Below are 144,179 nucleotides of genomic sequence, written 5' to 3' on the forward strand. Positions count from 1 at the left end.
CTCTCGGCACTAAGATGCCCCCCCCCCCCCCAACGCCCCCCCCCCCCCCGGCGCCCCCCCCCCCGCCCCCCCGGGGCCCCCCCCCCCCCCGCGGCAACTTCCCCCAGCCCGGGGAGCCGTGCGGCAGCTCCCCGCCCCAGCTCACCTCTGCTCTGCCTCCTCCCTGAGCACGCCGTCACTGCTCCACTTCTCCCACCTCCCAGGCTTGCGGCTCCAATCAGCTGTTTGATGCTGCAAGCCTGGGAGGGAGAGAAGCAGAGCAGGGCGGCGTGCTCAGGGGAGGAGGCGGAGCAGAGGTGAGCTGAGGCGGGGAGTGGTTCCCCTGCATGCCGCCCCCCCCCTTACTTGCTGCAGGCGGCCCTCCCCGCATCCCCCTGGCCCAGCTCCCTCCGCATAAATGACGACGACGACCAGGGCAGCTGAAGATCCAACCGCCACTGAAGGTCCCGAAATGCCGCCCCCCAAATGCTAGCGCCCTAGGCGACTGCCTAGGTCACCTAATGGGTTGCACCGGCCCTACACCCAGCCTGTTCTTCTTGTAATATTTTATCCACTGCTTTCTTCATTCTATTTAGCAAAATGGTAGCCAATACTTTGCCCATTGATGGTAGCAATACAATACCTCTCCAGTTCATGCATGGAGTAAGATCATATTTTTTGGCAATGCCACGATAACATCTTTTCCAGTTTTGTGACACTCGTTCTTTCAACCATATTTCATTACAGAGTTTTATTAAAACATAATAAGGAGTTTATAATAAGGAGGTTTGTTAGAAACATTTTAAGGAGTTTATACGATGGGAATAGATGCACAGTAAGATTGGATACAGGCCTGGGTCAGTGGTTTGATATTATGACTGGAGTTAGACAAGGATGTGTATTATCACCAAACTTTTTTGTATTAACAATAGACTGGGTGATGAAGTGGGCAACAAAAGGCATCATGGATGGTATAAAATGGGTTAGTGGAGATGAGTTATATGATCTTGACTTTACTGATGACTTTGCTTTACTAAGTATGATGTAGAATGGAATGGTTCCCTTTATATCAGAGGTAGAAAAGGAAGCAGCAGGACTGAAAGTAAATACAGGGAAAACCAAGATTATGAAGGTAGGAAACTGGACAACAGGTGCAAAAGTGCATCTAGACAGAAAATCAAACAGGTAGAAGAATTCTGCTATTTGGGAAGTGTGAGAACTTTTGAAGCTGTCTGTGATAGAGATATTCATAAAAGGAATAGCAAACACCACTTTTGGAAGGATAAACCCCATCTAGTCAAACAGAGGTCTCCAAACCAAACCAAAGGTCCAGGCAATTGTTCTGAGGACACTACTGTACAATGCAGACACTTGGCTGATGACAGTGGCTAACAAAAAGAGATCGGAGGCTGCCCATTACAAGTGGCTGAGGAAGAAATTACACATTTCATGGAAAGACAAAACAACAAATGCCAGGGTAAGGGAACTGTCAGAGCAGGACATGTTGGAAAATATCAAAGAAAGAAGGCTTAGGTGGTTGGGACATGTACAGTCTATGGAAGATGGGAAACATGCTAAGCAAGCATTGAATTGGGTACCTGCAGTAGAAAAGAGAAAGCCAGGAAGGCCAAGGAAGAACTTGCAGTGATATAGGATTTTGAATGCACTGGCATCACCTCAGAAGAAGTATGACAACCAGTGAGCAACCATAATCAGTGAGGAACTGGATTACCTGCTGTGTCAGTGGCACAGGAGGAACTAAGATCTAAGAAAGGACATAGACTGGGAATGGGCACATCATCAGCTTTTTATCCTTTAAAAGGGTTTTTTAAAAAAGTCAATAAATAAATTACAGCTAACTCCAATTGTCCCCAGAACACAATAAAGTAATGATTAGCATATTTATCACAAAATATAGTAAATGCGACCACTTATGCAATGTTTGTTAGGGCACAAAGAAATACCTGGTATTTAAAATTTGTTTCTAATTCCTTATTCTGTGGATGTGCCCGCCACCAATATGTGTCTATTCTGGAAGGTAGGCTGGGTAGTCTAATGATTAGAGCAAGGGACTGATAGTCACAACTCCTGGGGCGTGTCATCAGTTCTGCGACTCACCTTCTTTGTTTTCTCTTTGGCATGCCGCTTCACTTTGTTGCCGCAGTTTGTCTAATAACTAGAATAAGTATCTTACCACCAAATAATGGCATTTTGAGGCTTAATTAATGTTTGGAAATAAACTGATCTTCCTTAACTGAAAATATAATAAAAGTGCAAAAAGTTACATGTGTTTCTGTCTCTAAGATCATTTTATAGTATTATTATAATGCTATTTTGTTTTTGGGAGAACTATTGCATCACCAGTCCTTCATCCAAGCCATTTTCAAAACCCAAAAGAACATATAATGCAGGCCTCAGAACTACATGTGCACTCAAGAGCTGTGGGTGGAGTATTACAGATACATTGTCATGGTCTTTCATCCAAATAGATCCAAAATTAATTTACAAATTTTATATGTACAGAAATCACTTCATACAGCATCAAAGGGCAGCCATCTCTAAGTTAGAATGAGGCTACTGTTCAATAATATACAACATGATTGTACCTGGAAACTGATGCAGTTCCCATTGAACCAATGAGAATAATAATGATTTAGGAAAGAAAGTAAAGAATCCAATATCCAACTGAAATAGGCACCTTAACGCCTGGTCTACACTATGAGTTTAGTTCGAATTTAGCAGCATTAAATCGAATTAACCCTGCACCCATCCACACAACGAAGCCATTTACTTTGACATAAAGGGCTCTTAAAATCGATTTCTGTACTCCTCCCCGACAAGGGGAGTAGGGCCGAAATCGACATTGCCATTTCGAATTAGGGTTAGTGTGGCCACAATTCGATGCTATTGGCCTCCAGGAGCTATCCCACAGTGCACCATTGTGACCGCTCTGGACAGCAATCTGAACTCAGATGCACTGGCCAGATAGACAGGAAAAGCCCCGCGAACTTTTGAATTTCATTTCCTGTTTGCCCAGCGTGGAGAGCACAGGTGACCATGCAGAGCTCATCAGCACAGGTAACCATGCAGTCCGAGAATCGAAAAAGAGCTCCAGCATGGACCGTACCGGAGGTACTGGATCTGATTGCTATATGGGGAGAGGATTCCGTGCTAGCAGAACTATGTTCCAAAAGACGAAATGCCAAAACATTTGAAAAAATCTCCAAGGGCATGATGGAGAGAGGCCACAATAGGGACTCACTACAGTGCCGCGTGAAAGTTAAGGAGCTCAGACAAGCCTACCAGAAAATGGAAGAAGCAAACGGAAGGTCCGGGTCAGAGCCGCAGACATGCCGCTTCTACGCTGAGCTACATGCAATTCTAGGGGCGGCTGCCACCACTACCCCACCTCTGACCGTGGATTCCGAGGAGGGGGTACTCTCAGCCATGCCTGAGGATTCTGCAGACAGGGAAGATGATGACGAGGAGGATGAGGATGAGCTTGCTGAGAGCACACAGCACTCCCTTCTCTCCAACAGCCAAGATCTTTTTCTCAGCCTGACTGAAATACCCTCCCAACCCTCCCAAGGCAGTATCCCAGACAATTAGGCCATGGAAGGGACCTCTGGTGAGTGTACCTTTGTAAATATAAAACATGGTTTAAAAGCAAGCGTTTTTTAATGATTAATTTGCCCTGAAGACTTGGGATGCATTCACGGCCAGTACAGCTACTGGAAAAGTCTATTAACGTGTCTGGGAATGGAGCGGAAATCTTTCAGGGACATCTCCAGGAAGCTCTCCTGGAGGTACTCCAAAAGCCTTTGCAGAAGGTTTCTGGGCAGTGCAGCCTTATTCCGTCCTCCATGGTAGGACACTTGACCACACCATGCTAGTAGCAAGGAATCTGGTATCATTGCATGACAAAGCCTGGCAGCGTATGGTCCCAGTGTTTGCTGGCATTCAAGCAACATCCGTTCTTTATCTCGCTATGTTATCCCTCAGGAGAGTGATATTGTTCATGGTAACCTGGTTGAAATACGGGAATTTAATTAAGGGGACAGAGGTGGCTGTTTGCCTGTGGCTGAAAAGAAATCCTTCCCTGCAATTAGCCAAGCGGTGGGTGGGGGGGCATTGGTGCTGAGCTTTTCGCATTTGGCTAGCAGGGATCTTCCCTGATATCAGCCACGCGGTGGGGGTGGGAGGGGTAAAGTGATCATCCCAGAGAATTGGATGGGTGGTGGGGGGGTTTAGTTTGGTTTCTGCTGCTGCACGTTAACAGGAAAATCGCAGCACTCAACGGGCTTTGCTTGGTATGGGAAAGGAGGGCACTGCTTTAATGAAGGTTGCAGAAGCCGAAAGACAATGGCTTACAATGGCTGCATGCAAGCTGAATTCTGTTCCCAGCCCTGTGTCTGTGATCTCTAACACCAAAGCCGCAGGCACTCAATATAAGATGCAAAATGCGACCTTGTACCGAAATCACATGTGCTATGTAATGTGAATAGTGTTGTTCACCATGAAAGAGTATAAGCATTGTTCTGTAAAATGTATCTTCTCTCCCTTTTTTCCCTCTCTCCCGCAGCTGCAAATTTTTGAAGCCTCCCTCCTCCGTCCCGAAGGCTATCTCAGATAAGGCGGCGAAAAAAACGCATGCGAGACAAAATGTTCTCGGAAATCATGCAATCGACCCACGATGAAAGAGCTCATCTGAATGAGTGGAAGGACATGGTATCAAAGTACAGGAAAGATGCAAGTGAACGTGAGGACAGGAGGGACCAGCGTGAGGACAGGAGGGACGAATGCGAAGAGAGGAGGGACGCTCGAGATGAGAGGTGGTGGCAGGAAGATCAGAGGTGGTGGCAGGAAGATCAGAGGTGGTGGCAGGAAGCAACGCTGGGGCTACTGCGGGATCAAATGGACATGCTCCGGCGTCTGGTGGAGCTTCAGAAATGGCAGCAGGATCACAGAGTGCCGCTGCAGCCCCTGTATAACTGCCCCCCCACCATGTTCCATAGCCTCCTCACCCAGACGTGTAAGAACGCTGGGGGGGGGGTGTCAGGGGGGAGGATCCGTGCACCTGCCCACTCCATCCCAGTGGACAGCCCAAGCAAAAGGCTGTCATTATTTTGAACTTTTGAAGTGGCCTTTTCCTTCCCTCCTATCCTCCTCCCAAACCCCACCCAGGCTACCTTGTCAGTTCTCTCCCTATGTTTATAATCAATTAATAAAGAATACATGATTTTTAAACAATAGTGACTTTATTTCCTTTGAAAGCAAGCTGTGATCAAAGGGGGGAGGGTGGTTTGCTTACAGGGAATGAGTCAATCAAGGGGGCGGGTTTTCATCAAGGAGAAACAAACAGAACTTTCATACTGTAGCCTGGCCAGTCATGAAACTGGTTGTCAAAGCTTCTCTGATGCGCAGCGCTTCCTGGTGTGCTCTTCTAATCGCCCTGGTGTCTGGCTGTGCGTATTCAGCGGCCAGGCGATTTGCCTCAGCCTCCTACCCTGCCAAGGTCTCCCCCTTACTCTCACAGAGATTGTGGAGCACACAGCAAGCAGCAATAAGAATGGGAATATTGGTTTGGCTGAGGTCTGAGCGAGTCAGTAACGTGCGCCAGCGACCCTTTAAATGTCCAAAGGCACATTCTACCACCATTCTGCACTTGCTCAGCCTGTAGTTGAACAGCTCCTGACTACTGTCCAGGCTGCCTTTGTATGGCTTCATGAGCCATGGCATTAAGGGGTAGGCTGGGTCCCCAAGGATAACTATAGGCATTTCAACATCCCCAACGGTTATTTTCTGGTCTGGGAAGTAAATCCCTTGCTGCAGCCATTTAAACAGATTAGTGTTCCTGAAGATGTGAGTGTCATGAACCCTTCCCAGCCATCCCATGTTGATGTTGGTGAAACGTCCCTTGTGATCCACCAGTGTTTGCAGCACCATTGAAAAGTACCCCTTGCGGTTTATGTACTGGCTGTCCTGGTGCTCCAGTGCCAAGATAGGGATATGGGTTCCATCTATCACCCCACCACAGTTAGGGAATCCCATTGCAACAAAGCCATCCACTATGACCTGCACATTTCCCAGAGTCACTACCTTTGGTAGCAGCAGCTCAGTGATTGCTTTGGCTACTTGCATCACAGCAGCCCCCACAGTAGATTTGCCCACTCCAAATTGATTCCCAACTGACCAGTGGCTGTCTGGCATTGCAAGCTTCCACGGGGCTGTCGCCACTCGCTTCTCAACTGTGAAGGCTGCTCTCATCTTGGTATTCTGGCACTTCAGGGCAGGGGAAAGCAAGTCACAAAGTTCCATGAAAGTGCCCTTATGCTTGCGAAAGTTTCGCAGGCACTGGGAATCGTCCCACACCTGCAACACTATGTGGTCCCACCAGTCTGTGCTTGTTTCCCGGGCCCAGAATCGGCGTTCCATGGCTATAACCTGCCCCATTAACAGCATGATCTCCAAAGCGCTGGGGTCCACGGTTTGAGAGAATTCTGTGTTCATGTCCTCATCACTCTCGTTGCCGCGCTGCCGTAGCCGACTCCTCCTCGCCTGGTTTTTCAGGTCCTGGTTCAGCATAAACTGCACAATAACACGCGAGGTGTTTACAATGTTCATGACTGCTGTCTTGAGCTGAGCGGACTCCATGCTTGCCATGGTATGGCGTCTGCACTGTTCACCCAGGAAAAAAGGCGCGAAACAGTTGTCTGCGGTTGCTTTCCCAGAGGGAGGGGGAGGATGTACCCAGAACCACCAGCAACAATGTTTTTTGCCCCATCAGGCATTGGGATCTCAACCCAGAATTCCAATGGGTGGAGGAGACTGCGGGAACTATGGGATAGCTACCCACACTGCAACGCTCCGGAAGTCGATGCTAGCCTCGGTACATGGACGCACACCGCTGAATTAATGTGCTTAGTGTGGCCACATGCGCTCTACTTTATATAATCAGTTGCCAAAAATCGAATTCTGTAAATTCGGAGTAATCCGTAGTGTAGACATACCCTATGTGAAGTACAGGAGGCAGAATGTTGGTACTAAAACTGGAATTAGTTTGAGACACCTGAGGTAACACTCCTAACTCCTACGTATATATTGGGATCTTAAAGGACCACAAATGGTCAGGATTTTTATTTTACATCATGCCTGAAATACAATTAGAAAAAAGAATCCCAAACCTTCATATTTCTAAGATACATTGTTGAAATCTTTCTCTGGTATTTGTACAATTGTAATAACTTCTGCTTAAAAGTTACACACTGGTCATATTTTATTAATTGGTTTTGTTTTAAACCAATTCAGATTCAGGTATGGTGCTGTCTTGGAGGGACCAGTGATATTTTGTTTATGAATACCATAAGCATATTGCCAAAAACAATTTGAAGTAAGCTACTTCTGATCCTGTGCAGTAAAAGGTTAGATATGATTTGCTTCAAAAGTGAGTAAAGAATCTTTTGCTGGAGACCACATCACCCAAAAAGGAATTTTCTGCTGAGGCAGATTTATGTATTGAAAGACTCAAAACTAACAATCCCCCTTGTACCTATTTTATTCCTTATTGCTGCTGCTGCTGCTGCTGCAAAAGGGGTATTATCAAGGAATTACTTTCATGAATAAAGCAGATCTGCTGGTTGTTATGTATGCAAAGAAACCTTGTAACTTTCAAACTTATAAAAGAGAAAAAGAATAATACTTTTGAAGATAACAGTATTACTTTAATTCAGCAAAAACAACCCCAAGATATCCCATGAATATATAATTGTAAAGACCATCTAAAAATGAACTATCACTTTAAAACTGAAGGGATTTCACCCCCACTGTAACTTGAATGATCATTGTAGATCAAGATGACTTTCTTTACACCTGTTTTGCAAGGTCTGAAAAATTGGTTTAATGTACAAGTGCTTTTTTTTTATTTCATTGAACTTCCGTTCTTTAGCACCATGCAACTTCATTTCAACCTCTAGGAAGTTCAAGGGCTTTACTTTAACCTCCTGATCATTTTATGGTGAGTTGGTGAGTTTCTAGTTCCCTCTTTGTGCTGCAATATTGAGTAGTTCCCAATTAGTGGTGAGAAAGAGAGAAACATCAAAACCAAAGGGATCCCACACAGTTTGTTCCAGGCATTTGCTGCTGGCTCAGGAATAAAAATTATAGGGGAACTTTGCAACTGCTTTTACAAAGTAGATGTTACACAGTTTAAATACCCTGCTGAAAATGGACAAAACCATCCTTTAAAAGGTAAAAAATGGTTTACTATCTTCTCAGTAGCATGTCAGAAGATGGTATGTACCTTAAGAAAACTGTGTAGCACACTTGTCTTTCCTCTCTGTATGAAGCTTGGTTAACATTCAGCTCAAATCACAAGTAAAGTAAAAGTGCTTCCTCTTTAAAAAGTTCTTTGTTATAAGATGAGAGGACTGTGGCCAACTCTCAACTCCATTATAAAGTCATTATTCATAATGCACGTAAGCAAAAATGCACAGCAGGATGTGGGTTATTGGGAGATAGCCACATGCCCAGTGGCTTTGCTTTCATACCCTTGATGTTAATTTAGGGAAGTCAGTGATGAAACTCCCACTTATTTCAGTGGGAGCAGACTCGGGCCCTTAGATCGCAAACACACATGAGCTGCTGCATCTTACTGTGATTACAAAATTACTTTTAAACACAAAAGTCAATAAACAATTATAAGAAAACCCTCAGAACAATATGATGGATATATTGATTTAACTCTTACAGATAAGGAGGGAAAATCTTTTTATAATTGTACTAAAGCTGAGCAAAAAAATCAGAATTTCCATATTGCAGGAAATTCTGATATTTTAACATTTTTTTCATCTTGGATTGGGACAAAGAATTGAAAATGGTAAAATGTTTCATTTTAGTATTTTCAATCAAAGTAAAACATTTTGCTATTCCTGAATTCAAATGTTTTGATTGTTAACCTGCAGCCACATGACTCCCAGGAGGCATCATGTGGCTCCATCATGTGAAATGTAGCCTGGCAGGGAAGCCTGGCCCACAGAAGAGAATGGGGATATGAAATACACCAATGACAACTCGCACGAAGCAATGAATTTAAGGAAGAAGGAAATGAATTTTAATATTTAACTGACCTGAAATGAAGCATGTTGATTGATTATTTTGATTTGGATTCAACGGCTCTGAAATGGAAAACGAAAAAAATTATGCGAAAGCAAAATTTTCCTGTGGAAAATGTTGATTTTGCAGAAACTACATTTTCCATCAAAAATCATTTTGACAGAAAATTCCTGACGCGCTCTAAAAAGTATTCTATTTAATTTTAATGGAGATAGGCCCACGTAGTTGTGAGAGACAGACAATCATGATTGCCTTAACCCAAGGATAAAGGGGACAGATTAAGGGTATGTCTGTACAGCAAAAGCTGTGCATGGTCTAGCCTACCTTCGCTAACTTGAATCCAGCTAGTGCAGGTATCAAAAACAGTGGAGACAGCACAGTCTTCAGAGCAGACTAATGAGTCAAGTACATAACCGGGATCTATGCTGGACATGTAGTACCCATGCTGAAGCCCATGCTGTGCTCTCTTCACTGTTATTGTTAACCACTCTAGCTGGATTCAAGTTAGCCAATGCACAGCTTTTGCTGTATAGACATATCCATAGCCTATGATGATTAATGCTTACAGTATGAAGGCTTGAAGGGTCAAGAGATTGGTAATGTGCTATGAAATCTCTCATATCTATGTTGCTGCTTAAAATCGGGCCCAGTTCAGTAGTGGCCAAAGTTTGTCATGGCTGTTTTTGGACCATATGAAATAAGACAGTGGTCTCAACACATTTCTCAGTGGCAGGCGTTCACAAGACAAAAAAAATACAGTGTAGCCACAGTGGCGTGAGTACAAGCCTGTCTGAGATGCTAGGCATGTACTTGGCACAACTTTTTATGAGGTCTGAAAATGTTTTGTAAACTACTGTAAAGTTATTTCTTGTGCCTCTGCACTTCCTGGTTTCAGGCAGAACAGGAATTGGAAATACCAGCATGCTGTGAGAAAGGCTACATCTGATCTCAGTGAAACAAGGAAGTACTGAAAAATCTCATGACTGTCTGTTTTTATGAGATTTTCAGACCAATTTTCAATTTCCAGACTGAAGAGATTTGGATGAGATCAGATACATTTTGGAAAAGCATCTGAAGTTCTGGAAGAATATCAGAATTGAACCCCCAAATCCTTGCTGTTCACCCATTACCAATGGCCCTCTCTTGTGTTGGTAAATGTATACAAAATAGTTTTACTTTGGGGAGGGGGAGGGGAAGGTTACATTAGTGCACAAATCTGAGATGTGCCTGAAAGCATCATGGAGTTAGGACTATATCATGAATCTGATTCTTCCACTGATTACAGTGGTGTAAATAAAGCATAAGTCCATTGAGTAAACTCTCTTAAATGAGAGAAGAATTCTGCCCTACCTCATTAATGCCAGGAAGTCAAGTCCCAGACACACTGGGCCTAATTAATCCATGGTATAACCTGCATTTGCTTCAATGGCCTTGTATTAGGGATGAATTTGGTCCACTAATCTTTGCTTTACTCCTCTCTTCCTTTAATCACTGGCTTCAGATACTGCAATGGCTCTGTTTATAATGGTAATTCTGTGTTGGGATAGTGTTTATGGTTATGGTGGCTTAGCCTAGCTCAGCCATATCTGTTGTTTATCTGCAAAGCAAAGCTAGACTTCCAAGGCTAATATTGATCCCATGTAATTTAGGACTTTAAAATAAAGTTGAGACCTGTTTTTGCTCATTAAAGAAACAGATGTGTTGAAGGGTGATATAAAGTTTGGATAAGAACCTTTAAGCATTTTATTGAACTTTAAAAACTTTTATAGACTTTGCCACCAACCTGAACCAGGTTTGAAGATGCATGAGAAATATGAATGAGTCAGTTTCCTTTTCAACCCTAAATTTATAGCTTCTTTTAGTGATATGTAAATCAGTATCAAACTACATTTATTTTCTTACATGTAACATCACAAACTTAAAATAAAACCTTTTTTGTGTACAAGTCATGGCATGGTTATGGGAAAACAGTACAATTATGTATTCAGTTTGCTAAATCACAAGGGGATGGGAACTTTCAAGAGACTGGATTGAAGTGACACAAAAGTCAGGAAATGACCCCTGCGATGGGATTTCAGAGGCGGTAGATTAGAAACAATGTGTTCTTACAACTTCTGTAACTTTGGGACATACCATCCAGAATGAAAAATAGGGGTAGTGAAACCTGACATCTGAACTATAATGAGCAGTGATTTAGTTGAGGATTACCACAAAGAAAAGATTTCTGTATGTGCACAGTTCAGAAATGAAAGCAAGCTACAGCTGATTCTCATTGTTCAGGCTGGTACTGAAAAGGAAGTCTTCATCCCACTAGACAAATTCAGAATACTGAATTGGAATCACTGGGAGTTTTGTTCAGCCAGCGAATCCTGTGTCTCTTAGATAGCGTGCTCAAGCCAACCTCTCTGTGGTCAGAGAGTGGTGCGGAAGGGAAGCTGCTCTCCATACTGAATAGTGTCTTTGTTCGTCCTGCCGCAGCAGTTACATTCTGCAGGCCCTGCAGATACAACAGTGGCTGTATGAGAACGGAATGGAAATGAGACTCTGGCTCCCTCCAGAAGTCTTGCTTCTTTTCCATTAGAACTGCAAAGGAATGCTGGCAGCTAGAAAAATAACCCTTCAGCTGGAGCAATGTTTTCATTTCTCTGAAACCTTATTGAGTCAAACGATCTGACAAAACGAAAGTAAATTTAATTGTAGATGAGCACCTATGTACCTTGTTACTTTGCAGAATGGAACAAAAGTTTTGGACAAATTAAAGGCAGAAATTATACAGTGTCATAAAGGCTACCTGCAAACAGGTCGGTTTAACTGTATGTTTCATTTAGCAGAATTCCAATGCCTGCTGAGCTGACCTATGGGTTAAACAATTACTTTGGTACCTGCAACTCAAATTACAAGTTAAACCATTAACCGCTGACCTGTACACCTGTTGCAATCCTTTTGTGGGTAGAAAAAAATGTGTTTGGAAAGAAGGTGTTCATAAAACGACCATCATTTTCCTTTTTCCAAGATAGGATATATTGTCTTCATGGCACATCGGATCATATAATCTTTTAACTGGATGTGGACTGTAGTTGTGCAATATGCCATTCCTGCTTCTACTGCTGAACAGTAGGATCTGGCTTCCTTTTTATAGCTAATTCTGTCTTCTAGAATCCAGTTTAGAAAGACAACATTTTGAGAGCGTTTTCAGATACACTCACCAACAGATACTTTAATATTCAGTGTGAAACTCTGAACAGTCAGAACTGTCTTTAAAAATGGATCATCAGGACAGTCCCTTCAAGATGCCAGAACTGAAGAGCAAATGTGAAACATACAATCTGAGTTATTAAAACTGAAGTATATGATACCAATTTTTAGAGGATTATTGGTGGGTGTATTTGGGTTTTTTCTGCCATGTTTTGTGTAATAGCAAAGGCAACATTTATTGTACCATGATATTTTCAATAGATATTTCAATCTTTTCACAAGTTCCTAGACCTATACTGGTTGGAAGAACCTATATGGTTTCCTTTAAGAACTGAAATATTTCAAAGAACATGGCCATGAAAGGGAACGGAAAATGTTAGGGCTTAATCTTGGAAACAGTTACGTTATTAGTTCTTACTCAAATGAGTAGTCCCAATGATGTAAACAAACACAGGAAGCAGGACAGGCCTCTTACTTCCTAAGAGCTCCATCATGGGCCCAGCTGTGTGCCTGTGCAGGGGAGTGTAAGGAGCCCTCTTACTCTTACTCCTCTGCATGGGCTGTTTTAACAGAGCCTTTGCCAGAGAGACAGTAGCTACCACTGGGCAGCCACGAAGTAGCCACCAAAGTTGAAGGCCCTATCTAACGTGCAGGAGGTGCTCAGCTCCTCACAGTATCAGATCCTAAATGGTGAACTCAAATCTACACAAGTTTCTGCAGGAAATATCACTGGAATTAAATCTCTTTTAATTAGAGGTGGATGAAGCGTTTGAGGGGCATTTGTCCCTGCTCACTAAACATTGCTAGTGTCGATGGTTATGAACAAAGAATTTGAAGCTGGGAGGGAAAAGTTTCCAATGGGGTTTCTATCACACTTAAAAGGCACACACATGGATCCAGATTTTCAAAGGGGGTTAGTACATTAGATTATGAATTCTGAATCTCTCTCATATAGTGACCATGACTGTGCATTGTGCCAGCACTGCACAGAGCCTTATACAGATTATGTTAAAGTGCAAACTAGAATAAACACTGGGCCAAATTAATCCAGCCTGCATATTAAAACTAGAGCTGCATGCACATTTTGGCACCATCTGTATAGAATTTGGCCCATTCTGACCAGCACATCTGAATAACATACACCCTAAGACTCACTCAGCACCAGCTGAAATAATAAAATAAGTAAATGACCAATGTCAATTTTAAAATGTACATTCAGACATTCTTTGATCTCTAGAGTAAAGCAAGAGGACTTTCTGCATTTACTCTTAAAATCAGATGCATAAAGAATGCAATTTGCATTGAAAAAGAATGCAGAATAAAGGAAAAACATTCTTAATATAGACCGGTGAAATCAGCAATATGCCTAAAGATAACTTCAAAAAGTTATCAGCATTGCATACTGTAGCAGAGGTTAACAGCTTTATTTACTTATTAACTCTTGAATTATTTTCTGCACTGCTTATTTACCTAGAGGCTAGGAAAGTAGGACAAAGCCTATCCTTTATTTACTTACCAGCATACCCACCAATGGCACACTAGTTATTTTTAACTAGGTCCAATCATAGCTCTGTTGAGCTGTGGGTGGGGCTTTTATTTGCTTTGTTGTTAGAACAATAATGAGGTGGGGTCTTATTCACCCACTAGGTAGGACCCTACAATTCTGAATGCTTCACTGTTTATCTAGTGACTGTACTAGTATGTGCTGGGTTGGACGATGTTTACCCAAATACTGGTCCACTGACAAATAGGTGTGGCTTTACTGGACTGTTGCTCACACAATTTTGACAGAGAAGCTCAATTTTGTATTAGCTGCAATGCTTAAAGACATTATAGAAGGAAACACACAAGGACAAACTAACATTTTATTTATAGTAACACATACTAATTGGAAATGTTTTGCTTATGGGAATTTTATCTGGATTTAAGGACCAGAGGTCGGAAATTAGGTGTTAGTGACAGAGACAAAAATCTATTTTTGTTAACTATGTGGGCAACAGTTAAATAAAGGGAACATCTGTGTATCATGCAGTGCTATGCTGCATCTAATTACACCATCATCTTGTTCAAGGCTAAATTAGTGACTAGGAGCACAGATCATATCCTCAAACTGACAGGATTTAAGACCTCCCTCTCCAAGCCTAGCACATAGTGAGAGGGAAAAATAAAACTTCCTGTTTCATATTTAAAATAGGTATTGACTCATAATTGTAGTTGTTGTGAGGGTGAAAGAGACGTTGAGTAATCTAGTTCTTGCAGCATTGTGTGTTTAAGGCTTCTGCTTAATAACATTGGAGGAAATTTTGTCAAACGGGCTCACCTGCAGTGAACCTTAGCCAGAGAAAGTTCAGAGGTAGAGGTTGTGACATTTTTACATTGTGATAATAATTAAGAAATTTCAAATACTTTGAAGAATAAGAACATAAGAATGGCCATACTGGGTCAGACCAAAGGTCCATGTAGCCCAGCATCCTGTCTTCCGACAGTGGCCAATGCCAGGTGCCCCAGAGGGAATGAACAGAATAGGTAATCATCAAGTGATCCATCCCGTCGACCATTTCCAGCTTCTGGCTAACAGAGGCTAGGGACACCTTCCCTGCTCATCTTGGCTAATAGCCATTGATGGACCTATCCTCCATGGACCTATCCTCTAGTTCTTTTTTGAACCCTGTTATAGTCTTGGCCTTCACAACATCCTCTGGCAAGGAGTTCCACAGGTTGACTGTGCGTTGTGTGAAAAAATACTTCCTTTTGTTTGTTTTAAACCTGCTGCCTATTAATTTCATTTGGTGGCCCCTAGTTCTTGTGTTATGAGAAGGAGTAAATAAGAAAGTATTATTTACTTTCTTCACACCAGTCATGATTTTATAGACCGCTATCATATCCTCCCTTAGTAGTCTCTTTTCAAAGCTGAGAAGTCCCAGTCTTATTAATCTCTCCTCATACGGAAGCTGTTCCATACCCCTAATCATTTTTGTTGCCCTTTTTTGAACCTTTTCCAATTCCAATATAACTTATTTGAGATGGGGTGATCACATCTGCATGCAGTACTCAGGATGTGGGTGTACCATGGATTTATATAGAGCAGGGGTTCCCAAACTTGGTTTGCGGCTTGTTCAGGGTATGCCCCTGGTACGGCCACTCGCAGCTCCCAGATAAGGAATTTGCTTCCTGCAGCTCCCATTGGCCGGGAGCGGCAAACCGCGGCCACTGGGAGCTGTGAGCAGCTGTACCTGCAGATACTCAGGTAAACAAAGCGTCTCGTGGCCCGCCAGGGGCTTACCCTGAACAAGACACGAACCAAGTTTGGGAACCCCTGATATAGAAGCAATATGATATTTTCTGTCTTATTATTTATCCCTTTCTTAATGATTCCCAACATTCTGTTAGCTTTTTTGACTGCCACTGCACATTGAGTGGATGTTTTTAGGGAACTATCCACAATGACTCCAAGATCTCTTTCTCGAGTGGTAACAGCTAATTTAGACCCCATCATTTTATATGTATAGTTGGGATTATGTTTTCCAATGTGCATTACTATCAATATTGAATTTCATCTGCCATTTTGTTATCCAGTCACCCAGTTTTGAGAGATCCTTTTGTAGCTCTTCCCAGTCTGGGACTTAACTATCTTGAGTAGTTTGGTATCATCTCCAAATTTTGCCACCTTATTGTTTACCCCTTTTTCAAGATCATTTATGAATATGTTAAATAGGATGGGCCCAGTACAGACCCCTGGGGGACACCAGCATTTACCTCTCTCCATTCTGAAAACTGACCATTTATTCCTACCCTTTGTTTCCTATGTTTTAAACAGTTACTGATCCATGAGGGAACCTTCCCTCTTATCCCATGACTGCTTACTTTGCTTAAGAGCCTTTGGTGAGGGACCTTGTCAAAGGCTTTCTCAAAATCTAAGTACACTATATCCACTGGATCCCCCTTGTCCACATGCTTGATGACCCCCTCAAAGAATTCTAGTAGATTGGTGAGGAACAATTTCCCTTTACAAAAACCATGTTGACTATTCCCCAACAAATTATGTTAATCTATGTGTCTGACAATTTTGTTCTGTATTATAGTTTCAACCAGTTTGCCCGGTACTGAAGTCAGGCTTACCGGCCTGTAATTGCCGAGGTCGCCTCTGGAGCCCTTTTAAAAAATTGGCGTCACTTTAGCTATCCTCCAGTCATTTGGTACAGAAGCTGATTTAAATGATAGGTTACAGACTACAGTTAATAGTCCTGCAATTTCACATTTGAGTTCCTTCAGAACTCTTGGGTGAATACCATCTAGTCCCGGTGACTTATTACTGTTTAGTTTATTAATTTCTTCCAAAACCTTCTCTAATGACACCTCAATCTGGGACAGTTCCTCAGATTTGTCACCTAAAAAGAATGGCTCAGGTTTGGGAATCTCCCTCACATCCTCAACCATGAATATCAATGCAAAGAATTCATTTAGCTTCTCCACAATGGCCATATCGTCCTTGAGTGCTCCTTTAGCATCTTGATGGTCCAGTGGCCCCACATAATTTGAAATGTGGGAAGTGCTAATTCTGGTGCTAAGTCATTATATCCCTAGGCCTAGCTAGGAGGATGTTACAGCTCCGGATGCATCATGTCTTTCATCCAAAATTATTTCATAATATGACTGATCTATTCTAAATGAATCATGACCTTTCCAAGAAAAAAGAAAAAAAGATTTTTTTTTAAATAACCCCCATCTAAAAGCAGCAGCTCATGAGAGAGTTCCCTTGTTTAATTCCCAGGAGTATATTATGACTAAAGAAGAAAAATAGTTTGTTATAGACTTTACACTCTGTTCTCTGGCATTCTGCTACCCAATTAAGTATAGCCTTTGAAGAGAATTCATGGTTACACTGTGGCCCCCTTATGCTGGCATTGCTGGTGTAAAAGAGCTGCAAAGCTGTCCTAAGGGCATGTCTTCACTACCCGCCGATCCGGCGGGTAGCAATCGGTCTATCGGGGATCGACTTACCGCGTCTAGTGAAGACGCGGTAAAATCGATCCCTGATCGCTCTGCCGTCGACTCCGGAAATCCACCTCGGCAAGAGGCGGCAGCGGAGTCGGCGGCAGGGGTCGACTTTCCCGCGTCCTCACCGCCAGGTAAGCCGACCTAAAATACGCAACTTCAGCTACGGTATTCATGTAGCTGAAGTTGCGTATCTTAGGTCAGACCCCCGCTGTAGTGTAGACCCAGCCTAAGGAACCCCTCTTGGAAAACTTCCTGTATGTACAGAGTTACACTAAAACAGGTGCCCACAAGTGCAGCATGAGGGCATGTCCAGAGAGGTCCTACATCTCAGCTATTTCTGGCATTGTTGAAGCGATATGGATGAAGCCCCTGAAGCTGCTCTGACCTATGCTGGGGATCAGTTTGCCTCAGCATTGGGGCGCACAAGCCCCAATCCCTCACTCCCTGAGCTAGCCTCAGTGACAATGCAGGGATGACTTTGGGACACAGAGACAAAAATTGCAGTTGCTTTTCAACTAAAACAACATGGTTGGATAGACTGTGAACCAGCCACTCTCTCAACTGAACTGTCTAATGGTGTCTCCTCTGTGCTGATACAATAATGAAGAAGAACATTGCAATGGGATTCACTCACTACTGGGGGCTAGGGATCAGCTCTCATGTGGTCTAGGGCTGTCTTCTGTTGTTTGCTCGCCCCAAGGCTCCTCTTGCTCTCCAGGACTCGGGGTGCTTTCTCTTCATGACTGGGCCCTCGGGCCAGGTCACTATATAGTTTTCGCCTTCTCGGGTAGCCAAGTCTCACCAGACAATCTGCCCATGTGCAGTCTCAGGCAGCCTTCTGTAATTCCTGGTCTGTGCCACTTTCCAAGTGGCTCATAGGAGAACCAGGGCCTACTCACTACTCTGAGTTCCAGCCCAGGGACCCTATCAGCAGCAGCCAAGATCTACACAGTCTCAGTCCTTGCCGCCCTGTCTCTGGGCTTCTTCCTTCTACAGACTTTCTTCCTTGCAACTCCTCTGGACAAACATCTCCTGTCAGAGACAGAAACGCAAGGCTTTTGCTCCCCACTGGGTTTCTTCCTATCCACTTTCCTGTGCTCAGAGAATGACTACCAACTCTCTCCTTATAGTGCCCTTCAACTCGCCACTTTATGGCTTTATACAAGTCCAGCCTGCTCCTGCCCAGCTGACTTCATCGTCAATGGGTGCATATCAGTCAAGCCTGACTCTCCCGCAGGTGCAGCCTGTAAGGTTAATTGGCCTCTTCTGAGCCACCTTAATCCCTTCAGGGTTGGTGTGGGGACCCCATCACATACATATTTCAAAAATAAATAAAGTTAATAGGAGCTGAGAGTGCCTCATAGGTTCGGGCCCTTATAAAATCCAACAAAGTAGTAAAAAGGAAGAGGAGGACTAATCATGGAGATGCTGAGAGTTTTTGGAGAAAACAATTGTGACCCAGGAACCTCTCAGTGCCAACTAGCAAAGGACACAGAGGAGGGGATACAGGGTTTACAGGACTCTCCTGAGTCTGGTATTTAAATTCTAGCTCACCAAAAGAGTGTCATATGAGGTCTCTAATAAAAGCACTCTGGTCATCAATATCATTGTGAAATGTATGTACAGATACTATGTAAGGAATTAGGTATATATACTGAAAATATGTTATTAAAGTCCGTGTCTAGGGACTGGTCACCCACAAAGGTGAAAAACAGGTTTTCTGTCCGATAAGAGATGTTTATCCATCTATCTGTTTAAATATAAATTATATATTGTCTTGTTCGCAATGGGTCACCACTCACCAGTCTAAAGTGACTACAAATTAAATATCGTGAGAACTTCAAAGAAAGAAAATAATAGGAAGAGGAAAAACAGTGGAGGGAAGAGGAGGGGAAAAGAGCCATATCTTAAGATGCACATCAAAGGTTTGTTCTACTATATTTGGGGGCAAAGAAGACACCCTGGCACCCTTTACTCGGGAAGTAAAAAGACAGCAATTTTGCTTCATGAAAAAGAGTCTCAACTGGGCTTGGTTGAAGACCCTGGAGAGAACTTTGGTTGAAATAAGACAGGTAATTAACCTGTTAGTTAAGTTTAGTCTCTACAAAGTGTTACGATTTTGTTTTATATGTAACCATTTGTTTCCAATATTCTTACTCACTTTCACTTGAATCTCTGTTTTGTTTATAATAAACTTACTCTTGTTTTCATTATAAATATATCTCAGGGTTGTGAGGGTAAGCAAAGTAGTGATCCTGAGTTGAATCTTGCAAGCTGTACTGTTCCTTTGGGAACAGCAAGCCTGGTAATTCTGCAAGTGTTCAGGGGATAAGCGGCTGGACACTGCACAGAATGCTCTGAGGACTCAGAGGTTGGTGTGTACGTATCACTACCTCTACAGAGGGAGCGAGGCTGTTGGTGCTTGTAAGGTAGTGCTTGTGCTGCCAGAAGCTGGTGGTTTAAGGGAGATGATCCACAGCAAGCACAGACAAGATTTTCTCACACTAGGGGCAGGTGGTAAGGAGGTGTCTCACAATCCTGGGTACCCTTGGGGAGAATCACGGTGGCAGAATATTACACCCAGTTTGCTAGTCAGCTAAGGTTCACGTTCCAAGCACTTATACATTAGATTCTGAGAGATTCACAAGTGAGAAGGTTGGGATCAAAGAAAAGGTTACAGTTTGTTATTTTCTGTTTGTTTATTTTGGTTAAGGGAAATAGAAGAAAGAAAAGTATAAGATGAGTAAGCAAGATAGATGGCAAAGAGATCAGACTGATCCACCAAACTGGACTGAGCGCCAGGGTGGAACAAGCTTAGAAGACCAACATGACAAATTGACGAAAGTCAAACTGGTTGAGCTGGAGGTTCAGAAGATAGTGAAGCAGACCAAAATCTGGAAAAGGAAGCTGAGAAACAAAAACAGGCAGCAGAAATGGCAGCACTCCAGAAAGCCTTGGAGCTGGAAGACAAAAGGCTGAAGTTTAAATATTAAATATTTAAATAAGTTTAAATATTAGCTTGAACACAGATTACCTTCCCCAGACCTGTGGAAGAGCTCTGTGAAACTCAAAAGCTTGTCCCTTCCACCAACAGAAGTTGGTCTAATAAAAGATATTAGCTCACCCACCTTGTCTCTCTCAGATCCTTGGACCAGCATGGCTACAACAACATTGCAAACAACTGATAGTATAAAGTTATGTATTGGGGTTTATATTAAAGTTTAAATTCTTCTATCAGATCCATATGGTGTGGGGTAAATAGGTATTGCGAGTGAAACACAAAATGGAAATGTAGATTAGTTGGATACTATTGAATTGCAAAATAGAGATATAAGATGCTCAGGATACCAAATTTCTGAGCTGAGGCAAAAGGATCTCTTGGGGGAGGAGGAAGAGAAATTTTTACCTTTAACATATCACAAAATCAAACCTTCAGTGTCCTAATAATGCACATAAGTGAAAATATTATAACATCTTTTAAAGATATATTGCAATAAGTTTTTTTTTTCCTAAATGAACTTTGTTACAGGTTAGCACCAGGACATTTAATTCTCAATTTCTCTCAGGTGAAGTAACTAATGAGAATCATCCTTTTCGGATTATGAAGTCTGTAGGGAGATCTGTGGGATATTCAGTAAATATAGCATATCTACATATATCTACTAATGCAAATGTTCCAATACCAACACTGGACCTGATATGAATTTTGGGCACTAACTAGTGTCGTTTTAGACTATTTCTGTAAATAAAGGTAAAAAGCGACTCCATATATTTCACACTATTTATAAAGGGAAACTGTGTGCCATGGACCAGCACACTCAAATTTCAAAAGATACTGGAAAAGTGGGGTTTTGATGGGGAAGGAAGCTGGAGAAATATACTAGATTGCTAACTCTCCCCCTTCTCCCAGTGCTGCAGAGTAATTGTAAGTATAATGAAAATTCATGTCTGTGAGCAGGGGGAAAGGTTTCAGCACTGGTAGTTGCTTTAACCTATATACATACACTTTATACTAACTGTAACTGAATTGCTATTATAATGTAAACTCCAGCGTTGTTTGGTTGTTGATAACTTCCACTATTTCTTAAAACCAAAAAGCTAACTACAAAAATTTGGCCTTGGTTCAGCAGAGCATTTCACTGCATGCTGAATTTTAGCACTTGAGTAAGTCCATCCCTGTTCAACAAAGCATCTAAGCACATCCATTGGCAATACTTACATGTTTAAGGTGAAGCAGAAGCTTAATCAGGATCTTAGTTATTATTACCCCTTTGGTTTTATACTTAATACAAGTGTTTTTAGACGCTCGGGTGCATCAATTATAGCATATTTACACTGTAATTGTTCTCACTTATTTGGTCATCTATCCAGTTATATACATTAATTATTTGTGCTAAAGTAGACTGAGCTCCATTTTGGGAGGTGCTAGACATATATTACTTATCCCCACTTTCACATGGGGAACTGAGGTGCAGAGGTGCTCAAGCTCACACAGGAAGTCTGTGTCAGAGCCATGATGTAGTGATAGCCAGTTAGGTGGCATTAGATCCTTGAAACATATTATATCAGTTCCTCAACTATGCCACTGTCTTCCTGTTTATATCAGTTCCTCAACTACGCCACTTTCTTCCTGTTCATATGTGGTTGCATCTCATGATGTTAACTTTGTTCTTCTGAGCCATATTGTGGTCTAACAGAGCCAAAGTATACTGATCTTTTTGGTACAATGCAAGCCCCGTCTCTTCTAGAGCATTTACCTCAGGGGATAACGTAAGTTGTTTATAGGAGATGCTCTTTTCTGCCTCTGAAAGAGGTGGAGTTATTTTATTAAATTCCACCTATGAACTTCAGGGATGGATACATTTTATAAATCATATAAACATAAAATGTCAAGAAAATGGCTTCCTGAGATTCGTTATTTACTAAAGGTACTGTATTTTGTGTGGTCCAGTAAAGATATTAAAAGTGCAGGGATACTTACATAACAAAGCCCTACCAGTCAAGGTCACACCCACTGAGCCAGTAATGTTTGTTGGTCCACTATTTGAAAATGGCTCAGATTCTAACGGGCTGCCTGTTCCATGATTTCTAAAATCTTTGTTCTAGTTATTAACATTAAGCAACTTGAAGCCAACAATTAAATCAAGATCTCAGAGCATAAAATAATTTAAGGTCTTTCAGCCCTAACCTGTGGCTTTGCCCCTAGCAAGAGGCAGTGTGTCCTTGGGCTCCACAGGAATGGACTGTAAAACAGCTATTATTACTAATTATTGGTTCCCCTTCTTGATCTGGTGTGTGTGTGTGTAGAAGTAATCTGTGCTAACTCCATGCTGGATTACTTCCTGTGGCACACCAGCTCAGTTGCACAAACGATGGCGCCACACAATTGAATTATTTCATTTCATCCTTCAAGAGCAATGTTACATTTGCATCTTTGTATAAAATTTGAATGGCCGTAGGGAGAGCAGGTGACCCTGATGAATTCCTTTATCTTATGTCACAGGAGTCTGTTGAGCCCTCGGTTATGATTGACATTATCTTAATCACGATAGATATTCTGATGGGTTTTCTTGCATATTTGGTTAACCCTATCTCTAATGGAAAAAGTCCGTGCATCTATGACATACTAGGTTGCAAATTTATGAACTGTCAATAGAGAACATGCACAGCAAGGCTAGCTGAGCAGTCAAAACAAAACAACCAACCCAACCAACCAAAGCAACAACAAAACCCACTTGCTTTATATTGTCTTTCCTCAGCATATTGTACCATTACAGGTCAAGTTTGTGGACTTCAAGGTCCCAAAATCTTCACTCTAGAATCTCTCTCTCCCCTATCAGAGTCTGTTTTTTTGGAGCTCACTACCCCCATGGCATAGGGAAGAGTAAAAGGGTAGCTGGATCACTCCTGCCATACCTAGATTGTGATAGGATGATGTTTTCATTGTAACATCAAATTCACTATGCTGAGTTCAAGATTTGTTGAAATATTTTAGACTAAGTTTTCAGCCTGAATTAGAACCTGAACTTTTTTTGTTCACTCTTCCCCGTCCACAGGTGCTAGTTAGCCTTTCCTGCATTTTCTACAGTTTATAGACTGTAAGATGGCTAACCACATCGCTTTTCTTCTGAAAGACCCATTTAAGTGGAAATAGGGACTCCATTTAGTACTGAGACTTCTAAAGCCAGGAAAATATATATTTATATTTATTACATTATTTCTCTTTTGTTCTGTATCATGATATTAATGTTTGCAGTGTTGTTGTAGCCTTATTGGTTCCAGGATATGAGAGAGACAAACTGGATGATATCTTTTCTTGGACCAGCTTCTCTTAGTGGAAGAGACAGACTCTTTTGAGCTACCAAAGCTCTTCTTTAGGTCTGGGAAAGGTAATCAGAGTGTCATTGTGAAATACAAGGTGTAACAGATTGTTAATCATAGGAGTTAACATACGTTACAAGGGACCATTCAAAATGAAGTGGGCCATTAACATCTTGGCAGTTACAGGACAAGTTGTAAAGAGACATAAAACCATTATCTCTATTGAGTCCAAGATTTTTAGTGTCTAGCAAAATTATGAATTTAAGCTCCCAGGCTTGTCTTTTGAAAGTCTTTTAGTAAGGCATTTGATACGGTCTCGCATGATAGTAAGGCATTTGATACGGTCTCGCATGATATTCTTATCGACAAACTAGGCAAATACAATTTAGATGGGGCTACTATAAGGTGGGTGCATAACTGGCTGGATAACCGTACTCAGAGAGTTGTTATTAATGGTTCCCAATCCTGCTGGAAAGGCATAACGAGTGGGGTTCCGCAGGGGTCTGTTTTGGGACCGGCTCTGTTCAATATCTTCATTAACGACTTAGATATTGGTATAGAAAGTACGATTATTAAGTTTGCGGATGATACCAAACTGGGAGGGATTGCAACTGCTTTGGAGGACAGGGTCATAATTCAAAATGATCTGGACAAATTGGAGAAATGGTCTGAGTTAAACAGGATGAAGTTTAACAAAGACAAATGCAAAGTGCTCCACTTAGGAAGAAAAAATCAGTTTCACACATACAAAATGGGAAGAGACTGTCTAGGAAGGAGTACGGCAGAAAGGGATCTAGGGGTTATAGTGGACCACAAGCTAAATATGAGTCAACAGTGTGATGCTGTTGCAAAAAAAGCAAACGTGATTCTGGGATGTATTAACAGGTGTGTTGTGAGCAAGACACGAGAAGTCATTCTTCCGCTCTACTCTGCTCTGGTTAGGCCTCAGCTGGAGTATTGTGTCCAGTTCTGGGCACCGCATTTCAAGAAAGATGTGGAGAAATTGGAAAGGGTCCAGAGAAGAGCAACAAGAATGATTAAAGGTCTTGAGAACATGACCTATGAAGGAAGGCTGAAAGAGTTGGGTTTGTTTAGTTTGGAAAAGAGAAGACTGAGAGGGGACATGATAGCAGTTTTCAGGTATCTAAAAGGGTGTCATAAGGAGGAGGGAGAAAACTTGTTCACCTTAGCCTCTGAGGATAGAACAAGAAGCAATGGGCTTAAACTGCAGCAAGGGAGGTCTAGGTTGGACATTAGGAAAAAGTTCCTAACTGTCAGGGTGGTTAAACACTGGAATAAATTGCCTAGGGAGGTTGTGGAATCTCCATCTCTGGAGATATTTAAGAGTAGGTTAGATAAATGTCTATCAGGGATGGTCTAGACAATATTTGGTCCTGCCATGCGGGCAGGGGACTGGACTCGATGACCTCTCGAGGTCCCTTCCAGTCCTAGAATCTATAAGTGTTGTACAGGTTTCCTATGAGGACGTGGACTGAGAGGTCAGATATAGAATGATGATTTTGTGAAAATTGTTCATGCCCAAGTGACGGGTGTTTTTGTCTTTTATCATTTTTCTATGTGAGTCCATTTGAGAGCATAGTGATTGTCTTGTTTCACCCACATAGCTGTTGTTGGGGCATTTGATGCACTGAATGAGGTACACCCCATGTTGTGATAGGCATGTGTCAGACCTATGGATCTTGAAAGGTCTGCTGTGGGGGCTACTGATCATCAAAGCAGTGGAGATATGTCTGCAGGTTTTACATCTGTTGTTCTGGCAGGGTCTGGTGCTGCTTTGGGTTCATAGAATCATAGAATATCAGGGTTGGAAGGGACCTCAGGAGGTTATCTAGTCCAACCCCCTGCTCAAAGCAGGACCAATCCCCAACTAAATCATCCCAGCCAGGGCTTTGTCAAGCCTGACCTTAAAAACCTCTAAGGAAGGAGATTCCACCACCTCCCTAGGTAACCCATTCCAGTGCTTCACCACCCTCCTAGTGAAATTTCCCCCCCTAATATCCGACCTAAACCTCCCCCACTGCAACTTGAGACCATTACTCCTTGTTCTGTGATCTGGTGCCACTGAGAACAGTCTAGATCCATCCTCTTTGGAACCCCCTTTCAGGTAGTTGAAAGCAGCTATCAAATGCCCCCTCATTCTTCTCTTCTGCAGACTAAACAATCCCAGTTCCCTCAGCCTCTCCTCATAAGTCATGGGCTCCAGCCCCCTAATAATTTTTGTTGCCCTCCGATGGACTCTCTCCAATTTTTCCACATCCTTCTTGTAGTGTGGGGCCCAAAACTGGACACAGTACTCCAGATGAGGCCTCACCAATGTCGAATAGAGGGGAATGATCACATCCCTCAATCTGCTGGCAATGCTCCTACTTATACAGCCCAAAATGCTGTTAGCCTTCTTGGCAACAAGGGCACACTGTTGACTCATATCCAGCTTCTCGTCCACTGTAACCCCTAGGTCCTTTTCTGCAGAACTGCTGCCTAGCCACTCGGTCCCTAGTCTGTAGCAGTGCATGTGATACTTCCATCCTAAGTGCAGGACTCTGCACTTGTCCTTGTTGAACCTCATCAGATTTCTTTTGGCCCAATCCTCTAATTTCTCTAGGTCCCTCTGTATCCTATCCCTACCCTCCAGCATATCTACCACTCCTCCCAGTTTAGTGTCATCTGCAAACTTGCTGAGGGTGCAGTCCATGCCATCCTCTAGATCATTAATGAAGATATTGAACAAAACCGGCCCCAGGACTGACCCTTGGGACACTTCGCTTGATACCGGCTGCCAACTAGACATGGAGCCATTGATCACTACACGTTGAGCCCGATGATCTAGCCAGCTTTCTATCCACCTTATAGTCCATTCATCCAGCCCATACTTCTTTAACTTGCTGGCAAGAATACTGTGGGAGACTGTATCAAAAGCTTGGCTAAAGTCAAGAAAGAACACGTCCACTGCTTTCCCCTCATCCACAGAGCCAGTTATCTCCTCATAGAAGACACTTAGGTTAGTCAGGCATGACTTGCCCTTGGTGAATCCATGCTGACTGTTCCTGATCACTTTCCTCTCCTCTAAGTGCTTCAGAATTGATTCTTTGAGGACCTGCTCCATGATTTTTCCAGGGACAGAGGTGAGGCTGACTGGCCTGTAGTTCCCGGATCCTCCTTCTTCCCTTTTTTAAAGATGGGCACTGCATTAGCCTTTTTCAAGTCATCCGGGACCTCCCCCGATCGCCATGAGTTTTCAAAGATAATGGCCAATGGCTCTGCAATCACATGCGCTAACTCCTTTAGCACCCTTGGATGCAGCGCATCCGGCCCCATGGACTTGTGCTCATCCAGCTTTTCTAAATAGTCCTGAACCACTTCTTTCTCCACAGAGGGTTGGTCACCTCCTCCCCATGCTGTGCTGCCCAGTGCAGCAGTCTGGGAGCTGACCTTGTTCGTGAAGACAGAGGCAAAAAAAGGATTGAGTACATTAGCTTTTTCCACATCCTCTGTCACTAGGTTGCCTCCATCATTCAATAAGGGGCCCACACTTTCCTTGACTTTCTTCTTGTTGCTAACATACTTGAAGAGACCCTTCTTGTTACTCTTAACATCTCCTGCTAGCTGCAACTCTAAGTGTGATTTGGCCTTCCTGATTTCACTCCTGCATGCCTAAGCAATATTTTTATACTCCTCCCTGGTCGTTTGTCCAGTCTTACACTTCTTGTAAGCTTCTTTTTTGTGTTTAAGATCAGCAAGGATTTCACTGTTAAGCCAAGCTGGTCGCCTGCCATATTAACTATTCTTTCTACACATCAGGATCATTTGTTCCTGCAACCTCATTAAGGATTCTTTAAAATACAGCCAGCTCTCCTGGACTCCTTTCCCCCTCATGTTATTCTCCCAGGGGATCCTGCCCATCCATTCCCTGAGGGAGTCAAAGTCTGCTTTTCTGAAGTCCAGGGTCCATATTCTGCTGCTTTCCTTTCTTCCTTGTGTCAGGATCCTGAACTCGACCATCTCATGGTCACTGCCTCCCAGGTTCCCATCCTCTTTTGCTTCCCCTACTAATTCTTTCCGGTTTGTGAGCAGCAGGTCAAGAAGAGCTCTGCCCCTAGTTGGTTCCTCCAGCACTTGCACCAGGAAATTGTCCCCTACACTTTCTAAAAGCTTCCTGGATTGTCTGGGCACCGCTATATTGCTCTCCCAGCGGATATCAGGGTGATTGAAGTCTCCCATGAGAACCAGGGCCTGTGATCTAGTAACTTCTGTTAGTTGCCAGAAGAAAGCCTTGTCCACCTCATCCCCCTGGTCTGGTGGTCTATAGCAGACTCCCACCACGACATCACCCTTGTTGTTCACACTTCTAAACTTAATCCAGAGACTCTCAGGTTTTTCTGCAGTTTCATACCGGAGCTCTGAGCAGTCATACTGCTCTCTTACATACAATTCAACTCCCTCACCTTTTCTGCCCTGCCTGTCCTTCCTGAACAGTTTATATCCATCCATGACAGTACTCCAGACATGTGAGTTATCCCACCAAGTCTCTGTTATTCCAATCACTTCATAATTCCTTGACTGTGCCAGGACTTCCAGTTCTCCCTGCTTGTTTCCCAGGCTTCTTGCATTTGTGTATAGGCACTTAAGATAACTCGCTGATAGTCCTGCTTTCTCAATATGAGACAGGAGTCCTCCCCTCTTGCACTCTCCTGCTCGTGCTTCCTCCCAGTATCCCACTTCCCCACTTACCTCAGGGCTTTGGTCTCCTTCCCCCAGTGAACCTAGTTTAAAGCCCTCCTCACTAGGTTAGCCAGTCTGCTTGCGAAGATGCTCTTCCCTCTCTTCGTTAGGTGGAGCCCATCTCTGCCTATCACTCCACCTTCTTGGAACACCGTCCCATGGTCAAAGAATCCAAAGCCTTCTCTCCGACACCACCTGCATAGTCATTCATTGACTTCCACGATTCAACGGTCTCTACCTGGGCCTTTTCCTTCCACAGGAAGGTGTGTTCTGGTCTGCAGGGAGCTTGCTTCTGATGATGAGCTTGGTGAGGGTGGGTGGTTGTTTGAAGGCCATAAGAGGAAGTTTGGGTAAGATTTATTTGAGGATGTATAGATTGTAATTGTTTGATGATATCCCATACAGAATCCAGTGTGGGGTGGTAGGTGACAACTAGAGTTTCAGTGGAATTATTTTCCTGTATTGAAGCAGGTTCTCAGGGTATTTGGTGCCCATTCCATAACGCAGTCTACTTCTTTGTGCAGTGTCCTTATTTGGTAAAGGAGGTTTTAAGAGTGTTAAGGTGAGTACTCCAGACTTTCTCCTCAGAGCATATTCTGTGGTATGTGTGTGCCTAACTGTAGGTAACCGGTTTCTTGGTGTGTCTGGAGTGGTTACTGGATCTGTGGAGATAAGTGTGGTGATCCATGGTTTCTTGTATATAGCTGTCTGTAGGGGTTCCATTGCTGAGGCTGATTGTGGTGTCCAGAAAGTTGATACTGGTGTGGGAGTGTTCTGCAGAGAGGTTGATAGATGCATGGTGGTTGTTAAAGTTGTGGTGGAAATTTATGAGGGAGTTTAGGTTGTCTGTCCAGAGGATGAAAATATCATTGATGTAGTGCTGTAAATCGTTGGTTTTGTGGCACTTTTTTCTAGAAATTTTTCCTCAAGGTGGCCCATGAAGGGTTTGCATATTGGGGAGCCATTCTGGTACACATGGCTGTTCTGATGGTTTGGACAAAGTGTTTGTTGTTGAATGTAAAATTGTTATGGGGAGGATGAAATGGATGAGTTTGGCAATGTGTTTGGGTGGATATCTGGGTGTTGCACATTCTCTCATAGACATTTGAGGCAGGCAGCCATGCCATCATGGTGAGCGATGTTGACGTATAGGGAGGTGACATCCATGGTGGCAAGGATGGAATACTGAGAAAGGTTGTTAACGCTGTGGAGTTTTTGGAGGAAGTCACTTGTGTCCTAGAGGAAACTGACCTGTTGTGTGGTGAATAGTTTGAAGATGGTTTCTATGAGCCCTAATATTCTTTCCATAAGAGTGCAGTGGTCAGATATGATGGGTCTGCCTAGGTTCCCTTGTTAATGTATCTTGGGAAGCATGGGGGATGAGGTTATAGAGTTTCTCTTGGAGCTGTTTGATGATATTGTTAAATTCCTGTGTGAATTGCGGTACAGTGTCTTATTTGAATTGTTTATAGTAGGTGGTGTCAGAGAGTTGTTGGATGGCCTCATTGACATAGTTGAGGACTATGATGTTGCCCCATTTGTCTGCTGGTTTGATCAGTATCTAGTGACTGGATTTCAGGGACTCTATGGATGACCTATTAGCTGTGGAGAGACTGTGGTGGGTTTGATGTTTGTTGAGGATTTCACAGGTTTTTTTTTTCCCCTGAAGCAATCGATGTTATGAAGAAGTGTGTGGTTTTATCCACTGCAGCATGTCCGGTCAGATGATTCTTTTTTATGACTGTCAGTGGGGACATGTTGTCTTTTTTGTTTGTGAAAATTCTTTGAGTCAGAGTCGGCAAAAGAATTCTTCTAGTACTCTGCATGTTACTATGAGATCAGTTTCTCTAGTGGGGCAGAAGTTCAGTCCCTGGAGAGTCCAGATAATGCAGCTCCAATTAGGGGTAGTCTTCATAAGTTGAAGATGCTCTCAAATGAACTCACACAGAAAAATGATAAAAGACAAACACCTTGTCACCTGGGGGGAATACTTTTCACAAAATGATCAGACACTAGCTGACCTCTCAGTTCTCATCCTCATAGGAAAACTGTACAACACCTTCAAAAGACAAGCCTGGGATCTTAAATACATGACTTTGCTAGATACTAAAAATGCTGGACTCAGTAGAGATACTGGTTTTATGTCTCTTTACAACAATCTGTAACCCACTAAGGCCAGGTATTTACTAGAAAGCTAGGCCAAGTTAACTGTTGGTCAGGGGTCCAAAAATTCCAGTCTGTCTCTTTCACTAACAGAAATGGTCCAATAAAATATGTGATCTCCCCCATCTTGTCTCTCTCTTGATATAAATGTTCTTTGCTGTTCTGTTACTCCTGGGAGAATTCTGTGCCACTGCACAATGCAGAATTTGCACAGAATTAATGTTCTGTGCAGAATTTCATCTTTCCCTGCAGAATTGGCACTGCAGAGCTGCTTGCTGCCACTAGGGGCCATTGGACCCAGCAGAGCCCAGCTCTCCAGCTCACAAATACACACAAATGGGGGGAGAGGGTAGCTGGAGGTGTTCCCAGCAGCTGCAGTTCCCAGCATGTACTAAAGGAAGGAGGCAGTGTGCAGGAAACTCTGTACAAGCCCGGGACCCAGCATCAGACTGTTTCTCTCGATCCCTGGAGGTAGGAGTTGTGGGTGTCTAGGCTGGGGGGTGCCCTGAGGCTGGGCTTGGGGAGGAGGGGGTGCAGGTGTCTGGGATGGGTGGCACCCTGCAGCTGGACTCTGGGGAGAAGAGGATGTGAGTGTCTGAGTACGGCGGGGCAGAGTTTTCCCCCAAGCGGTGCCCAGCTGGCACATGCGACACACCCGTACTGAGGTGCCCAACAAATGCATAACAGAGAAAAAGGAACTGGGTTGTCATAGGGGTTTCTTTAAGTCACTATTGGGGGAATCTTTTTTGTTGTCTGTATTGTTACAGACATACTTGCTGACAGGTATTTTGAAATAAATTACCAAAATAATTGAAACTGGTGTGATTACATTTTGTTATGTTGACAAATACAATATCAGAACAGCTCTCCAACTCATTAATCTGTGAAACAGGTTGCTCATTTAACTTCCAGAACTGTGAATGAGCTGCCTAAAGTTCAGTTGCTCTACAATTAACTGTGTACCATCTCACAACCAGTAGGTATTGTCAGTGATAAGTCCATATCTATAAGTGACATAACCTGAGCCATTGAGGCAGATGATTTAGTGGAAAATTCCTCCAGTAATGAACATCCTTTTCTCTGTTTTAGGGTATTTTGGCATCTACTTCTTAAACATAGGGGTAAAACCTACCAAAATTCTGTTACAGTCCATCCCATCTCGAGCCCCAAAATAGACACATCATACTCTGGTTAAAAACTTGATTTTTCACCTGATTTCTGTGTCCTCAGCAATATGACTAAAAAAAGTTGCTTTCTTTTATATTAAGGGTGCTCACTAGCATTTTCCATTCTAATTCCTTGTTTAACCACTGGCATATTTTTTTTAAATCTCCTTCTGTCACCGCCCCACTGGTTGTAGGGTGCCACTGTCCACTGGTATTTTTACCACCATGTTAGCTATACCTGCTCTGAGTAGGGTTAAACATAGATAGGATGGCAAAAATGCCTGTGTCTTGTTTTCATTTCCATTGCCAACACTGGTGGAGCTACACGGTCAGTACAACAGTGGGAGATCAGAAAAAAGCCCCAAGATTTAGCTGGCAGTGGCAAACTTAGGCTTTTGGTAAGCCTTTAAGGCCACATGGTAAAGTTTTCCTTTTGCTCAGATAAGGAACATGGTTTTTATTACATCTGTAGGGATGACAATCCTAACTTTGATCATAGACTTTAGTCAGTCTTTTAATAATCCCATAAACTTGAACACGAAGCTGGCATTCTTACCATCTCTGGAACATTTAGAGATAGCATCATAGTTTTGCCTGGAGGATGCTGAATTGCTCACCCATGCTTTTGTTATCTAGCTGGCTTATTTTAACTCTTTCTTTAGAGATCGCCAATGAGGACTTTGCCCTCATTTGTGCAGATTTATAAAGCTTTTGCCAAGATTTTAATCCACATTAAAATATCTTCTCATGCATAAAAATGACGGTATCTACTTCTCATTTCCCTGTACTGAGGACATTAAACTGGCTTCCATTAAAATGATTAACAGATGCATTGTTTATATTTAAGGCACATGGCCTCTGTTGCAGCTCCTCAGATTTAGTAACACCCTAGAGCAGGGATTGTCCACCTGAAACCCCCAAGCCAGCTGTTTTGTGCCATGTCCCCCTTGCTACAATCTTTTGTGGCTAATTATTTCTAAATTTGTGTTGATTTTTAATTTCTGGGCATGTTTTCAGTAATTCTGATGGGTGCATATTTTCAGTCCACAATTTAATATATATATATGGGGGAGGGAGGCAAGTGGGGTGAAAGTTTGGCTTCTGAGGCATAGATTGATCTAACCTAATTTTTCTCCTCCTACCCACTCCTGCACTCCGTTCTGGGGAGGGCACTGCTTAAGGATGGTGGGGAGCCAGCTCCACAGTGACTGGCTGGAACCCAGGTCCCCACTCGTCCCTGCTGCTCAGAGTGCTCAGCTAGCTCCACACCATCTGTAAGTAATGCCTTTCCCAAAACACCTCCTGTGGGTGAATACAAAATATAGAGCCAATATAAAGCTTTATAAATACAAAGCAAAATTAAATTCTCCCTTCACACAGACTTGCTGATGGTACCACCCAAGGCAAATGCACAGTGTACTTTGGGCAGCCTTGACAAAGAAACATACTGAGGGAAAAATAGGTACGCGTCTCATACTTAAATTTTTTAAAATTTCTCATTCGGCTTTCCAATAAGCACAGACAAACAAGTAGAAAAAGAATGAAAATGGATCATCTGCATTTACAACACAGAATATGGTAAATCTTCATGGTAACACAGTATGGCATGCTTAAAGCAGCTTACAAAAAGTGCTGGGTTTGTTACTATCGCTCAGCAATGGAACATCACAAGTCAGGAACAAAGCGGTGCAAACAATATTAATGTAATCAAATTTCACCTCTTACTTTGTTGGAAATTTGTCTGTGGCTAGACTCCTATTTTCTTAAATGTATTCATTGTTTGAAATTATCTGCTGAATAATTCTTGGTATGTATCTCATTCATAAACAGCTTGTTGAGAGCATGTGACATTTTACATTCTGAATGCAAGCTGTTTTGTTTGGTCATATAGGTCATATGATAGATTTCTGCTCCCTGGTTCAGTGAGCATGGCTCTTTCAATCAGGAGTGAACACTTGCAATTAGAAATTAAAAGAATGTGTGATATTTGCTTTTTTAAAAATATTCTGTCAGTGAACACATTGGCTAGAACAATGGTTCCCAACCTTTCCAGATTACTGTACCCCTTCAGATTTCCTCTCCCCACCCAGTTTCACCCAACTACTTATTTAAATTAGCTTGCTTAAAACTTAAATATCTTTATAATGTCCTCACACTAGCAAATGGCCCACCTCAGGGATCTCTGTTTTGTTTGGCCACACATGTCACTCCTTGCAACATATGGTATTAGAGCCACAGGAAATGCTTTCAGCTTGATATAAACTTCCTTCATAGTGGCATTACACCATTCAAACATGGACAGTGCAGATAAAATCTTACAGCAAAGTCCATGTTCCTGCCAATAAGAACTTTGTTTGATTTCCTAGAATAAAATATGTTTTCTAAACTACTATTTGAAAGATTCCCAATCCTGAGTTTGTACTTATGGGGTGTGGAGCCCTAAAAGGAGATGAAAATAGCCTTTAGAAAGAGCTTTGAGGCTTAGCTCTTCTGAACACATTTATTATTATTATTTATATCACTGTAGCATCTAGGAGCTCTAGCAATGGACTAGTACCCACTGTGCCAGGTGCTGTCCAAACATAGAACAAAAAGATGGTCCCTCCCCCAACATGCTTAGAATCTAAGTAGAAGACAAGACACAACAGACGGATACAGACAGACGGGGAGTACAAAGATACAGTGTTGGTCAGCATGACAGGCTGTGTACTCACACACTAACAGCCTAACCATTGTCAAGTTTTTTTGTAGTCATCCTGGAAAGGAGAGTTTTAAGGAGGATTTTGAAGGAGGATAATGAGTTAGTTTTGCAGATTTTACAAGGAGCTCATCCCAAGTATGAGGAAGCATGGGAGAAAGCACAAAGGCGCATGTTTGAAAATGTAACAAGTAGGGAATGGAGACTGCCACATTGGCTAATTGGTGTCAGAAGCTGACATCTCGATAATGAATGAGAGATAACAGGCAGGGATGAGAATAGGCTGTGAAGGGCTCTGGATGTGAAGACAAGTAGCTTGTGTTTGATATGATAGAGATGAAGGAGCCAGTGCAGTGATGCAAAGAGACGGGTGACATGGTCAAAGCAATGGGCTAGGGAAATGATCTTTGTAGGAACATTCTGCATGGATAAGAGTTGGCCAAGATTTCATTTGTGAAGGCCAAAGAAAAGAATGTTGCAGTAATCAAAGACACAAGATGATGACAGCCTGGATGAGCGTGTTATTTGTGTAAATGGAAAGGAAAGGCCATATCTTATAGATGTTACACAGAAAGAATTGCAAGATTTAGACATAGCTTGGATGTGAGCACCTAGAGATCTCTAAGTCCGAGTCAAAGATGATAGCAAGGTTGCAGGCTGGTGATGTTGTCCACAGTGATCAAGAAAGAAGATGGGGGGGAGGGCTTGGGTAGGAGGGAAGATTAAGAGCTCTGTTTTAGCCATGCGGAACTTGAGTTGACAGCTATATATCCATGAGGAGATGTTAGAGAAACAGGCCAAGATTTTAGTTTGGACAGAAGGTGACAGGCAAGAGGTAAGTCTGTGAGTTGTCAGCATAGAAATAGCAGTTGAATATGTGTTTATGGATGAGATTACCCAGAGATAAAGTGTAGAGGGAGAAGAAAAGGGGACCAAGGACTGAGCCATGTGGAACCCCCACAGAAAGTTGGAGTGGAGATACTCAGAAGGACTGAATGAGTGATTAGAGAGTTTGGAGAACCAGGAGAGCACAGAGTCATGGAAGCCAGAGGAGGAAAAGATTTCAAGAAGATGAGCATGGTTGATGCTGTTGAAGATGGCTGACAGGTTAAAAGAGGATGAGGATGGAGTACTGGTTCTGAGGTTTGGTTAGGAAGATCTTTTGAGACTTTGGCAAAAGCGTGCACAGAGTGGAAACTAGATCGGAGAGGGTCTAGAATGGAATTGGAGGAAAGGAATTCAAGACAGCAATTGTAAACAGCATGTTCAATGATTTTAGAGATTAAAGGAGCTGGGATGGTATTTGGAAAAGCAAATGGAGTCAAGGGTGCATTTTTTTAAATGGGACAAACAAAAGCATGCTTGTACAGTATTGTGAAAAGAAAAGGATAGAGGAAAGTGAGAGATTGGGAAGAGTGAGGGATGGGTTGAGTGTGGACCCGAGGGAGAACTGGAGATGGTATGGAGTCACTATGGGAAGTGGCGAGGTTAGAGGAGATCAGACAAGAAACTTCTGTGTCTATGGCAAGGGAGGAGGTAAGTTGTAGTGTGTGTAATCGGGTTGCCTAGGTGGTGCTTCCTTGTGATATGTCAAAGTATGACTCACTCAGCCACCGGTTCCCCGATGGTGGATGGTTGATTCAGTGCCATGGTGCCTTAGCCTTTCGATTATGGCATACCTTCTAGCCAGGGTATTAGACTCCAAAATAAAAGGAAAACCGTAAACTCAATAGCTGGGTCATCTGAGGGTTCATTGGCAGGATCCCACTCTTCTACCTGGGGTTCATCTCTGTTGAGCTAGTCCTTTTTGTCAGTCTTTCTGGGCACATTTGTCCCATTCACCAGCCAGCTTGTTCAGGCAGCAAGTGGTCTCAGACTGTTGGCTGAAATCAGGCTTCTCTTGTTAAGGGAGAAGAAGAGTTCTGCTCTCCTTCTGGGTCATCCCCTAAGTAAGGTTCGCTTCTTTCTTTTAAGTCCCCTCTCCACTCCTGACAATAATAGCAGGTCTATCAGGGCGGGCTAATCGTGTCCACAGGCCCTCGTTAACCCCTTCCATGCCAGTGTGGGGCCTGTCTATCCGATCACAGAAGGGAAGGGAGAGAAAGCTGAGGGGAGGTCACGTCGTATTTTACCAGTTTTCTCTTGGAAAATATTGGTGAGATCCTGTGCAGAGAGAAGTGGAGGCAGGAAGAGGCGAAGGTTTCAGAAGTGAGTCAAAGGTGGTGAAAAGGAAACTGGGATTGCAGACATGGCATTCAATTAGGTTGGAGAAGAAGTCATTCATTCTAAAGGAAGAGTGAGAAATTTCTTTTATGAGTTAATGCTAAAAGTAGATAAAATAATGAATCATACGGAGAAGGTAGATTGGGAACTTCAATTCTCCCTGTCTCATAACATAAGAGCAAGGGCCATTCAATGCAGTTAAAAGGTGGCAAATTCAAAACCAATGAAAGAAAATATTTTTTCACACAATGTATAGTTAGAGACTGGGGATTCATTGCCATAGAAATTCATTAAGGTCAAAAACTCAGCTAGATTCAAAAAGGACTTGGACATTTATAAGGTTATCAGGAATATATAAAGTTGCTATAATTAATGATAATGATTTTGGAGGGGATATTGAAATTCATTCTTCGGGGTTTAAGACAATCTATAACTACTAGAAAGCAGGATTAGGCATAATGTGGAGAGCAGATTATCCCACATCTGCCTACTGCATGGTTCAAACAATTTCCTCCAAATCATCTGCTGCTGGCCACTGTCAGAGACATGATGCTAGGCTAGACTGACCTCTGATTTGATTCAGTAGGGCAATTCCTATGAGTTTGCTATGCAGTGTCCCATGAGTGCAGCCACGTGGCACCATGTTCCGTGTTGCTTAGTTTAGATATGCTAAGCATCATGGACACTGTAGACCAGATTCTGTCTGACAACTCAGGGCAGAATTTGACTCAATATGTTCAGTTAGGTGCTGACTTTCACTAACAGTAGTTGTTAGGTGGGCTATTGGAATGCATCAGTAGTAGCTTTTTGGACTGCTGGTCATTCTGCTCAATAGTCAGATAACAGTAAGTTAACTTGAGCTTCTAGATAAAAAGAGGTGAAAGAATGAGAAAAATAGGGAAATTCAATAACAGCTCATATTGAATAGCTGGTGCAAGGCTTCTTGGGCCTCATCCTGTGAGGTGCTGAATCATCCTGGAATGTATTAAGTGGCCTCAACTCCTGCTGAAGTAATTGGGCTATAGAAGGCCTCATAGTGATGGAAGCAGCTGTAGGCCATAAGGCAGGACCCACCTTCATTGTGTTCATTGTTCCTCTGAAGTCATTGGCTCATTTCACACACACAAACAGCTGCACCACCATCTTAGGACCAAGACTCCATGGAACTGTGGGCCCCTTACCTCTCCTTCATTCCCAACTGGATCTACATCCTATAAACTGTTGGACAGTTACAATAGCACTTCCCTCACAGCAGCACCGTGGCACCACTTTCAGACACTTTATATTCTGACATAGTTGATATGTGGATGTATTTGTAGCAAGAATAATAACTAGATCAACCACAGTGCAACAGCAAGATGTTTTCAAACTTAAATATAGAGTGATGAAGAGGAAATATTCCCAGATTTAAATACTGGCTTTTCTTAAAAGGCCATTGTGACAGGTTGACGTCCCACTCCTGTCTTCTGTTCTGTTTATGTGGACTCGGAGATCTTCAGTTGTGAAACATCCCAGTGAGTGTATTTACATGTGCTCTTCCCACCACTTTGCTGATCCATACACCACAATTATTTACAATTTCAGTTTCTCCTCAGTTCTCTGTGAAGGAAAGGAGAGGGAAGAGATCTCTCTACCCAGAGATTGGCTCCGGCTCCGCACTTCCTTTCTGTGCCTCTCTCCCTGCCTCCAGCACTTCCTTCCTGTGCCTTTTATTTCCTGTATTAATGGGTCAGTATGCTTGTTAGTTCTCCCCAGCCCATTCTCACTTCCTAATTAGGCTCTATCAGGTCCATCCGGGGGAATTAATTGGTGTTTAAGAGTGCTGGCTCAGCTGTTGGTTTTCAGCACTCTGTCACAGCCAAAATAGCTGGATCAATCTGAAAATAAATATTTTATATACCAAAGTAATCCAGACATGCTAAGCAGCAGTTCTGCAGAAAAGGACCTGGGGATTACGGTGGACGAGAAGCTGGATATGAGTCAGCAGTGTACCCTTGTTGCCAAGAAGGCCAGCGGCATATTGGGCTGTATTAGTAGGAGCGTTGCCAGCAGATCAAGGGAAGTGATTATTCCCCTCTGTTCGGCACTGGTGAGGCCACACCTGGAGTATTGCGTCCAGTTTTGGTCCCCCCACTACAGAAGGTATGTGGACAAATTGGAGAGAGTCCAGCGGAGGGCAACAAAAATAATTAGGGGGTTGGGGCACATGACTTATGAGGAGAGGCTGAGGGAACTGGGCTTATTTAGTCTGCAGAAGAAAAGAGTGAGGGGATATTTGATAACAGACTTCAACTACCTGAAGGGGGGTTCCAAAGAGGATGGAGCTACGCTGTTCTCAGTGGTAGCAGATGACAGAACAAGAAGCAATGGTCTCAGGTTGCAGTGGGGGAGGTCTAGGTTTTATATTAGGAAACACTATTTCACTAGGAGGGTGGTAAAGCACTGGAATGGGTTACCTAGGGAGGTGGTGGAATCTCTATCCTTAGAGGTTTTTAAGGCCTGGCTTGATAAAGCCCTGGCTGGGATGATTTAATTGGTGTTGGTCCTGCTTTGAGCAGGGGATGACCTCCTGTGGTCTCTTCCAACCCTAATATTCTATGATTCTATGATACGTTTAGAGAGAAATTACACTAGAATGTGTACAATTGATTTTAGAAAGTGCAGAACAACAGGTGCCCAACAGATAAGATCAAATATACATAAAATATTTGTTTAAAGTTCTGTCCATAAATGTCTCCCCTCCCATGTTCAGACATTATGACTGTCTGCCTTTTTTGAAGGCAGATGGACACAAAACATAAGGAAGAAGGTGTAGAATTTATGGACCTGTCAATTAAAAATGCTCAAAATATACTTGAGCTTAACTCTAAGCCAATAACTACAGGTGTGCACCTGTTATTCTGCACTTTCTTACTCAATAGGAACAGAGCAACATTCTTGAAAATCTACCATATTTGAATTTAACTGAATGTGCTTGTGATTTATGTACCATTGTTAGACCTATAGCAATTACTGCTGCTTTAATAACCTCCAAACTAACTTCTGAAAAAAGTTTTTTTTAAAAGTGGTATCATTTAAAGTTGGACTGATGCCTTTTGGCTTTTTGTGGACAAAATCTCTCATGCAAACCACGATATTTATTGCTTAAAAAGCATGTATACCACATTCATTAACATGTATCTGAGTGTGGTAGGTACTTTACAGATAAGTTAAAACAAGTTCCCTGCTCCCAAAGACTTTCCAAGTGAAACATTGGGACCATTACTACCATAAAACCTCAGAGTTATGAACTGACCAGTCAACAGCACACTTCATTTGGAACTGAAAGTACACAATCAGGGAGCAGCAGAGGAACCCTTCCCCCCCCCAAAAAACAAACAAACAAACACAAATACAGCACAACACTGTGTTCAATGTAAACTATTAAAAAAAAGGGAAAGTAGCATTTTTTTCTGTTTGAAATAAAGTTTCAAAGCTGTATTACGTCAATGCTCAATTGTAAACTTTTGAAAGAACATCCATAATGTTGTGTTCAGAGTTACGAACATCCTTCATTCCTAACTCTAAGTTTCTACTGTATTTCTAATCCATCTGTGGAACTGTGTTTAATAGGAATGGAAGTTCCATATACAGACTGAGGATATTGCATGGCCATGATTATGTAGATGGTAGGCCCAAATTATTTCTTAAAATTTACATCAACTTAATCAGTAAATTAACAAAAGACATTTCTAGGTGCATGAACACACCCTCATATAAATTGTATTGAGGTACTAAGGACAAATATACTCCCTATTCCCTCAGTGATGGGATTAAATTTCATCATATTATAATACAATCATAATGAAGTGTGTGTATAATCATGATGAAGCTTAGACTATCTTCTAAAGATATTATTAAAGGGTGGGGGGTGGCGGGATGTATCTGGCTTTCTAAGTGACCAGCTTATTTATTTACCTGTTCCAAAGATAGATTCCATCCAGCCCAAAGTCCTGTTCCAAGGAGGTTCATGCACACTGAGGAGGATTTAGAAGGACATTTTTGCAGAACAGCCTCCCCCACACCCACATCAGGTGTTAGTCTGTTTTTTGTCTCTAAGTGAAGCAATATTGATGAGATACAGGGAGAGGTCAAAGACTATAAAAGAGCTGTGGGAATCAGTGCATCTGTTTCCAGGTCAACAGAGGCTCCTCCCCAGAGGCAGGGCCTATCTGTTTTTGTCTTAATCCTGTCATGAAAATTGTTGCCTGGTTACATGGCTTTTTTATCATCTGATACAGTTTTTGTTGCCTGATACATTGGTTCTTTGAATCAACAAGCCTGATTTCTGCAATCTTTTCCCACAAAAATACAACCCCAAACCTCGCATCACCATTACTGGGAACTACCAGGCACTACTAACACAACTAACACAAATGTAAGGTGCTACACATAGGGAGAAAAACCAAATGCACACAGAATGGGGGATAAATGGTTTTGCAGCAGCACAACTGAAAAGGATCTGGGAGTTGTGGTGGATCACAACCTCAACATGAGTCAGCAATGCGATGATGTTGCCAAAAAAAAAAAAAAATTTAAAATGCAATTTTAGGTTGCATTAACAGAGGCAGAGCATGCAAGTCATGGGAGATAATAGTACCACTCTACTCGGCGCTGGTTAGGCCTCGGCTGAAGTACTGTATCCAATTTTGGTCACCAATGTATAGAAAGGATGTGGAGAAACTGGAAAGGATCCATAGGCAAGCATCAAAGATGATCAGAGGAATGGAACGCAAGCCATATGAGCAAAGGCTGAAGGAACTGGGTATGTTTAGTTTGGAAAAGGGGAGATTAAGGGGGGATATGATAGCAGTCTTCAGATACTTGAAAGACTGCCATAAAAAAGATGGAGAAAAGTTGTTCTCTCTTGCCACAGAGGGCAGGACAAAACACAATGGGGTCAAACTACAGCACAGCCGATTTAGATTAAATCTCAGGAAAAGCTTCCTAACTGTAAGATCTGTAAGCTTCCTAACAGTAGGACAATGGAACAGACTGTCTAGGGAGGTTGTGGAAACTCCTTTACTGGAGGTTTTCAAAAGGAGGCTGGAAAGCCATCTGCCTTGGATGGTTTAGACACAACAAATCCTGCATCTTGGCAGGGGGTTAGACTAGATTATCCTTGTGGTCCCTTGTAATCCTATGATTTTATGATTGTGGGATGCCTTAAAAATAAGCTTTGTTCTGTATTTTTCATACTGTTGTCCTTTATTCCCTTGAAGTGTAGGTCATCACCCCCACTTTTCAGGAAGATTGAAACTTCAGAAGACCCGAGTTTCCTGGAGGAGGTACAAACTGGAGGCCCACTCTGTACAGCTGTGAGGCAAACCTGCAGCCGGACCAGGGCTGCTCACTCGGCTACAGTGACTCACCTCTCCCGTGGAGCCTGCAGTGACTCATCTCTCAGGCACGCTGCAGTAGTCTATCCCTGGGCAGAGTTTGGGTAATATGACCCGCAGGCATAAGTATTTCACCCTGACCGCCAGAGCCACAAGTTTGTTTGGGCAACAGTACTACTCAGCTAGGAATCCTCCTGCTGCCTTGCGGTGTTACAGCCTTGTGAAACTTCCAGCCTGCTCTTGATCTTGTTCCTGTTCCTACCCCAGCCTTGTTCCAGGCTGCTTCAGCCTGGTCCACACCATATTTTGGCATTGCCCCAGCCTTGCTCCTGACCTGCTTGAGCCCTGCAACTGCCTCCTGACCTACACACCTTTGCACTGACTCCAACCGGCTTTGACCTTTAACCTGCATCCGGACTCTGACTACCATCCTAATTTGGCTTGTCTACAGACTCTGACCCCAGTTCTGACCCATGGCCTGTCACTGGAACCTTGTTTCAGCACTGCCCTTGAGCCAGTCCTGACTCTATATCCGGCTTCAATTCATGTCCACTGCTAGACTATAATATAAAATTGATTGCTGGGAGAAATCTATCTGTTTTCCTGGTAGAATATAAGAACAGTCAAACATGCAGCAATTTACTGTACAAGCTACATTATGGACCCACATGTGGAAAGTCTTTATACTTTTTTCTTTGATCATAATCCAACTTCAGTCACACAGCAAACATGACTCAATATGCAGAAAAAGCTTCTAATACTTCTTATAACATACAACAGATTATACAACCAGCTTTACCTCAAATGGTTTAGAAGTTGCCTAGCTACAGGACTGAAATGGCTGAGGAACTCCCTCCCAAAGTGACAGCAAATGAATCTGCGGTACCCAAAAGGGCAGAGGCTTCAGGCTCCATCTAGTGACCAAATTATACCATTACTTTCACAAACAATCCCAATAGAGTGCAAAGCGTGGAAAGAATATGATGCAATGCAAAATTTTTAAAAGATCTTTGCTTGAGACTAAGAGTATAAAGAAACAACACAAGATTACAACAGAACACAACTCAAAAACATTAGAAGTAACTAACAATGAAAGAATCAACAGAAAATCAAACAGGATAAAACAGGGATTAAATTAGTGTCTCACAGGACAGCAGTAAAGTTACAAGGAGAATCAGTTAGGTGGCCTGGCTGCTTGATTATGAGATTCAGCATGATTAATGACTGGAAGCAGAACACTGGTCATTTCTACCAGGTTTTACCATAAGGAGAATAACCTGTACTTTACAGTGTAAAGGTGTGTGATTTTTTTTTTTGACCTAATAGTTTAGTCACCAAAAAATGCAGTTTTGGATTGACTGAAACTATTCATTAATTCAGGCTGAATTCAGCAAATAGGTTTGGCTGGAAAAAAATTTTTTGCTTAAAAAGTCAAAATGTTTAGTTCTGACATTTTCGAAACAAGACATTTCAACTTTTAGTTTTGTAAAGATATTTTGTTTTGAAATGAAGCTAGATTTATTAAAGGTGAATGAGTAAAAAACACCCCAAAACTAAATGAAACTACACAAACAAAATACTTTCAGGTAAAAAAAAAAAAACCAAAACATTTTGTTCAACCACAAATGAATTTTTTTCACATTTTTTGTTTCAGTGAGAATTCCCCTCTCTCCACACACCAAATTTCAATTTTCGTCCTATCAAAAAAATCCCCCACCCGCGATTATTCACTTAGCTCTGTTAAACACAAATAGCTCAATGTGGGAACATTGAAACTTTAATATTGGACTACAATAGTGAGTTTGGCATCATTCAGCAAGAAATGAAGAAGATATTCAGACTCTTCGTGCCAGATGTTTATTGGCTGTACAATCGTGTTATATTCCATAAGCATACATATCTTTATTACATCATGGCAGAAAAAAAAAAAAAGCTAGGTTTCCAAATGCCTATCAGGCTTACAGCCCATGAAAACTGGTGTGATGAACACCATTTCTCCAACCAGAAGCCACTGCAAGCTTTAGGGAGTATGGTTTCTTTGTTGTTTGTGCTTGACATTTCTCTTCCACGGAAGATGCACCATTCCTGCTTGTTTTGGTTCCGCAGTCTATACATCATACTAGTCTACCTTATGGTTATGTTGTGCTATAAATTCTATCAATAGCAATATTCTATTCTGGTTGATTTCTGAATTAACTTTACTATGTAGAATTCAAGAAATATGTCTTTCTTTTCCTAAGTTTTCTCAGCTACATTCAGATAAATTAATTGTTTCAAGATTTATTTAATCTTCTATAAAATATCCAAACCTCAGTGGTCTTCAAAAGTGGGCTAGAAGTTTCTTGAGAAAAGGACAGTCTTGGGGTTAAAACACAGAAATAGGAGTCTGGAGATCTGGGTCCAATCCCTGTTTTTACCACAGACTTCCCATGTGACTTTGGACTATAATGGAGAATAATAAAGTTTCCCTACCTCAAAGGGAGTTGCAAGGCTTAATTCATTAATTTTTCATCCACTGCTTTGAGATGGAGGCACTATGGGATGTGAAGCAGATTATTTGTGGTAGATCCCATTCTAGTCTTGAGTAGACTCAGAAAATGAAGAGCTGTGCAAAAATGAAATAATTAAGTTTGACTTTTTCAGACCTTGTTAAAGATCCATTTCAGGTTGAGTCTGGTGTCCCACCAGAAGTCAACAGCAATAGTTATCAATAACCTTACATTTGAGAGCTCCAGATACTTTTGAACTAATTGTGTTGGGAAATCATATAATCTTAAAGAAATGCAAAGAAAATTTCCCATACACGCTAAATCTTGAAGCAACTTTTCATTTGACGGTTAGAGAGCCAACGTGGGTGTGGTAATATCTTTTATTAAACCAACCTCTGTTGGTGAGAGAGACAAGCTTTCGAGATTACACAGAGCTTTTCTTCTGCTCCGTGTTAGCTTGAAAGGTTGGCTCTCTCACTGTTCAGCAGAAGTTGGTTTAATAAAAGAAATTACCTCACCCACCTTGTTTCTCTAATATCCTAGGACCAGCACAGTCACAACACCACTGCATACATTTTGAAAGTTGTCACAGTACTGTACCTCATTTAAGGGAAAGGCTGCATAAGCAACATGCTTAAATGACAACATGAGCGATGGAAAGGAAATACTTATTGGGATAGAGTTTACTATTAAATTCTGCTAAAGTTTCTCAATTTGTGGTGTTTTAATTCTATTTCGGGTGGCGCCTACTAGTGAAATCTGGCACTGAGCTACTGTATTTATGCTGTTAGTCAGGGAAAGGACTGCAACATAAAAAGAGGCAACTTAATTGAAAACTGATCTGTTACCATTTTGGAGTAATATGTAATGCAAGTTTCAGTAACAGACTAATAATGATATGTTAACTTGAATCGTGTTGTACTGGTTCTGTTATTGGGGCAGTATATATTAAGGCTTGTTTATATTAAAGATGTTTGCAGTGGCCTGGCTACACTCAGGGCAGCCAGCTCTACACTAGAAAAGGTTTGTCAGTATAGCTATACCAGTGTAACTATATCGGCAAAACCTCCTACTGTTTATACCAGCAAAAAAATTGCTTTTGGCAATATAGCTTATATTGATTTGGCAAGTGAAATAAGCTATAATGGCAAAAGCCCTTTCATGCTGGTATAGTAGTGCATCTATACTAGGACTCTGGCAAGTATAGAAATATTGGGGAAAAAATATCATATCCCTAACCAACACGGCTATAATGGCAATTATTTTTAGTATAGATCTGGCCTTATGTAAATGCAGATGTGCTACACTAGTATAAAGTGGAGCTTGTATACATGTGACTTATCCTAGTTTGAATACTGAAATTTGCACCATTATATTTTAGAGTTCACACCCCATTGAGAAAAATGGAAGTTATTCTTTCAGGGGTCCTATAGACTCAAGTAGATATCACTGCATTAGTTGCATGCTGTTTCTGTTTCAAAGGGGTTTTCTTTGCAGTTGTAAGAGATAAAAACTTAATTTAAAAAAAAAAAAGATAGGTTGGAATCTGGAGCATAATTCTGTGGCTACAGAGTCGCAAAGCTCATGGGGCCCTGACTTTCACTTACACATTATAACTTCTTAATAATTGCTTTACCTAGTGCAGTCCTCTCCCTTATGGTCCCCTGGTGTAGAAGTTACATTATTTTAGGGCTTGTCTAGATGGGGCCACTCACTTTATTCAGTTTACTTTAATTATGAATGAGAGGGTCAGAAAGGGTTTTAATGCAGTTTAACTAAATAACTTAAAATTTACAACTTTAATTAGCTCGGATTAATTTACAGTGTTGCTGAGGAGACAAGCCCCAAGACTATTACACAGCCTCACCTGCTGAAAGTCAGGCATGTGCTTAAGTGTTTTGCTGGATGAGAACTACAGACAGCAGGCCACATTCAGAAGTGATGTTTAAGGGAGTGTGTGTTTAACTTCCACATCGGCAAATGGGTGTGGGATGTGGTATACCAGACCTTCTGAGGCCTCTTGTTGGAGGCCTCGTGGCCCTGCCACACCCCGCCCCCAAAAAAGGGCAGTGGAGAGCTGCCTAGAGTGGCTGTGTGGGACACAACCAATCAGGGCCCAGCAGCCTAGTATAAGAAGAGCTGCAGGGCCAGAGGGAGTTCAGTTTCCTGCTGGAGCTGTAGGAGTGTGGCCGGCGTGTGACTGGCTGACAGAGCTATAGAACCCCGGACAAGGCAGTGTTGCCAGAAGCTGTGGAGAGGGAGAAGGAGCCTTGAGCTGGTTCCTGGGACTCCATTATGACAAGGCCCATAGGTAAGGGTGAAGACAGTGTAGGGCCGTGAGGAAGTGGGACAAGGAATTAGAGAAGCTGTGCAACATTGTTAAAGGGACACAGAAAATGGCTGTGGTAGACAGGGTCCCTGGGCTGGGACCTGGAGTAGTGGGTGAGCCTGGGTCCCCCTCCCTCCCCAATTAACCACTAGGGGGAAGTGGCCTGGACAGTGAGGCACCCCAGAGGGGGAACTGAAGTATAGTGGCCCAGCTGGAGAGCTTGTAGCCAGGAAGCCCCAACAGGGTGAAGATATTATCTCTAGGGAGGGAGCCCTGGGGTGCTGCTCTACCTCAGAGGAGGGACAATCAGAGAGAGAGAGAGAGAGAGAGTGTGGGTGTGTGTGTGTGTGCATGCAAGGCGAAGGGGGCACTCACGAGAGGTGAGTGTGCCCTGTTACAGGGTGAGTCCCATAAATCCAAGTCAGTAAGTCTAAGAGTACCAAATAAATGTAAGGGAGAGTAGGAGAAGTCTGTGTTGGTAAGACTTACAGATTGAGGGCAACAGAAGAAAGTGTAACAGACTAATTTTAGACTCATCTCTGAATTTGGCCCACTGCCTCTGAGTGCTGTCTATTTTATTAAGAACCAATCTGGCATTGATAAAGCTAGACCATTTTGCAACATCACCTACCGAGCAATGTAGAGGATGCTACAGCAGCTTTACAGCAACCAAAGATCCCACTACACAGGGGTTATCGTTCCCTTGCCTGTTAAGTTGTCTCTATGGCAGCTTGGTGTCAATGGTGCAGTGCAAATCTGTTGTAACACTGCTAGAGATTTGGCTCAATGACTTTGTTCAGCTATATTTGCTTGTAATTGCTGCATGAAATGGGCATGCAAAGTAGATTCATTCATTTTAGTAACACTGTTTTCAGTTGCTGTAAAGGAATCTGTACATCAGAGTAAATTGACAACAAAAATGTCAACCTTTTTTATAGAGGCAAGGTGGGTGAGGTAATACCTTTTATTGGACCAACTTCTGTTGGTGAGAGAGAAAAGCTTTCAAGCTACAGCACTCTTCCTCAGGTCTGGGAAAGGTACTCAGAGTGTCTCCGCTACACACAAGGTCAAAAGAAAGTTTAATATAAGTAGTTAGCACATATTGTATGGGATCATTCAAGGTGAAATAGCCCATTAACACTCCTGTAGTCATAGCACAAAAAGGGAGGGGGTCAGTGAGTAACATTGTTGTAATTAGCCATAAATCCAGTGTCTTTATTTAGACCATGATTTTTAGTGTCTAGCAAAGTTATTAATTTAAGCTCCCAGGCTCGTCTGTTGTACAGGTTTCCTTTAAGGATGAGGACTGATAGGTCAGATATAAAGTGCTTTGTGAAAAGTGTTCACACACAGGTGATGTGTTTTCTTTTGTCTATCATTTTCCTGTGTAAGTTCATTTGAGAGCGTAGTGATTGTCTCATTTCACCCACATAGTTACTACTGGGGCATTTGGTGCACTGGATGAGGTACACTACATGTTGTGATAGACATGGGTAGAACCCATGATATATAATACTTAATATCAACGTGGAAAGAATTTAAGATCTGGTCAGTTATTCATATCACTGAAGTTCCATTATTTTTGACTGACATTAAAAATTCATTAAGAGCAACAGCAGAATTCATCTGTGACTTCCACATGCTACTGTCAGTGTGAGCTTTATGAATTAAAGTATTCAAAGTACAGAGGAGACCTCTGTCCATGTGATATAAGTATAGAGATCAACAGTTCCTCCTAATTGTATACACTGTATTGCAGTTCAGTACAATGTAATTTAATTTTAATCTTAAATAGTTAATGATGCATATCACTGAGATAACCTGTTCATCCACTGATCTCGAAGTGCTGACAAAGATGGATAGGTATCATTTTTACAAAGATGAATGTAACTTAGGCAGGAGGAGGAGAAGTGACTTGTCCAAAAATTACTAAGCAAGTCAGTCACAGTGCAGGAAATGGAAGCCCATTACCTGACTCTGGGTCCTCTTCCCAGTGTTTTGACCATGCTGGATCTACATCATTCAGATGCAACAAAAACACACTTGTTACTGTGAGAGTTGCATGGAATCCAGCCATTCCAGTTCACAGTGGTTCAAGGACCCACTTTTTTTGAGTGTCAGTTCACACAGACTTCCACTCCCTGGGTTTCATTTCAAATTCTGAATTTAAATACACTCAGCCCTCAAAGCAAAACACAGCCAAAAACTATTGTCTTTCACATAGATTTATGTGGTTTCAATGAAAATCCATAAAGAGGTCCAGGTTCACTTGAAACTTTGACCACATTTTGCTCTAAAGATTTGTAAACTTTAGCTGAATTTTGAGTTTGACAAAACCAAAAACCAAAGCACGTTTACAGGGGTCTGGAATTTGTAATGAAAGTTTCCGAAAGCTGTAGTTACAACAATGCAAATTACTGTCAAATTATAACAAGAGGGTCTGACAATAAGCAGGGACTGTAGTAATAAAGGTGAAGTGTTGGAAATGTAAATTGTCAGGATGGAGAAGTGGTTACCATCTTGTTGGTTCTAGAGCTTGAGCCAAAAGCCCAGCTCTGAATTCTGGATTCAGGTTTGGATCCAAGTTTGCGTCTTAAGTATTTCTCTCTCTCTTTTTTTTTCTTGTGTGCTGAATTTGAACAAGGAATCTGAATGACCCTGAAATTTAAGATCTGAATTTTGACCCCCCAGGTTTGAGTGTGTTCAGAGTTGGGATGCTAATTTAGTCCATTATGGAGGTATGAAGCTTGTACCTGGGGTATGGATTCTAGATGCAGTTTTAGAAAGGGAGAAGGTAGAAGGAGGGCTAGCTTACACTACAGATCAGGATAAATACAGGTACAGAATAATCACATCTACCTTTGAGGAAAAAAGTGTTTAGTACTGTGAAATTATTCTTTCAGTTTTTATTTTCCCCTTAAACCTACCAAATGCTAAACTGCAAATGCACCCACAGAAAGCAATTCCTTTAAAAGTACAGCTGTGATGCTGCTATTCTGCATATTTTGGGGGGGGGGGGGCCCAAGAAGACAATATTTGTAAGTGCACCATTAGGAGTGAATTTTTTCCCTGCATAAAGAAAGACCCGTACGTTGTTACTGAAATTGGCCTATTAAAGCTGAAATGGAGTCTTTCAGCAGCAGCTCTATAAATAGCACAGTGGAGGTGGGCTAGGGAGAGTGCAATTGTCATCAGCAGCAATAGGCCTGCTTTTTTAAAAAAGCCCTCATCTGCAGTTGAGCTGTGTTTTTTTTAAAAATAGAAGGGTCTTTGTTGTTATTGCTTATTGTTTTAGCTTTTATCATGTCAGGAGGCTTAGATCATCATGTTACAATTCTGCAGTTCTTACTGTAAGGTTAGGTTTTAAAAGAGTGAAGTAGAAGTATAGTTTATATATATTTACTGCTGCTTGCTCCTATTAGGGTTGCCAATTTTGGTTGGTCGTATTCCTGGAGGAATGACACGTCATAATCTTTAAAGATTATTTTTTAATTCCAGGAGACTCCAGGACAATCCTGGAGGCTTGGCAACCCTAGCTTTGGGGAAAAAATATATGCTACTGGCTGATTGGGTTTATATTTTTCCATATTGAAAGTTTCTGAAGAGAACAAGAACCCTAAACCAGTGGTTCCCAAACTTGTTCCGCCGCTTCCAGCAGCTCCCATTGGCCTGGAGTAGCGAACCGTGGCCACTGGAAGCCGCGATTGGCCGAACCTGCAGACGCGGCAGGTACACAAACCGTCCCGTCCCGTCAGGGAAAGCTGCACAAGCGGCGGAACAAGTTTGGGAACCACTGCCCTAAACCCTATTCACAGAAGATTTTAAGCTGCTTAAATAAGAAACAAAAATAGTTTTCATTCCTTTTTAAGTCATCTTAAACTATATAACATGATCTCCCTAAAACTCTGGAGAACATGGTCCCCTTGCTGGTGTACTTCAAGGATTTGGTACTTGGAAAGGCTTAAACAGCCTACTGTATTTCTTGTACAGTATCAACACTGTTGGAATGATTTTCTTCAGGGTTTTTATATGGATTTGTAAGCGAGCCACACTTGCAGTGAATATTGTTTTCCCCTCAGTAAGTCAAATACAGCTTCCAACCTCATCTCATTTTCTGTTTTAAGCACTTATGGAAAATTTATGGGAACCACAAATTTGGTTTTGGTGAAAACTGAAATGAGTATCAAACTAACCTTGCTTCTGCAGACAATGGGAGTGATTTTGATCTCACAGTGGTGTAAATCAGAAGTATCTCCGTTCTTCAGCAGCAAGAAACAAACTCTCCTGCTTGCTTACAGTGCTCCACAGACCCTTTGATTCTAGGACTGTGATACATTCCAGAATACCGTGGGCCTAAGGAATAGCCTTAATCTCCTTGACTGTGGTGAGAGTGGAGAGCTGGGTAGAATCTTGAATTTGTTGAGTCTGGAACATCTTCTTTAGCCCTCATATATTCAGTACTGCTAACCCTAAGCATTCAACAATCTTGAGTCAGGCCCCCATAGGCCACAAGATTGGCTTACAAATCAAGACAGGTAAAAAAACAAGCGTGGGGTTCTTTTCATGTGCCTTCTGGTTTGAGCCTTTATAGCTGTGTTTTCAAGCTTTTCTCTGGATCCACAAGAGCTGGAAACTTACTTTTTTGATTTAAAATGAAAACTGGGATTCTTACAATCACCTAGCTCCAGGAGCTGGGGCTTTTTGCTAAATACCAAATATTATGAGACTTGTGATTAAAAACAAGAGTCAGCAACGCTGTATACAAATATGTTTTAAAACATCAAATACACACCCAACAACAACATCTTAAAGAATGAGTTATTAGCGAGGAGAATAATTTAGTCATAAATCCACGATGAGTGATCATTCTTGCCACCTTCCTATGATCCAGAAAACAACTTGCTCCCCACAGTTTCCCTTCTGCGACCTACCCATAACAATACAACCACTGTCTAATATCTCTGAGTATGGGTTAGTTACCTGGTAGTAATTACATCTTCCCATGGTAAGAGGGAGAAATTGAGCTAAGAGGTAAACTTCACTTTGCTGAGAGGATCAGCGGCACAGTAATTCAAACTTCCTGCCAAGTGATGGAATTAGGGTTTCCCATAAAGGTTTTGAGCTAGATCTTCAGCTGGTGTAAATCAGTACAGCTCCACTGAAGTCAATGGAACTACACTGATTTACATCAGTTGCGGATCTGGTCTTCAAAGCATCATGTAGCATTTTTGTCACTCTCCATTAACCTGTGATTCCCTTTTGCTTGTCAAAGAACCATTTTCACATATTTTATGGGAAGTCACTGAGCATGCAGTCCTTATCAGTGGCAAATTCATGAGCTTTTTGGATACTCTACTTATTAGCCAAGCAAGAGGAATTAGACTAGAGTTGGGAGTTCAAATGTATAAAAGGCAAGCAGGACATTAGGAAATTGGCCAGAGACCTCACTGAAGCTATTTTGAGGGGACTTAAGCAACAAGAAATCATCAAAAGAACTGTTTACATGTTAAAAATGGAGATACAATACACAAGGACTAGGATGAGAGACCATGTTGGATCTAAAGACGGCTATTATATTGCAGGAGAAACCTGACAGTAGCCAAAGAGAGCTTTGATTACAGCATGAATGGGCTCTATAGCTGCTGTTAGAACTCCAGCTCTTTTATCACCCCTGGGTTTTCATGGTTCCCAAGGGCCCAGATGTCCAGCTAAGAAATCTAATTCAACACAATGTTCTAATGTATTTACTTTATTAGCTAAATCTCTAACAAACAATGACTAAAATAAAATGCCCAAATATATCAAAGATATTTTAACATACATGTTGTCCAATACATATATAGGACCAGTAATTATCAAACTAAAAGGTTTATTTCAGGTAAAATAAAGATGTGTTCAACAGATCTAAAATCCTGGAGTCTTCGATTAATATGTTTCCCTCAGACTCTAGATATTGTAATTCAGAGATGGCAAAACCTATTTAGTCATCATGTTGATTCCCCCAGCCAATGGAAGATTATATTCTTACGTACACAGATTTTTAAAATGCTGGCCTCCATTTTGCACTTGCCAATATATGCCCCTTCCAAAACCGGAAGCAAAAATAGAGGTTAATTTAAAGCTGGGCTGAATATTTGTGTTGATCTTACACTAAGGATATTAATGAGACCCTGGATGTGTCTTCTTAATCATTGATGAGTATTTTAAGTGTGAAACTTTTTAGTAGTGATTTTTTTTCTATATAAAATCTGAAATTTTACTAACAATTAAGGAACTAATTAAAGACACAAGTACAAAACATCCACACTTTCAGTTGAAGACTATCAAATGTGCTGAAAGTAAAGAAATAACAATATTTAAGTATTCTGATTTAAATTTTAAAATGTTTAAAATTAAAAATCATGTTTTTAAATTTACATAAACATCATTTTTATCCATCCTGATTGTTTGACACTATTACTAGCCTGGTACCATATGAATACAGAATCTTTGCAGCACATTGTCTCATATCTCAGTTTATGCATTTCCTCATGAGACGGAGAAATTATTCATGTATAAAATTTGCCAGGATTTAAAATGCAGAGATGTTTGTTGGGTTCAGGACTAGCTCGTGGACAACAGACAATTAACAAATTAGAAACCTTCAGTTTCTTAACTCTGCCTGCATTAGCAGGTGCAGAGGCAATCAGCAGGAATTGCAGACTTTGTGGAACCATGAACAATCTGGCCAATAATACTATTCCAAATACCACAATCCAGCCACATTGTTTTAATTGGATAACATGACATTACAATGACAGATGGCAACTTCAGTTGAACAGATTCAGCCAGCCTGATAACATTCTGCCACTGTTCCTCTGTATAATTTTTGAGATAAAAGGCTACAGATTTTGAGTTTATATTGCTATAATTTCATTCAGACTTCACACTTACATACATACTATTCTAGTATGAACACAAGAAACATTTAAGGCTCTACACAGAGCTTTCATGCTAGTTTCTCATAATCATGTGACAAGTCAGCAAGTGGCTATCGTGTCTTTCCACAGATGTCAGAGCTGAGACCCAGAGCAATTTCTAAAGGAGAGCAATTGTCTTGTTATATTAAGGGCCAATTTATGGCTATTGCAACTACAGCCAATTGGAAGAGGAGGAAAGTTGCTGGAGACATTCTGCTTGGGGAAACGCAGCAAGGAACAACAGTTACTACACCCTTTAAAACAGTGCAGTATGATATCCAACAAAGCAGTCGCCTGGCAAGTACAGAGGGAGGGGATGGGATGAGACCCTGGCCATGCCCTCCACTCCCCACAGCCATAGACTCTTTGGAGTGTAAAGAAGCTCATGTTGCACTAGCCTTTTGCTTCTGCCTTGAATTCAGGGATCTCAAAATTAAAACAAGACCCAAACACATGCTGGCTGCCTCCTGCACTCTGTTTGCCCTCTCCCTCCCCTTCCTCACCCACGCAAGAGCACCTACAATCCAGCCCTAAGTTTTTCCCAGCTCCTGGCTGATTCAACAGATGTTAATAATGGACATCTGGAGCACTACCTACATTCTACACAGCTTTCTGCTAGTCTGAAAAGCTTCCAGAGAAATGGCTATGATATTCTGAAAGGGGGCGAAGGGGGCTCTGGTTCTTGATGGGTATATTTTTAATCAACAATGAGTAGTTCCCTCCAGAGAGTCATTCTGAGTGCTGCAGTGCTCCAAATGCTTTGGTAGCACACTTGGAGGCCACCACTGCAGGGGAGAGATCATGGTGAAAAAGCAATGGATATATTCCAAACACTAGGGCCTATATAACCTGCTATATCAGGTACTTATATGGTTGCCATTACCATAGTATCTAAATGCCTCACAATCTTTAGTGTATTTATCTTTACAGCACCCTGTGAGGTAAGGAAATACCTATTTCATTTTAGAGACAAGGAGCTGAAGCACTAGCCTGAGGGTAAGATGGAAGGTGATAGCAGAGCAAAACATTGAGTCCTGGTCTCAAGTTCCAGGCCAGCACCCTAACCACCAGACTATCATTCTGCCCTATGGTCTACAGTCTCCAGCATTTGGTGGGACTGGATAAGTACTGTTAACACCACAAACACTCGCTCACAACATAAAGGGGGACTTTACTTGGATAGGAAAAAGAAAATGTTCAAATAGATACAAAATCTTAGTGATTAATTACAGAAAGAAAAGTCATAATGCCTGAGTTTGTTCCTAGGGGCTGTTCAATATGAGGGTACAGTATACTGATCAGTGAACTGGACTCAAAGAGCCCATGTTATCTGGAGGGACTATTATTGATGGTGGTGAATACCAGTGGAAAAGGGAACGCAGGGAGTTAGGCTGGAAACAATGCAACCACATGGCCAGAGCAGTCTGCAAGGTTTAATAAAGTTCCACTTGTTCAACTTAACCTGTGCTCAGTCTCACTCTTTGCTAATGGAACATGGTGGCAGCGTTGGAGCTGTGAGCTCTCTGACGTACATAGGGTGACCAGATGTCCCGATATTTAGGTGTTTGTCCTGTGTCCCAACCGATCTTTGGTCGGGACGCAATTTGTCCCAATATTTCGTTCCACCGTTTTTTTGTTTTGTTTTTTGCTCCGCCGGCAGCACTCTGCTTTTTTTTTTTTTTTGCTCCCGATATTTTCGTCCACTCATCCGGTCCCCCTAGATGTACAGCACCTGTCAGCATTGAGACAGGGAACACAATCTGAAGGCCTCCAGTGCGCTAGATTTTGCAGACACAAACCTAGCGACGGATCTGGTGGAATGAGGAGTTTGAGCTGTTCACAGGTCTGGCCATGCAAGGGGAAGATACAATAGGAAAATAAAACTCTTATTTTACCTTATTGGGGAACAAGGCGGAGAGGTCTGCAGCACTCTGAAGCTCACCACTGCCAGCTATCCTAGAAGCCCTGCGGACCTATTGCTTCTCAAAGCAGAACAAAATTGTGGAGTGATACAGGGTTTTCACTAGTGACCAATCCAAAAAGGAGGGGATAAACCCCTATGTTACTGCCTTACGCATACTGACTGCAAAATGCAATTTTTGGGACCTGACAGACTCCTTAATTCATGACAGAATAGTCTGCAGGATCACCACCTGCAGGAGCATTTGCTTGAAGAACGTGCTCTCACATTAAACAAAGATGTTTAGACATGGAGTGTGCAGGGGAAGCCGTAAGGGAAAGGATGAAAGCCATAGGAGGCACACCCTCAAATACATGGGGTGATACAACAGCAAAGGAGAGCAGGTGCCAGGGTTCCATACCCATAGTGAGATGCATTCACTCTGAGAGACAGCAGGAGTGGATAAAGGAGAAGTGCCCCATACTAGGACAATGTTCCAAGGAATGTGGCAAGTTCCATAGAGAGAGAGTTTGCTAGATTCTGAGACAGGTGACAGAGAGACAGAGTTAGGTCACTGCCGAAGTGGTCACCTGATGAGGAGACCAAGCTATCTCAAAGACTATGTAACCAGTTGAGTCTGTGATAAAGATAGGACTGCAACTCAACTACAAGCTAGCAACCTCTAGCTGAAAGGACACAGGGTGAGGGTCTGGGCATCATTTATATGTTTATATTAAATAGGGGAGATGTACCATGATCAGTGAAACTGGATTCAGAGGTCCCATGTTTCCTGCGGACTGTTTATGAGGGGACACCAGGGCAGCGGCCAGCACATCCCTTGGCCTCTTCCACTTCCCGCAGCCCCCATTGGCCTGGAACGGTGAACCGTGGCCAGTGGGAGCCGTGATCGGCCGAACCTGCGGACGTGGCAGGTAAACAAACTGTCCCGGCCCGCCAGGGGCTTACCCTGACGGGCCGTGTGCCAAAGGTTGCCAATCCCTGGGTTAGGCTATTATAGATTTTTGTTGATTATGATGCAGTTAAAGATCCATGAGAGGACCAGTTTAGCTTCTCTTGTAACATGGAATACACACTCAGTTAACATTCTACCATGCTCTGTTAAAACAAGATTTCCACCAGCTCCACTCAGAAGGCTAAAAGAAGAATATATGTTTTGTTTTTTCAGCATTTCTTCCAGTCCCAGCTGAAACCAAGAAGCGCTGAGGTGAATGTTGACTGTGAATTCACAAAAGGCACTGCACTGGCTATCCCAAAATGGCAGGCAATATGATCTCAGTCAGTCCAGCCTGTAAGCTAAGAACAACATCAAGACCAAGATGTCTCATGGTTGGGCACCTAAAATCAGTGCCTTCTTTTGAAAATTTGGCTGTAAATGCTTAGGGATTCCAACCTTCAGCTACTGGAAAATGTGGACATACATTTCTCTTATACTGAACTCTAGAAATAGCCACACTCAGATGTCTAAAGCAGTATCAAATTCCAGAGGGTGCGGGGCTGCCACGTAGAACACCAACTCCCTTGAGCATTATCTTTGGGACTGAAGCATGGCTGCAAAATGCAGGTGTTGTGCTGGGAAAAGAGAGAAGCAGTTTCTAAGATACCATATTTAGGTATAGCTCCTTTAAGTTCCATTGGTAAGAAAATACTCTGTTTTCTCCCCTCTAGATGTACAGATACATACTATAGATGCATGTCTCTGATTTTCTGGCATAAGCTTTTGTTGGGCATACAACTGAGTTACTGAAGCCTCCCTCAGGCAGAGAAAAGTTGAAACATATTATTAGAATAATAAAACTCAAATGTTATGAATAAAAGGTTAAAAAAAGATTTACAAGCTCCTTACACTTTCTAAGCATGATGCAATTTAACTACCGCTTGTCTGCAGGATACAAACAAGAGGGACATTTGGCAGAACATAACATTTGGCACTTCCATCCTGTCTTTCATCTGAGGATCTCAAAAGCACTTTATAAACATTGAGGGCACCATTTCTTTTTCATACCAGTTTTATACCAGCACATCCACATCTACTGCACTGGAGTTACTCCAGATTTACTCCTGTGTACGTGAGAGGAGATTTGGATTTTACATCTACAAGACATGCAGGAACACCAAAGGGATTAAATTAGATTCCATGGTCCTGATTCTGATTCCTGTTTTACATTGGGATAACTCCACTGCCTTCTTTAAACTGGTAAGAGACAGCAGAATCAGTTCCCATGGTGCTAAGTGCATTTGAGATATGAGAAACTGATACTCTGGGATCTGAAACTCTGGCTATTCCAGGTTAGCTGGGTTGGATAGGCAGTTATAGATTTTTGCTGATTATGGTGCAGTGAAAGATTCTAGAAAGGGCCCGTTTAGCTTCTCTTGTTGCAACACAGGATGTTTGTTCAGTTCATTTTCCACCATGCTCTTTTAAAACAAAATATTAAAGTTGGAAAAAATGAACAGGCAGTTGGCAAAACTTGGCATCTGACAACCTGGCAGCAATTGCCATATTACTGAAGTGTATTTACAAATGCTGGCCTCTTCATCCCCAAGGGAATGCCATAAAAGTACTGACCTTAATCTCTCCCTTCCCAGACACACCAGTAAGCCCTTGCTCCCAATCACACACTCCCTAGCCTTGTTTAGGTGAGGAAAATTTGAGAGGCTTTAGTGTAAACTGGGTACAGGCATTTTTACCACCATGTCAGCTAAGCCCTGTCGGTGGTAGCACTTCCACCATTACTGTTACTGGTGGGACTGAGTTGGTGGAAGCAACACTGGGAGATTATGGGAATAGAAAGCAAATCTAGCCAAAACCAGACCAGAATGAGGAGGTTGTTCATGTGATTTAAGGCTACTATACAGGTATATGCATATAGATAAAGCATCTGATTCTGATCTCACCTACCCTGTGTCACAGTTTCAGGTCAACTGCATCTGTATTCCTCCTCTGTGGTTTACCAAGAGCGGCCACTTTTAGGCTTCCAGTTCCCAGCTGTCACCTCCATCTCACTCCCTCCTGATCGGGGTAACTTTATGGCTGCACAGCTCCCTGCCTACACTGAGATATCTCCAGACTGCCTAAAAGGCCTGCATCTGAGCTTTTCTTTCTCTCCAAGGGCTATGACTAGTATATTGCCCATAGTTATAAGTTATCACACAGCTCTTTTAAGCAAGTATTTTCATTCTTAAGGTGAAAGCATTACAGAAAAAGCATATACAATAATAAAAGAACCTATACACATGCTAAAAGCTTACCAGAGGTCACCTTTAACTCTAACCTCAGATGCTGGCAGGAGTCAGTCCTTCAAATCCCACAACTGGGTTTTCTCTGTGGTTACAAGTTCATAACTTTCTCAGATTCAGAACCAGAACACTGACTGGACAGTTCAGCCATTCCTTTTTACACCTAGGGCCTTTGATCTCCAGTCTCCAGGACCAGACATAGATTTTTATGCTCCTCAGCATAGATATTTGCATAACTCGCTGGGTTTTTGCATAACCGGAGGTGGGGAATTTGTATTAATCTCTCCCTAGGTATTCCCCAAGATATCCACTTCACATGTATTATCCCAAAAGTCCATTCTTGTCTGGCATTTTCAACAGAGTCCTTTGAACTCCCAGGCTTCACATCACACCTCCCCACTAGAGAGGTTACATATACTCCTGGCCCTCAACAATATATAAACTTTACACAAGTTTTTTCAAGGATATTGCAGGAAATTGCCATCTGTCATACCCTGGTTTTACATCAGAGTAAATCCATTGACCTCAAATTTAGTTACGCCTGACTATACTTGTTAGAGCAGAAACTGGCCCATACCACGTGCAGTATTGTATTCAACATTCTATCAATAGAACATCACCGAGGAGTAATAACAGAGTAATTTTAGGCCTTCTGTTAGGTTAACGCTGCCGACCATAGCTGTACAATGCAATGCTCTGTGGATAAATCAGCTGAAATAGGTACAATTTCCTGGACTGATACCTGTATTTCTTCCCATTCATATAATTTTTGATGATCACACCTTTACTGTTATTGGATTTAGACAGACAATAGATATGGCTCCTATTGACATTAATGGAGTGTCACCCCCATACATCAGGGTTAAATTTGATCCAGGCACTCATTTGTTTACTGTAAGATATAATTAGATCATGTTCAATTTTATTTATTTATTTGCAATTGTTATTATTGATCCAGATTATTCCCTCAAATATGTGTGTGGAAGGGGCCCTCCAAGTCCATATCTCTCCTCTTCCATGCAGAAGGGGTGCTCAGTCAACTGCAGAAAATGGTCCCTGCTCCCTATGCAGAACCCACGTGATGCAGAACCCACATGAAACACGCAGAAGCCGCTCTGTTGGTTCACGATCAGCTCAGTGGGAGGGGCTGGTGAATGGGCAGGCCAGGAGGAATGGCTGTTGTAGTGCAACCAGCAATCCACTCCCGACTGCTTGTTCTGTGCAGGATTTAAGCAGACCCAGTGTGGCAACATTGTAAAACACAGATGATAGTCTTCCATCTAGGAGCTAAAGAGTCAAAGATAGCTAGTGTCTGTGTGCTGCCAGCATCCCCAATAAGCACAAAGGGGGATTGCTTATTTTCATAGCTGACTGCTGTCTCTACCCCACTGCGTGGAATACTACATGTAGGGATATATATCATTCCCCATAGGACCCCAGTGATAGCATCATGAGGAACTCAGGGTCATGCACTGCCAGGGGGTGGGCAGCTTAGTGCCAGACTTGGTTTCAGGTACAAGTCTGCCACATGGATAGCGTCCACAGATTCCTAATGATCCACAGGTTTGTGAATAGGACAAACAGAACACCACAGAGGTTATCTCCCCCAGGAGCCTCTCCCATAGATTTTTCTGCAGGTCAAGCAGATCGAGGTCATTATTACTGTTAGTTACTACAATCAGAATCATGGCCACTTTTGCTAGGCACTGTACAAACACAAACAGAGATATACTTGACACATTTTGAACAAATATTTAGGGTACATCTACACACCAAAAAGCTCCCCACAGTAGCAAGTCTCAGAGCCTGGGTCACCTGACTTGAACACGTGGCGCTTGAGCTGTGGGGCTAAAAATAGCAGTGTAGACATTCGGGCTTGGGCTGGAGCCCAGACTGTGAAACCCAGCAAAGGGGAAGGTGTCGGAGCCCAGGCTCCAGCCCGAGCCCAAATGTCTACACTGCTATTTTTAGTGCTGCAGCACAATTCCCACAAGCCTGAGTCAGTTGACCCAGGCTTTTGAGGATGTGTCTACACTGCAATAAAAAACCTGCGAGTCAGCTGACTGAGGCTCATGGGACTTGGGCTGAGGGACTAAAAATTGCAGTGTTGACATTTGGGCTTGGGCTGGTGTCTAGGCTCTGAGACACCGCCCCCCTCCACCCCCATTGGGGTTTCAGAGTCCAGGCTCTAGCTTGTGCCCGAATGTCTACACTGCAATTTTATAGCCCCCCACACACACACCCCAGCCTGAGCCTCGCAAGACGGAGTCAGCTGACCTGGGTCATAGGTCTTTTATCACAGTGTAGATGTACCCTGAGACTTGCTACTGTGGGTAATTTTTTGCTGTGTAGAGAGGCATGTGTAGAGAGGTACCCTTAAGGGCACATCAGTATTCAAGTAAAGTGTTCATAATATAGGGTAATTCTTAGGGTGCAGTGCCATCTTGTGTGTAGGATGAATATAGCACACAAACACCTTCCTGCATGGATATTGAAGTGTATGAGCCAGATTCTCATCTTGTGTAAATTGGCATAGCTTCACTGGTTTCACTGTTACTATGCTGATTTACACCAGCAGAGTATATGACCCTATGTATTTAAAGTGCAGTGTTGGCTACAATAGTGCCACTGTAAAAAATAACCTTATTGTATGGAGTCGATCTGTTTCTTGGGAGACTTCTTAGTCATATCTGCCTAAGTGTACAATCATAGAACCATAGGGTCATCTAGTCTAACCCCCTGCCAAGATGCAGGATTTGTTGTGTTTAAACCATCCAAGACAGATGGCTGTCCAGCCTCCTTTTGAAAAGCTCCCGTGAAGGAGCTTGCACGACTTCCCTAGGCAGTCTGTTCCTTTGTCCTACTGTTCTTACAGTTAGGAAGTTTTTCCTAAGATTTAATCTAAAACTGCTATGCTGTAGTTTGAACCAGTTGCATCTTGTCCTGCCCTCTGTGGCAAGAGAGCAATTGTTCTCCCTTTTTTTTAATGGCTGCCTTTCAAGTATTTGAAGGCTGCTATCATACCTCACTTATTATCTCTTTGGTGTAAACCAAATAGATACAGCATTGCAGGGTCAGTAGTGTTGCACGAGAAGAAGTATTCTATTGAACTTGTTCCCCATCAGGTGACCGATGGCCTTAGGGGGGGATGCACATCTATAATAGCACAACCACATGACAGCTCCAAAATGAAGCCAAGGGCAAAAACCTCCTCCCACCTCTGTGCAATGAAGCAGAGGGAGGACTGGTACAGCTTCTTCTGACTGTGAAGCCACCTCACTCATGGGGAATCACTTTGTCCCCATGTCACCATTACCTCCTTCCCATCTCCCTAAAGGTGGGTCTGTGGAGGGTTACTACAGTCCCACTAGGACATCCATAAGAAATGGAAGGGAGCAGGCTTTCTAGAGGAGAACCATTCTGGAGCCATGTGTCAGGAACCGGGGCATGTGCAGTCAGGTTCAGTGGTTAGACACAGGCAATCGGGCCAGAGGGGTCAAGCCAGAGTCAGTAGCGGAGGTTCAGAGCCAAGGGTCACATCACACCACAGTCAATAGCCAGGAACCAATGTCTAGGGTTGAGCCGGAGTCAATAGCCAGGAATCAGAGCCAAGGGTCAAGCCAGAGTCAATAGCCAGAACCAGGAACAAGGCGGGGTCTGTCTCAGCAGCAAATCATGGTTATGTCTTGTTGCACGCATGACTTCCCGATACCCTCTCCAGGCTTAAATAGTAGGTCTGGGCCAGACAGAGGTCATGGCAGACCCAGATTCGAGTCCCATGAATTGTTACAGCATGGAGTCTACTTGTATGCATTCACTCTGAATCCTCTTTCAGCAGCTCTGTGGGCCTATGTATGTGAATGCATCTCACTATGGGCATGGAACCCTGTAGTCTAAAAATACAGTTAATACTTTCCAAACAAAACTTTTCCATGTAAGCAATTGGTATAGTTGCAGCTGGCAACGACTGCCATATTAGTGTGTGTAATAAATACATAGGCAAAAGGAGAGGAGTATATATGGAATGAGACAGTTGATGGGGGAGCTGAGATGTGCAAGTTCACAATAAAACCCCAAACCATATGCAACTCATTGGGTTTTGGATTTTGTTACAAGCTAGAAATTCAGGTCAACTTCACGGAAAGGTTTGCTAAGGTGCATGAACCCTTCTAGGGAAACCCTCTGGGCCACTGTGGTTTTGCAAACTTTGTATGGGGTGTGCTAAGAAACCATTTTCAATTAAATTTGTCTCAGTCAAACCTGTAAATGAAAGTGAAGCTCCAGAGCAGAGCTAGGGATGGGAGAATAGAACTGCAAACCCATTGTGGATCAAAATCAGAGGGGAAATGCTTGCTTTGTGCAAAACAAGGTTTCAGAATTTGCTCTTCTAGTGGAAAACCTGGAGGAAAAAGAGAGAAGCAAACTCCCAAAACAAAACAGGTTACTTTGCAGTCCAAGATAGAGACCTTCAGTCTCAGTTATTACCATTTACCTTACTTTGCCTTACAATAAAGGTCCACTGAAGGTATATCTACACTGCAATTGGAAATTTGATTGCAGGTGAGTTGGCAAAGCCACACTAATTTTAATCTAGTTAGCATGCAATGAGGACACAGTGGCACAGACTCTGGTATGGGCTAGCAACACATGCACATACCCAGGGTTCTGGGTGGGCTTGTACCAATCACACTGTAGTCAGTGCAACAGCATCTTCACTGCTATTTTTAGCTGGACTAGCTAAACTAAAGCTGGTGTGGGTGTGCCTACATGAGCTGCAATCACACCTTGGATTGCACTGCAGGCATATGCTGAAGTGTCTTACTAAAGTAGGGTGTAGGTGGTGCTGAACACAGAAGAATGATTAAACAACACTCTGATACTAAAGTTTTACACTGCCACCCAATCCCCTCGCATCTGAGTGCCTCCCATGTCAAATCAAAAGCAATACTGAAATCCCTAGTGGACTTAATAGACTCTTCATAGAGTGGGGTAAAATGCTGGTTCGGGTAGGTTTTTTTTTTAAACACATTTTATTAAAGTAGGTTTGGGGCAGGTTGATAGAAGAAGTGACTGTGTAAGGACTGTAAAATATTCACAAAGAAAGGCCAAATCCTAAAAATTATTTAGAGCTTAGATTCAGGGCAGTTTTTCTTTTACCAACTTTCACCATCTCAAACAGTTTCTGTTCCTTCCAGTCTTCTCTCACATCCCTAATTTCCTACTTTTCTTTTTTCTTCTTGCTCTAGGTCTTTCTCCTGCTTCCCATTCACCTTCTTCTCTTTCAGCTTTAATGTGATTGCTAAAATGGGTGCCATCTTTTCTTCTTACTACTGGAAAGGGCAATTGATAGTGACCTGTTTCATCTCAGCATATGGAGATAAATTCTGTACTCAGGACTCTGACATTCTGCCAATTTGTTACTCATGTCCCTGTTCTGTTTTAAGTCTCATAGGTTTCCTGTAGTTCCATTTTGGGTTCTCTAACAAAGTACATTGTCCAAATAGTAGGCATCCTTGGGGTGAAATATTTTGCACATTTAAAAACCTATTGATATTTACTACAGCTATTCTGTCCATCCCTCTACCTGCCTGAGGTTTTAGTCCTGACAGAGTCCTTCACACAGGTCAAATAATATTTCCCTGCTCTCTCAGAACTGCCTGATTCTTACTAGTGGTAAGATAGAGCTGCTACCAGTAGCTCCTTCATGACACTGAGATAAACTATTCCCTTCATCAATCCAGATAAGTGACATGAAGCTGCAGGTCTATCTATTCGGGTGAAGCACCTCAGAGGGATCACAGACTCCAATTCATCTTTTAATGATCATATTAGCTCTGTCACTTGGCAGGTGTTGTATCATCTCAGGAACATTGCAAGGTTATACTACCTCTCACATGAAGACTGAGTGACTCATTCATGCTTTTGTTACTTCCTCCCTGAATTCCTGCAACTCTGTCTTTGGCGGTTTTCCAGCTGAAAAATACATCAGTTACACTCAACCCTCTGCCAGCATTTTAATGTCTCTGCCAGCATTTTAATTCAAACTAAAATTTCCTCGCCTAGATCACCTGCATTACACTGCCCACTACTGATTTCCCTACATTTTTAAATGCTACTGTTAAGACATTTCATGAACTCACTACACATTGGGTCATATTCAACGTAGGGATGTTGCTGGCTTCTGCCTAACTTCATGAATTCTAGCAGTGGAAAGTCCACTGATGGGGAAAGCTGCTGCTGCAACCTTCTGTCCACTGACATGCACATAAAGGGTCAGCACAGCCCCCGAAGTGAGCAGTGATGATCAGGGGAAGCACTGGTTCTTTAAATACTTTTCATAACCACCACCATTGGAGTGCCTATGGAGTTCTGACTATAACCTAAAACTGTCTCCTGCTCATGCAAAAGCCTAACAAAAGACAGCAGTGATATACTGGATTGTGGTGCTGGGGCCAGGCTAGCATAGGGAGGTATGCTTCGTTGTTCTAGTTCTGCTCCCGATCTGTACAGCTAATCTGAAATGCTATGGCCTGTGTTATGCTGGAGGCCAAAGCAGATGATCACAGTGGTTCCCTTTTAGCCTTATAATCTATGAATCGAGGCTGCTAAGATCGCTCAGTTTCACTGCAAATATTGAACAAAGCAAAATCAGTGATTTTGGACAGGACTGATCCTCACTCTTATTTCTGTGGTGATGGGCAAACCTCAGGTTTGGTCGAGAATCAAAAAGTTTAGATGTGTATCTGAACTTTTCTAAATCTAGAAAAGGTGGTAGAAAATTCGGGAGAGATAAATATTTCCAAATAGATTTCCACTACATCTCAAGTTCTGTCTGCACTGGAAATACCACAAAAATAAATGTTTTGACAACATTTTGTTATTTCCATTGCTTGTACCAGATGCTGGTAAGAATTTTTAGAAAATATACATTTACCCTAGAAGATCACGCATGAGTTTTGGGTTGGTTTTTATGATACCAGAACAGCTATTTTAGAAACATTGCTTTATCTTTGAGGGTCTCTACAAGTAAGAGGTATTCTGTCTTCATGACCTCAATCTTTGGCTTTTCTGCTAGGACTGATAAGAGTCCCAGTTAGTACCGTATGTGGTTTTGTGATGAGGACACCTGCTATCCACTGGGAACTCAACTGAGATCGCCAAACTCATTCCCTGTAAGCCACAAAACAGATGGTAAAGACTTTTGGTCACTCAGTACCAAAGCTAGATTTGGCCAAAATAGGCTACATTTTATCCAGCAACTTGAGTATCATGGTTCCTCCATCCTTAGTTTTAATATCTTCCTAGTCCACTTCTGCCTGCCACACTAGAATTTCAAGTCTTAATTTGGCTATATATTATAATTATTAAAAGAAAAAAATATTTTTAAAAGAGACTGGATTTTTATTTCAAATAAAGCATGCCAGAATTAGGAGGTGTCTATTCACAGGTGCTGCAATGATTCTGAGGGTACGTCTACACTTACTTCCTGGTTCGGCGGCAGGCAATCAATCTTCTGGGATCAATTTATCGCGTCTTGTCTAGACGCAATAAATCGATCCCGGATCGATCCCGGAAGTGCTCGCCGTCGACACCGGTACTCCAGCTCGGCGAGAGGAGTACGCGGCATCGACGGGGGAGCCTGCCTGCCGCGTCTGGACCCGCGGTAAGTTCGGACTAAGGTACTTCGAATTCAGCTACATTATTAACGTAGCTGAATTTGCGTACCTTAGTCCGAAGTGGGGGGTTAGTGTGGACCAGGCCTGAGAATGCAAATATACCCAGTTTGAGTGACACGAAAAGGGACTGCAAATGTAAGCCAATCATTTCTTGTCTGCTCTAAATTGAAAACGCAAGCAAACATATTCTAATAGCAGACAATCTTCCTGCTCCACCTGTGATGCCCCCATGCTGCAAAGGCATTCCTTCCCATAGAAGATGACTGGATGTGGTCCCTCTGAATCTTATCAACACCACTCCATGTGTCTGTCAGTGAGGGATCACTAGAAAGCAACAGAGCTCTCAAGCAAATAAATAAGTGATGCAACCTGTGCACTCCTTTATTCTCTAGGAGGAGACTTGAACTTAACTCTGCACCTTGTCCTTCCCCTAGACTTTTGAGCTAGCTTCAAGTCTATGAGAGAAAGTTTGATTGTGTGGTTGAGATGCAGGACTGGGAGTCAGGAGACATAGGACTTATTCCCGGCTCTGCCACAGACTTCCTGTCTGACCCTGAGCAAGTCAGGTGTTAACCTCTCCGTATCTCAGTTTCCCTGTCCACAAAAAGGGGATTATAATTACTTGCCTGCTGCAAAGTGTTTCAATAATTAATTTATGTTAATATATGAAGTGCTTTGAGCACCTATGACAGGAGTCATTATAGAAATGCCAAGTATTCTTCTTATTTTCCAAGAACACACAAAAACGTCCAAACACTGACAGGACATTTTTAGATGCTTTGCGACTCTGGATATCTCCTTTTTTCCAGGCTTCAGAAGGCCATGCCCAACATCTGAGAGCTAGGTTTCCCTTTCTAAAATGACTGATAACTGTGTTTTCAAGTGGAGATAAAAGGAAAAGGGACAGTGAAAGATAGTGGCAGCAGTTTGGAGCGGTCTCTTTTGACTCAGCCTCGGCCCTCTTATCTCACCTAATGGCAGAGTGACTGCCAATGTTTATTTGGCCATTCTCATTCACCAGCTGCTCCTGTACCATGTTGTTTTTCTTTCCAGATGGCAGCACGATGTTCCACGATAAAACTGACACAAAAAACAATGCAAAATTTGTCTAAGAGAGGTTCAGCAAGCATGAGAAAAACATCTGATATCTCTCAGAGCTAGCCAAGTTGCCTGATCTTGATGCCAGAGTAATTATGGGATGATTTGAACAGAGGGTATGAAAAGAAAAGCCACTGCCAAATTTATCAGGTATATTTCTGGAGGAGCAAAAAAATTAGAGCCTCTATTCACTTTTTGGCTCTGTGACAAAATCAATCACTGCAATCTGAAAGGCTCCCAGAAGTCCCATATATTACCGGAGCCTTGTGGACTATTACATGCTGGCTAATTAATGGTCTGCTTATTTTATATATATATAATTCAATTATGCTGTGATCTAAGTCAGAGGAACATTGATATTAGCTAAACAACAATATTGTCCTGGGTTCTGTGTTTTGTTTTATTGATGTTTTATTTAAAAATACTGAATAAAGGTTAATATTATTTAAATGTTAACTTTAATAACTGCCTCCCAAGGCCTGAGTTAAAATGCTACAAAAGAAAGAGGCACAACCCAAGTCTTAGTCTTAAATTTTTCCTAATAATTATCAGAAACTAGCCTGAATGCCACACAGCATATTATATATGCATTCCTCCTAGCAATAATAAACACGTACTTACCGTATGTTATTCTTTCCTCTAAATTCCCACTGCTTCCTGTCTTTTAGGCCCTGGTCTTTCAATCAGACCCCTGGAACCTTACTGATATTAATAGGATCTGCCTGTGCACCTGCATGGAGCTAATTGCAGGCCTGGGGTGTTAGACTGTAAACTCTTCAGGACAGGGACTCTGGTTATGTCCAAGCACTTTGTCAGTGCTAAACTAATATCTATAATAACTAACAACACCACTGGGAATCATGAGGCCTTATGGTTCAAGTACAGGCTGAGAAACCGATTTATTTGAGCAAATCACATGACCTCATTGTTCCTTAGTCAATGTAACTAAAGAAAAGAATGCTGAACATTAAGGTTGCAGTGTAGTTATAGATGTGTTGGTCCCAGGATATTAAAGAGACAAGGTGGGTGAGGTAATATCTTTTATAATAAGGTGTAAGAAATCAGTCAAAAAAAGATATTACCTCACCAACCTTGTCTCTCGAACGTTAAGGATGTCACTGAAAATCAGATGCTGCAACGTGGATGAATCTGGCTTGAACCTGGGCTGCCCATATTCCAGGTGAGTGCCCTAACCTGCAGGCTAGTCATGGATCTCTTTCTCACACACATATCCTGGCCTGGAGAAACTGTCCTTGAAACTGGAAGTTTTCCATCAAAGGTTTCAACAAATGCATTTTCTGAAGAAAGGGTTTTGTCAAAAAATTCCTGATTAATTCTACTAAAAATCACAAGATGTTTTAAAAACAGAGACTACATTATGTTTTTGGGGTAATTTTAGCCCTTGCCTGGCCCAACCCCCATGTGTGTATGACAACTGCAGTGTAGCCAACTCTCACAAATTAATAGCAAGTAAGATGATGTTGACTCTTGTTGCAGGAGCTTTTATGAGGGGACCCTGACCAATATCAGGGGCCCATTGTGCTAGGCACCATACATAGTAAGAGACTTTCTCTACCTTAAAGAGCTTACAAACTAGTGTCCAACACAGTGGTGAATTTGTGATGTCAGAAGTGGAACTCAGACTTGCTGAACTCATTTCATATAGGGGCCACCAAGCATCCATTCAATGGGAACAATAACAACAGAAGTCAAACTGGTGACTTCCAGGTTTTCAAAAATTCAGAAGGGATCATCTAGTCTGACTTCCTGTATAACACAGGCCGTAGGACTTATACTCTAGGAATACTTTTGGGGTATCTTTTAGAAAAACATCCAATCTTGAGGTGAAAGGCTCTATAGCATGTTAGCAACGCCCTGCAACATCCAGTCTCCAGAAGTGTTAATGTTACACCTTTGAGAGCAAGGCTTGCTTTCTGGAACAGTAAGTTTATTAAATCAGGTTCTGACCTTTTTGGAGCTCACACAGGCAGGATCATTCACTCTGGCAACACGGGCAAAATCTCCCACAGGCTGTTCTTGAAGGGGCAGCATGCATTAATCAAAACATAAATACAAAAAATGCAACATTAATACATCATCTAAATACAATGTTTTAAATATAAAATCATGCAAACAATAACTCGAATGTCCTTATACTAACCGGTATACAGATATGTACACTGTTTTTCACCCCTGCAAGGATCACTAGCAGAGTTCTAAGTCCCAAACTTCACATCCATAGCACAGACCTTTTCCATTTCCACTACAGGAGTAGTTTGTAGGGGGAAAGCATGCTGTTATCCTCTATGTGAACCAGCCCATACAAGGAGACAGAATACACACCGTGAACGTGTTTTACTCATGTAACCTACATGCTATGCTTGGACTAGCCTACCTGAACTAGCTAGCACAGGTAGCAATAACAGTGAAGACAGCACAGCAGTCAGAGGAAAACCTAGGGCTAAACTCAGGCTATAGCTACACTACAGAGATTACAGTAACACAGCTGCACCAATGCAGCCATGCTGCTGTAGCACTGCTAGTGCAAACCCTAAGCCGACAGGAGAGAGCTCCTGTCGACTTAATTACTCCAGCCCCCACGAGCAGCAGTAGCTTGTGCAGATGCTCTAAGCGGATAGGAGAAGCTCTCCTGCTGATATAACGCTGTGCACACTGGTGCTTAGATTGGTCCAACTTACATTACTCATGGGAGTGGCATATTCATACCCCAAATGACATAACTTATACCGACTTAAGCTGCAGTGTGTACATAGTCTGAGTCTCTGATCCTGTCGTTTCGCGCACCTTCCCTAAGCTACAGGCCATTGGGTGGGCAAGTTTCTCACCTTCCTTCCTTCCCTACCAAAATCACTTTGGCATCAGTGTGCAACTGCTTGCAGCAAGCACCAAAATCATGTTATGTGCAAAAAAATTGTAAGATAGCAACACCTCCCCTAATCTTCACCTCCCCTCACACAGTTCTTCTGTGAAAGGAATTACAGAAGAAATGCCATTGAACTTCTGGAGCAATATTTCCATGAATGGCTTCCCTAGTACAAATAAGAATATGTATCTAGTTAAATATATTTTCTGCCAATGGTCATTCATATTTTTAAAATGAATTCATTTTGGCTAAGTTTGTGCCCCTTTTGTGTTCCCTTGTTGCCAACAGAGTGACATAAATTACATCGACTTAAAGCAGTGTCCACTTGCAGAAGTGGAGTAATTATGCCGTTGGGAGAGTGCTCTCATGCTGATATAGCACGTCTTCACCAGATGCACTACAGTGACACAGCTGCACTGATGTAGCGCGGTAGTGTAGACTTGCCCTCAGTCATTCAGTAAGGCAACAAACCCAACCAATCACACCTCATCAACACAACATGAATGCACAGTATTGAATGCTTACAGAAAATGGATTGCAATTAAACCAAAGAGATAAACAAATTTCAAAAATAAAATGTGTTAAATACTATTGATTAGTGAATAAATCTGAGGAAATCTGATTTTATACTGGGATAACCCCTCAACAGAAAGAAAGGCTAACTTGTTCAGGTAAATTGCATATTGTGAATTATTTGCTCAGTTCTATTGTATAGCTCTTTATATTTTCAGTGATGTGTGATGGAACACCAAATCCCTGACAAAATCTTAAATCTTACTTTTATTCTTGTTGAGGAGGTTGGGGGGGGAGGCGGGGAGAAGCTACTTTCACAGTTTTTATAACACTACTCCAATTGAAATGAAGATATAAACCAACACATTCAATGGTTTGCTACCCTATGCTGTTTGTAGATTAGACCTCAATTTGAACATGATTAGGCAAACATCACAAGGTTTCAATGGTATATAGCTTTGTCAATGGAAAAACCCAGCAGTAGTATAACTGATCTCTGAGTATCAGAGGGGTAGCCGTGTTAGTCTGAGTCTGTAAAAAGCAACAGAGGGTCCTGTGGCACCTTTAAAACTAACAGAAGTATAGGGAGCATAAGCTTTCGTGGGTAAGAACCTCACTTCTTGCATCTGAAGAAGTGAGGTTCTTACCCACAAAAGCTGATCTCTGAGGTTTCATATCATAGGACATTTGATGTACAACAGTGTTTCTTGCTCACTTGCCTCAGGGAAGGGTATTTTACCACAAAATCATCATCAGAGCATCAGTGCATTGACTACTTCTCAAAAAAATGTATTTTTCTTAGGAGGGCTCTCACCGGCCACTTATCTTGTGCTATAACTCTGTGTAAATCTAGGTTTATAAATCAAGTGGTATTTCACACTAGTTTTTGTGGATGATGGCAGGATGCACTTTCATCCCTTTCCCTGGATGAAAAATCAAAGGTTCTAAGGCAATTAAAGAGTTAAGGTCATAGGATTTGCCAAGCATCATGATGTAATTCCTTTGAGTTTACTCATCGCAAAGTGACTTAAGACTCTGGATAATGTTCTCTTTCTTGAGATTCCAAGGGGATCAGAGGACCGTCTCTATAAACAAGATTAAGCAGCAGTTGACTTAACGAAAACTTGGCTTTCAATCAGGATGTCACTCAGTCATTGTGAACTTCTCACGTTCTTCAAGCCTTCTCATATAAAGTGCAGCCTCTTACAGTGTAGTTATGGTTAAAAAAAAGTGACTGTATAAAAATTGCATGTTCTTACTCAACAGATCTGTTCTCTGTACATATTCAGAAGTATAACTTGTAAGGCAAGTGACAAAAATAAACTTTTACTGCTTTTTACTCATGTGGGCCTTGCAGAACTAACATAGCTAAGAGAAATGAGTTAGATTCTATTCTTGCTCATTCATCTTCAATAGAATTGTTCTAAATGCAACTTAGATACATGCAAGTCATCCAGTGAAACACAGTCTCTAGAACTTCATGCTTGTCCAGATACAGCAAAAGGTTTTGTTCCTTATTTTGAAGACAGATTCACAGACCCCCACGACATTTGGCACACATTTTTCTGTCACATTTTCCTATGTGCAAGCCACAAACTAGTATAAGTCTTAGTGGTCTCAAGTTTGTAATTAAAGGTTCCCACATTTCTAAAAATAATGCTGCATTTCTCTTCATCTCAAAGTCAGTCTTTGCATAAGTACCATATCCTCCCTTAATAACCACACTAGGGTATTGTTTTGACATTGATACAGAGTAAAGTGTATTAGTTCCTTTTTTGTTAACTTTCAAATTATTTTTTACTATATATTCTCTATTTAATGGCCATTGCAACCTTTGAATCTTATCCCCACCCTCCAAAAATAAAATAAAATAATTTATTAAGAAAGCAAAGGTTAAAGCCAATAAAGCCATAGACGCAGAAAGTTCTTTTGCTAAATTATCTCAGCATCAGGTGAATATTTTTCTTTGCCCTATTTTTTCTGACAACCACACTTTGATTCCATGGAAAATGGTCTTCCTACCTTCTTTTTATTTCACATGAGGCACTTAGCCGGTCAGAGTCCCTAGTAAGCTTTGACAGCTGGTAACTCCCAATAAACATAATCAGTTCCCTTAGGCTAACTCCAGAATGTCTGACTACCAATAGCTGGACATTTCATGGTATATAGTTTATGAATGTATACAGACTTTGTTCAGTTGGTAGAGAGTAGGATTCCTAAAGTTTTTGTAAAAATTACCTTTCGGGTCATAGATGGCACAATGAATAAGACAAAACAGCTGTTTTATGGTCCCTTAAGTAAACTTACATACAATAAATTCAATTATTGAATAAATGTTCAGACCAATGAAACATCACATTTTTCTCAGCCATAAATGATTACAATTTCCATTGAGCCCTATGTCTTAGTACATAAGGAGGAATAACAAGGAGTTTGGTGGCACCTTAAAGACTAACAGATTTATTTGGGCATAAGCTTTCATGGGTAAAAAATAACCCCACTTCTTCAGATGCATCTGTATACCTTTTTCCATGGTGCCCCTTACACATGGAACAGCCATCCACTGAACAAGTCTGGAAGGTCACTACCCATGCATTTGAAGAAGTGGGGTTTTTTACCCACGAAAGCTTATGCCCAAATAAATCTGTTAGTCTTTAAGGTGCCACCAGACTCCTCGTTGTTTTTGTGGGTACAGACTAACACGGCTACCCCTCTGTTAAAGAGGAATGTTAGTTGACCAGCATCCTTCATTCATGTTATGTGCAATTTTGGACATACCTAAGTAATACACTGCCCCACGCCCCATAAGGAAGATACACAAGGTGCTCAGAAATTTAAGTTCAGAAGACAAATATGTGTTAAATATTATGTTAGAAAAGGCAGATGAATCAGACTTTCTATACTATTCACTGTTAGGCTTTGCTCTGGGGTCAATACTAAGCCAAACTTTTTAGTTAACTTTATAAAAGAGTCCCATCATGCTGGGGGTGGATTTAAAAAACTAAAACCAAACCAAAACAACAACAAAAAACAGAGATAGACACGGTCCCTGCTCAGAAGAGTCTTGGACCAAAGTGTTCAAACATGGGTGACTAAAGTTAAGCTCGAAAATCCATATTGAGGCACTTAAATGAAAGTGGCCTAATTTTCAAAAGTATTGAGTATTTATAGCTCTCACTGACTTCAGTAAGATCCTCAGAATGGGCAAATATATCTCATATTTAAGAGCACGTAGGATTTGAAAAATTATTTTTGAGTCAAACTTCTTTACATCTCCCACCCTCCTTGGTTCAGTTCAAACACACAGTTTTATAGAACTATACATCTTCCCTGTTTACACTGCAGCATGGCACCAGGTCATCCCATCCCCTGCCAATGGTGCTGGCATGGTCTGTGTGCTTGACCCGCCCTCTCATAAATATCTGTATACCTTTTTCCACAGTGCCTCTTACACATGGAACAGCCCTGCACTGAACAGGTCTGGAAGGTCACTATCCATTCCTTCAAATCACTCCCTCACATCCTACCTTTTCCATGATTCTACAAGTTACTGGCCAACTGATAATGGATAGGCTGAGGCTGAGGAGCTGTCAGGTATAGCCACATGTCGTTGATGTGTTAAATTAAAAAAATTAATACAGTACAGATAAAATGTACAGATAACACCACCAGGCTGTGGAGTCATTCCCATTCTCTGTCTCTCTCTGGTCTAATGACAATTCAGATATTTCGTACAAAGTGGACCAGTTTCAACAGGAAGGAGTGAGAAACCCTCAAGCCAGACTACCTTATAGCCCAAAGGTTGTAGCACTCACTTGAGAGGGAGGAGACCCTAGTTTAATTCCATAATCCAATGAATATTTAATTATTTATACATAGTGTAACAGCTTCAGCAGGAGAGACAGAGAGCATTGCCCCAGAATATCCCATATCGCAATGGTTCGAGCACTCTCCTGCAGTGTGGGAAACCACAGTTCAGATTGCTGCTCCACATCAGGCAGAAGAGGGAATTAAACCCCAGTCTCCCACATCATGGGTGAGTGCTCTAACTACTGGGCTGAAGGTGATAAGGAAGGCACATCTCCACTTCTGACCATTTTGTGACTCTAACCCTTTATTTCCTTTGGCTTTTATCTTTTAAAATGCCCCCAAACAAAATAATTTGGGGTCAAATAAGATGTTTAGTTCGACCCAAAAGGAAACTTCTTTGCTTCACTGAATTTTTCAGATTTTTTTTCTGGATTTGCCAGCAAACCTAAAGATCAGTTATTCACCCAGCTCAACTTTAAATGCTTAGTCATGGAGAGCTGAGGTTCTTAATGCTATTTTGCTTCAATCTTCACTGAAAATGTTAATGATGACCAGATACTCAACACAATTAATATTGACAACCGGGGGAAGGAATGCAAGCCAATATAGGAAAAGAAAGGTTAAAGAATATTTAGATAAGTTAGATGCATTCAAGTCAGAAGGGCCTGGTGAAATTCATCCTGGTGAACTAGCTGAAGCAAGCCATTAGCAATTATCTTTGAGAACTCCTGGAGAATGGGAGAAGTCCCAGAAGACTGGAGAAGGGTAAACATAGTACCTATCTTTAAAAAGGGGAACAAAGACAACCCAGAGAATTAAAGACCAGTCCACCTAACTTCAATACCTACCCTGGAAAGATACTGAAGCAACTTATTAAATAATCAATTTGTAAGGATAATAGGGGGATAATAGGGTTATAAGGAATAGTCAGCATGGATTTGTCAAAAACAAATCATGCCAAACCAACCTAATTTCCTTCTTTGATAGAATTACTGACTTAGTGGATGGAGGGCAACAGCAGACATGATATAACTTTATTTTAGTAAGGCCTTTGAAACAGTTCCACATGACATTTTCATAAGCAAACTAGGGAAATGTGGTCTAAGTGAATTTGCTATCAGATGGGTGCATAGCTGGTTGAAAGACAATGCTCAAAGAGTAGTTATCAATGGTTTGCTGTCAAATTTGGAGGGTGTATCTAGTAGGATCTTGCAAGGGTCAGTCCTGGGTTTGTTACTATTCAATATTTTCATTAGTGACTTGGATAATGGAGTGGAGTATATGCTTATAAAATTTGCAGATGACACAAAGTGAGGAGGGGTTGCAAGCACTTTGGAGGACAGGTTTAAAATTCAAAATGACCTCAACAAATTGGAGATTTAGTCTGAAATCAACAAGATGAAATTCAATAAAGATAAGTGGAAAGTACTTCACATAGGAAGGAAAAATCAAAGGTACAGCTACAAAATTGGGAATAACTGTCTAGGTGGTGGTACTGCTGAAAAGGATCTGGGGCTTATAGTAGACCACAAACTGAAGATGAGTCATCAGTGTGATGCAGCTGCAAAAAAAGGGTAATATAATGCTGGGGTGTACTAACAGTAGTGTTATACGTAAGACAAGAGATAATTGTCCGACTCTACTCAGTAATGGTGAGGCTCCAACTGGAGTACTGTATCCAATTGTGGGCACCACAATTTAGGAAGGATTTGGACAAACTGGAAAGAGTCCAGAGGATAGCAACAAAAATGATAAAAGGTTTAGAAAACCTGACCTATCAGGAAAGGTTAAAAAACTGGGCACGTTTAGTTTTGAGAAAAGAAGACTGGGGGGGGGGGGTGACCTGATAACAGTCTTCCAATATGTTAAGGGCTGTTATAAAGAGGACAGGGATCAATTGTTCTCCACGTCCACTGAAGGTAGTAAAGGGTACAAAAACACAATGAACAAGATTTTTTTTCTCCAATAAATCAACCTGTTTCCAAACATCTCATTAATAATGCTCAGGGCGTATTTGTATAAACATTGTCCACATGGCCTTAAGGTAATAATAGAGTCTTGACCACACTGCAGCTTCCTATTTATGCTAACATATTTGCACTCCCCAAGTCAAATTCAACCCTGGTTTAACTTCACTGCCCTGAATAGAGTTAACACTAGGGCTGAATTTGGATCGTGATATTTTGCCACTCAAGTACAGTATTAATCCCCAGGTTTCAAATCATAGCAAGCTCTATAGAATAATAACTAACACCTGACACCACTCTGGAAAAAAAATCAGCTTGTAATCAATGTTGTCACCAACTCTTGTGATATTATTACAAGTCTCATGATGTTTGGGGTGAAATCCTGGCTACTCTGAAGTCAGTGGCATTGACTTCAATGGGATTAGGATTTCACTTTAGTGTTTTTCTAAAAGCTTCAACCCCTGGACTCAGCTGATTAAACGAGATTCTCAGCTTTCATTAACACATAAAAAAAGGACATTTCTAGTTTTCATGGTTGCAGAAACAGCTTGAAAATGTGAACCGTTAAGGCTCCAAAATCAGAAGACAAAAGTAGCACCCACCCATGTACTATTTTTTAAATCTCATTTTTAAGCCAATCTCATGATTTCTGATGGGCTGATTCATGTTTTTGTTTTTAAACGGTTGGGGTTCCCAATACTCCTATGCGTTAATTCCAGAAAACAAGAAATAAGGGCTCAGTTGCTTTCAAAGAACCAATTTGGATAAAACTAAAGGTCTGACCTTGCTCTCACTGAAGTAAATATGAATTTTGTCACTGACTACAAAGGAAGAAAGATCTGGTTCTAAATCATCATGCTTCCTTGTATCAAAAACTTACTGAAGATTTACAGAAAACTATCTAGGGACTGGCAGACTTAGGACTCTGACAGTGATTGGTCTCATAACTGGTCAAGAATTTTATAACATTTGAAGTCTGAAAACAAGCGTTTTATCCCCTCGATACAGCTCAGTTTCAATATTACAAGCCATGGCCTATTCACCAGAGACTTGTATAACTTGTTACATGCCATCAAGAGGGTGTGTTGATATATTGGAGAGGGTTCAGAGTAGAGCCACCAGAATGATTAAAGGATTAGAAAATATGCCCTATAGTGAGAGACTCAAAGAACGCAATATATTTAGTTTAACACAGAGAAGTTAAGGGGAGACTTGATTACAGCCTATAAGTATCTACATGATGAACAAATATTTAATAATGGCTCTTCAATCTAGCAGAGAAAGATATAACACAATCCAATGGCTGGAAGTTGAAGCTAGACAAATTCAGACTTTAATAGGCATACATTTTTAACAGTTAGGGTAATCAACCATTGGAACAATTATCAAGGATTGTGGTGGATTCGCTATCATTAACAATTTTAAAATCACAATTGGATGCTTTTACTAAAAGATCTGCTCTAGGAATCTAGATCAGATGTATGAACTCTAGGGAGTTCTATGGCCTATGTTAAAGTAAATGATCACAATGGTCCCTTCTGGCCTTGGAATCTATGAATCTATATCAGAGGCTGTGTTGACAAAGTGTAAATTCCTGTAAATAGCTTTCTTCACAACGACGCAGCACTTTGGAATGAATAAATTGAGATGGACAATGAAACTTGACCTGATTTAATTTTTCAATTAATGACAGACACTGATTACAATCCTTAGGACATATTTTGCCCTCATTTACACCTTGCACATCCCCATTGAGTTCAGAATTTTGCCTTTAATATCTTACTCATTTTATGGCATATTGTACACCCTACAAATTAGAAAAATTCCAGCTCCAGTTAAATCCTAGTCTCAGTTGCCAAATTCAAGAGATGTTTTTGTACATATGCTACAGGCTTGCCATCCTTGAATCACCATTGGAAGTAAGTGACCGTTACTCTGCTAAAGCAATCCTTCCCATCTAATCAACCCCATTCATTTTCTAGGCTGCGCTTGCCAGACTCAGGCCACTGTTGGAGCAGGGGTTGCAGGTGGATTACACTGCAATCATCCTCCAGGTGGACTTTTCGATACTTCTAGTAAGAGCAGGTTGAACTACTCACTGTGCAGCCCAGGTCCCAATGGCAATGAAACTGGCCTAAAAGGTCTTTCAATCACTAACTTCTGCCCGGCTAGGGACCCCTTTTAAAGGGAACAATGTACTCATATCCAGGACCACTAAAGATCTAGATAGATGCCAGTAGATTCTTTCCCTTCCCTATCAAGGCTGCCCCTTATCTTTTCAACTGGATTCTATTCTGATCATTGGATTACTTCAAGCACATGCATTGTATGTCCCATTGGCACCTAATTCTTCTTCATATACCTGATTGTGTTATGATTTCCACTCCCTTTCTGCTCCCACATTCCTGCTCTTGTCTACAGGGTGGTCACACTTAACATTTTCCAGTTTTGCCTTTACAATTAGATATCATTGCTGTGATATTCATAGTATTCCTTCTTTTCTATTATTAGTATAAAGAATACCTAGAAAATACGGTGAATGCTGCAGTAACTTTAATTGGTTGTAAAGGCTATTGAAAAGATTTTCTACATGACCATTATATACAGAAAATCAGGTTTTTGTTTAAGAAACCTAACGCATGCATTCTGACAGTGTAGAAAGAGGAAAAAATGGGCTCAATACTTCACTAGGATAGAATACTACTTGCTTTCCCAGTAATCGTTTGTGCCTATTACAAATTCTTTCCCTGTCTCTTAACTGCTTGAAAAAACTATGCATTGAGTTGTCATACATCTGATCCATCACCACATCATGAATAATATATTGCATCCCATATATAGGAAATGTATATACAATTGGATCCTAAGTCTGCCTTCAAATCTGCAGTTTTTGTATTTCTGCTTTTTGCCAGGACATAAGTGATGGAGAGAGCTTGAAAGCAGCCTCCTTTACTTATATTACCAGCCACGTGAGTTTCACTGTGCTCTGAATATGTGGATCAAGTCCAGCTATTGGGTCATATTGTACTGTTAAATCAATGTAGAGTTCTGCTTAAAAGTTAACTAAAGAGTTTTGATTAAAAATTGATGCAACAACATGGCCCATTGCCCTCAGTCTGCATGCGCTACTACTGACATTTGGAAATGTTATAGTCATTCATACTCTCTTAGTTATAGTTATAATTGCAGCACTTCCTTTCAGAGATAACAAACAAACCGATACAATGGCCATTTCTTTTATTAGTGAGAGCTGTAAACAAATAGCATGAGCCATATTCATCTTCTGTTAAAGCCTTTTTCTTTTACCCATTTGATACAAGTCTTTGACTGATACACCCTAGGACAAACTGAGAGTGGACTGAACAGAACTATCTTCTAATAAAAGTAAAGAATTGACTTGTTAATCTCTATTTTGATGTTAATATAATCTAAGAAGTGGAAATTGATTTGCATAGAGGGTAATGAGAACATACCTAAAATAATGGAGTGCCTCTATAAAATTTCTAATGCACCCTGGCATGTTTGCTAATGTAATTCTTTGTTTGATTTGTCGAGTCAACACCCCTTTTCATTCTTGAAACACCCCCGTTCCATTAACTGTGAGAAAGTATAATCTGAAGAATAATCATTCTGTTACTGACCCTTGGTCCTCCTTGCTATTCTTAAAATACATTCCTCCTCAATAGGCATTTCCTAGTCAATAGGTATTTCCTGGTCAAGGTTCATATAACATTGCATAAAAGTACCAAAAATTGACAGTTATGAGAATTGTTGTTCAGGATTCTTCATCACATAATTCACATTTAGGCTTAGCTACTGATCTCAACGATTATGAAAATGTTATTTGAAAATCAGAAGGATGCTCAGCACTTTTGTGGGTAAAGAAATGAATAGGGAGTTTGTTGTAAGTCAGAACAAGACAGGGGAACCATTGGAACGGCAAATTACATAGATAAGAATATTCCTGGTATACATAGCCAGGATAGCTAGAACTTTGGTCTAGGGAGCCAGATACTCGGAGACAGAAATATCACCTACAATCAGATCTGTCAATGCCAGATGCTCAGAAAACAAAGGATAAGTGCATAGAAAATGTTCTCAATGGACATCAGTCAAAATCTCCCATTTTCATGTGAAAATCCTCAAAAGAAGAGATTTTGGTCCTTCATAGTAACACGGTAATTAGAAGTAGAAAAGACTCACATTGTTGAGTGGATCCCCATGCCAGGCAGGGCGTATAGATAGTACGATGTATCCATATATTTAAATTCAGCTCATAGCTTTCTGAGAATTATAAATCTGCTTTCATGCCAGCTTGTTGACTTTAGGCATATATATTTCTTGAACAACCACAATTAAAATCCAGTACTCGGTCTGAGAGTGGAAAAGCATGATCTGACTGAATATGGGAGATAAATGATGAAGTTTGTCTTATAATGAGTCTTCATACGAAACAAAGTGCTTGTACTAGAGACAAGTTCCATTTATGTAATGCTCATGATAGGATTCTCATAAATTAAGAGATTTGTTGATTGCGAACCAGTGATTTTCAAAAGTTTTTTAAACAAAGAAAGCATGCTTGTACTTCTATTATTATGCCAAAAGAGGGCACTTGAAGCTCTCAGTATAGAGGCCACAACATAATCAAATCTAGCTGTACATGGATTACTTTTCAGGAAGATTTCAGAAACGTCTCCTACTTTATGCCAGACTACACAGCAATGTAGAATCTGTCCCTAGACAATGGGGTTTTTCAGACAAACAAGTGTATCGATACTTTTAAGGGAAAATCATGCTGCAATATGACAGAGTCCTGAAGGAGGGGGAAAAAAAAAACCCTTAGAACATGTTTATGCACCATCCAAATGCGAAAAGGAGCTTTAAAAACTGACATTGCAATAACAACAACAATCTTTCCTTTTCTCTTCTGTTGGGATTTTGTTTCTTAAGGGTAACATCATCTTTCTTTTTATCAACCTAACATTTGTCAAAGAGTTTAAGGTCACCTACTGCTTTACCTCACCACAATAAAAGGTTAACACCTAGACTTCATCAGTTAGATCCCAATCTGTAAAATCTCATAGTGCCAGGGTGGCATTCAGTGCCTCAATTCTGGTAACAAATGGCTGTGGGTATATCTACACTGCAGTGTAAGCCCAGGGTTCAAACTCAGTCTCAAGCCTAATCCCCCTTCCCTCTACACAGAAATTGCAATGCCCCAGGGCCCAAGGATCCCATGGGGGTGGAGGGTCTGAGCATGACTAGGACTCAGGATTCAAGTCCTATTGCTTTGCAGTGTTGATACAGCACCACTAGACTTGCGCTCTGGTAGTTCACTGAAAGTATTCCGCAATCCTGCAGGCCAACTTTCTTTGTCCTCTGGACAGTCAAGTTTTCCCACGCTGCACCACAAACAAAGGGCCAGAGGGGCCCACATTTTGGGATGGCACTACAAAGTCTGGGATATGGGTGGTTGGACTCAGGCCCACACACTGCAGTGTAGACACTGGAGCCCCAGAGTTCAACAATTTCCAACCACCTGGGGTTACAAATGAGTGTAGACACTCAAGCCCTAGGTTAACAAACCCAAGATCTGCTAACTCAAATTCTACTGACCTTGGGCTTAAAGTACCATGTATGCATACCCTGTATTCACATGCTTCTTAAGTGGCTCTTTGAAAATGCATCTTTTATCTAACTGCCAGGGCCGGCTCTGGCTTTTTTGCCGCCCCAGGCAAAAAAGCCTCCGGCCGGAGGGCAGTGAGCCCCGGCCGGGGCTCCGCTCTCCCTGGCGGCCAGAGCGCTGGGGGGAGGGCGTCGAGCCCCGGCCAGGGCTCCACTCTCCCCGGCGGCCAGAGTGCCGGGAGCGGGGCGGCGAGCCCCCGGCAGCCAGAGCGCCGGGGGGAGGGCGGTGAGCCCCGGCCGGGGGTCCGCTCTCCCCGGCGGCCGGGGGGAGGGCACCGGGGGAGTGGGCGGCCGGAGCCCTGGGAGGAGGGCGTCGAGCCCCGGCCAGGGCTCCACTCTCCCTGGCGGCCAGAGCGCTTGGAGCAGGGCGGCGAGCCCCCGGCGGCCAGAGCGCCGGGGGGAGGGCGGCGAGCCCGGCTGTGGCCCCGCTCTCCCAACATTAGGCCCATAGTGGTTATGGACTAGATTCTGCAAGATGCTGAGCACTCTGACTGAAGAAGAATCTAATAATAAATAGCTTTAAAATACAGAATGAGCTTATTTTTAAAGTGCAGTTATTTGATGTAAAATAAATTTTATAATGAAAACATTAATATTGCGCGAGTGTCTTGCACTGTCCATATTGGTATTCGGATTGGTTAAAATCTCTGGTATTCAGCTGAAACCCCCAATTATGAGGAGACATATTACTAGAACAGAGAATTTCTGCTTATGTGTCCTTTCCCTTCATCTATTCAGTTTCAGAGTAGCACACCTTAGGAGATTGGGATCTTGTCTAAAGTGGTTGCCCATCACAGATATTTGTTACAGAAGCAGAAACTAAAAACATTTACGGCTCCAGGTAAAAAGGATTCTCTCTCCACACCCCTGTTGTAAATATCAAGCAGAAAGCTAATGCAAAATAAATACGGAGATCTGCCTTTTATGTTATCTTTTCAATCTATCAGCATTCTAATCCTAAATGGGCTTATATATACTCTACGAGTGAGAGAAAATAGTCTTCTGGCTGTATGAGAAATTTAATCCATATTAAGTCATTGTGTATATTTTTATATTCCTTACTGTAGAGCTAGAGAAAAATGTAGTGTATGCTGATAAGGAATGCAGGGCAGAGCAGTTGATTGAGATCTTGAAGGGAATGTTGGTAGGAAGAATAGAATACTATCGTTTTTAAAGTACTAAATCCAGTGCTTGAGTTTTTCTCTCCTAAAATGTGGAGAATCACAACATGACATGACAGGGGTAAAGAAGAGAGGCCAGGAGGATACATGACCAAAAGGAGAATAGGGGAATGATCGTGTTTCACAGCTACACGTCTATGTTTCTCAGCGATCTTTACCTGTTATTTGCTGGACCCCATGGTTTGTCTGCTGGACACTACTATTTGGATCTTGTTATATTTAGAAAAGTCAGTGAGGATTGCATTAAGATATTTCCAGAGCTTACAGCGGGAGGTTTCTACATTGTCTTTGTGGCTCATTTGGATTACATAGCTGCAGAGTTCAGCAAAAGAAGTTTTGGATGAAAGAAATGGTAAGATAATGATGGAGGAACAACTAGATGAAGGATAAAAGATCTTATTACTGCTTACACAACTCCAGTCTTATGAACCATCCTTTATGTATATTCTTTCAGTGCCAATGTCTTTTTGTGTGCCACACAGAGTATACGTACTCAAATGGGTCCTATGAACTAGACTCAAACCTTGACCACTTCATCTTTCCGCAATCAGGGGAGGCATTTGCTATGGCAGGGGGTTCCCCCCCCCCTCCCCTGACCTTGGTTCCCTCTATCCCCCAGATTTTTCATAGCTCCTCACCAGCTGGTGCTGCAGTGTCTCTACTGGGCCTGCAGGGACTGCTGTGGGGCGGGCTGGGCTCGGAATCCTCATTGGTTTGTTGTCAGTGCTGCCCCCCTCTCCCCAGATCAGCCATCAGTGAGATACCCCACCAACCCGCCGCCCTTCTCCCTCCCCAGGATAGGGCTGACATGCCACCTTCCCACCTCCCTCCAGGATGGGACGAGCCCACTAACCCACCATGAGTAGCTGCAACCTCAGTGGGGAGGTGGAAGCGGGGAGACAGAAGTAGGGATGCTGATGCAACTTCCCCCCCACCCAAATTCTTCTGAAATGATGCCCGTGATTTGCGTAAAATAATTTTCTCATTCAGATTACCTGAAATCCAGATTATTATTCACAACTTGGTATGTGTATAGTCCTAAATGGGGAAGAACAGAGGAAGGAGTGTAGGAGGGTGGTGAGGAATGTGTACCTTTCAAAAGAGCCAAGGATTGCATATGTAGTGGTGCAACATGCTCAAACATATGGGCCTACATTTTTAAGATTTTGAATGCTTCAGCTTTTGGGTGCCCAAGTTGAGACTCCTTAAAGAGACAGATTTTCAGTGATGCTGAGCACTCACCCTCTGAAAATCAGGCCCCTCTAGGTGTCTGAAGTTGGATACCCAAAAACAGATATTCATAATCACTAATATTTTTGAAAACAGACCATGCACTACAGTCCAGCTTAAAAAAATAAATCAATGCAAACTAGACACCACTGTTCTAGGGCTCATTTGAATCCAACACAAAACCTGATAAGAAATGAAATGCACTAACTATGAAAATAAATGAAAATAATAATGGCTAAACCTTGAAAGGTTTGCAGTTGGTTTTTGCTTGGATACTGAAGGGCAGTGGCTTTCAACGTGTGGTTCACGGACCGGAGACTATGTCTAAGATTTCCAAAGGGGTCTGCACCTCCATTTGAAATTTTTTAGGGGTCCACAAATGAAAAAAGTTTGAAAACCACTGCTGTAGGTTATGCTCCTGCATTGGCTTGAGAACAGTCTAGGTGCCTTAAAAGGTCTTTGGAATTTCACCTTGCCAGTTTTAAAAATCTGTAATAAAATACTCAAGTTGAAAACACTCTCCTGTACATCATTGCATATATTAATACAGCCAACTGTATAAATCACATTATGATAGTCCAGAATATATAACCAGGCAACGTATATCTCAGATCCAACAAGCAGCAGATATGGATACCTCACTAGAATAAATGTATCTAACAATTTGGGTGCTAACAAAACAGTGCTCCAGAATTTTCTATAGTGATGTGGCTTCAGGATAAATTAATTTGTTATGAAAAATAAAATGACAAGGGTAACTGAGGAGTGGATTTCACTTCCACAGGTCTAGCTCTTTGATCAAACACTACAGTATATCCAAGTTTTTCTATTAATGTATTTTACACATGGTGAGATTATTTTGGTGCACTTATATTTAACCTTAATGTCTGCTTTTTCAAAGAGGAGAAACTGTGGCTCAGCATCTCGAATTGTCAAAGCAACCTACTGGAGTTTTCTTTTTATTAATGAAAAGAAATGTCCAGATGACCAAAGGATTCTCAGTAGAAAAACTATCACACCATGATTACTCTGGCAGCAACATCCCATTTCAAAGTACACATGGCTGCATAAACAGAAAGCTCGGAAACTTTCAGTGATACCCACAACTTTTTCAATTACATTTGAAACTTCATGTCATCTCAAGAGATTCACTAGCGCTGGAGCTGCTACTGAAAATGTCAATTCTATTCTCTTTTTTTAAAATAACTTACTTTTGGCCCATTCAAAAATAAAGTGATCTCCCCCTGCTAGGGACCCTCAAGTTTATCATTAGAAGAAGTTCTGTGACAGTCTAGTAAACCATTAATGAGATTTCTTTTTGTGACAGACAGAAGTAAATGTATCCCTCTAATCCTATCCTTTCAGGTCCCTGTCTGCCGATGAATGTTAATAATTAGTAGTTGCGTTCCCCCTCCCTCTTTATAAAATTGCATTCTTCATAAATTCATCATCTTCTTTTTTTGTTATGTTTTGTTTTCTCAAAGTACCAGCAGCCCTGACAGTCTCCCTTTGTTCTTATGTTTATAAATTATTTATAATGTAGAAATATCTCTTCTTAGTCTTAAAAAATAAACTAATGGGTGAACATAACATACTGCCAGCAGCAGATCTACCACAAGGTTTAAAAAAAGAGCTCACACTTAACAAAGGAAGAAGGAAAGAACATTGCATGGAAATCCATTTATCTGAGTGTACACTGAGTTTTGTTTGCAGGTGTTAAATACATCTGAGTTACTCTCACTTTATGCTTTTTTTCAGTTGCTTTTCCAAACTAAAACACTTCACTGACTCCACAAAAGTAGCCTCTTTTATGACTTCGACACACAATTTGTACCAAATTAACTATATCTGTATAGTTAAAGCTGTACAACCCACATAGTGTGGACACAGTTATACTCATATAAATGTACTTATAGTGGCATAGGTTAATTCTGCATGGGAAGGGGAATAAGTTACATTAGTATAAAGGCACCTTTAAACAGGTACAACTATGTTCACACTAGGGGTTGTACTCCTATAATTATATTGGTAAAAAACCCCACACCCATAACTGATATACTTCTACTGATACAGAGACTATACAGACCAGAACTCTGTCTCTTTGGGTTTTAAACAGGAGTGCCACAAAAATTCAATACATTGCACTGCATTTAGTGAAGGCTAACAGCCATGCACCCCAAATACATACACTTCTCAAACACCAAGTCACTATTGAAATATAACAGTATTTGCCACCTACTGAATAGCAATGAGTGATTCATTTTCTAAGTCTATTTCAGTTTTGGCTATGGCTCCTTATCTCTGTTCCACATTGTCACCAGCAGGAGTAGTAACCTAACCACATATATGACCAGAATGATTATTAAAGTAAACATAACTTAATTCTGTATCATGCAGTCTTATATAAAATCTATAGTCAAAGCTTTATTTTGCAGTAGGTGAGCACATGTCAACAGAGATAGCTTAAAAGTCATAGTATTATACTGGAAATATATCCAGGGCTTAGATAAACAGCACTCCTAATAATGTTAATGCTGCCTGGCATGTAATTTAGATAAGAATCTGATCACCACCTTACATCAGCTGTAAGGATTTTGTACCAAAGCAGAAATAACATCTTATCTTCCATCTGAAAATGGGACAGAGTGATTCCATGAGTTATTTACTGACTTACTGCAAAACTGCTACATGGTAATATCAAATAGGGTAACTGTCCAGCCATTCACAGCAGTGGTTCCACAGAATGCCTCAAATTACTTCATCTACTCCTAAAATATAAGTTCCACCCCAGAAGTAGCTATCAGTCACTATAATGACAGCAGCAACGCTGCATGACAACAATAATTCAGGAACAAAAAGAACAAAACAAAAAACAAAACAAAAAAAACTCCACCATCTCCATTTAAAGTAAAGGGAAATTTATGAGTAGAAATGGACTTGATGTATGCAGGATCCATACTCTAATCCAAGTTCAAGGGTGCCTGGAGCAAAGACTTTGGTTTGGTTTTGTGAGTAGCAGCTCAGATTGGCCAGAAGTCCTTTGCAAATTATTCACACTAGTTTTTGACTGGTTTATGACTTTTCAGGATGCACTATATCTTGGCCAGAAAGAACACTCATGAAAGACCTTTAGAAATCACTAGTAGAGGTGCTTTCTGAATGAGTGAAAGAGGCGGCAGCTCCAACAGCTTGGGGTGTGTGACTCAGTTTAGACAAAGCCAGCATGGACAGAGCCAGCTTGAAGCTCAGCCAGATTCTCAGAATGAATCTGAACCCACTTTACATTGTAAAAGTGTGGATAAGTCCTCCACATACTCTCACTCCTTGCCTTCAACACCCCACAATAAGCTTTGAATCTGTGTTGAAATCCATTTTGGGATTGTCTTCACATCTTGCAAGGTACGATGCTAGGGTTGAATGGATTGGGAAAACAATACATTTAGGAGAAACTCTGAGTGGGAAGCCCACAAGCACATAGGTTTTAAATAAAAGGGCTAAGCAGAGCCCAAAGGAGAGACTGCCCCATGTCTAGAATATCATCCACAGGTAGCAGGCCTGTCAGGAGACATTTGGTGAGTCAAGGGAGTGTTACTGGGGATTGGAAGGAGTTGCAGGGTCAAGATGGTTGTTTAGAGTCAAGAAACAGAGAGTTGGCTCCACAGAAGATTGGAGGGAAATGAGAAAGTTGTGCTTGGGTTGGGTAAAAGGAGATGAAAGCTAGAGGGGTGGGGAGGAGGGAAGAGACCCCAGTAAGATGATATAAATTCAGATAAGCATCTAGGAAAAAATGCTAAGCAGGTGTAGCTGCATTGTTTTCAGTGGAGTAACATAAGCAGAGAAGTGGGTCCCTAAACTTTTCTGCATTTACTCAAACTGAACTTCCAGCTCTTTTGAAGTTCACACAAAATTACTATCTACCTTAATTATTTCAATTCTGGCATTGTTTCATGACCATAAAACCCACCATTGTTACAATACAATTCTGCCTTGGTTTAATCTCACTCTCAAATTTTGCACAAATATAAGTACTCACCTCTTTTTATTAACCTCTCTTTTGTAACACTTCTGTATTTAAGGCCACTTTCTCCCTGACTCCCAGCTACATTAAACCCTATTATAACTAAATTTGTAACTAAAAATGGGCTTATACAAATACCCGATACCGATATGCCTCTGAATTTAAGGGATATGGGAGGGGAGTTCAGAATCCAAATTTTTTTTGTCTGGTCTGTTTCTATAATGGACCAAACCAAATCCCAGATCTAAGCACTCTTGAACTTCGTTGGTTTCAAAATCCAGATCCAAAATTTTGTGACTCTGGCCCTTCTCTAGTTATAACAATATCTTTTTATAACACGCAAACTGCCTGACTCCCCGGTGCCATTAAAAATACACTATACAAAGGCTTTAAGCTTAAAATACAGCATGATTATTTGATAGCAGGAGGTGTCAGGTGGAGATAGAGACACATGGATGGAATTGACTTGAGGCACGTCATAAGAAAATAAGGGTGATGTGATCACAGTACTTACAGTGTGTGCAGCAGCTGTACAGTTCTACATGGCAGGTTCCATCATACATTTCATATGAAAAAAAAAAAGATTCTGAGTAAATGATGGGTGAATACAGAATAAATTGTAGTGTATGACAAGCCACTTTCTCTTTGTTTAATATATAAATCAGGAGCACTTATGAATTGATATTAATTAAAATAATGTATTTGCTTTCTTTCGACAGTTATGTCAGCCTCATTAAAAACTGAGTGCTAAATCTTCATTAGATTTTCAATATTAAAATACTTCCATGAAAGATGAATTAACATTTAACTTGTTGCGGTCATGTTGAAAAAAAGGGGAAACCATCAGGGATGTAATCCTGGCCCAGTCAAATCAATAGGAGTTTTGCTATTGATGTCAGCGGGGCCAGGATTTCACCCTAAATGTTCAGCTTGGTGGGAAGTAGAAGTAATTTCCCCAGACTTACAGTTTGGTCTCCAGAGGTATTCCACTTCGGTTGGTTATTCATCATTAACTTCTAGTATTGCATGGCCATGGCTAAAATTTTCAAACCTGCCAAAGTGGCTTAGGAGCCTACATCCCATTTTCAGCAGTGATTTAGGTACATAAGACTCATTAGTCTCATTGAACGTGAATGAGATTTAGGCGCCTCTCTCACTTAGGTGCTTTTGAAAATGTTATCCCATGTCTTAAACTAGAGTAATTGAATCAAGTAAAAAACAGAATTATTGTAACTATGGCTAGTCTATATCAGGTTTTTTTTTTTTTTTTTACACTAAGGACAAAGGGAAACTAAACAACTAGAAAATATGAGAACACTATAATTCAAATCAAACAGGGTACTTGCAACATTGTTGATTGGGCTCTGGTTTGGATGACATTACTAGGCACAGCCTGACTGGACCAAGAAGTAAAAGGCAGTTTCTCTGGGTAAGTCTATAGTGCATTGTAAACCTGGGTCTGTGGCACCTGGGTGTGTGGACTCAGTTTTTCCAAGGCTGTGCTTGAGGGTCCACACTGCATTTTACAACTTGGGTTTACAATTGCTAGACCTGGGTCCCATAGCTGTTATAACTAGGCCATACTGCACTATGACTCAAGTCTGCAGCTTGACCTGCGTCCACACTGCAAAATGACAGGACTTGGATCAGAGTCTCAGCGGGACTTGGGTTCTGACCCTCCTCCCCCGCCCTCTCTGAGCAGGGTCCTAGGACCTAGGTCCTAAGTGCTTGCTGACCCAAGTAAGGCTGCTTTGTATGTGGACAGAAAGGGGGCTTGGGCTCAAACCTGAGTCAGAGCTTGGGCTTAGTGTGCAATACAGACATACCCTCAGAGTTCTATGTGTTAAGGCTTGCTAGCTCTCATCTCTTAGATATCCTGTACCCGGTTTCAAGCTGCTGTAAATTTAGCAGGGATGAGTGGGCCAGAGTGAAAGAAGATAACAGTTATCAAGTTGAAGCAAAATATTGTACTTTGCATATTCAGTTGTAACTATGATCAATGAACCCCTTAATTCTGTGATAGCTGTAGTCTTAAATTAGTGCAAATGTAACTGGAATGGCCTGAGTTGGTCTGATCCCTATCCAAAAAGCCATTTAAAATAATGTAGTTGTCTTCTTTCAGATGTGTTGTCTTAACTGAATTAGCTTATAAATGTGTCTGTCTTTGGGGGTGGGGGGAAAGGTAGATTTTATAATTATGTTTTACCTGAATGGATCCTGCTTGGAAATGGAAACATCTGAGTCTCTTGTCAATATGTTTATTCATTAAAAAGCCACAAGGTGGTGGTGTGGTGTCACTTTTTAAAAAAACAACAGCAAAAAAGAGGTTTTGTTTAATGAGCTTGAACTCACAAGCCTGCTCATCTAGTGAACTGTGACTTTTCAAATACCAACCCATTAATGTCAAAGGCAATACTGAAGGGAACAGTTCTGTTTGATTTAAAAAATACAGACAATGTGAAGTCCACTATGCTCTAATATCTATCACCTATGGGGCTCCATTCATGCCTAATGCTTTATTCAAGCTAAGACCTAGTTTTTATATATCAGATTAATACATATCTACAGCTTTGCACCTTTCTATTTTGATTTTTTTATTATCAGGGCTCGCCGGGGCCATTTTCATTCCCTTACTATAGCATCTGCAAGCAGGTGGATTAGAGATAACTCTCATTGTGCTTTGTTTTCTCCTGACACTGTCATTAATCATTCCTTAAGCCACACTTCAACTTATAGTAATCAGGACTGGCTGTTCCCGAGCTGCACAAGAATTGCCTTTCACAATGTAATGTGAAATTGGAAGCGAATGGCTGAAGCCAGACGCTTCTTCTGCATTCCCCATCTATCTCATCATTTAGGTATTTATCCATCTCAGGCTTGTACAGGGAGCATCTCTTTCCTTCCCATGAGGACACAGATTGCAACAGAGGATCAGATTTGTTACCCAGGCTTTGGGCTTTGATTGTCCTCTTATAAATTCGGGATTAAAGTGAAATTTCCCACAGGGCTATGCAGGATTTGCTAGCATTTAACTGTTTAACCTGGCTGTTTGTGAATGAGAATCCTGTGGTCAACTATTCCATAGAGAATATTATGGTAAGCCAGCTCTGAATGGCAGACATTTTGGTAAATTCCTGTAAAGACTGGTACAGTTGATTCCAATTAAGTTCATACCTGATAACAATTGTTTTCTTGTACATGATGAACAGTAATCTTATGATAAAAACAGTTGTCTAAGTATTCCCTTGTGAAATATAGATGTCTGCTTTAGAATAAATGCAGACCTTCAGAAAGTTATAGTCCTCTATGTATGCTTTTACAATCATTGTGCATTAATTTGTCTTGAATTTGGTCTTATCTTCCATTGTGTACAATAGTCATATTCTCTAAGCTGTTAGCCAATTTTAGTAACAAGGACTAGCTAATCACGTGTATAATAGTATGGTATTTGAATGGACAAAAAATGTGAACAAGCTACACTTGATATATTAATAAAGATGAATACAAAGTTCTGGAAAGCATGCTGTTAAATTTCTAGCCAAAACAGATGGATTTTTCCTAGTGTTTCAATGTGATTCTTATAGACAGGAAAGTGCTTCTAATGTGCTATTCTCTACAAAACTGAAAGCAAGGTGAAAAATGTTCAACCCACATTATCTGTCTTTTAGTTTTAGATTTGGAACCATTTAAGGGAAAAGATTTTAAGACAAGTCAAAATCATTTTTGTTATCTAGTTTAAAGGGATTGTATGCTCAACCACTGTCTATATATTCTATTTAATGTGGATGTGTTTTTAAAATGCCTACAAGGATAGTGCCTATGATAGTGCCTGTGAGGATCTCATGTGCTTTTCCAAGAGAAACAGAACATCCAAGCAACAAAAGTACATAATTTAACAAAACATTTTAGCTTACAGTGAAATCAGTTCCTGTGGAGGGAATGGACTTAATAATTAAACTCAATTCGAACCTTCTCTCCTTGAGAAATTTTTATATCTTATTTAAAAGTTTGCCTCATTTTTTCTTTGTTGGTTAAAAATGTGCCAAATTTCCAAAATAAGCTTTCTTGGGATTTATTTTGAAAAGAATCAAAATGATTCTTATTTACCATTTAAAAAGGAAGTGTTCTAAAGACCTCAGTGAAAGAGCCCTGTATACTGTCAATTACAAATCTATATAATGCAGACTGCAATTAATTTATAGACAAATATATTCATTTTTCTTTGCTTTAGTCAGATATCCTGCATAAAGAACCTGCAGTTATGACAGGCACTGATCTTCTGCTAATCACTGTCTCAGTGAAAGGAAGCAGTTTGGTTGTATAATTGTACCTGCGAAATCATCAGAGGCTGTGTGCACATTTCTAAATATCTTTATCATTTAGTATTTCTCTCATAACATTAAATGAATACTCTAAAGGAACGAGCATTCCTTTCTATTGATGTGAAATATCCTCTAGATTCACATGAGTAATTTTCAGCTGTGTATAATGCTCCTGAAGTAACCTCTTCATTTCCATTGTTTTAGTGTGAAATCATTTCCTCAGGAGATAATTAGAGTTGCTCCATTTATTACATTAAATGATTAGCATGCACTTGAAATGATTCAGTATATTTTCCTTTATTGCTGATGACTCTTAAATATGGGCCGACATTTTTAATGGATAAATTAAGGTTGTCTTGGCTCTCTGTGTCTGTAGCAAAACAAGAGAGATTTTCTTTTCCAAACATAGGCCAGGCGTGTTGTATACTATACACTTAGACTGAAGAGCTCCTATTCAAATGAACATCCCACCTGGTCCAACAAAGAGCCCAGTAACAGTTTGAAGGTAAAACAAGCCTTAAATGACAGCACTATGTCTGCTATTATGCAGTAGTGGGTGTGATAAATAACTAATTTAAAGTGTTTTAAGATCACAGTCCTACAAAGGGTCTCAACTCAAGTGGATCTACATTATCTGAACAAGCAAAATCCCCTTCAAAAGTTAGGAGAATTATGCATTACCCCAATTTGAGAACATACACTTTATTACAGAAGATTATTAAATCTATATAGAGAATTATGTAGATTCAAAAGTGTTACTGTATGTTAACTAAAAGTTGTTATCCATATGTTTCTGGTATTAAATAACTATGGGATAAATAGAATCGTAGCTATTAGTTATTAAAATGCAATACAATTCTACTCAACAGTAGGGGCCACAGTTTCAAACTCATTTGCCTAAAGCAGAACAGATAAACCCCTGTGATAGGCTGCCAAACAATGACTAAGGCCTTGTCTACACTACAGGGGAAATTTGATCTAAGCTATGCAATTTGAGTTACATGAATAGCGCAACTCAAGTCAACGTAGCTTAGGTCTACTTACCACAGGATCCACACTAAGAAATGTTGATGGGAGACGCTCTCCTGTCGACTCCCACTACTCTTCTCGATCCGGGGGAGTACAGGAGTTGACGGGAGAGCAGGTCTTCACTAGACCCGCTAAATCGACCGCCGATGCATCGATCGCCGCTTGTCGATCCCCCGGTAAGTGTAGACATGCCCTTAGAGGCCTGATCCTACACAACTGAAGTTAATGGGAATTTTACCATTGACTTCAGTAGGAGTAGATTGGAGGCCTTTGTGAGGTGCTGAGCATCGTCAACTCCCAATGAAGTTAAGAGGATTTAAAATTGCTCCACCCCTCTCAGGAATATTTCTTACATGCCCAAGTCAGCACTGAGGAGTCCAAGAGAGGTATTTCATTGGGTTTAAGTAACCTATAATGTTCCTATGGAATCTACCTACATTAATATGTGTGAAACAACTGTCATTATTAAGAGACTTATTCTCTGATGACTAACTATGATGTATACTCCTATCTCCATATTTATTAACCTTCATTAAGGACCAAAGTCCTGACCCTGCATACCTTACACATGAAGTCTTATTAAATTTAAATGACAAGTGTTTTATATTTTAAAAATAAAATATTTTAACAGATTTTAGTAATGACATCTGTAGACTTTTCATTCTCCCAGTCAGTTTTATGTGCATTTATCCACCGATAAGCTAAAGCCCACAGAATAAATCTTCTGCACTAACAGAGAGTTCACAGAACTTGTTTGTGCCTTAATGGCTGCCTGATGGGGCAGGAAGGAGTCAGAAGTCGGTACAAACTCGTTATTTGCTATTAATAAAGGACCCCGATAAGCAATCCAAATAAAACAGGAATAGTAATAATATATAATAAGAAAAAAAAGAGGTAATAAAAACAGTATTGAATGAATAACAATCAACCCCCAATAAATTTGAAGAAGCAGGAAAATATGTTATACTGACTGTGCTTTGGATGAGAAAATTCATCTCCATAATGAAACTCACCATTAGTAATGGACAGCATTTCTCCATTTTTACTAGTATTTACCAGTAAAAATGTAGAAAATGAGTGTTCCTACTGAACTACATTCCTTCCAAAACATCACTTTTCTAGATATTTCTTTGAAGTCTAGAACAAATGAACGTAAGTAAAAGAAGTGTTCCCCCTTCGGGGTGTATGCTTTACTTGCATTAGCATTGATGAGACATTTGTATGCTGTGGTGGGACACCCGCTCCCTCAAAGTCCAATGTAATCATTCATGTGCTAATATGCACTGTAATTCCAATTTCATGATGTACAATTTGGCAATATTTCAACTAGCTGACATCAATAATGGTGAACTTGTTCTTGATATCCTAACTGAGGCACAACTCTCATAGAAGTTAGTATTTTTTCCCATTGAGTTCCATGGCTGGCCCTCATTTTGCTGATGTGGAACCTGATTTTCAGCCCTCATGCCTGGAAAATGCCATTGACTCTACAACAAGGTAGCATGGCTTGTTCTCATTATTTTACTTTAAAAGACTCAAAAAAATATTTGGCTCAGTTCTTCAGGCCTTACTCTGGCAAAAATCCCACTGATGCCCATGGGAGTCTTGATGTCAACTGGAATTATGCCTGAGTAAAGGACACAGGATTATGCCCATAGGCCACAATTCAGCAAAACACTTAAGCACAAATACAATTCCCATAGCTGAAAAGGGATGGACTTAAACATGTGTGTAAGTGCTTTGTTGTACTGAGGCCATAGACACTGCTCCTGCTCCTACTGAAATAAATAAATGGCAACCATCCCATTGACTTGAATGATGCTGGAGCAGGACCATGATGACTAGGGATCAAACCCTGCTCACCTTTTTCACATCAAGTGTGGTCCCATTTACTGGCCCTATGACTAGGCATCATATATGCGATAGATACATTTTCCCTGAAAAACTTACTTGAGCATTATAAAAGCACACCATTAAATAAGAGAGCTACTCCAGGCATATTATACTAAAAGTGTGCCATAATGTTGTTTGTGTATGACAGGCATTTTCTGTGTAGGAATGCTGAAATTCTACACTGATGTCATTAAAGCACTACCAAACGATGGAGACACTAATATATCGGGGTTTAAAATGACACATGCTAAGTTTTAGAATGTTTTTAATAGAGTCAAAGCATATATTTTTAAAATAGATAAAGTTCTAACAATACTAATAGTAGTGGCGTGAAAGGTTACTATAGGTGAACTCCATCTCTCTCAAACATTTATTCCATTTAAGTAAAAATACCTGATAGAGAGCATTTCTATTATTCACAAGAAATCATGCAATATAATGGTTCCTAGCACTCCTTTTGTAATAGCTTATATAAATAGTTGGGGCTGCAATTCAGATTCCCACTTTGTTCAGACTTCACAGAAATACTTCTTACAATTGATCACACTTTATTCTTTATTGTATTCTAAATAGCCTTTGATTTCTCAGAAAACCAAGACTAAAAATTAAGTTTGCAGTAGTGAAAAGCACAGTACTTAACCCCTCCCCCCCCCGCACACAAAATCCCCAAACTCAAGATACTTCCCCCCTTCCCACAACTGAGGAACAGAAACCAGAAACTACAGAAATGAAGGACAATTCTACATTATGACTCATATTATTTAGAGAACTATTTTAAAGAATTATTTCTCGAGTCTAAATGGAGCAACATGGGGTTTCCCCCAGCCTAAAACCTAAAGTGATCGGATAGTAGATGGAATGCTAAGGTTGTGCTATTCTTTTATTTGTGACATTTTAAACAGACAACTTGTAGTTCCTCTGTCTTAGACCATATGTGTTCACATTACATTAAGAAAACCAATTAAATAGGGAACCTTAAAAAACATCACTCAGCTGCTTACCTGATTCTGTTTATGTTAAAAAAAATTAAGGAAGAGGTAACAGATTTCTATTTATATTGATGTGTGACAGCAATGGCAAATGGCAGTGCCTTCAGAACTTTTCTCAAACTACTTCAGATAGTCTCTTTCTTCAAATCCATTACTCAACCATGTTTGGAATGAGAATAGGCTAAATCCTTAGCTGGTGTAAATCAGCATAGCTACACAGAAGTCAATAGCTCCAGTGTAGCTGCTGATTCATCCCAGCTGAGGATATAAGCAGATATTTTTAACTTTAGACTGAAATATTGACAACTACCATGACTTGCTTATGGACTAAGTTTATATATAAAGAGCAAATACAAGTTCTATCATATAAACAAAAGAATTGAATCACAAGAAAACCTACATTCAAATAACGAGAGGGTGGAGGAGAGGAATTCAGTTAAGGCTAACACCGTATTCTTAATCCATCCCCCATTCTGCCAAGGTTTTTCAGCACAGTAGGTAGCATATGTAGTATTTTTGCTTTATTATGAAGAAGTTAAAATTAACAAGAGTAAAGAATCAAAGAAATGCATGAGAGCTGACAGGCCAAAGTGTGTGTGCACGATGAAGATATATCACTGAATTACGTAAATACATTTTTAAGGAACCTTTAAAAACACAATATTTACCTGACTTTAAAGACACCTTTTGGAGCCCAGACACTTTAGTATGGACCTATATAATTTTTAAAACATGTTATTTACCTGATAGACGAGACTCCTTTTGAGGTGAAAATACACAATATTTTCCTACAGGCTTTAAACAAACAGATAAAACACTTATTTGAAGATACTATTGCACACCGACTTAATATGATAAACATATTGTCTCAAACTGCAGCCTGGGACTGTTACAGTATTCCCAGCATTCATCTTAATACCACACCCATTTGCATTTTAATGGCCTTACACCATTTAATAGAGAAAATTTTATTTTTAAAAATGAATGCCAAGAGACATTTGTAAACAGCAGCACAAATTGCTCCTGGGCTGTAATCCTGAGTGCCAAGTTTCACTCTGGTGTGAATACAGACAAGCATTAAAAGTCTGAAAAATGGGTTTCCTAATGGAAATACTGGCAGACCTTTAAACGCAACAGACTTAGCAGGTGCCACTTTATTAAAGATCTCATATTTGATCTTCTAGATTACACTTTGCTTTCTAATTCCAAATAATTAGTACAACAATACAACTGGAAATATTTTTCCCTGTATGTCATTTAAAAATGTACAAGGGATGTTATCCACCAATTTGTAAGCCTTGAAGAGTATTTCCTTTAAAACACCAAAAATAAAAATAAATCCTTAAAGATATGGCAAACATATGCAGTTTCTTTATTGAACAAACAAAAATAGATTACACACATCCTTTCAAAATCAAAGACATTTGCTTTGTCTGAAGCAAGAGAAGACATCTGGGGGCTTGAATCTTACTACTTTTCAACACTATATTGTAAGTGCATCAGTAACCTTTTAGTTAACCAGATTATTTACAGTCAGATCCTTGTAAAAACCACACCTTGTGCTGTTGCCTTAGGGGAGTGAAGGAGACATCTAAAATGAAATATAAATGTGATATTTATTGTTACATTTACTATAGTGTAATCATATATCAAATGTGCTAAATTCACAGACATATAATAATACAATTGTATCAAGATTGAAAATGTAATACTAAACTGGGAGTCCCTTCCATCCCAACTCCTGTGGTAGTTCATCTTAGCAAATGTTCTCCCTGCTTATTGGAATTCTTCTTTGTACATGTCATTAAACACAAGTGCTACTTCCCCCTGAAAGTTCTGCTAATAGTATGTAAATCTTTAAGATTTAAAAACAAAGCTTTAATAAAATAATAAAAATAAATAATAATAATAATAAAAACCCAGCCAACCAAACCCCAGCCAACTCTCCTCTCCCCCTTCCCTTATTTGTGCAGGTATCACCAAAGCAAAACATCTTCTTATACTTGCTTGCCTTTGTGAGAAAAAAAAAAAAAAAGCTCTCCATTAATATGAGCATGGCAGAGGGGAGGCAGTCTGGTTTAGTTGTTGATATTAATATGAAAAATGCAGATTGGTCTTTGTAAGTAGTTTGATGCTGACGTAAATTAGTTTATTTTTTCACCTGTTATCCCCGGTTGCTATGCTAAAAATGCAGATGGAATGCATATTGGCAGTGTCTGTTTATAGCTCCTTACTTACACTGGTGTGGTCTGGGTGTTTAGGCTTTTCTTTTCACAAGTACTACATTCAGAATGAGAAAAAAAGGAGGTTCAAGAAGTCATTGCATCTATAGATTCATTTTAGTTGAAAAGAGGGCAGTATGTTTGGAAGGTGGAGCAAGAGTGCTCAAGATTACACCATATTTGCTTTTGGTTAACCAAATAATAGCAAACACCAGCTAGAGAAACAGCCTTCAATTTGTACCTGGCTTTCTTAGACTGAAAAAAAAAAAAAAAAATCCGCTTCACTGTATATGCTTTCTAGTATACTTTAACTACTTCTCCAGTATATACACATATAACATGATTGTGCTTCTGTCAAAATGCAAGTGGTGTGTATAACCAGATACAGTAACTTTCTGTAACAAAACAAACTGGGCCAAATTCAGCAGCTGTAATTCTACTGCTGCCAATGGATGGAGCTGGCCCTATTGAATTAAGAATATTTCATCATTTTCCTGACTTCAATTAAAATAATGAACAAAATAAATATTGTTAGAAAAAAATAGTTAGCCTGTTTATGGATGCTTTTATTTTCCCTACTCTGAAAGCACTTGCAAAATAAAAAGTTGTATACAATGAAAGCTAATGCACTGGAGTGATTCTAAAATGCTAGAATGCATTATTTTGAGGTCAGGAGCTAATTTCTGCTCTCTGTTATCCTGGTGTAAATCTGGAGTCACTCCAACAACTTCAGGGGTGTGACTGCAGATTTGCACCAGGGTAACAGAGCGCAGGATTTAGCTCTTGGAGTAAAGGCTTTAAAAAACAAAAATAAAAAACAACTCCTGAAAGTAATAGTAACTATAGCATTCTTTCTAGTGACACAGCTTAAATTAATTCACAGCTACATGTTTTCAGCCATTTAAAATAGTAGAAGCTCAGTTTTGAGCTGTGTTGGTAAATTAACTTACTGGGAGGAAAAAAAACAAAAATAGGCAATAACAGTACAATGTCTGCTGAGTCTTCTTAGACAAGAGAAATTGTGGTTGCTTTCTTGACAGTTGAGACTGCAGGATCTGGAAAATGATTTTTATATAGATTTTAGAGATTTTCTCCCAATTATGTTTCTTTGTAAAGAATACTTTCATAATACTTAAAAGTGGTATCCTTTATTACAACTCTTATTACAGGAAAATCGATGAAAGCCTGAGTGGTGGGTGTATTGTTGTGACACTTAAACTATTTGTAAATATTGTTCACAGCTTTCTTAGCATATTTTAGCAAGGCAACATTTCAGCAAAGTATAATTTATCACACATGATATATACTGTATGTTTCAAAGCCAATCACACTGGAAAGAGAAATCAAGACAGGAAGCCATCTATGTATAGGTCTTGCTTTCAAGTAAAGCATTTCAACCTGTGGGTGCAGAGGGTTTGGAGGGGATTATGCTGCAATCATAAAACTCTGACTGATAGGCAGGAAGCCATCTTTACATTACTTTCAGTGCCCAGTGTAATCCAAACGATGCCTGGTTGAAGGTATTTCTCTGAGCTCTATTGGCCTTGCTTCCCCTTGTAGTTTATGCTCAAGCAAGCTCCTCTGATTGCAGCATTGGAGCCACAACATCGGTGCTTTCATCATTTCATTCCAGATATGAAAACAATGCATCCTTTTCATAAGTCAGATTACATCCAGGAAGGGCTTTATTTAAAATTCACATAAGGGGAGTTTAAAATATATATTTTTAAAAATTACCAGTTTACACCACTTAGCTTTAAAAATAAATGTATCTTTTTAGAAAGGGAAGAGATCATACAATGCATTTTCTGGAAAAGATAATATTTAGTTTCAGGTCCCAATTTATAGTAAACTCAAAAAAAACAAAAAACATTTTTACATTGCCTGTATTCTCCTCCATCACTATCTTCAGTTTTGTGATTTATGTAATAAGATAATGATCTTTAGTGTTATAATGATAGCTTAATCCGTACTTCACTTAATATTAAATAGTTGGTTTGACCAATTGGCCTACTGATCATCACTGCTTTAAAACCTGTGCCCACAAGCCCCAAACACTGGTCACTTTATATGGGTAATCAAACCTTTACTTTCATAATATATCAGCAAAGGTTAATATTGAGAAGCGGACTCTAGAGAACAGAGTTCACATAGTATATGAACATTACATATACATGCATAAACATTACACCTTTCATTTGAGATTATACTAGAGATGAGTCTGCCTCAAAATTCTCAATCCAAAACCTCCTATATTTTGAGAATGTTCAAAGTATATATCCAACCATGAATTTTGCCAGTTGCCATTTCCTTATATTGGGGCAACTAAAAAACCTAGATCCAACAAAATCTCTTAACTTTGGGCTGTTTGACGTCCAGGTCTGAGTTCTGTGATTTGATCCTGTTCTTAGATTTCTTTCTAGCAAACTTTTTCTACAGAATGTATGCCTTGTTGCCTTTGGGTACAATTCTGTGTTGCTTAATTAAAGCAAAATACTCATTGAAATCAAAGGTGTTTTTGCCTAAAGATGAAGATCAGGCTTCAGCCCCTTGTCAACAGAATGATGTATGCTTGTCTGCTAGCTTTGTGAATTTACAATAATCGTTTAAAGATAGAGTGCTTTTGGAAATAAAGGGTAACTAGCTGAAGTTTGGGTTATGGACAATTTTTAAAAATCTGAAACCTAAACCAACTTTGTAATATTAATAAAATATGAATTTGTGGAATGTTTTACATTTCTGATTATCAGGAAAAGAAACAAGCCAGACCAGATGAGCAGAGGCATCAGAATTGACTGTTCAGTGGGTGAGAGGAATTTAGCTCAGCTCATTATGATGTTAAAATTAAGGCCAGGTCCTTCTCCCACTGAAGTCAATTAAGCTGTGATCTTTCATCATTGCATCACAATCATAAAACAGTTTGCATTTCTTTCTACTATTAAAAAAAAAATCCTGACTCACCATAAATATATAGATACAATGCCAAACATATTACTAGCCCTTTTTTTCCAAATAAAAATTTATAATTTTACAATGTTCTCATTTCTGACAGACATCTCAAAACATACAGCAAATGAGAAGTAACACTTGCATGCAGAAGCTTGCATGTAACTTATATAGCACATGTTAAATTTGGTGACAGTATAGAAGGGAATGATTGAAGAAATTACTCTATATGAGACCCCTGTTTACATTCACTTTGAAGCCCTGAAGCCCTGATATATTGCTAAACTGATTTTTTAAAATAGTAATATACAAATGTACTAAAATGAGCAAACTATTTATTTTTATTCCTTCAGTTGATTCCAATACATTAATTATTGTGGGTGAAAACTCCCACTAGGAAAAGATGCTCAACTTTTTTTATAATGGCTACTAAATCCAGATAAGTTTCACATGCTGATGATTTACCAGTGCTTCAATTTACCTCTCAGTTTTACAGATCTGAATAAAAAGGACAGCAGGAATACTACTATTAGAAATTGTGCCACGATTAAATATTAAGTAAACTGACTAGACTTACTAATATGGGAACTAAGAATATCTTTAGGGAAATTCTGCTCTTAAACATAGCAATGTAGCAACACATATATATTTAAATAACTCTTTTGAATTAACAAGTTTCATAATTACAGATTATCAGTCTGTGTAATCACATCTTCTCTTGGATGAAATAAGCATATCTGAAGAGAGATCAGCTGTAGTGTGAACATTCTAAGCCAAATGCTGTTTTAGGTCACATAGCTGAGTATAATACAAATAATTTAATATGTACTATGTGCTTTCTGTGCCTGTATATGTGCACCTAAATGAGGAAGCTGCAGATTGTAAAGAAAGGGCAACAGAGAATTTAAAATATTCCACCTTAGTTCTAATTTTTTTAAAAAAAGCACGGTAGGAAAATTATTAGCAGAAGTAAACTTGGATTTTATGAAGTATAAAAAGTAAAGTGCATGCTAACTTAATTTTCATCCTAAACTTAACAGACATCCTACATGGCAACAGTATTAAAGCAAAAAGGAGGGATACATTTTCCTATTCGATAATAAGCTATGGAAGTTGCACGGGGTAGAGTCTCTAGGAAATCTACTCTTTCTTTGAAAAAATGTCATTGGTGAGATAGGAGATTGGCACCACAATGAGCAAAATATAGTGAGGGCTGATACGCATTGTCAGCTAGAATTTGGGTTAAGACACTGACTTTTGTCTGCATGGTGTCTACCTCCCAAAGAAGATGGAAGATGCAAAATTGCAAGTTTCCTTTCTCTGGTTAATGTGGTCTATACAAGTGAATAATGTATAAGAAGATGTTCCCCTGATAATGTCACAATTATTCATTGTACAGCCATAAACTCAAATATTCACATTAACAGCTAGGTATTATTTTTCTTCTCTGAAATTAAGTGAGTGGCATCAGTGGTCATAAATGAGAGCATTCATCAAAGGCGTAGGCCATGGCAGAGGATTAAGCGAATGCTGATGAAGTATCCAGATTCCCATAACTTGGAATGGGGCTGCATTCAGCATTCCTTTATTATCCATCTGCCACATAACAAAAAGTCTCATATATTTAATGCAGGTTTGCCCTAGGCCACGTAATAGGATTAGGAATAATTTCTACAAATTTACAAAAACAAATCACATGGGAAGGCTTAGAATTTGCTAATAATTTCTCCATAGCTGGGAGATCAAAGGGATGTAAGAGTCCAGAGCCAGGCGGTAGTTTGACCCTGGCCAAGCTTTTTTAATGAAAGGGTTAATCTTCTCAGAGGTGACCATAGAGGAGCAAATAGTGTGACCAAAGGCAGATTCAGGCCTCCAAAAATAGGAAGAAAATAGTCTGGGAAGTATGACAGCAAGAAACCATTTACAGAATAACAGTACATTTTCTGGCTGGAAAAATAAAACAACAAAACAAAACAGCAAACCTCAATGAAATGTGTGTTTAAACAAAGGGTGGGGGTTGCAGGGAATGAACTCACAGAGGATCAAAAACACTGCTGGCTTCATTCTAAATAGCAGAAATTATTCTGCAAATCTTCAATCTGAAAGAGTCTCTATTGTCTTCAGGTAAGATCTGTCGTCTCCAAATGTGTGATGGTTCTCGGTTTGACTACTTGTTTTTGTTTTTTAAGAAGAGCTGATATGCAAACACACCCTGCTATACAGGTGAGTTTCTTGTGGAATTTTAACAAGTTGCCTGCTGCAGCTTTTTAAGCAATGCCTTTGGGCTGCTGCATCTAATAGTCAGATTTTGTCCTCTATAGGCACTGAAGGCAATTCTGTGCCTCAAATCGAATAAAGCAGCCACAGAAGAGGAGACAGGAGGAGAAGATGGAAAAGAAACCAAGGTTTATTTCAGCAACTACTAATTGTATGTTTTATTTTCATCTTCCTTTTAACTATTATTTTGAATCTACCCTCTTCTATTATTAAATTGCAGAGGTGGCAAGTTAACTACAGCTAGATGCCTGAGCCATCTACTTTAATTTTGCTTCATTAGTGGGTTTAATGACATTTGGAAAGTACAGCACACTAAAATGCTACCTTTCCTCTTCTAATAGCAATCATGTGATCAATTCTGCTGCTTGGTTTCTGACCTGTTGTAACAAGTCTAAACACAATGCTCCATTCCAGTGGTCGTCTTTACCTATCAAGCTCCTGATCAAACAGAGGATTAAATATTCTGATTACAAGTAAGGTGGTGAATAATTTAGTACAGCTGCACAAAAGCACTTGCCAGACATCCAAACCTGGGTAAAGATCCTATTTGTAATGCTCATTTCCTCTGGAGAACATTTTAAACCAAAAGTCTAGTTCAAGCCTGAGATAAACTAAATCTGAATTAACATATTTGTCCCACCATACACACTGCCGGTAAAACAAACAAACAAAACCCCAAACCAAACAAACACAAAAAACACCCCACACAGGAAAAAAGAAGCATTTCCTCCCAGAATGCCATGGTTTGAACAATGACCTCAAAATGTGTTTTTTACACACAATCCTATGCACCTTCAAGGGACAGTGGTCACTATTCCGTGTTTGTCCTGCCACCTGTAGCATCATGCCCAAACGTAATACCTCGGCAGGAAGAACTGACTTTCAATTTTGTTTTTTAATTTGTGTGTATGAATACAGTGGTTGTGAAAATGCCACACTGACAACCCTGCTGAAAGAAGCCGTCTGTTTATTCAGTGCACTGCATCCTTCTCTTACAGTGCATCAAACTCTGTCCTGGAGGAACCAGCTCTAGATATTGCAGTGTATTTCAAGTATGTCGGCTCATTTCAGTACCATCTCTCTCAAATTGCCCAGAAGGTTACCAAATAATGCCCAAAGCTGTAATGTACTCTGTGTATGTGTGTGAAATATACAGTTGATTGCCAGTGGAAACTAGGCTGAGATCACCACATTCAGTTCACATAGGTCACCATACAGCTATCAGAGAGTGATAACTTGCTATCTCTACCAATCTGGACTGAATTTAAACTAGTAATTTAGAGTCAAGAGGCTCTAAATCCCATTACCAATCCCTACAGTATTCTGTTTAACATGTATACATATTGGTACAACTTAAGTCTTACACATTCTGAATGATTTCATTCAGAACGTTAGCTCTAAGGTAACTTTTTTAAAAAATACAAAATGCAGCTCCTGACCTTGAAAAGAGAAAATTGTTTTAAAATCTCTTTCAGTGGGTAGGAAAGGAGTGATCCTGTAAATAAAATTGGTACAGGGTCTGATTGTTTATGCTTTGTGGTATCAGTCTGTGATGGTCATAGCAAAAAATAGCATCCATTATCATCCATCAAGAGATGGATACTGCACATGCTCACGTAACCTATGAACATATTCTTGTTAGTGCATCTGATATCACAAGGCAGTTTAGAGAGTCCTATATGGGTCAGAAAGGAGAAAAGTTTTACATTAGAACCCCAGAGTTACGAACACCAGAGTTACGAACTGGCCAGTCAACCACACATCTCATTTGGAACTGGAAGTATACAATCAGACAACAGACACACACACACAAAAGCAAATGCTGTACAGCACAGTATTGTGTTAAATGTAAATGACTAAAAAAATAAAGGGAAAGTTTAAAAAAGATTTGGCAAAGTAAGGAAACTGTTTCTGTGCTTGTTTCATTTAAATTCAGAGGGTTAAAAGCAACATTTTTATTCTGCATAGTAAAGTTTCAAAGCTGTATTAAGTCAATGTTCAGTTGTAAACTTTTGAAAGAAAAACCATAACATTTTGTTCAGAGTTACGAACATTTCAGAGTTACAAACAACCTCTGTTCCCGAGCTGTTTGTAACTCTTAGGTTCTATTGTAGTTTTAGCTTTAAGCTTTCGTTTTAAACATAAAACGCCAATAAAAGCCTATTTGATCTCCAGGCTGACTTAAAAAGTAGAGGCATTATTACGGTGCAGTTTGACTGTGAAAAGTGACCCATATGCAAAAATGGCACTTCCATACTCGACAGATATGTTAGTGTGAGTGTTTGACGTCAGATCTGCTGACTTTAGGAGCTAAAATAAATTTTACTGCTTCTTACTCCTGTTAGCGTTGTAAACGGAACACAGCAAACAGAAAGTGAGCTGAATTCTACTGCCCCTTTTGCATTCTGAGGCTTTTTTAGGAGATTTCAATCAGTTAAATCTTTGGAGACCCTTTGAAGGCAATTATATTGTAGAGGTATCAATGAAGGCATCTTTTGAGGATGGGGTGTTGCACAGGTGTGATGGAGGATATACTTTGGACTGCAGACCTTTCCATTACTGCTAATGATGCATAAGAAGGAAAGAACCTTTGAAGAAGCCAGGTTGAGTTGGGAAGGTGGGCAACTTAAAAAAAATTAATTGTGAACTGAACACATTCTAGAGAACAGAGTTATAATAAATGTGGAACCTCATGATATCATTTGTATAGTCATTTTTTCAGAGTAAATTGCATTTTAACATCACTGATATACAAGAAACAGCATCTGAGTGTTTGAAATGGAGGAATGTAAACATGAGGGAAGGGTTAAACCACAAAGTTCGGATCCTTATTAGGTTCAAAATCTTTCTAAATTTCAGGAGTGGTCAGAACGTCTGGTTCCAGTCTACACAGTGTGTGTTTTAAATTTACAGATTCAAAAGTAAATAGCAACTTTTTGCTGAAAAGTCGACTTCATAGTTGTAGTTACAAAATACCTTCAAATCCCACAACCTTAGCGTCTGCTTATTTTTACTGTCCTTAAGGTCAGCCCTACCTGTGTGTCTTTCCTGAAGCCATTATCACAATGCCACTCAAAGTAACAGATGAGACCCATTCATCAGGTGGCTGATGCATTGCTGTTACATCGTACTATATGTTCAGAAGCAAAGTTGTATAACAGTGCATAGGTGTCTATTATGCTTTGTCCTGAATTCAGAACACTGCAGGGGCCTACACCTTAGACCATGGGCTCAACTGTGTTCAAACCAATACTATATCTCTCAGCAAATGGCTTCACACTACAATGGATGTAATTATTTAGTGGAATCCCTGATCAATGTGTGTCCTGCAAAGCACTATCCAGATCTGAGGCTTGAATCAGGACAGCTGTGGCCTAAAAGCAGCGGTTCTATCTACAATACCAGGTGAACTGAAGGGAGCAATCAGCATCCAAGTCAGGAGTTCAACCACGCTCATCTCAGTTAGTGAAATTAACTCCTCTGAGCTTGATTTGCTTCACTGGATTCTGCTAAATTTAGGCAAGGGACACAGACAAATCTGAACAAGACCTCAAACAACAGGAAGGAATGGCTTAGTTATCCTCTCTCCCGCTCTCCCCCAAATTCAGACACCAGCTGGCTATGCTGTCTTTCCCGTCCCTCAAAGTGGGGAGTAGCATAATCAGAACAGTCCTTATAATTGACTACTTAAAGGAGCACTCTACCAATAAGGAGGGGAGTGTAAGTAATGTTTTGTTATTTTAAAGTCTGATATTTTCCTCCTATCCTGGGACTGCAATTGAGAGCTGATGCCATTGTTATGACCAAACCGGTTCTACAGCTAACACTTGGAGACAAGAATTCAAAAAAACTGCTCTCTTCTCTGAGTCTTCTGAGAGCACACCAAGTCCAGTCTGTTGCAATATAATACTTCCTTCTCACCCACTTCCTTGTAAAAGCTGAGTGAGATGTCTGTCACTAACACCAAAATAAACATCACCATCTGTTGGCTAGCTAAACGACATTATAACCTACCTCATGGACACAACAGAGCAAGGAGAGTAAAATAATGGGAAACAAAATCAATTAGACCAAAAGGCTTCAGAAACATCTTTGAAAAAGACTGATGTGAACAACAGCAGAAGAATATTGTAGGAGCTGCTTAATGTGGGGGTAGGGTTCAACACAACACTTTTGAGCTTTGTTCAGGCATCTAACCCCTGTAACAATAGAAAAACAAAAGGGTACCAGTTTATTTTACTACCAACTTCATATAAGGCCATTCCCAGCACACAAGTTGAGCATGCCAACACCCATATATTTATAACAAATAGGGGACTAGATGGCTTAGAGTATTGTTAACAGGGTAGAAGAACCTTTTGTCTCTAGATTACCAAGTCAAATCCAGCACAGGAGTGTAGTGACTGAAAGTCATTAAGATTTGGCAGATATTCAGTGGCCATAATTTGCATAAGCTATTAGTTTCAGGCTATGGGCTACTGGACAGCAGTCTGCATAACAAAAATCACTACCACAACTTGCCAAATAGGCATGAAAACAACCTTCTGATCCATAATAGGGTCTGTTTAGGTGATACTTGAGAGAAATTATTAGAGCAGTTTGGGGGAAGCTTGTATTGTCCCTGTCTATTCTCCACTTGTTCTTTGGACCAAGAACTTCAGCTTTTCAATCTGACACCAATCATGATCTGGAATATACTTTGAAAGTTAACCCCTACCCCCAAAAAAGATATTAGAAAAATAATTTCTTGAGTAAAATAATCACCATCCAAGGTGTTAAAGCTTACCTCTGGACATGATGCTACTGCTTACTCCGCACACTACTCTGACTTCACAGTGCCTAACTGCACTTGCCTTCTGAGACAGTTCATGTGTTCGTCCCTTCAGCCACAAAGAGTTAAAATGTGAAGTGGCAATATGGAAAATAACATATACTGCTAATCACTTTGTTTATCTATAATAAAAAGTTAATAGCTCTAATGAAGTTGATTATATTCATACTATTCTTTAGAGGGGTTAGGTTGAATTTGTCCTTCAGATACCTCTACAATTTTATCTACAATTTTCCCTTCATCACTAATTTTGTAATTATATCATATTAAATTTGTATAGCATGATTTCTCCTTTATAAACTCATGCAACCTATTGCTCATGGTTCCTGCTTTCCCCAGTAAAATGTTGCAGACATCTTCTTTATATTGATAGCAACCAAGATTTTCACGTGTCTAGTCATTTTGGATGCCTTAAAGGATATGCAGTCTACACTGCAGGAGGAGTGATTCCCAGTTCAAGTAGACAGACTTGTGCTAGCTCATGTTGAGCTAGCATGCTGAAAATAACAGTGTGGACTTTGGGGCACAACCCCCTGGGTCCAAGCTCTGGTGGCTAGCCTGTGCCACAATGTCCACGCTGCTATTTTTAGCATGCTAGCTCGAGCTGAGCTGGTGCGAGTCTGTCTATCTGCACTGGGAATCGCATCACCCATCTGCAGTGTGGACATGCCCAAGGAGATCTGATTTGCAGGAAGGCGAAGCACCAGCCCTCTCAAAATCTGGCCCCATTAGGATGTCTCACATCTTGGCCACCCAAAAATGGAGGCAGCCAAAATCTCTAGTTACTTTTTGAAAATCTTGGCTGATGTCATTTAGATAACATGAAGAACAGCAAACCTGAAGCATTTGTGTGAAAGACCCTCTTTTTCCTGCTGAGTCTCACTACTCTCACATCCTGCCACGAATAGCTAACATCCTATGTAAACCGTGAACTGTTCATCCCTCACCAAAAGTAATGCGATATGCTCCTCTGTGTAAGATGCACAACCCTCTCCTCCCCCCCAGTCTCCATGAACACAGAGTGTCTCGTTGCACGGCCCTGCCTTCTCCTGCTGTGTGCTTGGGAAGAGGGCTGGAGGCTGTAAATGGCAAGTCAGATGGAACAGGCATGGACAGTGAATAAGCTGTTCCATAAATGGTAAAAGTAGATGTTTTGAAAAGTTGGATGCTTGTGTTAGACTAGCCCATGGGTAGGCCTGCCTCATCTGACTGGCACTTACACAGGAGACAGCACAAGCTGACACCACACTTTGACAGGACTGCAGGGGTTTTATTTGGCAAGTCTTCTTGAGAAATAGATTTTTTAAAAGATACAGTATAAAATATATTTACTGTGGTCAGTGTGTGCCAACAAGATTTGTCTCTCCACTTGTGTTTGTGGGTCACTGTGTTCTCCTCCCATACCTCCAGGGCAGTGATGCAGCACATGGCCTTCTTACAAACCCATCCTGTTTTTCTCTGTCACCTTGCAAATTCCACTATGGAGGAGCAGCTGTTAGTGTTTAGTGACCTTCTGCATCAGGGAGAATTTAGAATCCTTTTCCTCATGGTCTGGCAGCAGGGACTCCTAGTTAAAGTAGGGTGTTGTCAGGAAACCTAGATGCTATTTCTCAGTTTGCTAATGGATCACTTAGCCTTTCTATGCCTCAGTTTCCTTGCTGTAAAATGAGGATAATACTTAGCAATTCCGCTGTGAAAAAACACTCTCTTCAGTGTATGACTATAATCTAGAAAGGACAGACAACTGTCATGCAGCAATCGTGGCCCAACCCTGACTTCCATCACCACCTGCAACATCTGCCAACGAGCCTGTGGCTCAAGGATCAGACCCCTCAGTCACCGAAGGATCCATAAAAAGTAAAACCTGTGAAAGAGATCATCCTCGACCTCGAGGGATCACTGTACACATAATCTAGAGCAGTAGAAAGAAGCAACAGTAGCAGTTTTTGTTGTCTCCATAGTAAATGCCCACATATGGCAATACTGTGATAAGGCAGTTCTAACCACCACAACTTTACTTTCGTGAAAAAAACCTCATCTAGAATCCATGTTATAAACAGAAAAAAAAAGTTGCCCCTTTTCTAGTTAAAACAGTGTTGCTAACTCTTTCAATACTTGGTGTGTATTTTTAATCCCAAATCCTGGAGTCATATGGTTATATGAGACTCAGCTTTCATTTTTTTTTAAAGTACATTTCTAGTCACCATGATTGAAAGGCTTAGAAATGTGACCTTACAGTTTTGTAAACAAGAAGGTAAATAAAAAGAACCTCAAATGCATTACATTTTTAAAACCTCATGATTTAAAAAAAACAAGCGTGTGATTTTTGGAGTGTGATTTGTGAATTTTGGCCACTTGGGGATTGGCAATACTGAAAGAAACAGATTAGCCTTGCACCTCTTTGAGTCCACATCCAAATATGCCAGTGTGCTGCCACTGCCACTGCTACTACTTGTTGGTAATGAGCATCACATTTTACCTACCAGAAACAAATAGAAACGACATATTGTAACATAAGGTGTATCGGAATGAATGAGATGAGACCCTATTCTTTTAAAATCTAACACACCCTCAGACAGCAGTGCCTGTTTCCCTTATAGCTGGATGCTATAGAGCACCCTACCTAAGAAAACTTTCTTTTACTTTTCTACTCCCCAGCCTTTCTCTAACAACATCTACCTGCAACACACCCAGGGAAGCCCATTACCATACAAATGATGATGTATTGGGATTGCTCCCTCCCGGAGGAAACTCTAGCCCTTGCTTAGCAGCACAGTCTTCAGTGCAGCTAGAAGAAAGCCTCCCAAGGGGTTGGGAGGGATTGTATTCTGGTCACTAGCCCAATCCACCATCCATGCTACGGCAGCCTCAGTGCTGTTTTAGGCACTAGTTCAAGCAGGGCTAGTGCATGTACATCTACCCAAGCTGGAAATTACATTTCCCAGTTGCTTTGTAGACATCCCCTTTAAAAATCCCACCCTTATTACATCTCTTTTTCTTATAGCAGGAAAGTATGCACTGTTGTCAGTGGGAGATCCATGCATGAAGGGAAAACACAATACAGGAGCCGAAGTGACTGAGTCTCCTCTTACATCAAGCTGTATCAGTTTCACACCAGTGTAAATCTGTTGACTTCAGTGGAGTTACTTCTGATTTATACCTTATGTAAGAGAGAGATGAATCAGGGCTCCCCGATCTTATATGAAGGAGGAGACTGGTGTTTAGTGATTAGAACATCAGCCTGGACCTTGGGGGCTGAGGTTCAATCCTCTGCTCTGCTACACCTTGGGAAAGTCACTTAGTCTGTACGCCTCAATTCCCCACCTAAAATAGGGATAATATCACTTCCCTACCTCACAGGGTGGTGTTAAAAATTCTGAGGTGCCCAGATACTCCAGTAAAGAGGGCCATATAAGTACCATAGATAGATATGAGAGAAGAATTTCACCCTCAAACTGTAACACTGCTTTTTTTTTTAAAAGAAGTTCTTTTGGGAATCTGCAGGAAACACTAGAACTCACATATTTTTCATCACAAAAGAGGCTTGAGCAACACTATTTTAATTCTAATTTCTGATGATACCAGGGCATTTTAGCTCCTCCAGTGGGTGCCAATAGCACCATGGCTTTTCCACAGGTGCCATGAGGTATTTCAGCAACTCCAGCAGATTCCCATGTTTAATAATACATAACGTACCCCCATAAAGTCACCAGAACCCCTGGATAGAATTATAGCCTTTATTATGTACAATTGGGGGTATATTAATCCTTATATTGAAAGATTTTTTTAGTGACCTGTCAGAAAGTTAGATAAATGATCAGAAATAGCAAAGCAGGGATTAAACTAAATGTCTTTTAGGAGACCCAATGAAATGCTCTGTGCAAAATATGGGAATTTTTAGTTAAGAGAAGGGAATAAAGGGATGTACATATTAATTTGTTGTGGCATAGCTCAGAGGCTGATTTCCTCAGTCAGATGACCAATCTGGGAACTGTGAACCCTTGGATAAACATCCCCTTGATCACACTAGTAGCTGTCTTAACCTACTCACCTGTTAATCCACCATGCATTTTCATGAGATTTATGGAATTTGTTTTATAAACAATGTTCAGTAGAAAGGTAACATTTTAAAAACATGGTTTAGTTGAAATAAACCCTTTGACTAAGTGCATCTGAATATACAGGAGATGGTCTCTGTGACATAGAAACAAAAGAAAAAAACACACTGTTCAATACAAATATTACGGTCTAATTGAAATTATATTAAAAAATTAAATGACATTTTGTGAACTTGTTTAAAAGGGTCAGAAATGTGTTTGAGCTGTACAAGATTAACCTTTGCTCATTTGAGAAAACGCAGACTTCAACAGCAATCCGCTGCAGTGGTTGCACTTGCTAAAAGTTTAAAACAGTAATTTTTTCCCAAGAAAGGTCATCTTGAGCTAAAATGTCAAATAAATTATTTAGATTACTGAATTAGAAAAGTGAGGATCTGACAGGCTGAATTTTTTATGCACATTAGCCACAGTCAGGGTCTCTATATGCTCTTTTTATTAAGTAAAGTGCACCCCCTCCTGCTTTATTAAAAATCTCTCCATTTAGTCCAATATACTTCCTTTGATAGATACAATTGTATCTTAGCATCTAAATATGGTCTGATTTTGCCCTCACTAACACTGGTGTAAATAAGAAATGACTCTGCTGAAGCCAGAGGAGTTACACTGCTGTAAAACTGATACAAGTTAGAAGAGAATCTGGCCACCTATGTGCAGTGGAACTCATGTGACCAAACCCAATTGTACAGTCCTCATTCAGCCATTATATCCCAGACTCTAGCATTTGAGAGAAACGTTCAGAGAGGCAGGAATATTGTTAATGATGGCATCTCCTGAAAGATTTAAATAATACAAAAATATTAGAATTTCATCATTCAAGCTTGGTTCTTTCCTGGCTCTGTGTATCTATTTCTAGGCCCTTACCTAGTCACCCTCACCCCTCAACTCCATCCTTCAAAGCTCTGTGTTTTTGGCTCAGTAGATTTGACTCTTATAGATTCACAAATTTTGAGGCCAGAAGGACCTTTACAATCACCTAGTCTGACCTCTGGCCATTGAACTGTATCCAGTAATTCCTGCATCAAGCCCAACAAGTTATGGTTGAATGGGAGCATACCTTTTAAGAAGCCATCCAATCTGGATTTAAAGACTTCACATGGGAGAGGATCCACTACATCCCTCATCTGTTCCAAATGCTTAATTACCCTCCCTATTTAAAAATGGCATTTTATTTATCATGAACTTTGCTGACTTCAGCTTCCAGCCATTGAATCTTGTTATGCCTTTGGCTTGCTAGATTAGAACATAAGAATGGCCATACTGGGTCAGACCAAAGGTCCATCCAGCCCAGTATCCTGTCTACCGATAGTGACCAATGCCAGGCGTCCCAGAGGGAGTGAAACTAACAGGTAATGATCAAGTTATCTCTCTCCTGCCATCCATCTCCACCCTCTGACAAACAGAGGCTAGGGACACCATTCCTTACCCATTGTGGCTAATAGCCATTAATGGACTTAACTCCATGAATTTATCTAGTTCTCTTTTAAACCCTGTGTGCGCTGTGTGAAGAAGAACTTCCTTTTATTTGTTTTAAACCTGCTGCCCATTAATTTCATTTGGTGGCACCTAGTTCTTATATTATGGGAACAAGTAAATAACTTTTCCTTATTCACTTTCTCCACACCACTCATGATTTTATAGACCTCTATCATATCCCCCCTTAGTCTCCTCTTTTCCAAGCTGAAAAGTCCTAGCCTCTTTAATCTCTCCTCATATGATTACCCATTCCAAACCCCTAATCATTTTAGTTACCCTTCTCTGAAACTTTTCTAATGCCAGTATATCTTTTTTGAGATGAGGAGACCATATCTGTATGCAGTATTCAAGATGTGGGCATACCATGATTTATATAAAGGCAATAAGATATTCTCCGTCTTATTCTCTATCCCTTTTTTAATGATTCCTAACATCCTGTTTGCTTTTCTGACTGTGTGGACGTCTTCAGAGAACTATCCACGATGACTCCAAGATCTCTTTCCTGATTAGTTGTAGCTAAATTAGCCCCCATATTGTATGTATAGTTGGGGTTATTTTTTCCAATGTGCATTAATTACATTTATCCACATTAAATTTCATTTGCCATTTTGTTGCCCAATTACTTAGTTTTGTGAGATCTTTTTGAAGTTCTTCACAGTCTGCTTTGGTCTTAACTATCTTGAGCAGTGTAGTATCATCTGCAAATGTTGCCACCTCACTCTTTACCCCTTTCTCCAGATCATTTATGAATAAATTGAATAGGATTGGTCCTAGGACTGACCCTTGGGGAATACCTCTAGTTACCCCTCTCCATTCTGAAAATTTACCATTTATTCCTACCCTTTGTTCCCTGTCTTTTAACCAGTTCTCAATCCACGAAAGGATCTTCCCTTTTATCCCATGACAACTTAATTTACGTAAGAGCCTTTGGTGAGGGACCTTGTCAAAAGCTTTCTGGAAATCTAAGTATACTATGTCCACTGGATCCCCCTTGTCCACATGTTTGTTGACCCCTTCAAAGAACTCTAATAGATTAGTAAGACATGATTTCCCTTTACAGAAACCATGTTGACTTTTGCCCAACAATTTATGTTCTTCTATGTGTCTGACAATTTTATTCTTTACTATTGTTTCAACTAATTTGCACAGTACTGGCGTTAGACTTACAGGTCTGTAATTGCCGGGATCACGTCTAGAGCCCTTTTCAAATATTGGCGTTACATTAGCTATCTTCCAGTCATTGGGTACAGAAGCTGATTAATAATAGTTCCGCAATTTCACATTTGAGTTCTTTAAGAACTCTTTGGTGAATGCCATCTGGTCCCAGTGACTTGTTACTGTTAAGTTTATCAATTAATTCCAAAACCTTCTCTAGTGACACTTCAATCTGTGACAATTCCTCAGATTTGTCACCTACAAAGGATCACTCAGGTTTGGGAATCTCCCTAACATCCTCAGCCATGCAGACTGAAGCAAAAAATTCATTCAGTTTCTCCGCAATGACTTTATCATCTTTAAGTGCTCCTTTTGTATCTCGATCGTCCAGGGGCCATACTGGTTGTTTAGCAGGCTTCCCGCTTCTTATGTACTTAAACATTTTGTTATTACCTTTTGAGTTTTTGGCTAGCTGTTCTTCAAACTCCTTTTTGGCTTTTCTTATTACATTTTTACACTTAATATGGCAGTGTTTATGCTCCTTTCTATTTACCTCATTAGGATTTGACTTCCACTTTTTAAAAGATGCCTTTTTATCTCTCACTGCTTCTTTTACGTGGTTGTTAAGCCACAGTGGCTCTTTTTTAGTTCTTTTACTGTGTTTTTTAATTTGGGGTATACATTTCAGTTGGGCCTCTATTGGTGTCTTTGAAAAGTGTCCATGCGGCTTGCAGGGATTTCACTCTAGTCACTGTACCTTTTAATTTCTGTTTAACTAACCTCCTCATTTTTGCGTAGTTCCCCTTTATGAAATGAAATGCCACAGTGTTGGGCTGTTGTGGTGTTCTTCCCACCACAGGAATGTTAAATGTTATTATATTATGGTCACTATTTCCAAGCGGTCCTGTTATAGTTACCTCTTGGACCAGCTCCTGCGCTCCACTCAGGACTAAATCGAGAATTGCCTCTCCCCTTGTGGGTTCCTGTACCAGCTGCTCCAAGAAGCAGTCATTTAAAGTATTGAGAAATTTTGTCTCTGCATTTCGTCCTCAGGTGACATGTACCCAGTCAGTATGGGGATAATTGAAATCCCCCGCTATTATTGAGTTCTTTATTTTGATAGCCTCTCTAATCTCCTTTAGCATTTCATCATCACTATCACTGTCCTGGTCAGGTGGTTGATAATAGATCCCTACTGTTATATTCTTATTAGAGCATGGAATTACTATCCATAGAGATGCTATGGAACATGTGGATTCATTTAAGATTTTTACTTAATTTGATTCTACATTTTCTTTCACATATAGTGCCACTCTTCCCCTCCTCCCCCTCCCCCGCGCATGACCTGTTCTGTCCTTCCGATATATTTTGTACCCCGGAATGATTGCGTCCCATTGATTGTTCCCCACTCCACCAGGTTTCTGTGATGCCTATTATATCAATATCTTCCTTTAACACGAGGCACTCTAGTTCACCCATCTTATTATTTAGACTTTGAGCATTGTGTACAAGCACTTTAAAAACTTGTCTGTTTATTTGTCTGCCCTTTTCTGATGTGTCAGATTCTTTTTTATGTGAATGTTTCTTGTCTGGCCCATACTTTATCCTTTTCCATCCTCTCCTCCTGACTAAAACCTAGAGAATCTCTAACAATAGACTCTCCTCTAAGAGAAGTCTCTGTCGGATGCATGTGTTCCTCTGCAACAATTGGCTTTCCCCCATCTCTAAGGCTACGTCTTCACTACGGGGGGGGGGGGTGGATTTAAGATACGCAAATTCAGCTACGCGAATAGCGTAGCTGAATTCAACGTATCGCAGCCGACTTACCCCGCTGTAGGGACGGTGGCAAAATCGACCTCTGCGGCTTCCCATCGATGGCGCTTACTCCCACCTTCGCTGGTGGAGTAAGAGCGTCGATTCGGGGATCGATTGTCGCGTCCCGACAGGACGCGATAATTCGATCCCCGAGAGGTCGATTTCTACCCGCCGATTCAGGCGGGTAGTGTAGACCTAGCCTCAGTTTAAAAACTGCTCTGCAACCTTTTTAATGTTAAGTGCCAGCAGTCTGGATCCACTTTGGTTTGAGAGTGAGATTGAGAGTACATATCAGTAATTGAAGTTAAAATACATTACAGGGATGTTGCAATTATTCCCAAACCAAGTGTTATAAAGTCAGGAAATTCAGAGTTAAAATTAAACTTAAAAAGAAATGCAAACATGTTAAGGTATGGAAATGCACAGTTAGGGCACCTAAATAACACTATAGTGGCACAATGTTGGGAGAAAAAGTCTAATATGTCTTTAATTTATTTTGGAATCTCAAACGCTAACTGTGCATTTTCATAGAACATGATTAGATTTCTTTTCAGTTTAACCTTAACTCTGAACTTCCTGGGCTTATAAAGATTGGTTTTGGGATAATTACAACATGGACCATACATGGTTAGCTACATAGTACTTAATTATCCTCCTTGAAAGAATGGAGGCCTTAGTCAACTTGCTGGAGTTTGATGCTGTGTTTCTAGGGACCCTCTGTATTTAAAATGTAATGTTTAGTCAACTAAACCATCCTGTCCAGCAGATCCATACTAAAACTCTCCATTTTGTTTTTCCACACTACTGCTCATTCGTCACAGGAGAGGTTTCTCCCACACATAAAATATGTCCAAAACTGGAATGAGCCTTGCTGTATCAGGCTTTATTGTGTGTTTTCCGTAAGACAACACTCTGAATCAATGAGTGCCTATTCAAATGGGGCAAATTCAGCACCCAGCATGAGTAGCCAGGCCAGATGCTGGAGAGATGCACGGTGTAAGAGGGGAAAGAAGGGGAGAAATCCTCATCCTGTGGGCAAGAGGGTCCTTGTGCTGCCACACACAGTGGAAGTCAATCCTTTGGTCCTACCTCAGCCCTCCTTTTGCTCACCCAAGCCCTAACCTTCCCACTACTTGGCATGCAAGAGTCCCTTGTAGGCTCTCTCCTACACAGGGAGCACTAGCTGTGCAGCCTTGAGGACCTGTGCACCAATGGAGAAAGGGGCAAGATTTGGTCCATGTGACATGTAAGGGTTACATTGAAAGTACTACATTTTTTATTAGATATGGTTGGAAATAGTCATATAAAATCTCCCTTAAGTGGCTAGAACACAGAGAAAGAGCTGTCCTCAGGAACTCATCTCTTATGCACCTGCGATTTTTATATCTTTTCTTGAATATGCAACACTTTGCTTGCACCGGGTGAGCTTCCTGCCCCCCTCCAAACCTGAGTCTGACCCATTTTTAAACTTGCATACTTTCAGAGACACTTTGTCATTTGTGCATCAGTGAGAAGAGGGATTTAGTGAATAGGAAGACCATAGACCTTACTCTTTGGTGGTTTCTTACTTGACAAGGTAATTCCCTAACAGTGCATGACAGTTTGAAGAATAGAATCCTAACTGTTGACATTTCTGTTGTCAAGCCAGGTATTAGGCTTTGATAAAGAAAAAAATATTAAAAAATAAAAGGTGGCAAGCTTCATGACATTTAGTTTGTTTCTGCTGCATTACTGTGATGTCCACTAGTACTGGTTCCACTTATGGGTCCTTCAGCATTTCTGTTATAAATCCCCTTTTCTTGGTTGGAGCATAATATACCTTTGTCAGATCACGAAAGCTGAAGTTATAATTTATGTTATACACTGTCAAAATGTTAAACAATCAATTACCTTTTTAGGGTCTAAATCAAAGAACAATTTGATTAAAAAAACCCACCATGTTTGTAGAGGCTCTAGTCACATCAGATTGCAATGCCTGTAATATAACACACACATCAAAAGGGGAACAAATGCCTTAGCCCTTACCATGGCTTGACTGCTTTGTGAATGAAACAAACAAAAATTAACCAGTATCTTAATTCTTAAAGAGCTATGGTAGGTTTGAAAATTAAGTACGAAAGATGCACGGTAGGACAGTAGCTAATCTTCCTAATATTTTTCCTAAGTATCTGGGACATATTGAAACCTTGTAAAGGCATTATAACCCTTGCGATGTGGAGCTGTTTTCCCTTGATTTTCATTGTTTCATTTCTCAGCTGTTTCAAATTGCATTGATTTAAAATGTTTGCATCAAACAGGATGCTCGCTTTGCCCATTAAAATATTTTGGGGCCATTGGGACAGTCTTAAAATAAGTTTAGTTTTTTTTACAGTAACAATATACCAGGCTGCAAGTTTTGAGAAATTTCCAAAACCCTACATCTCATGTAACAAAATTTGCCAGAAGGATGCAGGACGCCTGCACTACTGATGAAAATAATTTCTGTGGATCTTTGCACTGTAAAAATTACAGAATACAGCTGGGCCAAATGAGTTTTGTAAACTAGGAGAACATCCAAGTCACAGTGCTCAGAGGCCCATGAATAGAATGTGCATTTTGCCCCACGTACAAATAGCTAAATAGTGGTATGACCGCCGTTCAGGTGACCATCATACCAGGATTTACTGCAAACAGAAAATTTTGTCCAAATTCTGCTCTCAGTTGTCTCTAAAGGGATCATGTGGGCCAAATTATGCCGTGGATACCCTCACAGAACACCTGCCGAATTCGATGCAAGTTGGGCATTTGTATCCAAAGGCACAATCTGGCTGGGAGAACTGAGTTTGACCAATTTAAGATAAGCTTGTACCGAAGTCACACATATCACCCTCAACTCATATTAACACTGAAAATAAAATCCATCCATCCATCCATCCATGTAGACACACAAAGCCAACCAGCAAAGAGTGAAAAGGATCCCAAGAGTCTTTGTGGGCCTTTACTGAAATGAATGGAACCCCTGCAGGCTATCTCAGGCTCCTATTATATTTCTGCAACAGGCAGAAGATGTGAGAATATACCATCTCTTCAAGGGTAAGAAAGGGAAAACATGGCAGGAACAAAGAGTATTTACCACTTGGAACAGAGGGAACTGTAGCAAGCAGCAGGCAGTTACAAAATAGATATTTTAGGGCTGCAACAGCTTAGCAGTGCCATATTTAAAGAGCCACGCCCCAGAATGGCATGCTGGGTAAAAAAGTGTCTATAAAATGGCACATGGGAGAATAGACCGTTACAAAGGCACATGCTGCTTCTATGTATTGGATACACTACAGTTTATTATATCAGGTTATATTAGATCAAGAATAGAAAAATAGCACCTTGTTTATTTGTGTCAAAATTCAGGCACTTCTGGAAGACCAAGAGTACAAAGAATACACAAATGCAGGAAGGCATTGGGGTACTTGATCAAATGACATACCTACCTGAGGACATTTAAATTAAGGGGAATCCTTTGGTTATTTTGAGAGAGATACAGAGATGGGTTACGAATGGTTGTGTGAGCAGATTCAAAAACCTTAGCCCATGTCTGTGACCCTTTCAAGGTCAGGGACTAAGGTCAACAAACGTAATGAGCCTCTAACCCAGGCGGTGTGCAGGTGGCTTTGATATTTCATGCAAATGTTTCACACAGCTCCAGTGAGCTCCTTCACTTGTGAGTGTACAGAAAAAAAAAAAGCTGGAGCTTTTGGGGCATCAGAGGTGTTAAATATTTTAAGCATAACTGTGTTGTATTTAATTGGTTCTTCAGACTTGCCCAATGAAACCAACACATTTCTGTGAAAAACATGGTAGTGAATGCTGCCTCTCTGGTGTTGTTCATTGCCATTCAAAGCATTATTTCATTTTAACACTGGCACATTATAAGTCCCAAAAAGGAAGTCCCAGCGCCCTTTGAAATCTGCACTCAGATCCATCAAATCTTGCTCACATGCTGGTGCCCAGTTGCATATTTCAGAGATTCTTTATCCTGTACGTTGTGTAGTCAAATTACCCATTGTGCTGTGTGGAGGATCAGCAGGGAAAAGAAGATGCCTGTTCAAGTTTTGATGAGAACTTTTAGTGCCAAACAACATACATTGTGCTGCCAATAAAAAGCCACTTTCGTGGAGATCTGCTGGGTGTCCTGATAGCCTATTAATAAAAACAAAGATTCCTAAAAAGGTCTAGGTTTAGTTTTCTGAGGATTTGGCATTGAGTATCTTTTTGTAACAGTCAAAATTCTATTTCAGAATATTTATACTGAAACCTATTATGCATGGAATGGACATTATTTTAAAGGTGCTTCTATAATGCATTTAGTAAAAAAGAAAGAAATGTCAAGTTATTGCAGAATATGGGGATGCATCCTATTTCTACATCCCCACCTCCACATATGGTATGGTTTTATTGGGCGGGGGTGGTGGGAAGGCCCCTTGGATAGTACAGATCTCTCTCTGTAGCAGCAGGGGGAGGCTTCAGGGGCTTAGTAGGGAAATGCCAGAGGAGGGGTGCAGGTCTGACCAGTGGGTCCATTATTATAGGGTTCCACTGGTAAAAAAATTCCTCTGTAGGAGGACTGCAGAATGGTAGCCACCACTACTGGCCACGGGCTACAGTACTAGCTGCAGAGTAGCTGTGCTTATTCTCAGAGACTAGTGTGTATGTCTGTCTGGAAGCATAGAATTCTGTTCTTTAATCACCACAGAGATCCCCACACATAGTCTGCTTATATGGGCTTTACTCTGGGGATCAGAATTCGGCCCATATGTGTCTTTCTCAATTGTATAGCTAGTTATATGCTTACCTAGATAGATACGACATATCCCCTACACTTCTATAGGAAATGGTTAATACATTTCTAAAACAGACACAAGTCCCTAAAGCCCAGTTAGTTCAATAAACCTCTTACCCAGCCTGGCTAGCATCTAACTTGAACGACGGATTTTGAGTTCTACGTAATTCTTTTTTCTGAAGGCTAATTAAAATCAATTCCCTGGCATTTCTCTGCTACGGGGAAAGATGCTGCTGTTAGATGTTTCAGTCATTAGCAATATGGTACTGTTGGATTAAAAACAAATTTCCATATAACGCAGCAATGATTAGTGAGTCTGTGATAATCTAAGCAATTATTACGGAACAAAACCTGTCCTGACTCTATACCTAGATTATTTGTTGATGACATCTGAAAATGGGGATGACAAAAAGCAGTATTGTGGTTTTAATTTTAAACTGTGTTCATTTATTTTAGTTATGTAAATTTAATGCATCTCTGTATTTCACAGATTTGGATTCTGATTAGTTCTCTAACCATGGAGGATACAAACTATGAATGTGTGTATGTATAGAATAAAATGTCTATGAATAAAAAGTGTTATTTAGCACTCAAATAGTGAGCTGAAATTCTGCTCTCATGTACTCTGGTGTAAATCCAAAGTAACTCGTTGGTTTCAGCAGAGAACTGAGAGGGTTGGATTCAAAGCCAGTCAAGTCGATGGGCTGAAATCCTGGCTTCTCTGAGGTCAGAGGGAGCTTTACCATTGACTTCAATGAGGCTATATTTTCCCCCTGAGTGTCTTTCCATAGACTCCAATGGGCTTTGGATCAAGCTGTGAGTGGTGAGAGAACTTTTCACAAAATATTTGGGGGAGGACAGGAACTGTGTTCAATAACAGGCAACTCCCTGTGGCTGAATACTGCTCAGCTGCAGTGCAGATACACACAGAGCAACAGCTTCTCTTCCCTTTATGTCACTTTCCACTGTGGGGTCTTAGGCTACGTCCTCACTACGGGGGGGGGGGGGGGCGTTTTAAGATACGCAAATTCAGCTACGTGAATAGCGTAGCTGAATTCGACGTATCGCAGCCGACTTACCCCGCTGTAAGGACGGTGGCAAAATCGACCTCTGCGGCTTCCCGTCGACGGCGCTTACTCCCACCTCCGCTGGTGGAGTAAGAGCGTTGATTCGGGGATCGATTGTCGCGTCCCGACAGGACGCGATAATTCAGTCCCCGAGAGGTCGATTTCTACCTGCCGATTCAGGCGGGTAGTGTAGACCTAGCGTAAGTCTACATAGCCTCTCAGCAGGTATTGGTATGGATTTCAGAGCGAAGTCAAACCAGATAGGAGGCTACAGTTAAAACCAGAACTTAAGATTTCGGAGTAAAACAATTACAAACATGATTTACAAGTTCAGGCCATGTGCCCATTAAATGTAAGTTTCAGTGAATTTTAACACAAACTGCATGTACATACAATGAAGTTAACCACTGAATTCCCTTTAACAGCAGAATGATAAAAGCAAAGTAAAATATCTATTGCAATATGTTAATACTCTTCTCCAGCCTCTGGACAATCCTTTTTTGCTGACTGACTCCTACATCTTGTGGCATCTGTACTTGCAAATACCAGGATGCTCTGTAGCATTTTAATACAAGTCATATGTACTTTACATCAAATTACTTAAGCGTATGAAATATTTCACTGGAGGCATACCTGAGCCAAATCCATGGTTTTAACCCCCCCTTTTTTTTTTTCCTGTTCAGAATATTTGGCTGTTAGGTCTCTCTCTAGACTGATACATGTGGTCCTCATAAGCTAAGAGCCATTTCGTATGTAATCATCTGAACAAATCCACTGAGTTATAAAATGTCTTCGCTCCAGTGGCAGAATAGAGCTACTTTTCATTATGCAAATCAACCAGTTTGGGAATCACACTTTACTGGCTTCCCTCGTAGCTAAAATAGGCCACTTTTCTGCAGTGCATTGGATCAACATAGGCTTCTGCCCATGAACTGATCATTCATCACACATTGGCACTGTAGCAGGGATATGAAAATATGATCCGACCAAGAGATGGAAAAAATGCTACAGTTCCAAAATTGCAAATTGCATTATTTTTATTTAAATACTGTGGGGTGGATTGTTTCCTCCAATGGAAAAAAATCACAGGAGGGGAAAATGTTATAAATTCCATAAGGTACCCTTTAAGGAATCTCCTGGAGGGAAGAGGGGCATGGCCTGGAAATTTTGGGGACATGCTATAGAGACACCAGGGATATCAAATTGCAGGGTCACAGATTCCAGGGAAATAGCTCAGGGAGATGGCCCCTCTGCACACTATCTGGGATCCCCTCACCTCCTGAAGGAGCCATGCAGCCATAAAGTCTCCTTCCCATTCCTACGCCCTACCCCTGTTTCCACAAAAAAAGGCTTTAACTCCTGCCGGGGTTTCTGACTGGAAGTTAACCAGATTCTGAGGGATCACGCTGCTTGGTGAAGAACCACCTAGTTTTGCCCTCTTCTGATCCAGGGAGCCCCAACTCACTGTGTGGCTGCAAAATGGTTTCCATTGGCTCATGTAAGCATGCCACAGAGTCACTACAGTTTATGTGCCACCTTGAACCAGTTCTCCCTACTTTTGCTTCCTAACACTCTCATAAGGAGAGGGAGCAATAGGTCTGTGAAATGCAAAGGACTGACGTGATATGGGTTTCACTTTGCAAGATTTACCACAGCAAAAGAAAATAATTACCACAATATCACCTGACTGTTAGCTCCATTTCCAAGACCTTACAGTACTGTATACATGGCTAACCAGCAGAGATTCTCAGATAGGTTACTTGGAACGAGAGCTGCAGGGATGGAAGAGAGGCTTGCTACAAAATCACACCATCAATGAATTCATGGGCAGGAGCCATCCAAGCTGCAAATACACAGAATAACATGTGTGTAGTGGGTGCTAGACTACATACAGAATATGTGTACATATGAACAAAATATTTACTTGTATATGTATCTACAGTAGGTCAATGATTTTCAACCTATGCTCCACAGACCCACAGGATATGTTTTAGACTTCCAAAGGGGTCCACACCTCCATTCAAAATTTCGTAGGGGTCGGCAAAGGAAAAAAGGTTGAAAACCACTGTTGTAGGTGAGTGTGTGGGGAGTAAGAGTTTACATGTATGCATCTTTAGGGGGACAATATGAGAAGGGTGTGTGTGTGTAAAATGTGGATTTGTGAGGTATGCCACAAATATCTGTGTTCCAATGTGTGTGTACATGCATGTAGATGGAAGATGTATATTTTTGGTAGGATGAAAGCATGAGTACATATAGACATGTTATTGTGTGGAGAGAACATGTGTGAGAGTATGTTTGTGGGGATGTGTGTGTGTGTATAACGTGTAACACTGACAGACCCCAGTTGTCGGTGGGTGGGATTGAACCTGGGGCCTCTGTAGCTTAGTGCATGAGCTAAAAGCTAACTGGTCATTAGCTAAGGCTGTAGAGCAGTGTCTCTCTCTCTCTCTCCCTCTCTGGTCTCAGTGCTACTAGATAGGACAGAACACCACACCCAGAAGGCGTGGGGGTTATATATTTCCCCTAGCTGAGGAAGCGCATCCTGAGCTTCAGAGACTTCCCAGTTGAAATCCTGGACGAGCCCCAACTTGTAGCACTGACAGACCCCAGTCATTGGTGAGTGGGATCAAACCTGGGGCCTATAGAGCTTAAAGCATGAGCCTTTACCACATGAGGTAAAAGCCAACTGGCTGTTTGAGTCTGCTCTGCAGCCTTAGCTATCTCAATCTCTCTCTCTCATCTCAGTGCCACTAGATGGGTCAGAACACCACACCCAGAAGGTGTGGGGGTTACATACGCACATATTTGTGGTGTGTGTGTGTTTGGGGTTGAGTCCAAGCATGGATTTAAAGTGTGCTTATACATGTGTGTTGGTGTACCTGTGAGAGGGAGTTTGTTCAGGTAACTCTGTTATTGTGTGTGTGCTGTAGGTCAGGGGGATGAAAGCATTGTGCATACATATATATTTGCAATATTTGAGCAGAAGGGTGTCTGAGGATGGGTATGTGTATGGGAAGCAAGCTGAAGGCTGGACTGGTGAGTGTCAGGGGAAAAGAGAAGAGTAGAGAGGTGGAGAAAGGGGAATAAAAAGATAAACCACCACACATTAAGCAATAATAGAATTTTTCATATTTTGCCTTGTTAAGGTTTGTGAGCCTCCAATGTATCACTTTGAAAAAGCTTCATTATTTTCTCCATTGACATTAATTAAACTTTCATAGGGATTAAGAGCCCAGCTAGCTAAAAGAAACATGGAGTTTATTTTTATTATTATTTTAAACAGTGACCTCACCTTGCCAGGAGGAATTTTTCAAAGCTTTCTCAGCTCTTAAGAGATTTTTCAGGGCTGGAAAAGTGGCTGTATTTTTTCCCCATGTATATTTCCTATGGAAACTGACTTTATAAGAGATCTGTTGTATTAAATAGCCTGCTGCACTGATTATTGCTACCGCTTTGAGTGGCACTTCCCACCCCTTCGATCATTACCAAAACACACTTTGCTGCTAATTTCCTGGAAGATTCAAATGCTCCTACTTCAAGGTCATCTCAAAGGATAGTTTAAAGAGCTTTTTCTGTAAAATATGTATATTTACAAGAGCACGCATAAATGGTCACCAGGGAAGATAAGCTATCAGAGAGTAAAGAGATGTCTATCCTTATACAGTTCACACACCACTGAAGCGGATAAAATTGGTTTTGTACCCAGCCTATGAATACACTGTTAGGAACTCTGTCCTGAAAATTGATCTATACTACTGAGATAAAATTCAATGCATCTCTTTTCATAAATATCTAACTGTGGTGTCAAAATTCTACTGCTTTTGCCTGAATACTCATCTACTGTAGTTCTAGCAGGTAGGGAGGACTCACCAGTTTGCTTCACTCAAGTGCACAAGAGTCACTGTAATAGGCTGCATCCAAACTTAATTAAAGCATTAGCTTTAGTGCACAAAGACACACATCTAAGTTTACAATTATTAAAGTCCGTTGCATGACTGACCAGAAATGTTAGATTAAGTCCGTGTTTAATTTTAATAACAAAGGCATCCAATATTCAGTAACTTGTCTACTTTCAAGCCACTCAACGGAGCTTCGTATTCTTGGCATTCCTTACTGTCTTGTGCACATTATAGCATGCTGTATTATTCACTAAAACCAGACAGGATTGCAATGTTACTGCAGACACTCTTTTGTTCTGTCTTACTGTGCTAATTAAGTCTGTGGACCTGATCCACCTGTACAAACTTAACTTGAATATCCCATGACATTTTTATTTGGGCATCAGGGTATGTACAGGAGTTAGTGTGCATAAAATATATGGGCAGCACAGTGCCAGACAAAATCAATTGTGGGTATGAGCAAGCACATAAGGACTATTCACAGCTTAAAATTGCTCAGGACCTTATTGACTAACACAGAGATAGCAGCAATTTTAAAGTATTTTTTGGAAAAAATGAAATCGCATTACAGAGGTGAGCTGCCATTTGAGAACCACTATAGCTTTCCCTTATAGTTACCACTCACTTTTATCCACATTAATCTTTATGTGCTACATAAACTTCTAAAATAAAAAATAAATATGAGGACAAAGTGGATAATATATCAGGTCCAATGTTACTGCCATTACTATCAATGGCAAACCTCTCATGGACTTCAAAGGGGAATAAGATCAGGCCCATTTTCTATATATTTCATAGTGTGTTTTCTCATAGAAAAGTGTTTGTCTGACCACGTCGGAAGAAAGGCAGAAGGGAATAGATGTGGTTTCATCAGGCTGCAACTTTATTCAATTTAAATGTATGGGTTTACCTAGCAACCGTGGAGGTCATCATCCTTTCCTTAACCATTTCCAAAGAATCCCCAATGGGGCAGGGCTGCTGGAACAATTTGTATAGGGGGGGTGCTGAGAGCCATTGGACCAAACTGTAAACCCTGTATATAATGGAAACTTCTTCAAGCAAGGGGGTGCAGCAGTGCCCTTAGTTCCAACACCTATGCAACCAGATCCTGCTGCTGGGACCCTGCCACCCTCCCCTCGTGTGAGGTGAAAGAGGGCTATAAAAGGAAGAGGGTCTGCTCCCCAGTGTTCCAGATGTAGGAGCCCCAAACACTTTTCCTCTGCCCCCTTAAGGTTTCTTTCCTTCAAATCCTTTTCCAATCCATTTTATCGTATAACCACATCTCTTCCATGCTAAGTACCTGCACTGGCAATCTACCACAAGTTTTGCATACTAAGTTGCAACATTATTAACTAACCTCCCTACCCCATGCAGTCCCAGATGAGCTGTGGGGAAGATGGAAAAACCCCACTCTTCCTCAGTCTATCTGGCAGTGAGGAAAAAATTCCTTCCTAAAAGGGCAACTAGTGTAATGCCCATAACAGGTCAGGAGTAAACCTAGTTCTTTTGCCAATGTCGTGTGTGTGTGTGTGTAGGGGGGGGGGGGTTGTGCTGCCAGCTTGATTCCTGTAAAAGAAGACCTCTCTACCGGGCTACATGGGTTATAAATACTCCCTATACATCTGGTCAGCAGGAAGGGGAATGCAGTGACCTTCTCCTGACCTGGCCCCAACTGCTTCCTGCCCTTCCTGTAAACATGTTGTAGGGGATCCCTTAAAGGGGCAACATACCTTTTCTTCCAGTTAGCTGGACAAAGACCCCCCCAACATGGAAGGTTGCAGTGAACATACTCTAGGTCAACTATAAGTAACACATAAAGGAGCAGTCATAGTAAAAATCCATGGTTATTGAATAACGTGGAGTCAATTACCATATAAATGGTCAAAGACTCAGTTTTAAGATGCCTGTTCTGAAGTATCCTTAACAAACAAGCACATCTTTTCTGTTGATGTAAATCATGTGTGTATGGCCCTTTTGAATCAGGATTTGTTTTCCTGATGGCTTCCTGAACTTTCTTTTGGAAAACGCATCCTTAAGGGGAGCACTTGAGCCTCAGAGATTGTGATTATGAAAAACAAGCCTCCCCCACTCCCCCCGGCATGGTATCTTTAGTAGTTGGCTGGAGTAAATTCTGTGTAACACTCCTTCAAGTTTTTGTTGAACTGGGCCTATGAGTGGTAGTGGACAAAGCCACATTAACTGTCTTAGCCCATAAAAATTGGGGAGACATCTGTTTTTGGCCTTGTGGAGGAACTGACTCTTGAGCTACACAGAACCTGAAGATCATTGGGAAATCCAAGTCCATCCCTGTGCATCTCATGGCATCTACATGGACAGGTAGTCCCAAAGGCTTCCTTTGACAGATCATTCCTTCATAAGACTGATTTTGAAAGATGATTCTTTCATGCCACTGATTTCAGCTTCTAAATTACTTGAATGTAGTACTATCTCACTTGAAGGTATGCATGAAGGGTCAGGCTCTGCCACTCTGTCTTCAATGGCAAAACTCAAGGAAAGAGTATAAGAATCAGGCCCTCATTTAGCACATGTATGGAAACATTTCTTGTTCTAGGATAGCAGTAGAGAAATCAATCCCTGGTAGAGTAGTGGATTTTGCTCTTAGTCTATAATTTGGGGATAGTTTAAAATGCTTATTTGGAAAAATGCTATTTTCCCTTTGAATAATTACATTTATTTTCATTCCCTTTTTAACATGTCTGCCTCCATCTTTTTACATTTCTATTTATTTGCTGCTCTTTTTTGTGGGCAGGCATTATAAAGCAATTTGTGGCTAGTCCTCTAGTGCTTTGTTGATTCACCTCAGCATAGGAGAAGGAACTTAAAAGTGCTATAAACAATTGAGCTTTTGCTGGGGGGGAAGGATGGGGGAATAGGGGATGAATGGCGGAGGGGGTGTGAGGAGGGAGAAACTTAACTATCTTATCTCATTTAGATTTCCACTAACTCTTTTATCTAGATTCACTTACTCAAACCCATGGCCTGTGGTCTTGTTTAATATCAGCCAGTAATAAAGAGCTCTTCAGCTAAATACAGCTATATTCCACTATTAACTGCAGCTCTCAAAGCAGTCACTGTGGAAAGGGGAGTCTAAACCCTTCAATGTCAAGGCATTTAGAAGCACTCTAGCATCAATCAAGGTCTACGTCCAGTAAGTGCCTGCTTACATTTACATGAAATATTCATACAGCATTCAGTTTTGCTTTTCTCTCTCCTAATCATCACTTTTAGGAAGAAGCTACAATCATCTCAGTTAGGGGAGGGCGTTATGGGACGTGCGGTACCTTTCAATGTCAGGCTTCCTGCAGATAGCTAGTTCTGTAATGAGGCAACACACTGTATAGACTACCAAAGGTCTTCCTCACACAGCCTAGCCTTGTTATCATGCACTATTCATCTTCAAGTATACAACTTAGAGCAAATGAAAGTAATTAATTAACCATATCAAACCTGTCAAAAAGCTATTTGAAATTTTGACAGAAAAATATTTAACATTTCTTTTAAGTGAACATGATTTCCTACGCTCGCTCTTCCAAAAATAGTATTCAGAAGGTCTTCTACTGCATTCTTGTTAATTGTATAAGCAGCATTGACTCCACAAGCCTTTGGACGGAGAATTGTTTATTCTTTACATATTTGGCTAAGAATTATTCATTTACATATGTCTGATGTTTTTTGCATGATTGTTCAGTGTTCTGAAAACATAAAGCGCTATATTAGATAGTGTTGACTAGAGACATTCGCTAGTTCCCCCCCCACACACAAATGTAACATCAACAAGTTTGTGTAATAAGAGATCCACTATACTAGACAGTTCAGAATACATTAACTTCCGTGCTTTTAGGCAAAATAATGAACAACATTTGTACTGTGGTACTCTAGGCAAACAAGAAATGCTGTACTGTGCTTTCTGAATGAAGTACAAAGAGTATTCTTCACCATCCTACAATTTACCTTAGAGCCAATTCAGTTACTTCATTACTGTCAAGGAATTTAGAGCATCATAAATCTCCTTTCTAATCAGACTTTTGATTCTAGAAATTCAGATTACTACAAAAGAAAAAAAATCAATACCTAATTATTTTATTATCTGACAAAAAGCTGCTTTTGCCACTGTGAATTTTCTTGCAAAACAAGAACTGCTCATGAAAACAGTTACCTTACAAAATCCTGTAGGCAAAAATAAACAAAGGAATCCAGTTAGCAGATGCTTGTAGTTAAAGAAAACAAGTAAAAAAATCAAAAGATATCAAAAGATGATAAAAGGCAACATTTAACCTTCAATGTATAATATATGATTTTAAAATATTTTATGACAGAATTTTAGGCATAATATATTAGCTTGAGAAGTACTGAAAAACTAATGCATCTTACAAATGTAACAACCTCAAAGTTTGAATTGTTAGCAGTATTGCTATTAAGGTGATTATTCTTTCCTTTCTCTAGCCCCCGTTCCCCTTCCCCCCAGGTACCCCCTTTTACATTTGCACACAGCAAAATAATAGCATTTACGGTCACATTGCTCATGTTGAGCTTGTTGGCATCATCAGTTTTGATTTTTCTCAAAGGAATCAGTCCTATAATACAACATGTTCTGTGCCAAAATTGTAGCTGATTGCCTGTAAATTGCATATAAATGGCAAAGTGCAGAAACCCAGGAAAAATTCCAAAATGTCAGTATAGTCTTGTGTGTTTTTTGTAAATGCTCAAGCATATTTGTTTACCTTTAAACCAGTTTAAAATTGGAGCCATCTTCTTTTTTTGTTACGTTTCCTAAATAATAAAAGAGCCCACAATCACACCATACACAAGGGAAGGCAAAATGGAAAGGCACCATAAAATTCTGAATTTAAAGTATTTGTTCTTTTATAGATTAAAGACAATCTAAAACAATTTGAAATGATTTTGGTCAATAATGTTCAGTTGCCTTAAATAAAGAAACAATCATACTTAAACATAGAGAAAGAATGCAGTTGTACTTTTGTTGCATATAAAAATACTGCACACATAAACCCTAAAAAAAATTATTGCTCTTTTTGACTCACCCTCATTAAGAGCCCAGATTATGAGAACAAAACTAGACATAAAAGACAGGAGTTTTGGTTGATTTTTTTCTAATTTTGCATCAAACGTAGTATAATGTTTGCTTTATTATTATTTTTACTGATGGAGCCTGGTCACATGGAACTAGGTAGGCAAAAGTATTACGTAAAGCATGTTCAGAGCCAGTTTTTAGCAGCAAATAAAGATTGCACTGTATCTGGCTCAACAGGGTTGGCAAAGTCTTTCCTTAGGAGACCTCTCTCCAATGTTTAAGAAATAATTCATTGAAGGCTTAAGGAAGACATCCTCCAACAGTTGAAAATGGCCATGCTTTTTAATGCGTGTGGGCATTTTCGTGTTTTTAATGTCATAGGATCAGATCCTGCTGGATACTAAGCTGCCCCTGAAAGTCACTGATCACCGTCAATTCCCACTGACTTCAATGGAGTGGAGGGTGCTTATTACCTGGCAGCATTCAGGCTGTTAATCTACTAGGCATCCCATTCCCCATTTCCTTATCAGCACTTTAATTTGTTTGTTATATTAATATAAATGATGCTTCAAATGTTCATCATTACAATCAAATATTTGTATTAAATGCAGGATCAGACACCTTCCTATTCCCTCTGAAGCCAATGAGATTGGTGGATGCTCAGCACCACTGAGGATCAAGTCTGGAAAAATGTTTAAATGCTGTAAATAGAGCCCAGGTTAATGACAATTCTCAAAAGATGTTTGTGGCTCAAGTTAAAAAGGATCTCGGTAACATTAAGCTACAGTTTACAGTAAACTTTCCAAAGAAAGTCCTGAGTTATGATAAGCTCCCCTTGAGTGTTAACAATAAGTTACCCAGTCGGATTCACCCCCACTACCACCCATATTGAATAAAATCAAATTCTTGGAATGGAAATGTAATATTTTGTTAAGTCAGTCATAAGTGGCATAATCCATTATTCACCTCCTTGTATGTGTGCTAGGGTAGATTTTCAAAGTTGACTTACTTCTATTTTTTGGTCTGACACTAGCTATTGAATTCATATTTGAACTTTCCAAGTGACTAATATAAAATAGAGCTCTGCCTTTTTTTTTAGTTCTTTGAGGTGAGAGCAGAGTGGCATGCAATCAGTTGTGGTTTGACTCAGATTTCAAGCTATGTCGGAACCTGCTGAAGTTTGAAGAGTTTGAATCAGTTGTAACCCATCATACCTGTGGGATATCTTTAATCCCACAAGTTGTGGGAATTTATGTATACTGTTAGCTTTTGATCTTACTACAATGATTTTGAACATAACTAGCAAAAGCAATGCTAGTCAGACATAAAAGAATGGAATCTCCCTTATTCTGATTCCTAAAGTGTTCTGAAAGCAGTGAATAACATCAGGCTTTGCTTTGTGTGCGTGTGCAGTACAGTGATGTCTACAGCAGATGTCTACTGACCAGATTCAGGATATAGAAAAGCCATCATCAACATTCCTCAGGAGTGTTAGAGAAACATAGTTTTTGAAAGCGTTAATACCATTTATCTAGTCCATTATCTCTCTTCACATATAGTATAATCTACTGTGTATACATCTATCCATGATCTATATATGCACACAAACAGATATCCAGACCAGAGATATGATCTATTTCTCTCCCTCATTTTACAGAAATATACACATTTTTAAAACCTGATTCCCATTTGTGTTCCTGCTACTTGGAGGTGCAAATTATTGCAGGAATACTTTTGTGCTTGTTATTTGCAGGCATAATTAAAGTCACTTGGATGGCTAACAACCTGATTTCAGCCACAGTTATTTGGGTCCACAAAACTGCAGGCACAAAAAGGGAGGCTAAGCTAAGACCAGAGGTAGGATAATAGATATATACAACTCTAAATTATGTGTTATGAAAAATGGATTACAACATTTTAAATATGTGTTTTCAATGTTACTTCACAGTAATTTTTTTAAAATTGTTTTTCCCTGGCATAATCCAGTGTGATCCATATTACTGTATTTCAGCAATGATTTTAAAATGATGGATAGGTTACCATCCAAATTATTTGTAAGACATAAATGACCATTGTGTGTTTCTTTGAAGTTGGCACATCTATTCTGTATGACTCAATCACTAAATCACCTTACAAATGTCTAACAAAGCACCTGCATTTAGCCATATTTTCTATATTTACGTTTTTGGCCTCTTTCTATGATCAGGCATAAATCCATCAGGCCACTTTAGAACTTTAGAACGTCCTTCTTTTACATATCTAGTGCTCATTACCTAGAAGTTATTCTGTCTCCTGTGTTAAATTACTTTATGCTGCAGCTTAAACGAACATGTCTTGCTTTCATCTAGCATTTCAAATAGGGCAAAGACTGCTGTACAATTTCCAAACACAACTGTGCTAACAGAGATGAATTACTAGAGTTTATATAATTTATATTAGGAATTCATAGACCTAGCAAAAGGGATTAGTACATTTTATTTCAGGGTAGGAGATGATCCTGTCATTAATGGTCGATACTTTCATCATCTTTTAAACCTGAGGAATTTCCAGGGTGACAAGACTGTAAGGACATATCAGGGATTCACAGCTGTGAGCTTTATCTGGCCATGTACTGCTTTACTCACAGTATGTGGACTACGTTCCATCAAAACTGGATTAGACTGTCAATCATGTCCTGCAATGTATATTGTATTATGATTTTTTGAAAATGTCACTGAGATCAGAGTAATTTCTTGGCTAATTGCATCTTGTCTCTTCTTAATACTGTGCATTTAATGGTTTCATTACCTTACATGACAATCACAGTGCCTAGTCCAGCATTAAGGGCAGTTTTACTTTTACTTAAAAAAAAAAAAAATAAGGAATCCTCAATCCTTTTAATAACAGAGATAAAAAATATTTAAGACAATACTATATTTCATTAAATATAATAAAATTGGTGGTATCCATATTTTTTCCCCATGGTCTGTGATATACATAATAGCTGAGATTGTTTCTCTAATCCCAAAAGCACACCTTATGCTTAGCACAGTATTTTTCTCCCCTCTCCTGTTATGGAAATAGATTAAAGAAAATATTAACCTTTAAAAAACTGTCAGTCATTATTCAGACGGCTTCCATTTTATGTGTGCGAGTCTCTTGAGAATCTCTCCCAAACACAAAAATATTTGTGTTTCAATATTACCCATTTAGGCATGAGAGATTCATTTAGATAAACATTACCGCATGTTTGCAAAGGTTTCATTAAATGATACTTTGCCAGCTGCATGCAGTTTTACTGATATGTTTCATTGGTGGTAAAATGGGCAAAGACAGATTTGCAGTCCCAAATTTGCTGTTTACCAAAAACTCAACCAACTATGGATGATAATTTATTTGACATAGTTAGCAAATATACTAGAGAATAAGACCAGAGTCCTAAAATTATCTGACTACACGAAAGAGGCCTGATTTGACCCTACCTTGCACCTTATCTTGCCATTTATACCTGTGCAAAATACGTGTAAAATGCTTCCAAATATGAAAGACTGTACAAGGTGCAAAGCAGTAGAGAACCAGGTGCCCATGTTCCATTATTAGTTCAGAACTGGGGTCTGATGATATTATATTTTAAATTATTGGACTATATTGTTTATAAATTATATCATATTGCTGCATTTCATTACTGTAGTTTGTTACATAATTATCAGCCTAAAGCTGGAAGAGCAGAGGCTCTTTTGGACTATTTCTATTGGTATATACTAGCGTGGAGTTCTTTCTATATCTGACAATGGACTTGCCCCTAATGACTCGTCTCCCATCAGGTTAGATAAAGCAGCAGCACTTCTGGTTGTTCTGTGGTTTCTCTTTTTCCACTGTATCGGCTAATTGCAAGCTATAGGGTAGCATACACTGGAAAGATAGGCACATATTGCCTGATATTCCTAGTAGGTGCTCATGATGAAGGACACACTTGTTTTTGGATCTGACAGCAGCTGCAGTATCCTGTTTAAATTTGCTGTGGCAGGCAGAAATAGTGTGAATGTTAAAATATTGAAGGTGATTGTGTAAATACTCTGGCTTGCTAGCCATTCACATCCAGTTTGAGTAGACTGCTTCTATCTCCAGCATAAATGTAAGCTGACATCTTTTAAAAAGTGCATCCACTGATGAGTTTTGCTTCTGAACACATTTGTGTAAACATTCCAACACATTCCACTGATATTCTAATAAAACAGAACTAGAATGATGATTATACCCTGCATCTGACTATTATTTATTTCATGTGAGAAAACGGACTCTGATCTAATCAGCAGATGCACAAGAGTATTCATGAATCACCTAACTCCTGGTAAGTTTCAAAATTAAGAAACAGATCATTTGGCCTGAACAAAAGAATTATTCTGTTCTGGTACAGGCTTGATGATTCTTGTGATTTTTTTTTTAAATGCAAAGAAACATTTGAAAATTAACCAAAACTGTTGTGGCAAATTCTTCCCCCGGAGAACTAAGGTCAGGACAACTGAAGTCAAAAGCATTCCAGAAGATGAACTGTGGTCTAAGTAGATAGGGGGAAAGAAAGTTTGTTACTTGAGTGCCAGGAGACCATCAGAAAAAGAGTCACCTTGCTTCATTTATTTCAGGTCCTAGTGGACAGGTGGCCACATCACATCACAATTTACACTAATTGACATCCTTGTCAGAGTTCTTAGCACAGAGGCTAACAGCACAGCACAGGTAAGGAGACAAATTTACTGTCATATGGAACTGGTTGACTAATGAAAAAACAGATTTGCAAGTATATTCGCAAACAAACAGGCTGACTTAGCTCCTCTGCTATTCTTGGGGTCATATGTTTTGTGTGCATTTCAGTGATCATTGGGTATTTGTGCAAATGTTTGCAGACCCTCAAAACTTTCATTAATTTAGCAGTCCAAAAAAGCATGCCATATTGTAAAAGTTTCATTCATCCAGTCAGGAACAGAAGCTGTAACACGTGACTTAGGTAAACCAATCACACACCAAGAATATGAATTAGTGAATAGTCAAAGTGAACAGTTTGCAAACAGCTCCATGCACTCAAATGTAATAGCCCAAACTATTTAGCAAATATTTATGACCAACAAAAATAGTTACAGAATTCAGATTAGTTTTTGGATGACTTGCAAACAGAACAGGAGCTGAATTCATAGAAACATTATTTTCAAAGAATAATCTGACCAGCAGTACTCTCCCTAATTGAAACTGTCCCTACTGACTAACACTTAGGCACACTGATGGATCAGTGTGGAGGAACCAACACTGTCATTTCTCATGCCATACCTGTTATGTGGACAAGCTACAAGTCACCCCGGGTGCCAGTGCAGAACATTATTCACCAAAATCACTGAACCTATTAAAAAAGAAATTGGCATAATCCATAAAAAAAACAGTGATTTCATAAGATGACATAGAAACACCAAAGTGAGACTATATTAAAAATAAGTTTTGGTTCAATCAGTGGATTTTACATTGGGTTTGGTCTGCATTGGTTTCAGGACTCTCCATACTCCTGTGGTTTGTGTAATTTTCCGTTGATCCACACTCAAAAACTTAAGCAGAAATTCAATAAAGCCACAAGAATCTGGAGAGTTCAATCAGTTGTATAATGAAACTCAGAAAACTCATTTGGATGACTCTCTCTTTATGCTGACCCCCACCTCCAAAAAGCCTCCCTCACCCAGAATCTGAAGGAAGCCTGGGGTAGTCATTCCATTCTTTCTGACATCTTCCAGGGTCTGCCAATTGTTTCTACTCTCTCCCGCATATCTTCAGGAGACTGTCTAGCTCCCTCCATCCTATGTCTTTTTCAGGCCAACAGGTAGGCCACTATACTCAAAGGGTGTCTTGGCAGACAAGGGAATCTAGCCTGAGATCCGGGATTTGACAAGCCCACATTACACTCCGTGCCATCTTTGACTCTTGATCCATACTGCTACTGCAGATAGGGATTTGGTGGGGAGTAGGGCTACCCACTCTGTGCACCTCCTACCACATCCACAGTTAGACAGATGGGAAAGCAAGCTAGCCAGCCAAATAGCCTCTAATGTTCTGGGAAAGGGCCAGCTGGAAACAGGGTATCCACCTCGGACTACTGCCAGTCAAAAGACAATGAAGGGGACGGGAATATTAGCAAGAGCCGCTTGGCCCGACTCCCTTATGAGGTTTATGAATGTTGAAGAATTTTGTTTTTAAAAATAAATTTCTCCTAATTTCAGGTTTTGGCCTGAAAGTTTCACACAGCTTTACACCGTATCGTATAGGGCTCCTTCCGTTCAGAAGCTGTGTGTGTGTTATTTTAAAATTGAAATGGTCATCTTAAAAAAGAGTTTGGTAAATTAGTACATATTTTAGATGATTAGCTCAATTAGTCAGAATTGGTCAAAAATTTCCTAACAAGAAATCAGTATTTATTCTTGCTCTGGCTTTTTAAAGAAGCACCTTGCACATTATTTTTTTAAATAAAAGCACAAAGAGGACTATACCCTTAGACACCTCCAAAACTTTTGCTCCCCTTGGCTGAGCTTGACAGAGTGCAAGCCTAGAAACCTACAGGGTGCAGCTGAAGACACATTCCTTTTGTCTTTTCTTTGCCATTTGACTGACAGTTTTAAAATAAATATACAGTTGTCTGCAGAGTATGTCAGACACTATGTGGGTCTATGCTTGAAAAATGTAGCCATCCCTACCCCATCTATATCTCAGTGGTGTGTGTATGTGTTTCAAGGTATTCCTCTCTGTATTGTTTCCATAAGGAGATCTCTGCAGCTCTGGAAGTTCCATCAGAAGATTTGGCTCCTGCATCTTCTTTTCACTTTATTCACCTTTTTGTTGCCTCTTACTATATAGTTTATGGTGCATGTTCGATTTATTTTGCTGGTTGTCATCTTGCCTTCAGCTTACTGTCCCCTTTCAAATAAGCATATTTACACTTTGGCTAAAAACATTTTGGGTGCAGAACAGCTAACCCAGTGCATACAGTAGGTAGTGGAGATGTGAAAATACTGTTCTTGGGCCGCTGTACCATGTTGCATCATATTGTACAATATTATAACAACTAGAGCTGTGAGGTTTCACTTCTGAGGGGACCTGTGAGTATTTTCTTTGGTTCTGATCTACATAGGTTTGTAGCCTCTGAGCTTTGATTTACATTTTGGCTGTAAACAAATGCAAAATATATAAATGAAACTGTCAAAAATGACAATTTCATCTGGTTTCTGAGATCTGCATATAAATCAGTCTAGGTTCACTTAAAACTGGGCCCAACATTTGCTTGAAATGTTCACACAAACCTTGATGGCCCTGGTTGGAGTTTTGAATTGTTTGCAGGCCTGAAATCAGGAGGGTTTTATATGGATTCATATTTCCACACAGACATTTTGCATCCTAAACAAGACGTGGCAGTTCCAAACAGGGGTTTCACACAGTATGCTTCCGCACAAAGTGTACTGTCATTGGCCTGAAAGGTGACAAAAATGATGACTTTCCATAGGTCTATATGCTCCATTATGTCTTCCATTTTTGCCTATTCTACATGCCCAGACTTTGGATATAGTCATTAGAAAAGCAAACTTTGCCCCCACTAGAATTTTTCTGAAATGAAACCCCTGTTCAGCTATGTGTGAAATTAGCAGAAAAAGTTGCAAGTAGTTATTTTGTTGTCCAGGCAGAAGTCCCCCGCCTGGGTTGGTCAAACCTTTAAAAATAAGATTAATTACAAATGTAGGGCTTGATACTGTGCCTATGAAGTCAATGCTCCTACCAATTCAATGAGGGATCAGGCCATTATTCCTTTTTTGGTTCCTGAGTGAGTCGATCCTGATTTCTAGGACTGTGTTTGTTAGAGGTAAGTATCTGCAAACTATTCTGACAAATAATTTGCAGTGTATGGATTGGTCATGAATTTTTTGTTTCAAGTATTTGGTATTAGTTCTTTATATTGTGTGACTGCTCACCCAAGTCACGTGGTATTATTTTCTAGTACCTGACTGAGTGACTGAAAGTTTTTAAAGAGAATAATAATGAATGACTAATAAAATTTTATAGCACATTTTACACATTGTAGTTCTTGCTAAAATTTGTTAAGCTGTGGGGATTTACAAACATGATCACTACCACTTGGCAGATGACCAAGTATGTGTGAATAATAGTATCTCGCAAATCATTGCTAACTGAATTCAGCACTTTTGCTTGCAAAATTACTCATGGATCATCTCTGAAACATTTCCTAAATCTCAGAGGTGGCATCAAGCTGCAAAAATGTGGATTATGACCACCCCAAAATTCAGTGTTTTGATCTGATGAATTATAAAGACGGAACACATTATAAAGGCAGAACTCTGATCCAGACCCACATATGGATTTGGAACATGTCTAAAGCTCAAGGTGCGTGACTGGAGTTTTGGTTCATGCATGTCTCTAGTCAATATTTTTTATTTGTTATCCTTACAGTAATATTTTGTTCTTATATCTTCAGTCTGAGGATATAAGACTTTTGCTGTTAATATGCAGCTGGATGTTGTTTTCCTAGTATGGAAGTAACCTGTTTAGAAGAGAACATAAACTTTTTTTTTTTTAATTAAAGATTTTCTCCTCACAGCAGTGATTTTGTGGCACTGCCCAGTGGCAGTACCATGATGTCACAACAATTTATCATAGTTAGAGCAATGCTGCATGAACCTGACTTGTTTAAGTGTTTCTGTGGCCTGATTTCACAGAGAGAACACAGGCCAGGAGAGCAACAACACTAAGGGGCTCTACCAATCTGCAATCACACAATTCAGCTTCTACCTTTTTGTTCTATTATTGAGATCCCCTGTCTGAGATAAGGAAAAGAAATGCAGAAAAATGGGACTAAGTCTACAATGATCCTCCAGTGAGATTTGGGTAAATTTCTTTCCATACTCAGGCAGAACTGAGTTTGTCTCCCTTGAACCTGTGTTTGTACACTTACTTATCTAAAACAAGAAAAGGAAAACTAAGTCTCAACCATTTATCTAAATAGCACAAGCCACAACTTACCTTTTACTTAAATATTAATTGTCTCCAAGCAAATAATATTAAGATATTATTAATTTGTTCTCTCGTCCATCTGTAAATACCCACAAACAGCTATTTTGCAGTCTGTTTTTATTAATTTTTGTGTGTGTGTTTGAAAATGCACCAGCTTCACCCATCTGGAAATGTGTGTGGGATGGAACTTCTATGCATCTTCTAAGATAGATCATCAATATATTTAATTCATCATGTATCAAAATACAATTTTGTACAGGGAATATCTTTCTAATATTCTTTTAATAATGCTGCACTTCTAAAGTACCTTTTGTCTTAGGATGTCAAAGCATTGCACAAATGTGGAAGGCCACGTTGCCTCTCGCCTTTGTGCCAATGCAGAAGCAATTATTAATTATTATTATTATTATGTACTTGTATTGCAGTAGTGCCTAGAGACCAGGTCCCCATTGTGCTAGGCACTGAACAATCATATAACAAAGAGATAGTCCATGCCCTCAAGAGCTTACATTCCAAACTCTGTAAATCTAATCTAAGCAATAAGTTCTAGCCCTCAGCAATGTGTGTAGCCATGTAAGGAACGGGGACATTCACAGTCCCTGTGTTTAAGGGAGTGCGGGGACTGCTACCTTCAGTTGTCCCTGGAGGTGCCCGTCATCCCAAACAGGATGAGAATGATGCTGCCACCTACACATTCCTGCTGTACCACAGGAAGCCTGAGAAGTAAGGGTGCCATCGTTAGCCACAATCCTTTCCTGAGTGCCTGTTCCCCCAGGGTAGCATGGTTCTCCACCACTCTCCATTCAGGAATTGCTTTAATGGTACAATCTAGACCTCCTTTAATCATGGCCCTAATGCCAAGAGATGCTGAGCAACAGCCAGGGATCATGCCATTGCAAAAAAGACAATTTCATTTTTGGGTGAGATTCACCAAAACATAGAGGACCAATGCAAGCCTTGCCGTGGCACTTAGCATGGCTTTAGTCAACAGCCTAGGAAGTGTGATGGCTGAAGCAGCCAAATGTGGGATTGTCTGTGAAAAGGATACTGTATCCACACTTGGGCACTCAGTCTGAGCGCCAGTATCACACACACTCCACGAAGCACAGCAGTGGTTGTGGATGGGAACATTTCACTGGTTAGGATTTATTTTCTTTATATTTCCTTTTCCGCCCCCTCTTTATATTTAAATGAATTAATTTACTTGGTTATTTTTTTTAAATACTTGCTTTTGTAGTTTTAAGCCTAAAGTAATGGGAGAAGAAAGATCTTAACACATTCCACACTGTCTCCCCCCCCGCCAACTGCCTTTTGTTAAAATGTGACCCCCTTTATTTTAAAATATTAAAAATAAAAAGCAACAGATTTCTCCAAAAATAAGTTCTGGCATTATATTAACATTACTTAAACTATTCATTTATGGTCACCATTGCACAAAGGGCTAAGTGGTGCACAGGGGTAAATTTCACCTTATAGTGTGCCCGAAAACATCCATATTCATAGTACGATAAAGTTTTTGTGGCCCACCCTGCATGGGTGCACAAGTGGGGAATAGCTACCAAAGAGCATCTGCAGGGGCTGGGCACAATTAGAGACCTTGAATCTGGGGCAAGGGTTCTGCGAGGCTGGCACTCACAATGCCACTAGCCTGCCAAAAAGGACTGGGAGATGGAGTCCCCACTCAGCTCCAGACAAAAAGCTCAGAGTCAAAAAGTCACTCCTCCTGGGGTTTGGCTCGCCAACAGAAAGGTAGATCCAACGTACAGCTAGATGTACCCTCCACCTTGTCTTCTGCTTCTAATATTTCTTCTCTTAAGATTTGTCTGTCCCAAGTCTTAGCTCCGTCTGCCAGAAGGCTAATCGCACCTCCCTTTTACTGAAGGGGGATTCTAATGCACTATATCTGGCCCACAAAGTAAGCCATAATTAACCTGTAGTTCTGTGCTGGGTTCCAATACTTGCTAATAGAGCGGGGCAACAGGAAAATCCTGCAACTCTGACGCGAGGTCCCAAACTCCCTTTCCACATCATCTAGCAAAGCTGGCTTTGCACAGGACAGAGCAAATGCTGCAGCCCTGGAAAGAGCCAGAGTGTGGCTGCTCGCCACAAGTTCTGAGTCAGAGATCCAGTGAGGGGCAGTGGTGAAAAGCCACAATTGAACCCTTAGGGCTTGATCCTCAAAACCCTACAAGGCTGATGCTGACTGCCGTGAGTAGTTCCATTGGCTTTCATCAGACTACTCACAGTGATAAGTATTATGCTGGGGAGTGAGTGT

This window comes from Terrapene carolina, unplaced genomic scaffold (genome assembly GCF_002925995.2).
Source record: "Terrapene carolina triunguis isolate 2854851 unplaced genomic scaffold, T_m_triunguis-2.0 Scaffold96, whole genome shotgun sequence".
Classification (NCBI taxonomy): domain Eukaryota; kingdom Metazoa; phylum Chordata; order Testudines; family Emydidae; genus Terrapene; species Terrapene triunguis.